This window comes from Dermochelys coriacea, chromosome 19 (assembly GCF_009764565.3).
Source record: "Dermochelys coriacea isolate rDerCor1 chromosome 19, rDerCor1.pri.v4, whole genome shotgun sequence".
NCBI classification, from domain to species: domain Eukaryota; kingdom Metazoa; phylum Chordata; order Testudines; family Dermochelyidae; genus Dermochelys; species Dermochelys coriacea.
Window position 1 is genome coordinate 10,120,533 of NC_050086.2, and position 144,179 is coordinate 10,264,711.

Sequence of the window (144,179 nt, forward strand, 5' to 3'; positions counted from 1 at the left end):
GTTCCTACATGCAAATCCTAACTGACACTCACTCGCTGCGTGGCCTTGGGTAAACCACATAGCCTTTGTCCACACTAGACATTTGCTCTTTACATTTCCCAGCCTTATCACCACTGGTTTGGCTCTCCTGGTAGGTATCGGATAACTTATCTCTAGATGAAAAGCTTAATTCTTGTATCAAGAAGGCAGCAACCACATTCAGCCATCACTAAACACCAAGATACGGATCTATCAGACTTACATTTTGAGCATACTGCTGTATTATGGTGAGACCTGGACCACCTACAGCAGGCATGAGAGAAGGCTAAATACCTTTCATACTCCCTGTCATCACTGTCTTCTAAAAAGCAAGTGGGAATCCAATGTTCTTGATGACACCAAAGTACTTGAGAAAACAAAAATACCAAGTCCAGTTGCTATTCTCAAACACTCAGATGTCTCTGTTAGACTCTCATCTGCTCACCAGGTGGACAAAGGCCACATTCCAAAGGGTGTACTGTATGGATGCTTCAAGGCCACGAGGCCAACCTAAGCTCAGATTCCAGGATGTTCACAAGAGGGACTTGAAAACTTTCAGCATCAACCCCACAAGCTGGGAAGATGCAGCTAGAAACAGGCTATGCTGGAGGCTGTGGTACATCAGGAGTCACAGAGGCTGAAGAGAGTTGGTTGAGAGAGAGGAAAGCACAACAGACCTCAAGTGTAGACTTGCTCTGGCTTCATCTTCTGGCCCCTCTAGAGCTCTATGCCTGTGTTATCTGGGTCAAAGACTGTAGCAGGAGAATTGGAGAGAGGAGGAGGGTCAGGTTCTATCTTTTGCTCAGGAACTGGATTTTTTTTAGCCACTCCTGATGCAGCAGCATGAGACTTACTGAACTGAACTGCTTTGCGCTGACACCAGCCTCTTTTAGCACCTGGGAAGGGGTGAACATTTTCACGGAGGCGGGGGGGCGGGCAGATTTTGAGGTGCCCCTTGAAAGAATGAGACTTTGGTTGCACCCGAAGCAGGGGTATAGAGGGGGGATTCGGGGAGCTCCTGGAAAGGAGCGAGAATCTGTACCCCCTAAAGATGAGGCTCTGGGCTGCAGCCCTGCCCCAGCACTAGGAGGGGATCCGTGAGGGGTGCGGACTGAGTGCACCCCCCTTGGGCAGAGCGTTAGCTTCTTTCCGTGCCCGGGTCCCTCTCGGGGCAGGCTCGCCCCGCCCGGGGACTGCGCCCCGACTCCCCGGGGGAATGCAGCGCCCCGGGCCCGCCCCGCGGAGACACTCAGCCAATGGGGCGGAGGGGGCCGGCGCTAGAGGCCGGTGCCCAATGGGGGCAGCGAGCGGCGCTCGGGAGCGGAGGGCGGCGGAGCTCGGGCTGGAGCCCCAGCGCTGTCCCGCCGGACCCACCTGCAGCCCGGGCCAGAAGCCGCCAGGATGCCGCTCGCCCAGCTGGGAGATCCCTGGCCCAACATGGAGCTGGTGCAGCTGGACACGGAGGTGAGGAGGGGGGCGCAGGGCACGGAATGCGGGCGGGGAATTTTTTTTTGGGGGGGGGCCCTTTTGTGGGGAGGGGCCTGCAACCCTCCCCCCCCGCGTACCCCTTGCCCTAGGGTGTTGGGGGCCCGGCTGGGGTGGAGGTAGCCCCCCCCCCCATCCTAGTTGTTGGTGGGGTCTGGGGAAGCCATGCGAGCCCCTGCGCGGCAGAGAGGGGAGCGGGACCCCTGCCTGCCCTGGGGGAAGGGGCTGAAGGGAGCCTGCCTGCCCCACGGCGGGTCTGGGTCTGAGCCAGGGCAGGAGGGCCAGGCTGGGCGAGATCCCAGAGAGGGTGGGAGAGGGATGTTTTTCTCTCCCATTGAAAGCCCCGAGGTCAGCGCTGAGGAGAAAGTGGTCCCCCCCCCCCCCCCCCCAATCAGAGAGACTCACAAAGTTTCCCTTTGAACAAAGAAAGTGCCCAGGTCTCCACTTCACCCAGATGAGGAGTATGGCAGCTAAGCCTCGCTGTAGGCTTGCCTACCAATTAAAGACATAAAAAATCCCATAATTGATCAGATGAATGCAATTAGGGATTCTACACCCAAGATCGCTGCTCTGGATCATCTCTCTGCCCCCCACCCTGCGCTAAAGGAATTGAGAAATTCATTTTTGGGGAGGTGGGGAAGGCAGGGACTTCTCACCTGATCCAAACAACATGTCTGCAAGCAGGTTTCAGGGGTTCTAGCAGCCAGCAGTTAGTTAGTTAGTTATGTTGTCTAAGCAAAGAAGCAGATTCATGGTAACCCTATGAGTTTTGTGTGCTGCCCTGAGGCTGCCATCCATAATTCACTGCATTGATTTGGCCTATCACACTGCAATTTTTAGGCTGCTGAGCCCCTTAGGGGTGACCTAAGGCTGTTCAAACCAGTCCGGGGCTAAAACTTAGTGCTGAATAGTGTCTGTCCTCAAGCAATCTTTTGTCCCCTTGTGGGGGCGGGAGTTCTACAAGTTTCAAATAAAAACAACAAACTGTACAACTGTTGTCTTTTAAAGCACATTTTAGAAGTGTTTTGCCTGTATTACTTTCTTAATATTGCAGAGGAATTAACTTCTTCAAAAAGTGTCTTTTGCCTGTATCTCTCCTGTGTGTAATACATATGTTACACATGCACAACTAATCAAATTTCCTGAGGATTTGTAGGAAAACCATCCACCAGTACACTTGCTAGACGGAGTGCATTGTAATGATCTGTCCGATCAGCGTATTAACCACTCCTTAAGCTATATTTGACCCTAGATACTCTCCTTCCCTTAATTTTTTTTTTTTTATCCAGCTTGCAGTCTATCCAACATTTAAGGGCCTAATTAAACCCAACAAATGCTCTGAAGTGCAGAATGAAGTCCGGAACTCTCACCTTATCTCCGAATCTCTTGTTATTTAGATTGCGATAGTGCTACAAGTATGCTAGGATCTTTCCAAACGTGGATGAAAATGCAGTTCCAGCTTCTAAGTCCCAAGTCAAAATGTCCCCATAAGAGCACTACATTGCTTCCCCTTCAAAGCATGCACACTGACACTTCTCAGAGTAGCAGCCGTGTTAGTCTGTATTCGCAAAAAGAAAAGGAGTACTTGTGGCACCTTAGAGACTAACACATTTATTAGAGCATCTCTAATCCAGTTTGCTAGGATGGGCATACATTTAAAATTCCCAGGTGTTCTATCACGTATAAACACTTCTTTCTCGCATACACACTTTTCTTTCCTTCCTGCTTAAATCTCTCCCCCCGCCCCCCGTAACTCAATCTTTGTTTAGATGGACAGGATACAGCATGTGCCATAAACATGCCTTGTTGCAGGCTTATGCTACAAATTTTTGGGTGCAAGTTTGGGGAGCATTTAAACTGAATACTAAAGAATCACCTATGGCCGAGTACTATGTAACTGAGCTCCTACTAATGGTAACTAGACCCAGCACCTTTATTCTACAGCTTGTGTTTTTCTCGGGCCCTGAGGCTCTCCCTTTGTGTGGTATTCTGCCTACCCACCACCTCACATGGGTGCACAAGCTGAGGTTCTCCTGCTAAAGCTGACCAGTCCCTAACACTTAGCCTCTTGATAGGTCTTTCATGATAAAGAAAGAAACTTGACTTGAAACCTCTGAGCAATGACAAAAACAACAAATGTTCTGTTGCGAGAATGTCATTGGTCACAGTTGCCCCTTCTCTTTGCCAGCCAAGGCCTGCAAAGCTTTGGGTTAATGCTTCACCATGCTAGTTAGCAGCAGTGCTAAGGGTCTCCATCTGCTGTGGGCTTAGAACATCTGGGGTGCAAGGATAGGCAGAGGATTCATCTTGAAGTGGATTAACAGCATCTGTTGTAAAGTTTTGTGTCATCAATGCGCATGTGTGTGTACAGGGGTGGGAGAGGAGGCAGTTACTTGTTCCACAATGATTTGATCAAGAGGCCTGGTATCATGCCGTGCTTTCAGGGCTGACTTTTGCGGTGAGGTAACTGAGATCTGGAAGATGACAGTGCTGTAGTAAGATGCTTTTTTTTTTTTTTTTAAAAAAAGCGCAAACTTAATCGGAAGACCTCATAACACCTGATTACCCAGGAGGAAACTCTAACAGGAGGAAAAATTAATGCCAGTGTCAATGACATGCAATGCTGCTGGCAGGACTGGGATTTACTGCCTAATGCTGTGGACAACTGCGCTTTTGTGCGCTGCATGCCCGTCTGCTGACGGTGTCAACGTTTCTAGAGATACAGTGCTGACCTGAAACGGATGTCTTGGGGTTTTTTGTTTGTGGTGGAGTTCAGGTATCCAGTATGTTTGGAAATCAGTCCTGTCTCTGAAGTTTGTTTCTAACCTCAGGAGAATGAGGAAATGAATGAACTAATAGGAAAGGAGAACTTGTAGCACCTTAGAGACTAACAAATTTATTTGAGCATAAGCTTTTGTGAGCTACAGCTCACTTCACCGGATGCATCCAATGAAGTGAGCTGTAGCTCACGAAAGCTTATGCTCAAATAAATTTGTTAGTCTCTAAGGTGCCACAAGTACTCCTTTTCTTTTTGCGGATACGGCTGCTACTCGGAAACCAGTCATAATGAACTAATGCGTTCTCACCTACTGCCTCATTAGCAGCCTGATTTAAGTCTCGAAGGCCTGGCTTTTTTCCTGTCTCTTCTCCCACCCCCCAGACAGACACACACACACACCTTCCCTTCCCTTACCCCCCAGACACACACACCTTCCCTTCCCTCTTTGGGGTACTAAGCATCCACGACCCCAAAGAAAATCAGTGGGACCAGCAGGTTCTTAGCACCTCATGGCTTCGAAGGTTATTAAAGGGTGGTGAGGGTCTGCTGACCCTTCCTGTGAAGGGTAACGTAGCTACAAAACGAGATGATTCTGGAACGTCAGTTATGTAAATTACTCTGGGATCCTTGCCACAAAGCTTTTAAATGGGCTTCCATAAACCTTTGCTTCCTGAGTCATGGATCAGAGGTGTTATCACAGTGTGCGTGGAGGAATCAAACCTATTGTTTTTTTTTTTTCATGCTCCAGCAGCATTAGTAATCCATTTTTTTTTTTTTTTTGAGACTGGTCATAGTTGGTTCTGTTTGTCGCAGCAATCTCAAGTGAAGAAGGTGGGGCGTGCATGGGAGAGTGTGTGAGACCAATGCACTGCCGGAGGCAAGTAGGGTTGCATTTGAGTCCGGGGCACCTAACACTCAGCCTCACAAATATTTCAGTTCCTCTTCTGCTCTCTGCATTGATCAGAATGTTGCTTACATAATGAGGAAATGTGGGTGAAGTCAAGTGCAAGCAGTAGAAAATGAATCTGAGGGACTTAATTGTCATAGTAATGACAAGCAATTTCTAGGCAATGCTTTTCTCTAAGCTCTTGTTTCATTAGGCAAACATACAGCAACCTAACTGACAGTCACTTCAAACTGGAATTATTTTGCCCATTATAAATATGTCATCCTCTCTCTACTGAACAAAAGTTCTCCATGGCTAACTTGTCTCTTGTGAACATCTTAGTTAAACGTTGCATACAGCAGGGATCAGATAAAGAAGGAAGCTATGTGATCTCAATCTCTATTAATACGTTTCTCCAGCATCACACAGGCAATTCATCAGTCTGTCATCTGGGCTATGCAGTGTTGTGTGGGGTGTTTTTTTTATTTTGTGGCGTTTTCCTTCCTGGAATCACAATCAGCTAAGACTCTCAAGTTCCATTTAAAAGAAAATTAGCAACAAAACAGTTTGCATATCAAAGTACCAAAGACTTTTGAGTGAAGGGTTTGATTCTCATTAGAGAGAGAGTGTGTTGGGATTTTGTACATCAGCACTTAATGTTTCACCATTCATAGAAGTGAGTGGGGAAGCTTCTTTCTGGATGTGCAATGTTCTAGTTATGTTTAGGCATGGAAGGATTAGATTTTTATAGGTAAATGTCGATAAACATTAATTTCACCATACAAACATAAATGGATGAAAAAATATTTCCATCAATAGCATAGTAATCTATATTTACAGCTAGGCAAAATAAATTCTTCTTGAGAACTTAGTTTAAGGATATTTACTCAGTATATTTTGACATGTGATATTGACAATTTGTGCTTTATTGCTTATAAAACTCTAACTTTTTGAATCTCAACATCTACTGTCATCAAATTATTGTCTGACTTCCCCCACCCCATAATTTTATGCAACTGTAAAAATTTAAATCAATAACTGAAAAAATGCTTTAAAAGAATCAATATTATCAATTGAAATTATTTTAAAAAAATCCAGTTCTGCCTAGTCTAGTTATATTTTATGGCCATCTGAATAGTGACCAGTTGCAATTTAAAGCTTTAGAAATAGTACCAGGATATCTAAAGAGCAGATCTATCAGTAGTCCAAGGCTCGACTTAGGCTGAACACTCTAGTTAGAAAATATGTCTTGAGTGTCTTAATGGCAATGTAAAATATGAAACTCATTCTCTTATGACCCAAGGGGGAGGAGTTCTTCCTGCTTCTCTGATTCAGAGCAGCCATGGCTACCGTGTTCAGTTCTGGCAATTGCTTTCTGGCTGTGATAAGGATTATGTAGAATTAAAGGTATTTAAAAAGCAAGATGTCCTAAGATAAACATCTCCAAGTACAGCCTTAGGTAAGAGTTATGTAACCATATACATTTGCTTTCTTAATAGACGATTGTATTGGACAGACATCCCTATGGTGTTAAAGTCTGTGTATGAAGGGTTGCAAAGCTTGTTTCTGAAAGTGATGCACTTGGATATTTCTGGAGCAAGTGACAGCTAAAATCAACACTACAGGTGGTATGTCAGATTACCCTCTTACGCTGCACTCTCCTCAGAGGCAGAGCAAAGCTTGCTGGAAAAGTTGGGTGGACAGACTGCTGACTCCCAACAGAGATGCCTGTGAGCTGCAGTTTCTGTAGCTTGAACTGCTCTTCCTGGCCAGTCAGTGTCAGCCCCTTGTTAATACACAACACTCCAACTTCCACAGCCAAGTCTCATACAATGGCATTCTTGCAGCCCGCATTGCCTGGTCAGTACCTGTGGCACTCTCATCAGCATTGCTCTCTTCTGAGTCACCCTAGGGGTGGGGCGCTCGTGTAGCCTTATGTTTGGAAACAAGAGAACAGTTTGCTGCCATAGATTCTTTGGTTGTGCCACATATAGCTGGTTAGCTGTGTCTGTATAAGAATGTAAATTGGAGCCTTGAAAGATGCTTCTTACAAGACAAAAAGATGAAGCTGAAAAACCCACAGATTTGCTCAGGTGATTTATAAAGCATTAAACACAGCATGTTACCTGGGGAGGTGACTGTTCTACGTGTCAGGACAGAGATATGTACATAACTCCAGATGGGTCACAGAGATCTAAAGGTTTCAGAGTAGCAGCCGTTTTTTTTTTTTCCACCAAATGCATCCAGTGAAGTGAGCTGTAGCTCACGAAAGCTTATGCTCTAATAAATTTGTTAGTCTCTAAGGTGCCACAAGTACTGCTTTTCTTTTTAGAGATCTAAAGGGAAACCACCCGGTGAGGTGGTAAAGGGTTTTTTCTTTTTGGGGGGGGAAGAGTTTTGGCTCAAAGTGTGCAGGCTTCTTCCAGCAACGCTAAGTTGTACAGCAGTTTGAAAAATGACTCATTGGTTGGATGGATTTGGTTCCTGGTGGAAGCACGTATATGCGGGCAAAGCACCCCCTGGAATGTGTGCTTTGTTTTGATTTCTCCAAGCATCCCTGCTGCTCCCAGGCAGGATTACAGTCCCTCACAAAGAGCTTTCAGCAGAACACGTGCTCCTTGACGGGAGGAAGTCGGCAAAATGTGGCACTTAAGGGTATGTGCCAAATGCTTAGGAAGCAGGAAGAGGCAATAGGGTGAAAGGGGGAGACGCTGCCGGGATAGAGAATGCTCCCTTTCTGTTACAGCTCACTTGGTGCTTTGAAATTTTATGCTTCAATAGTCCCTTCCATCCAAAGATCTCAAAGCCCAAGGAAAGCTGTAGCAGACCCAGGTGTCACGTGCCTTGCCCACACTCTCTTGCTTTCCTCCTTCTATGCAGTCTAGAAAGAGATGTTCTTCTCCAAGTGGTTGTGGATGTGTGTACCACTTAGGTGTGCTTGTGGAGAACTTGGTATACCAGTACCTGGGGGGCGCAGCGCGTGTGCTCAACCTTTCCAGGCTACTGTACCCCATTCAGGAGTCTGATTTGTCTGGCGTATCCCAAGTTTCACCTCCCCTAGACTACCTGCTTATGCAATCAGACATAAAAATACAAGAGTCACAGCACACTGTTACTGAAAAATTGCTGACTTTCTCATTTTTACCATATAATTATCAAATTTAATTGGAATATAAATATTGTATTTGCATTTCAGTGTACAGAGCAGTATAAACAAGTCATTCTGTATGAAATTTTAGTTTGTACGGACTTGGCTATTGCTTTTTATGTAGCCTGTTGTAAAACTAGGCAAGTATCTAGATAAGTTGATGTACCCCCTGGAAGACCTCTGCATACCTCCAGGGGTACACATACCCCTGGTTGAGAACCACTGCCCTTCACCTCCTTGTCTCCTCCGGAGGCTATTTAAGGGCATCTGAGTTTGAGATTGGCCAAAGACTGTTTTTAGTTTCTGTGGATTGCCTGGGTGCAAATGAAAGCAGAGTTTGGCCCACGTGACGCTCAGTTCACTCTCCTGGCATGTGTCTCTAGTAGCCTCTGAGTGGCTGCTAATTAAATATGAAATTCCTCAACTTAAAATGGGCATTCCACCTCTTGTCAGACTTATTTTTTTAAATACATAAACGACTCTTAGAAAGCTGCATTTTTAATGAGCAGTGATTATATGAATTGTCTATCAGAAACAGCTGAGCCAATAAACACAAGCATGCTTCCAGCCCTTCTACACTAGTGAGAGCAAGGAGGCACCCTCCTCTATGCAAGGAAAGGATCCTACTTCATTTCTTAAATATCTTTGTAGGCTAAAGCCACTGACAGCTTCTCCTAAACAATATGTCTGTGATCTCTTGGAAACATTTCTGGTAGTTGGGTTCTGTAGTGGTACCATTATTTTCCTCTGGCCGCTTATGGTTGAAAATACTTCTGATTTTTTAAATTGCTCAAGTGTATGAGAGGAAACACAACGTGGTTTGGTCCTTTCTAAGTAGCTGAGTTAGAGCAAGCAGCTCTGATACCTTTGGGAATCTGGCCCTAAGTCCTTAAACCACCTCTAACCATGCCTTTTTGGGTGCTGCATGGATAACTGGTGGATGTGACTGATGAGTATATGTCCGCATGTATCTGTATCAAACGACAAACTCCATTTGTGAATGCCATTTTGACTGTAAATGGCACTGGGCCGTCATGTTGTGTTTTACCTCCATCTTGAACTGGGATTCCAGAAGGTGCCAAGAGAAATCCTTGTGTCTAAAACAGTCGGGAATCGTTAATCTGGATGGTTGTCTATTCAGAAGGAAGCACTCTAGGACAACTGAGCTGGCTTCAGCCTAGGGCAGTGGTTCTTAACCTTGGGTGCACGCACCCCCTGGGGGTACGAGATGCCCTTTCTGGGGGTGCGAGACGTGCCAGATTTTTTTAGACGGTAAATCGTCAAAAACACAAATTAAACACAGGCACGTAAGTAAAACTACTTTGTTTCATCAAACCTATGTATTTATTAACATTATACATTTTTTAACAATTACTGTAATATACAAACAAAAAATATATATAGGTTTAAAGAACTGACCTACTTCAACGATTTTTGATAAGCGGTGCGAGAACATATTTTGAGAACCAAAGGGATGCAGGCTGCAGTAAAGGTTAAGAACCACTGGCCTAGGGGAACCAGTTTTATCAGACTGGACTGCATGGGCCAGACTGAGGTGTATTTCACACAATACAAAAACCAGGGGTCACCCAATGAAATTAACAGGCAGCAGGTTTAATGCAAACTCGTAGTACTTTTTCACACAATGCACAACTAACCCGTGGAACTCATTACCATGGGGTGTTGTGATGGCCAAAAGTATAACTGGGTTCAAAAAAGAATTAGATAAGTTCACGGTGGATAGGTCCATCAATGGCTGGGGACACAACCCCATGCTCAGGGCAACCCTAAGCCTCTGACTGCCAGAAACCAGGAGCGGAAGATGGGTGGATCACTCTGTAATTGCCCTGTTCTGTATACTCCCAGAAACCCTGGTACTGGCCACTGTCCCACGCAGGATAGTGGGCAAGATGGAGCATGGTCTGACCCAGTGTGGCAACTCTTGTGTTCTCTTATGTTGCTTACCAGAGCTGCTCAGGCCAAGAAATGTGGCAAGGGTGCCAAGGTCATTTCCACAAACCCAAATTGAGTAATCCCTATTCCCGGAAGCTCTTAAGTACATACTTGATTTTCCCCATTGAAGTCAATAGCTTTAAGCATGTACTTAAGACCACACTTTAGAGAAGCAACTGGTTGTACTACAGCTTGAGACTGATCTCTCTAGGGTAAACTGGAAGCAACTGGAACTACACTGGTGTGAGATCAGAATTGGGCCCTATAGGTGTAAATATTGCAGGGTTAATGTAAGTCTAGCGGGCAGGGGTTCGCTCTCTTCTGTAACTGATGTGGCCATGCTGTGAATTGTAGTAGCTCTAAATTCACACATGCAATGAATTGCTCGGGGCATAGCTATCAGAGAAAGGGGGAATCTCCTGTTGGTGATATTCCTGGAGTTTGCTTCAAGGTTGTCAAAGTAGCCAGTGTTTCCCTCTTAGCCTTGTACAAAGCAAGAAGGAGAGACCAAGATCATAAACTTTTGTTACTCTGTTAAGGATATGAATAAAAATTTTCATCTTTAAAAGAAAACAAACAGACAAACAACGTTGGAGACTATCAGCTGTTTTCCACTGTGCTTATCTTTGAAGAATAAACTTGTATGTGAAGAGCTGAGTCTGCCAACTCCTCCCTGTGCTAAACTCTTTATCATGAGTTAGCCACCAGCTGGTACACATGAAGTTAGAAATATATTTAATTGTGTGTGTATCCTTCAAGACAAATGTGGAGCACCAGCAAGCTATGGTAGAAACTGAATCCTTGTAGTATTAAAGTGAGACTTTGTTAGTGTCACACTCCAAAAGCTGTCATACTAGGGGTCAATAAATGCAAGTTTTCTCTGCCTTGTTTTAAAGGGGCATGAATTAAACAGGGCCAAAACATCATTTCTTGTTAAAAGTGTTATGAAAGCTTGACACCAGTCTTGGAAAAACAAAACCACTTAATCCTAACAAAAGTTGATTTAAGCTCCTCCCACTCTACAATGTTTAAAACTCAGACATTACAGTGCTTAGAACATGAGAGTGAAGTGGGTTTTCTACCCATGAAAGCTCATGCCCAAATAAATCTGTTTGTCTTTAAAGTGCCACCAGACTCCTTGTTGTTTTAATTTCATTGTCTTTTGTTGCTCAAGTTGAGATGCAAAACAATAAAGAGCATAAATAGATGAGGCAAGTAGATTTCTCAAATTCTTTCACTTCACTTCTCAGCCAAGTTTATTAATAAACACAGGTAAATTGGTTTTACAGGGGAAGGATTTTTACAGAGTGTTCTTGCCACGCTGCTAAATATTAGATATCTATATTTAAGCAAATATCTCCCACCTATCTTCACCCCCAAGTCTGCTTGCTCCTACTGGGCTGCCATCTTGCTGAATTTGACACAGCTTTCAGGACTTCACTGCAGATTCTAGCAATAGAAGTTTGGCTAGCAAGCTAGTATTTATTGAATACAAAGGGCCAAATGCAGCCCCAAGCCAAGCAGTTGGTGCAGAAGGTCCTGGGGCACTGTCAGCAGTGATGTAAATGATGTCAAGTATAAGCCCATTTTAAGATGGGCATCAGCAATAAAATTGTAACTTCCGATCTGGGATTCATTCAATGCAAAGTGTAACATACACATCCATCTCGGCGTGTAGCTTTTCCTGCTAATACAAGAGCGTGAAGCTCACTCAGCTCTGCCTCTCCTTTAACCTATGCCCCCACCAGCCAATGTTCACAAAACAGCAAGCATGCATAAATCACGCTCCCTTGGCACACCTGGCTGAATGGCACACCATTCCAAAATGGTGCTGATTGTACCAGGTCTCTTTCGGTTGAAATGTCAGGGGTTTTTGACCAGCTCTACTTGCCATGTGTATCTGATGTGCAAGGGACACAATTGTGCTGTGTCTTATAAATCTGGCCCAAACAACTTCTGGAGGTTTCATCACCTTTTAGCCTAGTATAAAAAGTCTGTTCAGGTAAACTTGACTGCCCCTCTCCAAAATGGCATTTTCATAGTGCCTGGCATTTGCTAACAGTGGATTCTTCTTTGCATTTTGCAGAATGGGCAGGTTGCACCAGAAGAAGGTGGGAGACATCCATCAAAGGTAAAAAAAACAAAAACAAATGTAGCATCTTCAAGTCTCAGAAACATTCATCGAAGCTGTACATTACACTGCTACGTGTGACCTTTCGTCCAGAGCCAACTGAGTAATCCTTCATTTTATGGGGCGTGGCGAGGGGATGGTTTAAAATCAGCTGCTCTGTTGCTAACTGGGAGTAGGAGGAAGGGAGGGTGGGAGGCAGGGGAAGGGTTGAATGCCTGTGTCATGCCCCATCCTTGCCTTCTCACTTTCCCCTGGATTTGCATAGACAATTTCACCAGACCAGCATCTTGAATCTTCTCAATCACTCTCCTCCCAATGGAGGTGCACTGGAAATGGGCTCATTGGTTAGAACAGAGGATTAGCAGTCTGGACTCCTGGGATTGGTTGGTGGCTCTGATACTGACTTGCCCTGTGACCTTAGGCAAATCTCTTTACCTTTCTGCTTCCATTTCCCCATCTCTGGAAAGGTTAATAGAAATTCACAGCATATTGTGAGACTTGACTGTCAGTGCAACTGTCTTGAGGTTCTCCAAAAAAAGGTGTTGCAGGTGCAAAGTATTTCCCCTACACCTAGTCTTTATCTCTTTGGTATATGGCCCCTGTTACCATAGTACCTGGGTGCTTCACAGTTTTTAGTTTATCCTTGCAACACACTAGTGATTTCTACATCCCCTTTCAGACCCCTGCAAGGCGGAGCTAAGGTAGGTGCTATTGTCCCCATTGTACAGATGGGGAACTGAGGCACAGACAGGCTAGGATTTGCCCAAGGTCACACAGGAAGTCAGGGACAGAGAAGGGAATTTTACCTCCTCTCAGGCTAGCACCCTAACTGTGGGCTCATCCTTCTGCTCTGTAGACCTAATGCACTTTTTAGTCTAAATGTGAGCTGCATAGTGTTGAAGAATTTGATTTCAGGGATTTGTTTTCCCTGAGATGAACTAGCATCTAGTAGGAGAAATGAGATTCAAATGGAAGGTCTGCCTCTTAGCCTACAGGAACATCTTGCAACTTGCTGTTAATCTAACCCTAAACTGCACTAGTGCTTCTGTCTTGTTTCTCTACCTGCTGCACAAGGATGCTCATGCTGAGGAGTGAGGAATAATGACCGTCTAATTGGGACCCTGAAGGCATAAGCCCTTCAGTATGGGTAGATGCGTATTTAAAATGTAGTTTTCCACTATGCTAATATTATGGCTGTGGAGAAAGACCCTGTGGCATATGCAACACCTATCACAAGTCATGATGAATAGATTGTTCATCAGAGTTCATTCAACACGTTCTCTCCTAATCAGGAGTCACTCTTGGTATCTGATGTGTATCCTGGAAGGAGTCTTCAGTCTGACACCGCATTTTAGCCTGCAGCTCCATGGATTTTTCTTTCCTCTCTGATGGCCCTGGAGGTTGACTTTGATTGTGTTCCAGGAAGTTAGTTTCCCACTTCCGTAGATTTAATTTTGTTTCAGAGTAGCAGCCGTGTTAGTCTGTATTCGCAAAAAGAAAAGGAGTACTTGTGGCACCTTAGAGACTAACTTCATGATGCTCTAATAAATTTGTTAGTCTCTAAGGTGCCACAAGTACTCCTTTTCTTTTTTATTTAATTTTGTGCCATTCAAAGAAGTTTGAATGGAGTAGCAGTTGTCTTGCCTCTCTAGGGGCTGATGCCAAAAGAACCAATTCTTGTAAGCCAATTCTCTTCTCCAGACTTGTGCCCTGGCTTTTAATAAAGCTAATTGTTAAATTATATAATACATGGGTTGAGAAAAGAGTGTCTGTACATCTGGGTATAGTGCTTAGATTATTCACATTAGTATATTGACCTATTCCTGACTATTTTGGGTCTCTGATCTTCAACTTGCCAGTCTGATTTTAGGGGTGTCATCTTAGTGGCATAAAAGTAGCATGTAGAGCCTGATGCTGACACAGGATCTGCATTGAGAATACAGCCGGCCCTTCCTTCCCTGCCAGAGGTGTTGCCTCCTCTGGCTGGATTCCCATTGGCTCGCTGAGGCTCATTGTGGCACTTGCCTCTTTCATCTTCAAGCACGTTGCTGAGCTCTTCTCCTGTAAATGCAGGTGAAGCACAGCAGCCCTTGCTACCTCCAATAGTCTTTAAAAATCTGGGATTCCTTTTAGTCCAGTAATCCTACCTGGGAAGACAGCCCAGCTGATCCTGCTTTAGACTCGGCTCTATAGAAAGTGCAGCTGTGGGACTTCTGTTCCATTCTGAGAGAGGCTAGCTAACGTTTTCTCTACAGGCTGTGCAAGCACCTAAGCATTAAATCCCCATCCCCTTCCCCTTCATGAGGTGGTTACCACTTTACAAGTGGGGAACTCTGAGGCAGAGGGAAGTTAAGTGACTTGCCCAAGAGCTCACAGCAAGTTGGTGGCGGCTGGGAAGGGAGCCCAGGAGTCCTGAAGGCTAGTGTCTTGTTCGAGCCACTGGGTGACTATTCTTTGAGCCTTTCTAAATTTGCCATGGCCTCCGTGTCAGTCACACTGACAATAAACTACTACACATGGCTAACAAAAACCTTCCCATCCCAATCCAGGGCTTCAGTAACTTAATTTGTGAAATATCTGTTTGGAATAATAACCCTTATTTATCTTGTAAAAAAGTAGAACAACTGATGTTTTCTGATGCAAAGGAAGTCCCCACTTAAACCCCTTTTCTCTGAAATACCCTGTAACCAGCTCAACCAATTCTGGCAGGCCTGGATATCAGCAGAAAAATCTCCAAGGCTATCTTGCTTCATGTTTTCAGATCACTGAACTGGTTAGTTTGAGGTCAGATTGTCAGCAGTTGCTTGCTGCATTTGTAGAACTGGTGGTTACACCTTTACAGTCAGTAAGAAAAATTAAGTTAAGAAAAATTCCTCTTTGCATCTGTTGCATGGCTTTCTGGTCCGCTATGGCTGTGTTTGGAATAGTTGTAAGAGTAAACCCCTTATTTGGGGGGTTTATTCACTACCCTCTTACAACTAAGGTCATGGCTACACCAGACACCTACAGCTGTACCGATGCAGCTCTCCCACCAACATAAACCACCCCCAAGGAGCGGCAGTAGCTATGTCAGCAGGAGAGCGTCTCCCACCAACATAGCACTGTCCACACCGGTGCTTCTATCGGTGTAACTTGCGTTGCTCGTGGGTGTAGTTTTTGGCACCCCTAGTGACATATGTTATACTGACAAAAGTGCTAGTGTAGACATAGCCTAATTCTGTGATCTCACCTAAAAATAGCCTTCGTTGGTGAGATCAGCAGATAACTAGCATTACTCAGCTCCCACATGTAGTGCAGCCTGCCACTCCCTGTCCCCACATGTAGCCAAAATGTACTTTTTGTTGTGCAATAAGTGAAGGTACGCACTCTAGGAACCCATTGAGGTCCATCTAAAAGAGCCAGATAGGGACCTCACTGGATTCTGTATAAATCTTATGCTACCAGTAGGTAGTTTTCCTCCCACTCCCATAAGGGACTGTTCTGGTGGTGTGATATTGCATGTGCTACCTCTTTGCAGTCAGACATGAAGGACAGTAAAAGCTAGTGGACAAGGCTGGGAGTCAGAACTGCTGGGTTCTAGTCTCAGTTCTGGCACTGACTTGCCATGTGGTCTTGGGCAAGTCACTGTGCCTTAGTTCCCCATCTGTAAAATGAGGATAATTCGTGGGGGGGGGTTACTGCTTGCAAAGTTTCTTGTGATCCTTGTATAAAAGCATTATGCTAAGAACTGCTGCTATGTACAACAGCGGTATTGTAGATGTTGTAGGGCACTGTGCATTTTGAGAGTGCGCTTGACAGCTTTATTGGGACCAGTCTCGACACTCTCTGGTGTGAGTCAGTCTCTTTCAGTGGGACACAGATAGATGTAGTTGGAATGATTAACTGTATGAGTGTGAGTGCAATTGTAACACCACTGTCCTTGGCATTGAGCCCTATGTTCTGAAATGAACCATATTATGACTCTTCTTGTGTTCTTGAAGGTGGGTCTCCATAAAGTCTTGCCGTCACAAGTCTGTGCAAGCATCGTTCCTCACTCCTGCTCTGTGAGCACCTTGGCAGTGCCTGCAATTACGCTGGGGATGGGAGGAGTTATGTCTATTGACTTCTAAGTCCAGACCTGCTTTGCACTCCAGTAATAGTCTTGGGGAAAGGTAGCGTGACTCTTCAGGAGAAGCGATGAAATCTGAACTAATAGTCCAACCTTTCAGACCCTCCTTATAAGGAACCCACAGGCTGAAGATGACAAACCCCATACAGTATAAATGAGCATGAGCCCAAATCAGAGTCATGCTTACTAGAGTGCTGTTGGCATGCCCGGTACTGTACAGACTTGAACTGTCCTGGCTCCAAGAAGCTTGCAGTTTTTAGACAACATTAGTTCAGATCCACAATGCCAGAAGATGGATCCAACCCTAAACCAAGCAAGTTTTATAAAAAGGAAATTATGTAGGTAAAAGCTTAACTGTTGGTGTTGCTATTCCTGCTAAGCTCTACTGCATTTGTTATTGGCCTTTAGGATGGATGTATGGGACACTGCCCAGGCAAAAGAATTATATAAATTGTCTAGAAGAAAAGGAGTACTTGTGGCACCTTAGAGACTAACAAATTTATTAGAGCATAAGCTTTCGTGAGCTACAGCTCACTTAAGCTTATGCTCTAATAAATTTGTTAGTCTCTAAGGTGCCACAAGTACTCCTTTTCTTTTTGCGAATACAGACTAACACGGCTGCTACTCTGAAACCTGTCATAAATTGTCTAGGACTCCTATGGGTTGCTGAATGAAGGAACCTTTTTCTCTCTCGTTCTGTATCAGTGGCACAGACCTTTCATTGCTTATGGAATAAGGTCAGCAACGCTTACATCTAGGCCGCCCCCTACCAGCCTGTTAACATTTATTTTCAAAGCCATTTGAGAGGCCTCCGTTTTTCCTTTTATCTTCATTTCCTTTGACACAACATGAGCTGGAACTATTGTTCTTCTTTGAATGATGGTCCCTATGTGTATTCCACACACGCCCATGAGCGGCAGGTGAATCCCTGCTTTGGGGAGGCTAGCCCACCAGCCCCACCCCTTCCGCCCAAGGCCCTGCCCCCCATACACTGGAGCCCCGAACCCACCCCGAAAAGGAAAAGCCCTGAGGGGGCCCGCCTGCCCCTCTCCCCCAAGTGCTGGGCCAGGCCACCATGCCCCCACCCCTGATGGCCCTCCTCCCCCGCCAGTCGGGCTGGGTCAAGAGCCACCAGCAGCCTCCACGAGAAGGCAATGAAGAGAATGGAGAAGGCAATAAAGAAGGTAACATCATTACCGATGCCTTCCTCTTGGGTTGGGGTGCGCACATGGCCAATCATATGGCTCAAGGCATTTGGACCCCAGGAGTCCAGGATGCATCTCAACTTACTAGAATTTAGGGCAGTCATTGGGCCTGCAGTCCCAACCAGTCCAAACGTGTTCAGATAATGCCAGACGATATGACAACAGTATTTTAGATAAGCAAAATAGGGAGAATGAGATCTCTCTTGTGCACAGAGGCAGTCATCCTCTGGAAGTGGTGCATCAAACGTTACGCAGCCCTATCAGCAGCATGCTTACTAGGGGTGAAAAGGTCCCCAGTGGACTACCTGACCAGACACTTTTCCACAAATCTAGAATGGGAGATTCGTGATTCAGTTCTCAATGATGTCTTCCGATAATGGAGAATAACAGCTTGGGATCTCTTTGCCTTACAGGTGAACAGAAAGTTTCCTCAGTACTGCTCCAGAGCAGCCCTGGGCAAAGACTCATTGGGAGATGTTCTCCTGACGTTGTGGCAGTGTTGCCTGGGGTATATTTTCCCCTCCAATTCCTTTGATACCACAGGTTTTAGGGAAGATCCACCCAGACAGAGCTTGAGTCATCCTCATTTTGCCCAACTGGCAGAGACATTTCTGGTTCATGGATCTGTGGAAGTTCTGTGTGACCACCCATGAACATCCCAGTGTTACTGGATCTTCCAATGTAACCCAGTGGCAAGGTAACACAACCCAATCTAGAACATTCATGTTCCAAGGGGGTGCAATCCATCCTTGACCAAAGTAGAAAAGATTGTACGAGAAGCTGTTACTCAGCTAAATGGAAATGTTTCTCTGCTTGGGTTCCTCAAAGGAATTTGTCTCGGAACTTTACCGGAATCCCTGGGAGTATCTACTTTATTCTCTGTGGGTACATTTTGCAGCAATCAGCTCTTGCCATCCTCCAGTGAATAACCATACAATCATCACGCATTTTGTCACAACTAGATTTTTGAAGGGGATTCTCAGATCCTTTCACCAGTGGTGAAGTTCACACCTCAGTGGGATCTTTTTTTTTTTTTCCCCCCCTGTCATCTCTCACTAAGACTCTTGTTTTGAGCCACTGGTCACACACTATGATCCCTCAGTCCGTGAAGGTTTCCTTTCTGATAGCTATAACATCGGCCAGAAAAGTCAGTGAAGTGGGAGCACATAGGGCAGGCCCACCATATGCTGCCTTCTATAAAGAAAGTCTCTCTAAGGTCCCACCCCAGATTCATACCAAAGATAGTTTGAGTTTCATATGAGTAAGGTCATCTACATACCTGTATTTTTTCCTAAACCATGTGCCTTGGAAGAGGAGAGAAGATTCCATTCTCTGGACATCCGGAGGGCTTCAGCCTTTTAACTGCAAAGAACAAAAGATGTTAGACACCTAAACTATTGTTTTAATAGCAGAGTGATCAAGAGGCCGACCTATATTAACACCGATTTTCAAAATGGATCTCCGGGTTGTATTATCTTTTGGTACCAACTAGATGGCATCCCCCACCCAGAAAGAGAGAAGGGCTCATTCCACCGGGGGCAAGCTACTTCAGCTGCATCTCTGAGACACCCATACTAGAGATATGTAGGGCAGCTACTTGGAGCTCTTTGCAGACATTCACAAGACATTACGCCTTGGTACAGTTCTCGGCTGTGGGCACAGGCACCCTCTCTACCTAGGGGGTCCTCAATCCTCCCCTCCACCCCAGGCCTGGCCCAACTCCACCCCTTCCTCCAGCCCCGACCCCTGCCCCACCTCTTCCCACCTCCACTCCATCCCTTCTCCCAAGCCCCTGCCCTGCCTCTTCCCACTCCCAGCCACTCCCCCACTCCACCCCTTCCCCCAAGGCCCCGTCCCCCAGCTTCTTCCCACCCCCTCCCACGAGCGCACCCCATCCCTGCTCCTCCCTCTCCCTCTTAGCACCTCCTGCACACACCTGAACAGAGGGAGGAGTTGATCAGCAGAGTTAAGGGCGGGAAGCGCTGGGGGAGGGAGGCAGCTTGGCTGCAGGTGGGTGCTGGAGGCCCCATGGAGTCAGCATCTATGGATGTGGGGACAACATTACTACAGTCAGTTATCTCTTCTATACCCTCGCACCGATCTGTTTGACTACTGCTTACTAATCTCCATGCGTGGAATACACATAGGGACCATCACTTGAAGAAGAAATGGAAGTTCTTCGATGTGTGTGTGGTCCTGATCTGTATTCCACTACCCTTGCTCCATCCCCTCTTCTGTGGATTCGTTTCACTGCAGTAAGAATGGGAAACTGGGGAGGCGTCAGCTTGGACCTCGATTTATGCCCTTATTTGGGAGCACAAGGAGAGCTGTGGCATATGTGTGGGCCAACGGATGCTGTTTGCAAGAAAATTCTGGACTCAGGTGCACGTACACATCCCATGTGCAGAATATAGCTAGGGACCACACATCTCAAAGAACCTCCAGTTACAGGTAAATAATCCTCCATTCTCCCTCCCCCCCACGCGCCATCCTTCCCCTTCTCCCCCTCCCCCCCATCCGTTGAGAAACCTCTTTCCAGTGATGGTCTCTGGGAAGCAGATAAAGGGTTAATCCAAACTGGCTCTATATTGGTACTAGAGTATAGTGCACAGCAGATATTCAGGCTCTGATCTAGACTAAACCAGGAGGGAGTTTGTAATATCTCTACTCACAATGATTCACTGGCTGCCTTGCATAGAAGCCGTCTGTGATGTCAGAAGGGAACTTAGGAACTTTCTCAGAAAAGTTGTGCTGGTTTGGGGGCCCTATTGGCTTATTAAATAGACCAGAGGGACGTGTACCCCTTGTGGTACGCAGAGGTCTTCCAGGGGGGACATCAACTCATCTAGAGATTTGCCTAGTTTTACAACAGGCTATGTAAAAAGCACTAACAAAGGGAGTGTAAACTGAAATTTCATACAGACAGAATGAGTGAGTCAGCAATTTTTCAGTAATTGTGTGGCTGTGACACTTCTGTATTTTTATGTCTGATTTTGTAAGCAAGTAGTTTTTAAGTGAGGTGAAACTTGGGGGTACACAAGACAAATCAGACTCCTGAAAGGGGTACAGGAGTCTGGAAAGGTTGAAAGCCACTGGATTAGACTGACTGGCAGTGTCTGCATTAGCCTTGTGGGTCATAAATCCTGTTCACTTCTCAGCTAAACTGACTGTTCCAAAATCTAAAAAGCAGAGAAATGAACTGCCTTGCTCGGCTGCTGATTCACAGCTGATTAACAGGAATAGAAAGTAACAAATTCAACAGGAAAAATGGAACTTCTTTGATGGAATATACATTAAAACGCTGATTAACTAGCTCACCTTAAGGGCAGGTTGCATACTCTTAAAGAATTAATGCATAATGCCTTGCTGTTAACAACAAGACCCAATCAGTGAAATCATTTCACAATGAACAGAGCTGATTTACAGTGCTGAAGTTGTGCCCACGCTTCTTCTGTGACAGTAAAACTAATACCCACTGCTGGAATTACAACTGAGCCGGTGATCTGCATATCTCCGGGTTATAATGCTAGCTCCTCATGAAAACGGGGCGAGAAGTGAATGAGTAAACACCTCTTGGATTCTAGTTCAACACCATAAAAGAGACCTTTGAAACCGCCTAGGTTCCTGCCTCCACACTCCTGTGGTATGCACACCTCATTCCGTGCTTGAGCTGAATCTTGTTCTTGGATTGTTTTAAGCAGTGGATGTAATGAGCAGTAGATGGCATGCAGTGGGGTGGAAGAAGTGAACCTGGCGATGCAGCGTTGTAGGAGCCATTAAAAAGGAGTGTCGAAGGCAGTGGTATCCTGCAGGGAAAATTCCTGGGGAAAACTTAGGCGGAACTTTGTCTCACCACCTTCATAAAACCAAGCCACAGGAAAGAGCTGTGTTTGGACCAGTGTGTGTGTGTGTGTGTGTTCAGAGCAGGGTGGGAATGCCATCTGCTTATGTGGCGTAATCCCAATAAGACCGTTGCTGCTCTCGGCCTACGTGTTCCCTTTCCCAGCTGCAGGTCCCATTCATTCTCTGTCTACAATTGCAGCACCCCCACAAATCTCTCTTCTCTGATACCACAAAGCTTTTTAATTTATCTGCATCACCACTGCCACCTCGTGCTGGCCAGCCCCGAGCGGTGGAGTGCCATTTGGGGGCGGATGCACCAAGTTGAGTGACTTGTGTTATAAAGGAGGCATTTAACTAAACGCATCATCCCTTACAGCAGAATCAGTTCACCCCAGGTTTCTGGAGAAGCAGCCTCTCTTGTGATAAAGCCAGCGTAGTCAGAGGCTTTATTTCAAGTGTAAACCTTTGTGCTTGGTACTATCCAGCTCTGCTCTGTAGCTCCTTGAAATGAGATTTAGATGGATGATTATGACCCTCTTTCCCCAATCAGATAAGTGAGAAGGACCTCTTTCTCCCAGGCACTAGTCTCTCCTGGGACAGGCTTGATGCTCTACAAGGTCAACCACAAGGGGGTTCCTCTTGTAGCCTCTGATTGCGAATCAAGGAGCTGCCTATGTTAACGGTCATCTCCATTACAGCCTGGGTACATCTTCATGCACTGGGCCCGATGATGGCCCATCTGAACCAGTGCCAAGGATGCTTCTTAAATCAGCCTGCTCCACCTATCTCTTTATGGTCACTTGTCTCCTGAATCCAAGCTTGATGCTGCCCATCTATCTGGAGATGGCCAGCCTCTCACGCTGAGTGGTTGCATGGCAGGAACATCAAATAGGGGTTGCCCCTGAAAACTGCTCTGTAGTTGCACTAGGCCAGGCTCCTTCAAAATACAGGTTAAGGGTATTAAGAAAACACCTGTTCCTAGTCATCAGAGTAAAGGATCAGCTGCCTAATCTAGACTGGTACTCAATTCACCAAGGCGGCCATGACTTGAGAGATCAGGCAAAAACACAGGTGTGGCCTGTATCCCTAATACAGAGGTGCCCAGGTGGCAGGGGCCTGCTGTACCTGAGCCAGTGGAGCCCAGTCTTGTCTACTGAACATGCTGTCATTATAAGTGGTTTTTAATTCAGTCCAAGCATAAATCCTGCTGACAAGGAATGCCCAGCAGGGTGACCCTTGCCAAGATCGGATAGCTGCTCTCGGCTTGGCCTCGGAAAATGAGGGCTTTAAAAATAAATAAATCTAAAGGCTCCTCTGTGAAGCAGAGGCCCAATTTGTTGATATAGCTGCAGCAGCTTTCTCCAAGAATTGCAAAGGTCTGCTGCTGATCTGGGGCATGGAGAACAGACAAATGGCAAAAGTTGCTCAAAGATGGGCCAACATGAGAACTGCAGAAGGCATCTGCTGTGGCTGGGTGTAATCTGTACTGGAGTAGTTCACTGACGCTCACCTCCTTCACGGCACTGCTACCTGGAAATCTGCCCCCGCCACTCCAGCCCAAGAGCTGGTTGGTTCCCTGAGTCTTAATTAGTCACTGCTTTTTCAGCCTGTCACAGTTAAAGCCTGCTGTTTAAACTGGCTGTTCCCTACTTGTCAGCCAAGTAATCCAGTGGTCTTAAATTTAATGTAACTGTAGTGCCTGACAGGCGCCTGGCTGTATTCCTGCCAGCACTCTTGCTGTCATCCTCTGAAAGGGTCGGCCTCTGCTTAATGGGAAGTTTCTCAAAGCTATTAAAAATGTGTGTGTGTGTGTGTGTGTGTATATATATAAAATCCCTGTTTGAGAAGCCTGGCCTCAGATGAGCTGCAGACTTTAATGAATAATTGAATAGGGGTCAGTTTACAGGACTTGCACATGAGGAATGCGGTGACGTTAGCAGCAGCCAGCAAGGGTTGTGTTTTGTAGCAGTTTTGCTTGCAGAACTAGCTTGGCATTGCTGATTCTGAACTCGCTCCCCTTTTTAATTATGAATTAAAATAAAAACCGCCTCTGGCTCTTTGTGTTCCAAAGAAATTCCCTTTATCTGATAGCTATCCATTGACGCAAACCTGCGCTATGTTTCAGCGCAGAAGCCGTCCATCTCTCTCTGTCTCCCTTCACAGCAAGACTCAGAAGAGAGCTATAAAGCAAGGCCCCTCCTTTCAGCCCTTCATCTTCTGTGTTCTCTTGACCTGGATAAGCTTTGCTGGCGCTGCTCTGGCTTTGAGGACAGACTGGGATCGCAGTTTCAAAGGGGAACTGACTGTGATCCTATAAAGTAATTTATAGTAGCATTCAGACTAGGAAGGAAACACAACAAAAACTGACAAAAACTCTGCCTGCATTTCTCCCAGCAGGGCTAAATAAGCTGCTGCTCCCATCCTCACCCTCCGTGTGAGGAGATGTGTTCTGTTACTTCATCTATAGCAGGGAGTGAAGGGCTGGAGAATGTTCCAAGCAGAAGGGATTATCTTTAGGGATAATACCGTTCTTTACTCTAAGGGCTTGTCTACACTGGCAATTAACAGCGCTGCAACTTTCTCGCTAAGGGGTGTGAAGAAACACCCCCTTGAGTGCAGCAAGTTGCAGCGCTGTAAAGCGCCAATGTAAACAGTGCCCCAGCGCTGGGAGCTACGCCCCTTGTTGAGGTGGGTTTTTTTTTTTTTTTTTTTTTTTTTTTTTAGAGTGCTGGGAGAGCGCTCTCCCAGTGCTGCGCCGTGACCACACAAGGCACGTTAAAGCGCTGCCAGTGTAGACTAGCCCTAACTGTTCTACATCTGTGATTCTTCACCACCATGATGCAAAGCACTTGTAAGGTGCGTGAGACAAATGGCAGTTCCAAGTCCTGGAACGCCGAGAACTACAGACCTCATGACGCTTGGACTTTGTAATTCATTATTTTGTGAAGCTAGAGAGAGGTTTATAATGTTTAACAGATTTAAAATCTTAGCTTTGAGCCATGCATGCTTAACTTGACAGAGGTAATTTAGCTTTAAGGCTGGTTTAAACTTAAACCCAAGGTTTTCCCCCATGTAGAGATTAATGATCTCAGTGAAGTTTGTCGGTTGTTGGTATTTTTAACAGCTTTACCAGTGTCAACTTTATGTGGGGACTAAATGTAATTTTACAGAAGCAGTAAAATTCTTCTATAGCTTCGAGTGAAACTATAGAATCACTTTTTTCCTCACTTTTCTGCTGGCTGTCAAAGGCAATGCAGATAAATACAGCACAAACAATGGTGGCTCTTCTGAGGGTTCACTGCAGTGGAGCAGCACAGAAGGAAATGCCAGGCTGGAACTGCTTGTGCTGTGTAAACAGGCTGGTGTTCAAACAATCTTGAACTTTGTATTAATAGCTCTTCTTGCTACGCTAGTATGTAATGGCTCTGAAGTTGTTTATCAAAGGCTATCTGGCTTAGAAAGGTGGCTAGCCACTTGCTTCTTTTTTTTTTTTCCCTAGTAAAAACCATTAGTCTTTCTGCAGAATGAGCATTGGAGACCACACTGTCAACTTATTAGGATTTAAAAAATAACAACCCCCTGCCTCTTGCCATAATGATACTCAAAGGCAAAAGGGTTTTCTTCAGCAGTACCAGGAAATCTTTGCTTGTATGGGTCTAGCTCAAACTGGCGTACAAACCGCCATTGACATTTGAGTGGTCCTGCCTTCAGCCACTCTTCTGGGTTTGGATGCTAATGGCAGGTGTTGCAATATCCACTCCCTTCCCCAGCAGAATGATGGGTGCATATTTTGTTTTGAAGAAGGTGTCAGTTTAGTGGTGGTGGGTTTTTTGTTTTGTTTTTTGTTTATTTTAAATTGGTCTCACCAAAACGCCTGCTCGCTGCAGCTGTGTCTCGTGGAGAAGGATTCCCGCTCTGTAGCAGGAGCCGTATCTGAAGAGAGCTCTGTCGCATAACTTATTAATCAGTCATGTTAATTACGGTGGTGCTAAGGACCAATCATGAATGAGGCTCCATTGTAAAAGGTGCTGTTTGAGTAGCAGTCCCTGCCCAATGGTACAGTCTAAACACACAAGGTGGGAGAAGGTGTATAACACATCCAAGCAGAGTGAACAATGTGAAGATATTGGCAACCATGTTAATTCCCTTACTTTGGAGGGTGGGGAGCAGAGGGTTTAGTTAGGAGGAGATCAGCTAAGTGGAAAGAACAGAGAAGAGGTGAGGGGCAGGGCCAGGGAGAAGAGAGTAAGGTGGGGTAGGTGTGGCATGAGGCAAGGATGAAGGGAGGGAGAGGGTTGGCACAAGCAGCCAGTCAACACATGGCAGAGAGTCCAGTCAAAACTGTAGGAAGTTCTCTGAATGTTCAAATTCCCTGCATAGGCCAGCCATGTGTGCAATGGCCGGCTGAAGTATCCTGCTTGTTCCCTCCTTTATCCTTTCCCCAAGGCTGGCGGGGGAGAACTTGGCTCCTGGTGCCCTCGGTTTGGGTGGCTTTTCCCCTGCACAGTTCTGGATCTGGGGGTGGTTCTGGAGGGATGGAGGGCACCAACTGGGCCTTATTTCACCCCCTCCTCCCAGTGCAGCAGTCCTTGCTCTGGCAGCTCTTCCTACTAGCTCGAGTCTCTGGCTGGTTCCTCTGAAGTTCTCCACTGGAAATGACAGTGCTATAGCTTTGGACTTGGAGTCAGGAATAGCAAATCAGCAGTTATAGGCACATAAAAGGACTCTGTTAAAGAGTCTTTGTAATCTAGTAGTATCGGTGATTCCCTGGGGTGAGGAGAGAAGTGATGCAACAGCTGAAATGCTTTAGCACAGGTTGACCCAGTTACTGCATACTTTCAATGTGTTTCTGATTACTCCCTCCTTTTACTTTCTGTAACGTTCATGTCGTCGCACCAGCAGGGCTTTCTTTGCTACTCTGTGTTGAACAGCAGGTGGGGGCTAAATGAATATACTGGGCCTCCAGCGGCTCAATCCAACCCTCTACAACATCACTGCTGAATGTACAGAGAAGTGTCATCCTCTTGAATGCAACGGGTAGAGTTTGCTGTGCAAATGAAGTGCTGGAAAGCAAGTCCCAGTTCCCTTCACGCTGGCAGGGAGAAGGGAGGGGAGTTGGTCCAAAACTCTCAAATGGAAATGACACCATTCTTGATGAACAGGGCAAAACACCAGCCCCTATCACTATTCAAAGATCACAGGTGTAGAGCATACAGAGAGCCACCTTTTCTTCTCCTATCCCCACCCAAAGTCCTGCATAGTATCCTAGACTAAGCACCCAGTCCAGGTGAACATATCTAACTTCAGTCTCTAAGCAGTTGTGGGAATCCCTCCTGGCATCAGTTTGGTTTCACAGCATGGCTTTTACAGGCATGGAAGGAAATGACATTCTGTCATGTCACAGCCAGGCAAGTGTCTGCCAACTTGTCTGCTCTTAGTACAGCTCTGCTATCAGACAGCTCAGCTTTAAGGATTCACAGAATCCAAAAAACAGTAATTTGTATTGTAAGATGCCATTATCTGAACTGTTGGAAACAATGCTTCCTTGCTTAATTTCATGCCATGATTTATTCATACAGCTGCTGCGGTAGCTCTCCAAACTGCAGGCTGGTGGGGGGAGGAAGGCTGCCATTGCATGGCTGTTGTTTTGTACATCCCCCTCCTCAAACATGTAACCCATTATTTAAAAAAAAAAAAAAAAAAAAGCTTTGTCGGGACCACAGAGGCCTCGAGCGTCCTACAAGGAAACATGTGTCTTCTGTGTTGGTGTGGGAGGAGTATGGAATTCCCACATCCTCATGATGGCAAATACATTCCACATCCCACAGCAACTCCAGAGGCACTTCACTTAATATTGCAAACAAGTATCAGCTCTATTTGTGGAACTAGTGTTAGATCCTCTTAGGCAGTGAAAAGGAGTCTGTCGTTCCTCTACCAAGAGTGTAAAAATAACAAGAGCTACGTAATGTCTAGAGTGAGCATAGCATTGATGTATAGGTTTTTAAGGATTTCTTAATGTTTCTCAACTACAAGAACTAGATTTGCTTTATCAAGCATCCAAGGTTGCTGTGTATTTTATTTTGGGGTAAAACTGGAGACATCCCTACCTTCTTGCCTTTAATAGAATTTTCAGAAATGTCAGATAAGACCAGCAGTTTCCTTTGCACTTTCTCTAGAGACTTCTTGTTCTTTAAAAGTTGCACACTAGGTACTTCTGCATCCAGACTCTTATGTGAAAGGTGTTTTGGGATACTTTCCACTGTGGTACCTCATTTCACTAGATGCAAAGCCCTGCTTAGCATGGCTGCTGCTCTTCTATTTACTGCTCTGGAGACAGTCTGGTGTAGCACAAGTGAGCTGTTAACACACAACTTACATGCTCAGACAAAGATTCTTTGCATCTTCAGACAGAACTCGCTGTCAGCTGATCTCAGACAGGTGTGGCTTTTAGTGCCTTGAAAGGATGGAGAGTCACTAGAAATTTGCAGGCTCAAATGCCAAACTCTTCTTCCTTTGAGGAACCAAGGCCTGGCAATAAAATAAGCTGCTTTATCTAGTCCATGTGTCCTTGACTCAAATAGAAAGATCCTTGCTAATTCTGTACCATGATTACATTTCCAAGTGACCCCAGATTCCCATTATCCATGAGTTCTAGATCAGTATCTAGAGGTAATGTCCTCTCTTAAAACTGCACATTCTGGTATTCTTGATGTAGTAGCACATGGTGCATCTGGCCAGGCCAGAAGGGCTGTTCTAAATGTGTAAGGAACTTGGCTTGACCTGGAAATTCTGTCCTGTGATGTCAAGCTGGGCTATATTCTGTTCCCTTTAGCCTCTGGCTAAAGCTGTTACTTAGGCAGTATTGATTTGCTGAAGAGGGGATTTAAGAAAACTATTTTCAAAGATGCTGAATCTAACTCTGAGCCCATCATAAAATGGGTCCTCTTGGCTGGTTTGTTTGTTAGATGTAGAAACATTTCTGTTACTTTAAATCTACTTTAAGAGTGCCAGCTGCTGGAGTGAACAATTAATATTGGCCTGTGTAACATTAGGGTCTTACCTGGTGGGGGTGGATGTCCCTCGGTTGGCTTCAGTAGTGTTTCACCGACTTACTCCAGGTATGTATTTGTCCCTATAACTGCTAATATTAGTATCTGACAGTTCTATCCCAATGCAGACTTTAGATTATATTCCCCTGCAAGGACTTCTCTGCCTGTTGCTAAAGAGGTTATTGGCATCTGTTTGTAGCCTCTGGACTTAGAACTGTCACAGGAAGGGAGTGAACTTTTAGAAAGTACAATCAGCCTTTCATGTAATGAGATATTGGGCATTTTCTCAGTCACAAAAATAGCCAACTTTCCACTGGCAAACCAGCTCAGTGGGGAAGATGACTGCTGCAGCACCAGGCACAAGGGCTGAAATTGGCCTGCTTTCCTAGGGTTCACTTGCAGCCCTGATCAGAGAGGTCATTCTAGCTGCTCTGGCAGAAGGTCATTTGAACTGCACTGGCAGAAAAGTCCTTCCAGGGGAATGAAGTCTGGTTTCCTCTTTAATTTTTGCTATTAATGCCAGGGTCTTTTTTGTTTTGTTTGTGGGAAGAAATACTTCCATGAGGAACACTGCCTGAAAGGCCTAACATATTGAGCCAAAAGGACCTCTGGTGCACAATTCCACTGAGTTCTGTGATGTCACCAGGGGATTAACTTGGCATACTGACTTCAAGCAGAAACTTCAGGACATGCTTTTGACATGGACTGTGTAGAACAGGGCTATTTCCATCTAATCATTGCTGCTTCCAGCCTCTAGCAAAATAACAGTTTTTTTTTTTTAATAGTACAACCATAGAGTAACTTTGTCCTTTTCTGGGATGCCAAGTTCATCACCATTACAATTCAACTGAATTCAAAAATATGGCATCCGGCATACTTTTGACCCAATGTCAGGTTTTCATACAGATTGCAGGCACATCGCATTTTAATTACTACAAAATTGTCAAATCACTTATTTGCCATGAAGGCATAGCCTAAGAAGCCTGTATTACTAAAAACTTGCAGAAAGATGACCATAAACCAGATTCTGACCTGGTATAAATCCAGAGTAAATGAACTCTCATTCATTGGCTCTGTTGGTATAAATGAGATTGAAATGTGGTCCCCCTCTCCCTTAAGGAAAGAGAGCTTCTCACTGTTGCATGTGGACTTTGCTATAAGATTCATGCCTATTTTTCTTCTGATTCTGTCAGGGTGGGGGGAAGAGAGGCCAAGTGAGATAAAGTGTCCAATCTGTAGCAGTAGCATTCCCACTGTAAACAAATCCTTCCCTACTGTACTTGCAAACATTAGTGCTTTACCTGAGCTAATCCCAAAGAATCCACCCCCTCTTTATTATCCATCTGTCCAGAAGTTCTGGTTGCCATTGTTTCCAGCACTGTTCCTTATACACCCAGTTTATTGACATTGTATGCTAGTTACATCTCCAGAACCACCCCCACATGCATGGAACGCCCTCCCCGGCCCCAGGAGCTTGTTCTGGCTCATGGAGGTGTGTGCCTGCTGGAACTGTACACTCTGCTTTAAAGAACCTCTGGAGTGCTGCTTCCCTGGTTATTCAAGGGGACGGAGATGTAGCAAGAACTTAAATTAGAACAGGCTGTGATGTTGAAATCATATTAGAGAGACATGGTAAGTGAGCTAATATCTTTTATTGCAAAAAGAAAAAGAGTACTTGTGGCACCTTAGAGACTAACAAATTTGAGCACAAGCTTTCGTGAGCTACAGCTCACTTCTGAGCTGTAGCTCACAAAAGCTTATGCTCAAATAAATTTGTTAGTCTCTAAGGTGCCACAAGTACTCCTTTTCTTTTTGCGAATACAGACTAACACGGCTGCTACTCTGAAACCTATCTTTTATTGGACCAACTTCTGTTGGTGAGAGAGACAAGCTTTTGAATTACACAGAGCTGCTCTTTAGATCTGGGAAAGGTTCTCACAAGTCACAGCAAAATGTAAGACGGAATGGATTGTTTAGCATAACTAGTTAGCACATATTGTTAGGGACCATTCAAGGTAGAGTGACTCATTAAGAACCTCTGCAGTCATAGGACAAAAAGAGCGGGTTGGTAAGTTAGAGATTGTTGTAATAAGCCATAAATCCAGTGTCTCTGATTTGTGTTCAGTCTGTGATTGTTAGTATGTAGCAGAGCAATACATCAAGCTCCCAGGCTCCTCTTTTGAAAGTGTTGAGCTGGAGGTTTCCTTTGAGGAGGAGGACTGCTAGGTCAGATATAAAGGGATCGCTTTGTGAAAAGTGTTCCCCTAGAGGCGATAGGGTGTTTTTATTTTTCATCATTTTCAGTGTGAGTTCCAGAGTTAAGTGATTTGTTTGGTTTCAGGCACATAATTGTTGTTGGGGGCATTTAGTGCACTGGATGAGGTACACCACATGTTATGATAGGCACGTGTCGGATCCATGGATCTTGAAAGGTGTGCTGTGAGGGGGTGTTGATCATGGTAGCAGTGGAGATATGTTTGCAGGTTTTGCATCTGTTCTGGCAAGGTCTGGTGCCACTTTGAGTTGGTGGGGCCTGGTCTGTGGGGAGCTTGCTTCCAATGATGAAGTTGTTTGAAGGCCAGAAATGGGGGCTCAGGAAAGATTTCTTTCAGGATGGGGTCCCCATCAAATATGGGTTGTAGTTGTTTGATACCCCATATGGATTCCAGTGTGGGGTAGTACGTAATAACTAGAGGTGTGCCGTTGGAGGGGGGGTTATTTCTATATCTCTTGGGGTATTCAGGTGGCCTATTCCACAATGCGATCTACTTCTCTGGTGAAGTGTCCTTGTTTGGTGAAGGCAGTTTTAAAGTGTGCTAAGGTGTATATCCCTGACTTTCTCCTCTGAGTGTATTCTGTGGTATCTGAGTGCCTAACTGTAGATACCAGATTTCTTGGTGTGTTTGGGGTGGTTACTGGATCTTTAAAGGTAAGTGTGGTGATCCGTGTGCTTCTTGTATATGGTTGTCTCTATGGTTCAATTGGAGATGATGGTCATGGTGTCCAGGAAGTTGATACCAGTGTGGGAGTGTTCCAGAGAGTTTTTAATGAACGGGTGGTGGTTGATGAAGTTGTAGTGGAAATCTTTGAGGGAGTTTAAGCCATCTGTCCAGAGGATGGAAATATCATTGATTTAATGGTCTGTTTGTCCAGAAATTCTTCTAAGAGGGCTGTGATAAAGGTCTATAAAATCATGACTGGTGTGGAGAAAGTAAATAAGGAAGTGTTATTCAGGCCTTCGCATAACACACAAGAGCTAGGGGTCTTGTGAATGAAATTGAAATTAATAGACAGCAGGTTTAAAACAAACACAAGGAAATATTTCTTCAAACAATGCACAGTCAACCTGTGGAACTCTTTGCCAGAGGATTTTGTGAAGGCCAAGACTATAAAAGGGTTCAAAAAAGAACTAGATAAATTCATGGATAGGTCCATCGATGGATATTAGCCAGGCTGGGCAGGGATGGTGTCCCTAGCCTCTGTTTGCAAGAAGCTGGGAGTGGGCGACAGGGGATGGATCAATTGATGATTCTCTGCTCTGTTCATTTCCTCAGAAGCACCTGGAATTGGCCACTGTCGGAAGACAGGACACAGGGCTAGATGGACCATTGGTCTGACCCAGTATGGCCATTCTTATGTTCAAGGGGGCCCATGAAGAAGTTGGCATATTGGGGAGCCATCTTAGTACCCAAAGCTGTTCCCATGATTTTGACAAAGTGCTTGTTGTTGACTATAAAATCGTTATGGGTGAGGATGAAATTAATGAGTTTGTCAATTTGTGTTTGGGGTTGATATCTGAGAGTTGCCCCTTGTCTTGTAAATATTTGAGGTAGGCAGCAATGCCGTCATTACAAGAGATGTTGAGGTAAGTGACGTCCATGGCGGTGAAGATGGTGTTCTGACGGAGGCTGTTAATCATATAGAATACGGTTTAGGATAACATTTGAGTGGCAAATCCAGATACTGCAGGCTCTTATAAATACCCTCTAGGGAATAAGTAAAACCTTTGAACTTGGTAGACGGGGTGTTCTATAGGTATAGATCTGTAGTGATCAAACACATGCATGTTGAGAGACATTTCTTTTCCCTTCACAATAAGAAGTTCTAATCTACTTTTCAGAGTAGCAGCCGTGTTCGTCTGTATCCGCTAAAAGAAAAGGAGTACTTGTGGCACCTGATAGACTAACAAATTTATTTGAGCACAAGCTTTCGTGAGCTACAGCTCACTTCTGAGCTGTAGCTCACGAAAGCTTATGCTCAAATAAATTTGTTAGTCTCTCAGGTGCCACAAGTACTCCTTTTCTTTTTGTAATCTTCTTTTGTATTCAGTTGGACTTAGTTTTTAACATTCTGTGCAACTGAATTCTTTTTCTTCCCATCCATAAAGAATATGGGAGAGTTTTTCTGCCTAGATGACTTCATTTGTTTGTTCTTAGCTTCTACTGTGTTTTAGTTCAGATATTGACTCTTTAAGAGAGTATTTCTGATTAAGCAATCTCATAACTGCCCACTATGTGAGGCAGGAAGAGTCCCCCCCACTTGGGGTGATCCACACTAGGAGAAAGAGGTGTCGTTTTTAATCATGTGACAACACATGGCAAAATTCTAGTGTGGACGAAGAAGCTGTGTGAAAACTACAGCGTTAACAGATTCAGGTAAACACTAGAGGGGAGCATAGGACTTACCTTGCCAGATAATGTGTGAAAACAATTGCCTTGCCCACAATAGGGTTTCTGTGACTGTGGGGCTCGGGCTGTATGGACAGTCCAGCCCAGCAGTGAATTAATGCCCTAATTCCTCCCTCTGTGGAGGGCAGTAATGAAAACCAGGATTAAGCAGACTTCTTGCTTCTCCTATAGAGTGCCCTTCTGCTAGGCAGCCCAGGGCTGGTGTGGCAGAGTTCTGTGCAGGTGTTAGTCTCATGGTGCCTGCCTGCGATTTCCATGGCTCTACTACTGACCTTACTTTGAACTCTCTTCCCTGTTCCCCAAATTTCAAAAACATAAAACCTGCTGTTGCTGTGGGCAGTACTTAGAATTGCTACTTCCTCTTGCCTCACTAATGGTTTCTCTATCAAGAGCTAACACCCCTCGTTGCAAAAATTCTCTTCCTTTAGTCCAGTTTTCTTCTGATAATTCTCTAGCCTGATCCTGCAGACTGGGGGTCAGTTGATCAGCATACATGGACATCTTCCACTCTTAATTTTTTTTTAATTCTCTTGATCATAAATTGAAACTGTTCCCACAAATCACATGCAGGCTATAACAGACACATGTTTTATCTATGTTAAGTGTGGAATCATGCTCTAAAATTGCTATTTGGGGCTAAGAGGAGTAAAACATGGGCTGGTCTGCCCCTGTATCTTCACAGTTGCATACTTGTTCCTTCCTGTAGAAAACATGCAAAGGTTTATTAGAAGACCAGTCAACCTCAACTTTATTTAAAACAACTCTTCGGGAAGCATTGCTTTCTGGTCACTTCCTCTTGCCACCTACTGATCTGAAGTAGATCACACGAGCATAATTCTGTCTATACACTTACTGGGAACTGCTTCAAACTCCTTCCTAGTGTCAAAGATGCTCCAGAGTGCAAGGCCTGAATGCACTTGAGTTCCTGTTGCTCCTAGTGAAGACGCTGAACATCTAGGGCTCCTCTTAAAAACTGCAGCCCTTGAATAAAGATACTGTCTACACTCAGTGCCCAGGCTGCACATGGTACAATTCCTTTTCCCAACAACTATCGCAAACCTTCAGTTGCGCATTGTCTGGCTTGTGCATAACCCACTGCTGAAATGTGTCTTCTTGGGCGAGGTGCAAGAATCCCACTTCAAGAGCATGCTGAAATGACAGCCGCTGTCTCTCTTCAAACAGCAGCTTTTTCACACTATCAGTTTCCTGTTTATGAAATACTGATCCTTCCTCACTCTGATGCTCTGTTGCCAGCACTCTACAGGATGTGTGAGCAGATCTCAACAGCAGACAAAGGCAGTTCCAGTTATTCTGATTAAAATTAGAGCAAGCATGGTGACTCTCTTTTTACAGCAATTTACAGAGCTGACGTTCGAATCATTATCAGCTGACGAAATCTAATTTGCAGTAACTTTAAACTGTGTGCTGTGGACTATAGTCTTTACGACTACTGCTTTACTACTACTCCAGGGCTGGGGTGAGGGCAATAGCAGAAGATTCCCCTAGTAGTTATGGATGGTTCTAGGCCGCGTGTTCTAACTTCAGTCTTGCAGTTTGATGTGCCTTAAATAGTACTTCTAGAATTAGACTTGAATTGCTAAACGTTGGTGGTAATTAACATCTGCCTTCACTTAAAAACAGACTCCCATTATTTAATCAAATTAAAGCAGTGGGAAATTGCATGTTGCACTTTCAGGCAACGCTTGTCCTCTCTTGCTACCAGTTCTATCTGGACAGGAACGCTTGATCGTAGTTAATATTTCTGACTCTGCTAAGACTACTCTAGTCATTAGATTTAGCACAAATAGGCTTTTTCCTGCTAGTGCAAATATTGAAATCCCTGTCAAAAATTCAGAAACTGCCATCTACAAGAAAAGGGAGAAGGGCAGCCATGCTTGTCTCCTCTGTCTGTTAGCAAGGAAAAATAATGCATGCAATTGTCCTTGAATTGAGATGCCAGCAACCTCTCTGCTGCCTTGGTAGAAGGGAGAAGCAAACTGCACACTTGCTAGCCTTGTGTGTGAAGGGGATTAATAACTAATGCACAAAGTAGAAAACTGACTTGAAGAGATTTGATGAAACAATCTTCAAACCAGGTACCCATCATCTACCTTTGGGCCATCACAGCAACCCCTCAAGAGCTGCCTTTCCCACTGGTGTGAGATTTGGGTGCTCAAACTTGGACTTTGGCCCAAGTCTGATTTGTTCTTGGTACTAGGTGAATTGTTATAAGGAATGATGGTGCTAGGTGGCTTAACCACCATGGAGTTGGGTGTAACTCACTAGAAGTCAAGCCGGTGCTGTCTGCTTTTGGAAAGATGGCTAAATGGAACCAATCCCCCCACCCCCAAGAGCTCTGTCTTACAAAGTTTTGTTTATCGGAGTGTGGCATGAGCAAGCCACAGGGCTGCTGATGGTATCATTTGTGAGATACATTGCACTGATGTTAGCAAAACTACTGTGTAACTTTCTACCCCAGATAGTCTCCTGTCAGTGTTTTTGCACATCTGAAATACAGAAGGCCTCCACACTTGGGAGCTAGAAGTGAGCATGTGACAGAAGTCATGCACAAGTGCTCACCTCTCTTTGCAGTGAATTTGAACAAGCCTGGATGTGATAAATATTAGTGAATGCATATGATCCATAATAACCTGCAATATCATAGTGTGTAATTTGGCCCATAAGCGTGTGAGGAGAGATCTGCAGGATTGTGAAAATGCCTTCTGTGACAGGAAAAACTTTGCACTCACCTCTTAACAGATCCACTTACTGGAGCCCAAAGGGCCTGATCTTGAGAGGTGTGGACTGCCTGCAACTCTTGTTCCTTTCAAAGGACAATACTATGTTTAGAAAAATAATCTCTCACCCTCTGACAGAGGCCCATTGGTGCCAATGGGCTACGGGTTTCCTGTTCTTTACAAGCAATTCCTGTCCCAGACCTGACAAACTCAGTACACCTAATGCACCACTTTCACTGTATTTATCCCTGAGGGGTAGCATGTGAGGTCTCTACTGAAATCTTGTAACTTATCAATACTCGTAATCTTTGTGAGATGTGTGTATGGGTAATATTTAAGGAATAATGTAACTATATTGAAAATTATGCTTTATGGTCTTAGAGTAAAAGTTAGTCACTTGGGAATCGCATGTCTCGGTGATAAGCCCATTAAGGTGGGAGGGAATTGTCACTCTTTCCTGGTCAGCCGGTGACATAATGCAAGGTTCAATTGTCTACCCTTGCCCTATTCCAGAAGAGTCAATGGAAAACCATCAAAGACAACGGCAAACAACCAAAACCACTTGGAGGTAAAAGAAACATTACAGCAGACAGGGGATTGTGCAATCGGTGAATAAAGACACAAGCCTGGCTCAGTATATGAGGGAGTAGAGAGATCCCCTCTGAGATTCACTGAGGAGACATCTTCTGGAGTGGGAGGTGTTTCATGAAAGAGTGGATCCTGGTTCCTGTGAAGCCAGCCAGCAACGCAACAGACTGAACTTTGGGGAGGAAAACCTACTTTATTAGATAAGAAAGGCAACTATTAATAAAGTGTAGGCCCTAGTTTGTCTATTAAGTAGGGCTGTCGATTATTCTCAGTTAACTCACACGATTAACTCAAAAAAATTAATCGCGATTTTAAAAAAAATTAATCATGATTAATTGTAGTTTTAATCTATTGTTTAACAGTGCGAATACCAATTGAAATGTATTAAATATTTTGGATGCTTTTCTACATTTTCATATATATTGTTTTCTGAGTTGTAATTGAAATCAAAGTGTATATTGGATTACAAATATTTGCACTGTAAAAATGATGAACAAAATAAATAGTATTTTTCAATTCACCTCAGACAAGCACTGTAGTGCAATCTCTTTGTTGTAAAAGTGCAATTTACAAATGTAGATTTTTGTTTTGTTACATAACTGCACATAAAACCAAAACAATGTAAAACTTTAGAGCCTACAAGTCCACTCAGTCCTACTTCTTGTTCAGCCAATTGCTAAGACAAACAAGTTTGTTTACATTTACAGGAGATAATGCTGCCCTCTTCTTATTTACATTGTCACCAGAAAGTGAGAAAAGGCATTCGCATGGCACTTTTCTGTCTGGCGTTGTAAGGTATTTACATGCCAGATATGCTAAACATTCGTATGCCCCTTCATGTTTTGGCCACCATTCCAGAGGACATGCTTCCATGCTGATGACGCTCGTTTAAAAAAATGTGTTTAATTAAATTTGTAACTGAACTCCTTGGGGGAAGAACTGTTTTACTTGCATTCGGCCGTATATTTCATGTTATAGCATGAATGACCCAGCACATGTTCATTTTAAGAATGCTTTCAATTTAGATTTGACAAAATGCAAAGAATGTACCACTGTGAGACTTCTAAAAATAGCTACAGCACTCGACCCAAGGTTTAAGAATCTGAAGTGGCTTTCAAAATCTGATCGGGATGGGCTGTGGAGCATGCTTTCAGAAGTCTTAAAAGAGCAACACTCCGATGCGGAAACTACAGAACCCAAACCACCAAAACAGAAAATCAACCTTCTGCTGGTGGCAACTGACTCAGATAATGAAAATGAACGTGCGTTGGTCTGTTCTGCTTTGGATTGTTATCGAGCAAAACCCGTCGTCAGCATGGATGCATGTCCCCTGGAATGGTGGTTGAAGCATGAAGGGACTTATGAATCTTTAGCACATCTGGCACATAAATATTTTGCAATGCCAGCTACAACTGTGCCATGCGAACGCCTGTTCTCACTGTCAGGTGACATTGTAAACAAGAAACAGGCAACATTATTTCCTGCAAATGTAAACAAATTTGTTGGTTTGAACAATTGGCTGAAGTAGGAGTGAGTGGACTTGTAGGCTCTAAAGTTTTACATTGTTTTATTTTTGAATGCAGTTATTTTTTTAATATCCAAAAATATTTAAAGAAATGGTATTTTATTATTGTTTAACAGTGTGATTAATCATGATTAATATTTTTAATTGCTTGACAGCCCTAGTATTATGATTTTGTTTTGTATTGTAACCATTTTGTTTCTATTACTCTCTGGTTTCTAGTGAAGTCTCTATTCTTTCGTAAACCTTTTTGTTTTGTTGTAAGTGCTAACAAGCGCTGTGCCTTACACAGGAGTGATAAACTGGGGTAGCCAGCTCCTTTGAGGGCAGAGGATCTGAGATTCCTGTGAGTAGCCAGCGTTGGGGGCTGGGTATCACAGGCAAACGCTTCAAGGGGACTCGGGGACTGAGGTGCTCCTTTTGTTCACCTGCCAGGCAAAGACAGGCTGACAGAGCCCGGAGGGGAGTGCTTGGGTGGCTGACAGGCTGGTAGTGATAAGGAGCTGACACCCAGCTACCACAGGCAAGCCTCCTCCTCACTGGGAGCGGGGGGGGGGGGGTAAATAGGTGATTCAGTCACGGGTATCCTGAATACTGTCACACTCTCGCCCTGTCCAATGGAGATACAATCCACTGTGTAAATTAGACCTACATGCACATGGGCAGTACATCATTTGGATTCTCTGAATTGGGCTTCACAAATCAACATCCCATTTAGGGGTCATGTGCCTTGACTAGTGCTTTCATTTGGCTGCTGGTGTTGTGCAGTGAGCACTCACTGTAATTTCCCCAGAGAAAACCACAGTTTCCTTTTATGCTGAAACTCCCAAAATACATCCAAGTGATATAGCTACTACTGGGGGTTCTTGTGGTGGTGTCCGTGCTGGGGAGAGCGCTAGTTCAGAAGCTCCCTTGCAAACTATGGGCGAGTAGCCATCTGGAGCTTTGGAGATGCTGAGGCTGCTCTTTCGCACCAAACCAAGGATCCAGGAGGCAAGTGCAGTGGTCTCTTTCTCAGTTCTGTCTTCAGTATCGTGTTTTCTATTTCACAGGATCAAAGGCAGAAGTCAGAGACTTGCAAGACTCTAGAGCTGGCCAGGTTCATTTAATTTACTGTATTATGTATTCTCTTTTGAAAAGGCCTTTCTGATGATAAAGGCCATGGCGTCCTCTCCTGAGGACTCTCTTCTCTGTACTGGCAGAGTTCGGGAGTGGCTTGGAACTTGAGCATGATTGAAGCAACAGTGGAACAAAAAGATCCCTCAGATTATGGTCCTTGATGCATGAGAGCATGATGCAGAAAACATAACACTAAATAGCATCTAGTTCTCACCGCCTGTTTCCAATGTTCAGACTCAAATATATCAACTACCAAGGTTATAAAACACACACGTGGTCTTTTGCCACTTTTATTTCTAAAACTTTTTATATAAAGGAGGGGGGAGAGAGAGAGAGTGTGTGCATTTTGAACTGTTTCTGTGGGAAGAGACAACAAACTATATCCTAAGACCCTTGCAGTACAAACTGTTTTAGGCTTGACTAAGTGCTCTGCTTAGTACTAAAGCAGCTCTAAGATGTTTCAGTTCAAAAGAAACTCGCTCTCCTCCTCTCAGACTTGCAGTAACTTCCTGGTTTCAAACCTGACTGACTGGGTGAGGAGGAGTATTGCTGGAGTAGCAGCAAATGCTAATGTCCCACTCACACAGGGGATCTCTGTAAATGACTTCTCCTGAATTTGTAGAGGGCTGCAAAATATTCTGCTTCGGGCTGTCAATTTTGGTTGGACCTATTCCTGGAGATCTCATCACTTGACATAATCTTTAATTCCTGGAGACTTCAGGACAATCCTGGAGGGTTGGCAACTTTAATTCCGCTGCCGTCCCATGATAATGCAACCTGCTGCTTATGTGAGCTAGTGTGCATAGTTTGCAGGGGCTCCACTCTACTAAGAGAGAGTTGGTTTTAAAAAAAAAAAAAAAAAGTGCACCCAAATGAACACACTGTTTGAGGAAAGTGGTCAGAGCAAAGGATAGGGTATCGGGAGAAGAGTTGTAAAAGGACTGTTCTATCACTGATGTGCGTGACTTTAACCTCTGCATAAATTGCCAGTCAGTCTCTTCGCTATGGGTACATCTGCACTTCAGGCTGGACATGTAAATCCCACTTCAAGGAGATCTACTTGTGCTAGCTCGGTGAGCGCGAGTGTGTGGGAAAACAGCGTGGCTGCAACAGCTAGGGAGCTCAGCCTTCCTGCTGCTGGGCCAAGCAGCTGTAGTAATGGGGTCATGTGGGGGGAGAGGTGTAAACAAGGCCCCCGCATCCTGTTTTCAGCTTCTTCCCAGGCTTCAAATGTCTCCCTTATTAAAAATGTTAAGGATCTCTTTTTGGTGATGCTCTCCCAAGGCCTTTTTTTTTTTTTTTTTCTCCTCATATCCCCTTCACAGCTATTACTTACTTTCAGATTTTTTGGACAGTAATCCTGTTTATGGGTGCAGAGTTGGGGAGGTTTCTCCTTTTGACCTGTGGTCAGAGAACCTTGAAACTGTAACTCCGATCATCCAAAATGCTTGGCCAAAAGCTTCTCCACCCCACCCCTCACCCTGGGACACTACCTAACCACATTAAGAGAAAGCAGAAGTAGCATTCGAGTGTCTCTTTAAAAACACATTATGTGGCCATGCTACAGGAGGCTCCACCTACTCTGCCACTTGCGAATTAAGCCTCATGGAGGGAAATGCATCACATCTGGGGGATTTTTTAGTTTTTATTTAAACTTCAGCTCATCCTCTCAAAGCTGTCTGAAAAAGCACCCAGCTGTGATAGTGAATCTATATGTACATGAGTTAACCTCTTGGAGATACAACAGGCTTTGGGATCTAATCTCTAACCTTCCAAAAATCAGGCTCTTCAAATGTAACCTTCTTGTCTGAAATCTGTCTGCCAGTGTTTCTGTGGGGGCAGAGCAGAAGGAACAGCTTCTGAATCAGGGCATGGTTAAACCTTCCTCAAACAGTTACTCTATCTCTCAACAAAAGACGGCTGCCTAGAACTGGATGAGCATCAGGTTAAAAGGCAATTGGATGAGTGCTTCTCATGTCACCCTTTGAGATGAGATGTAATAGCTGGTCTGGAAACAGACCATGAGCCCGGGGCCAGACCTATTCTCTTCCTGCAAAATGTGATGCACTTGTCTGTATTCCTACTAGATGGTTTAGGAGCACTGCTTCCCACTCAGATGAGAATCCATTTCTCAGCTGGTAAGAGCTGAGCAATAGTCCAGGACCCAATTTCTGCTGTTCTCCTGAATGTCAATCAGTGTCGATCAGGTGTGACTGAGAGCAGCATTTGGCCCTGGGCAACTGGCCCCTTTAAGGGAAAGTAGAACCAGCCCCACCTGTGCCATAATTAGCTGTCCCCCAGCCTAAGCGGGGGACTAACTATGGCACGGGTGAGGCTAGTCCTATTTTCCTTTAAAGAGGCCAGTTGCCCTGTGAAGACCTAGGAGCTTAATTTTCTTTCTCCATAGCCGCAGTGATCCTGTGACCTTGGGAGGCATGCAGGATTCGCTTCTGATGTTCTCACTCCTCTCTCCCACCTGCTATGCAAAGGAGTCTGTAAAGAACTCTTAAACCTACTGGACCCTTCTTTCCTGGCAGTACCAACACAGCTCTGAATTGCCTCTTGGGAGGGATGTTACTGGGGGCACTATCTTGTGACTTTGTAAATAGCTTGCCTGCTTCTATTAAACAAATGCATGAGGAAAATGTTAACTGAGCATCGCAGACCCTTTGTGCTGACACTCATTTGCTTTTCCACAGGCGAAATCGGACATATCTTGGATAGAGGAAGACGTTGTAGACTCAGCAGATAAGGTAAGAGAGCCCGTTGCAAACACATGGCTTGAGGAGACTTGTCTTTTCATTCACACTTTATCGTATGATGAGTCTCTGACAGTTTATTACAGTATAGGATTTGAGTTCATATTTGCGTTGTGAATCATTCTCTTCTTCGGCTGTTGGCTTTACACACCTTTAACACTGTCTGAACTGTACTTGTGAACTTCAACAAAATCGGACACACAAGCAGGTGTTAGCAATGTGCACAAGTCCCTCTCTGAAAAGTCTTTTATGGCACATGTTTTCTGGCCAAATGACAGAGTTGCTAATATGGAAGGCGACAGACATGAGTCACTCACTCATGTGACCTTGTGATCATGTCTTCACCCTCCCCCAGCCCATCCCATGTTGTAGTCATCAACTATTGTACTCTTACATTGTCTCTGGGGCAGAAGGTACCATTTTGTGTGGTTGTTAAGGCACTCTGCCCATCTCTGCCTCTGTGTGATGTATTATTCTCCAATAAGCTAGCTGCCCTGGGAAGAAAGAGGATTACATTTGTATCCATGCTAACAGTTAGCAGTAACTGTTCACATTCAGTTCTTGAGCAGAGCAATGGCTTCTTGAGCAGAGCGATGGTGGCTTATTTCCACAAGAAATAACTGACCCAATGCAACCCTTAGTCATTCTTGATACTCTTTCTTTATAATTACCTAACTCGTAGATCTAGTAGACCTCAGAGCTCTTTACGAAGGAGGTCAGTGTCATTAACTTCGTTTTACAGATGTTGAATGCAAACTCTGGCCTTGATTGCCGCTCACACTGGGGCCCTGGCTGAATAAAGTAGTGTAAATCAGAATCAGGCACCTAGACTTTACTCTTTCCAGTGACAACTGACAGCATCTGGACTGTAGCAAGGATTTGCTATGGCCCGTTGCTTGGGATCTTTCCTACTGAACCTGCTGTCCCGGACCCCTGACTCCTCTACCTGTTGTGTCTTTGGAGCAAAGCCCATCTTGGTCTAACTCACTTGTACGGTGTGTGGTACGATGGGGCCCTCATCCCTGACTGGTGTTAATGCAACATAGATAAGTCATTTCCTCCTTTCATTATCAGTTACCAAAGAGCGTGATGTGTGCGTGGTGAGGAGGAGAAAGGTCAGAAGTGGTCATAGGCTCAAACTAAAATCCCAACTCCAAACACCCCCAGAGCCTTGGGTTATTTCCAGAAGTGAACGGAGACAGGCTTGTGTCTTATTGCAAGCTAGGCTAGTTTTAAAGCAAAAAAAAAAAATGTAGCTTGGAACAGAGAAACATAACTGGAGGGAATAACTCCATGCTCACTTGGGGAGCAACATGCCCACTTAGTCCAGCATGCAGGGCTATGAAAAGGGAACGTGGAGAAGAGGGAGTGGCAAAGGAGGCTGGTGTGTCTTTTGTATTTTTTTTAAATCGGAACAATCGGTTCCATCCTGTAAGTAAATTTGGACAATGATGGGATGAAAGGGTTACTCTGTCTGCCACAACACTGTTAACCTCTGTTCTGTTCCTGTTTGCAGCTCCTTGAGCCCTAGCCTCTGCAGAACCATGGCTAGTTGCTTACTTATAATCTTCAGAGGTGCCTTCTAAATATCATGGCAAAGCCACCTCCCCTTTGATAGAAGGCATCTTTCTCTTGGCTGTGCAAGAGTTGTACGTGTGGAAATCTACAGACCAAATTTATCACTGAATTCAGTGTGGTTATATAAGGGGAGTAACCCCCAGGATGGATCTGATACTAAATCCTCTTCTCCATGCCCAGTCAGAGGGGCAAAGATGCATTTGCAGATCTTCTAGGCAGTATTGTTATCACTCTACATGCTTTTCTTAATGTGGGGCTTTTATCTTTTGTTCAAAATGTAAAGAACTCCTCAAAATATTCCCCCTTTGTGGGAATTCCCACATAAACTCAGACTACCTAGAGTAGACCCTGCAGGATCCAGCATAGAGAGTGAGTCTTCTCTGAATAGAGAGGAGTCAGATCTGAGCAAGAAGCTGAGAGGTGTAAAAACCAGCTGCAAGTGCTTCTGCTGGGGAGTGGGAGTGTTAACCTGCTTAGCTGTGAGAGTCAGAGACCGCTGCCTTCACTGCGCATTTGCCAGTGGGGCTTTAACCACCTGCAGCTCCTCCAGCCTGTGACTCTAAAACCTGAAGCCTGTTTCAAGTCCTCCATGAAGCAGTGTGTATTTCAGCAGCCTGCCATGCTCCCCTAGAGCCCCTGGTAACTGGAGATGTGCCATGCTGAACGGGATGGACCATGGAGAGGGACCCCAAGCTTCCTCGCATCTGTGCCTTTCTTACACTGTGGCTGCACAGGAAACACCGAGCAAAATCCTGCAGCCTGCAACTGCCTGCCCCAGGCCATCTCTCCGGCTCGGTTAGTAGAGCAGCTAGCTTGCTGGAGAATGCAGTGGCTTCAGCTTGTGTTTGGAACTGCTCATTTCAACTGGATGGATGTGGGTTGGGTTAACAGTCGCTGCAATTTGTGGATGCAGCCTTCTGGGTCTTCCCTCTTTCCTTTCCTGCAGGGTAACTTTGGCTTAATAGCATTGGAGAAGGAAAGTTCCTTCACCCAGGTATAAAGCCGGTTAATGCTACTGATCAGTGCGGTGATAATGCACTTATTCTCATCAGGCTGCTGCGATTGTTCCTACTGGCCAGTGTTGTGACTTGCTTATTATACCTGCTGCTTATCTGGCTTGCAACTGACCAAGCTATGGAATCTGATCTTCTGACTAATGCTCCAAACAGTCATGATGTTGTCTGCCTTGCAGTAGTTTTGTAGGTTAATGGACTAGACAGGCAAAAACATTTTAAAAACACCCCCTTTTATAGGGGAGCTGTTAGCTGATCTCGAAAGCTTCATCTCAAAATGTGATCTATTTCAGTCTCCTTGCAAATGCCAATTTTTCCCCGAGTTTGTATATTCACTTAGCTGCTTTAGTTTCCAGGCTCTCTATGCAAATCTTTCCATGCCTGACAGCCTTGAGAGCACAACTATAGCGGTGAAAACCCATCTAGAGCTAAACTAGTTGGGGCTTATTGTTGGCTAGATATACTGAAATTAAGATCATTCGCACAATTGTACTGTACCTCCTTTGGAAGGACTTGGAACAGCCGCTATTGGGTGTACATGGAACTGTTCCTACCATAGTGAGTCCCTCAGTTTTAATGAAGGAATATAGAGGAGCATAAATGCCTGTGTGTAAAGGAAATATTAATTTAAAATTGATGTACTAGACAGACAATATAACTTGGTAGTAAACTTAACCTAACCCAATCGCTGTCAATACTTTTTTTCTCCTTACTGTTTTCATGAAACTCGCATTTTTGTTTCTCTAGTCTACAGTTCTCTAGTCTAACTTTAATACTACTTCCTTGATGTTGAACTGGGTCATTAAGCTGTCCAGAATTCTGGCTATTTCTTCATTCTTTCATGTTAATGGGAACTCTGTTGGCCATATCTTTTTCCTTTGATTATGAGCAGCAAATAGTACTGCTGAGGTCCAGAAAAGTGACTCTGGCCACAAAAGTAGTGTGCTGGAAATGAAACTCTCTACAGTCTGACAAAATAGACTTGTCAGAACAGCGTGTGTTCAGTCCTAATGCTGAGGCTTGTACTCCTAGACTGAAGGCTTTCTCCAGTACCTTTTATGACATTCCCCAAATAGCTTGGTGTTTCCAGGTCCTTTTTCAGGTGGTTTGGGTGTCATGCTTTAGCAACTGGGAGATACAGTGTCATAGGGCCCCTTGCTCATTTCAGTCCAAACCAGGTTGATGATGGAAAGCTGTTCCTAGAGAATGGTTTTTCATTGGCATGGGAAAGGAGTTGGTGATTGAATCCCTAGTGGACTGCTGCCAGCAATGGAAAACCCACAAACTCTGTTGACCATTTTATGGACAGTCTCTGCATAGAAGCTTAGGACTGAGTTTGGGAGACAATACCTTTCTTGCCTCTAGTTTGATCTCTCCAAAAGAGGGATGAGACAGGCAGGAGAATATCAGGGAAGTTGGCCCTGCTGCTGCTTTTGCTGGACGTGTGTGTGTGTGTGTGTGTGTGTGTGTGTGTATATAAAGGCTTCAGTTGGTACCAGAATTCAGTGTCTACTATCTGTTTTTGAGAGAACAGAGCTGCCAGATAATATGAAAACAAAGGCACTTCCTAGTCTAGAGAAAACAAAGCACATCAGCTAGAAAGAAAAGGCTGCACTACTTCAGATAGGCAACCACATCCTTGTGTGAATCTCCCCGCTTCTGGAGAACCTTTTCAGAGAGAGTGGAGGCAGCTCTGGTAAGGAAAGCAAGCTAGTGCCCAAACTACACGGCAGCTCCATCCTCTCGGGTGGTGGTTAAACTTGATTTAAATACTGTTCTATTTAAAACCTGTACAAAACTGGGTTTGTACATAGGGTAGAATTGTTGTTTCTAAACCTGACTTAGTCGAGATGTTAACCGTCAACTAAAAAGTATTAGGAAGTCAGGGACTTTTAAACCCAGTGTCTCTGAGCCCTGCTGTAGATTGGGTCTTCAGTGTGCTCTGGAACGTAATTCCCAGATCAAAGGTCCAGCTCGTTGAGTTTCCATGTGCTGGCGAATTTCAGGGTGGAGCCATGCAAATACAGATTTTCTGGTTCACTGGCAGTGCTGAAAAATCAAAAACAAATGGGGCATCAAACAATATTTTTTTTGTTTTAGATTTTGAGAAATTTTAAGTATTCTTTACGTTAAAATTAATGGAAATTTTGAAAGTCATTTCAAAACCAAATTGAACTGTTTTGTTTAGAAAATGTCAAAACAATGTTTCTGAGGGCAGGTTTTGCCATTTTTAAAGGCTTCTTTGACTGGAACAATTCTGAAAAACCATCATAAAATATTCTGGTGTGGCCAAATCTGTACCCTTCCCCCCCCCACCCCGCAAAAAAGATGTTTTTAGTCAAATTTTGCCTGGGTCTAGTATTGGGTGCTTCGTTAAATTTTAAAAAATTGCAATTATGAAGTAATTTGACTATAAGGAAAACTCTTTCCTGTTCATGAGGTAGTTAATGACTGGCTGCTTTGAAGCATGAACGTTTATGCCCCTCTTTTAATCTTTGGAGATGTTCTGATTCATGTAAATGTCTCGGGATTTTTTAATTGAGCTAAACTCTTCGCCTCATAGTCTTGTAGCAGGGAGTTCCACAGGACATTTTGTTTGAAAGGTGGGGAGGGACATGTTAAATGTTGTCTTTTTAATGTCCTTTGTTGCCCTATGTTCTAGTCTTTTGAAGAAAATGTAGATGGAAGGTAATGACTTACCTTCCTTCCACCTTTCATTATTTTCTGATCATGTCTGCTCTCGAGCTCGGTAAAAGAATGTGTTTAAACAAACCACGTGTCAGATACAGACATTGGCTTCTCTATCTCCCAGAAGAGCTGAGGCTGTAAAAAAGCGTGTGGCGTTTGGTAAGAGTGAAATATTTGTAAGGTGCTAGGCTATTTGCTGAAGTCCTTCTAGTGATTTTGCCCTGGAAGTTGCAAGCAGGAGATGCTTGTGTTATGTGATCGGTCCTGGTTCCCAAGAGCTTGTAGTTGTATTTGAACAGATGAGGCTTTTCCTCTGCTCTGGAGGTTAGTCTTCCTCATCCATGTGTTTTTTATTTCAGGATGAAGGTATCGTGAAAGAAATTAACATCACACACCATGTGAAGGAGGGCTCTGAGAAGGCTGATCCTTCGCAGTTTGAACTTCTCAAAGTTCTGGGCCAAGGCTCTTTTGGCAAAGTGAGTTTGCTTCTTACTGTATCTTTATATGTCATTTAAATCTATTTTGGGGCCAGGAGATGGGAGAAGTGTACCTGGCTTCACGATTCCCACCAGCTCATAGCTGGAATAACAATTTGACTGAGTTTCTTCTGAGACCAGGTGCTGCTGCAGGAGCAGTCTGCTCCTAGAGGTCCACTCTTGCAGTCCTCGTGCATGCAGTGCTCCAATGGGCTCTAAAGAGAGTTCTGACAAGCTCTCATTAGAAGAGGGAGGAAGGAGAGATCTTTGTTAATAAATGTACTAGGGCTGTCAAGCAATTAAAAAAAATTAATCGCAATTAATCGCACTGTCAATAATAGAATACCTTTTATTTAAATATTTTTGATGTTTTCTACATTTTCAAATATATTGATTTCAGTTACAACACAGAACACAAAATGTACAATGCTCTCTTTTATTTTTTATTACAAGTATTGGCACTGTAAAAAAACAAAGAAATAGTATTTTTCAATTCACCTAATACAAGTACTGTAGTGCAATCGCTTTATCATGAAAGTTGAACTTACAAATGTAGAATTATGTATAAAAAAAATCTGCATTCAAAAATAAAACACTGTAAAATTTTAGAGCTTGCAAGTCCACTCAGTCCTACTTCTTGTTCAGCCAATTGCTCAGACAAACAAGTTTGTTTACATTTGCAGGAGATAATATTGCCTGCTTCTTGTTTACAATGTCACCTGAAAGTGAGAAAAGGCGTTCTCATGGCACTATTGTAGCCGGTGTCACAAGATATTTACATGCCAGATGTGCTAAAGATTCATATGTCCCTTCATTCTTCAGCCACCAGTCCAGGGGACATGCGCCCATGCTGATGACAGGTTTTGCTCAATAACAATCCACATCAGTGCGGACCAAAGCATGTTCATTATCCTTATCTGAGTCTCATGCCACCAGCAGAAGGTTGATTTTCTTTTTTGGTGGTTCGGGTTTTGTAGTTTCTGCATGAGAGTGTTTCTCTTTTAACAGGTTTCAGAATAGCAGCCGTGTTAGTCTGTATTCGCAAAAAGAAAAGGAGTACTTGTGGCACCTTAGAGACTAACAAATTTATTAGAGCATAAGCTTTCGTGAGCATCCGATGAAGTGAGCTGTAGCTCACGAAAGCTTATGCTCTAATAAATTTGTTAGTCTCTAAGGTGCCACAAGTACTCCTTTTCTTTTCTCTTTTAAGACTTCTGAAAGCATGCTCCACACCTCGTCCCTCTCAGATTTTGAATGGTGCTTTAGATCCTTAAATCTTGGGTTGGTAGCTATTTTTAGAAATCTCACATTGGTACCTTCTTTGGGTTTTGTGAAATCTGTGGTGAAAGTGTTCTTAAAATGAACAACATGTGCTGGGTCATCATCTGAGACTGCTATAACATGAAATATATGGCAGAATGCAGGTAAAACAGAGCAGGGGACACACAGTTCTTCCCCCAAGGAGTTCAGTCACAAATTTAATTAACGCATTTTTTTTAATGAGCATCATCAGCATGGAAAATGGGCCACTCTCTAATAATGAGACCCCATTTCCTCTGGGATGGTGGCTGAAGCATGAAGGGGCATATGAATGTTTAGCATATCTGGCACATAAATACCTTGCATGCCAGCCAGAAAAGTGCCATGCAAATGCCTGTTCTCACTTTCTGGTGACATTGTAAGTAAGAAGAGGGTAGCATTATCTCCTGTAAATGTAAACAAACTTGTTTGTCTTAACAATTGGCTGAACAAGAAGTAGGACTGAGTGGACTTGTAGGCTCTGAAGTTTTACATTGTTTTGTTTTTGGAGTGCAGTTATGTAGCAACACACAAATCTACATTTGTAAGTTGTACCTTCACGACAAAAAGATTGCACTACAGTACTTGTCTGAGGTGAATTGAAAAATACTATTTCTTTTGTTTATCTTTTTACAGTGCAAATATTTGTAATCAAAAATAATATACACTTTGATTTCAGTTACAATGCAGAATACAAAATATATATGAAAATGTAGAAAAATATCCAAAATATTTAATACATTTCAATTGGTATTCTATTGTTTAACAGTGCGATTAAAACTGCGATTAATCAACAGCCCTAAAATGTAGGTATTCCATGTGGCAAAGCAACATCCAGTTGCTCTCCGATTGGCTCTCTAACCATGTGGCAGGATAAAGAGAATTTAGGGATTCTCTGTTACTCTCCCCACCCTCCTCTCTCAGATTACTCTGTATACGGATGACTATCCAAGACCTCCACTCACTTGTACTCATGATCTTTTTTTTTTTTTTTTTTTACCCGTTATGGAGGGGGAAGGAAGTGGCACCTAAACTCTCTTCTCTTTCAACCCATGAATAATCCATATCTAAAACCAATCTGCTGCATACAGTCTTGAGACTGGCCAACATTGCATTGGTCAATAGCCCAGATATCTCCATGGGTCACTGAGAATCTGACTAGGATTCTGAGCTCTATTTCTCATGCTGCCAAAAGAAATGACCACTCTCTGATAATGAGGCCCCATTTCCCTGTCTGGATCCAGCCAGTGTTGTATATGAGGACTTGGAAAGGAGGAGAAGCTGCCAGGGATGGCATTAATCATGAATGCCCGGGAGTCAGTCTTGCTGCCAAATCCACATGTCAGCAGGAAGTCTCCTAGTACACTAATGCGACTGCTTGGGTACTCCTGAGTTTGATATATTCTGACATGGTACCGGGGTGGTGACCGGTTCCTTGGTATTGGGGATTGGCTTTTTTTTTTTTTTTCTTAATAGATATTGCTTTCAGTTTTGACAGTTGGAGGAAAAAAGGTGTGATGAGCAGAGGCAGGAGTGCTCTAAGGGCAAGCTTGCTTTGGAGATGGGGAGCAGGAAGGGTGAAGCATTAAAATACCCTCCCCAAGACTGTCTGGAAACCTGTAGGCTTTTGCTTGCAGAGCTCAAAGTGTTGAACTTGCTGACCCTGCAGTTCGCCGCTGTTCTGAAGTTGCATGGGGGTTTATTTGCTAGTATGCAGTAAAATTCTATCCAGATGACTTGAGTCACAAGTTGATCTCTTCTCTTGTGTATGCAGGTCTTTTTAGTAAGAAAAATCACCCCACCTGACAATGGCCAACTCTATGCCATGAAGGTACTGAAGAAAGCAACCTTGAAAGGTGAGAAGGGCTTTCTGCCTGCTGATCCACATCTGCATCCCGAAAATGGAATGAGAAGTCGTGCTGGGAAAACTCTGCACCATTCTGTAGTGATGCACCCATATCTCCCCACAGCTAGCTGATTGACTGAGGTGGGAGAGAGTAATTCAATGCTGCTCCAAGAAAGAAGGTCACTTCAGAGCTGGGAATGGGGAATTGTCTAGCTCAGGCATAATTTGGCAAGAGCTAGAGAAGCCATGGGGCTGCAGGCAGAGCCCTGTAGCTGGTGTCAGGGGCAATGTGCCGTTCCAAAGGGTCTGAACTGTGCATCTCTCTCCACAGTGCGTGATCGCGTAAGGACAAAAATGGAAAGGGACATCTTAGCTGATGTGAACCATCCCTTTGTGGTGAAACTGCACTATGGTGAGTACACAGCTAGCCTTGGGCCAGAGGAACGGCAGAGGGACAGCCCTGAATAGTTTCTAACAGTCCACTGTGCACTACTGCAGGTGCAGTGCGTTGCCAGGGGGAGGTGTTCCCGAGGTGTCCAGCAACAGATTCTTGTTGAATGTGCTCAAATCATTTTGCTCAAATTCTGTCTGGAAGGGTTATGCCAATAGCAGTAATATGGGAGGAGCCTTTATCTGTCAAGTAGCCCCTGTCCCTCTTACTGCCTAGATTGCCCTGTTGTCTTTCTAAGCACAATCCCCCTAAAAATGAACTCTTCCTCTGATAGGATCTTGGTCCATGCCCTGCCTGATTATTGAATAGAGAATAACACAGGAGAAGAGGATGAATTTTAAACCCTTGGGCTTTGTGTGTTCAGTGCAGTTCTATCTAAGCACAGAAGAGTAGGCGTAGCAGATGCACCTGAATCTGTTTCCTTTTGAAAGCTTAGTTTTGTCTTTTCCATGCAGCCCCTTGGACCCGGTCTCCCCTCCCTTCCATTCCCCACCCTCCCTCCTAAGTTCAGAATTCTAGGGGGCTGAGCTCTCCATTGTGCATGGCTCCAGCGGCAGCTGGTGCTGCAGTTACCAGAACAGCAGGGGGGATTTAAGAAGGCAGAATAACTCCTTGTGCTAGAATTTGTTCCCAGGGTTAACACTCATACTCCTAGGAAAGGTATCATGGGAGATTTGTGCACTACAGTGGTCGGGACCTCTTATTTCTCCTTTGCAAAAACAGCACTTTCAGTAAGTCACTGCCTCGCATGCATGCATGCAATGATTAGGCACCAATTTCAAGGGAAGAATGACCTACTCAATCACCAGTGCCAATTCCTGCAGCGCCTAAGTGTTCTTGGTGATCTCCCAACCCAGTGCTGACTTTGCAGGTGATCTCATTTTGACACCCAGTCACTAGCCATATCTGTATTGAGCCTAGTGGGAATGTGGGGCATCTGGAAACCTAAAGCCACCCAGCTTTGGGTGGTATCTGACATTGCCAAGCAGTCAATGAGTAGAAGGGCCCTGATTCCTGCTCTGGCCTATATTTCAGCATTCCAGACAGAGGGCAAACTCTATCTCATCTTGGATTTCTTGAGAGGAGGAGATCTTTTCACTCGGCTTTCCAAAGAGGTGAGCATGCCTTGGGATCTTGCTGGGCTGTTCACGGTGCATGCATGTTCAGCTCTACCAGTGTAGGCAACAGTGGGTGCCTATTACAGAGGACCACTGGTATTTGGAGCACTGTTCTCCAACTCATTGGAAAAGAAAACTGTGGCTACATAGATGAGGTGAGCCCTGACTAGCTACAGCTGTGTCTCTTGCTGTGTAAAGTGACAGAGATGGGAACCAGTGACTCTCTTTCTCTGGCCTGCTGCAGTGTAGCTGCTTAATTGAACTGATTTGCTCCTATGGAGGAGGGGGCAAGGAAGGAGTCTAGGGATGGGAAGTTGATCTGCAAATTGAAGTGACAAGTAAAGATAATTGGAGAACAATAGCTGATGTAAATGAAGATCCTAAATTAACATCAGCTCACTGCTTAGCAACGTCTAATTGTGCTGTTTAATCTCAGAGTAGCAGGAAATACAAGTCTGAAGGGGTGAGAGGGAACAAGTGGCTGGGTATGTTGGTGAGGGGATGTTTGGGATGGGAAACAACTTCATGGTATGTTCTTGGGAGGCTGGTTTCTTATAACCTAGGTGTCTGTCTCCTCTGTCCCTCAGGTAATGTTCACTGAGGAAGATGTGAAGTTCTACCTAGCTGAGCTGGCTTTGGGGCTTGATCATTTACACAGCCTGGGAATCCTATACCGAGACCTCAAACCAGAGAAGTATGTATAGCAGAACTTTATGATGCCTCTGATTTAATGACAAAGCACTGGGCCAGCTCTTCTGCAGCTCAATCTCACGTCTGTAGTCTTTAAATGCCAAAGCATCGTCCTGTTAAGCTGAGAAAGTAGGCTGGACTAATGAGTAGCAGTAGCCTAAATCTCTTGTGTGGAAAGAGAGAAGGAGAAGAATGCTCCAGCTTTCTCCTTCTCTTCCTAGCCAGCCAAGCTGGGAACACTGGCGCAGCACGCTTGCCCTCTTCTGGGCTAAGAGAGCACCTCGTGCTACTCCAAAGAGACTGTATAAAGGCTCGGGCATCAAACCCCCCGTAGAGCCATCAAAGGAAAAGTAGGGGTTCTTCAAATCTCCTCTGCTATAGTGCCTTCAAAAAACTTAACAGTTAGGCTGTGGGTGTGCTGAGACAGCTGCATGTCATGCTGACCAGCGTTGTCTCATTGATTCCGTGTAGTCCTCTGTCTGTCCATCTGTTGTCTCTTGTCTTTATACTTGTATTGTAAGCTCTTTGGGGCAGGAGTGTCTTTTTTTTTTTGTTCTGTGTTTGTGTAATGCCTAGCACAGTGGGTTCCTGATCCAGGATTGGGGCTCCAAGGTGCTACGGTATTTTAAATAATGAAGTCCTTGCACAAAGCATCCCTGTTAGGAGGGAAAGTGTAAGTGGCTGGAGGAAAGTGGGGCCATTCTCTTTGCATCGTACATCTTGATGAAAGGGCTTAAACCATCGGGGCTGAAAGTGGTGGAGTTAAGATCTGTTTCTGGGGTTCTTAAAGCTTTTTAACTAGCCTCTCGGGAGCAGAAAAAAGTGCTGGATCGCTTGTTAACATCTTTATGTTACGGTAATGATCATTGGTGTTTACGTGCCTGTCTCTTTTTTCCCTCTCACAGCATCCTCTTGGATGAAGAAGGACACATCAAACTCACAGGTAAAGTGACTCCAAAAATCTTGCACTACAGCAGACTTGCAACTTGAGATACAGACATTCTTCCATGCCTGTGCTCTGTTTGTAGAAAGTGGGCATATATTCATGGTTTTCCTCTTTTGTGTAGATTTTGGTTTGAGTAAAGAAGCCATTGATCATGAGAAGAAAGCATATTCCTTCTGTGGGACAGTGGAATATATGGCACCAGAAGTTGTGAATCGTCAGGGCCACACCCACAGCGCTGACTGGTGGTCATATGGTGTATTAATGGTATGGTAGATGTTTGAAGCCTAATTTATGGTGGCTGTTTAAATGGTAGCTCTGGAGAGATGGTGCAATATCTCTGTGTGTTATACTGTATCTCTAACAGAGAACTATTGAAGTGGGAAAGATCTAATAATCACTCTGATGTTTTCACGCTCCCATATAAGTTACTCTGCCCAAAGCGATCAGTAGTGAAGTGCAACGAATTTCACAGGGATCAACTACATTCATAGCTGTTCCATGAAGAATTTAGATGGTTTCTGACAATCTCTCAAGACTGTCACATTTTGTCTCATTAAGACTGCTTAAGTTTCCTGTTAAGATACTTTCATTTCAGACTGGAAGTGATGCTAGTGTTCCTTGTTTGGCTCTAGAGCTGCCACCTGGTGGCCATTCAATCCATGGCCCTTCCAGCTCTAAGGAGTTCTTTGAAAGACTGTAAATCACCATTAACCCTATTAAGGGTTAGTGTTACAGGGCTCTCTGCCTAAAGCACATTAGGATCTGCTGTTCCTAGAAACTCTCACTCAATCATCTAACCTTCTCTCTTGCTCTTCTTTCCAGTTTGAGATGCTCACTGGCTCCCTGCCATTCCAGGGAAAAGACCGTAAGGAGACAATGACCTTCATTCTCAAGTAAGAGGAGTTATTCTTCAGCGTCTCTACAGGGGCAAAGCTTGCCGCTCGGCTCCTAGGATAGGGTGACCAGATGTCCTAATTGTATAAGGACAGTCCCAATATTCAGGGCTTTGTCTTATATAGGCGCCTATTGCTTCTCACTTCCGTCCTGATTTGTCATACTTGGTATCTGGTCACCCTATGCTAGGATGTCTGGAATTTTTCATCCTGGGGGTTATAACAGTTTAATGGCATTAATTTTCAAGAATTTCTATAAACAGACTTATGGAAGGCACAGTGTTAAAATACTGAGCGAAAAACTGACTCTATCTCTCATGCTGCAATGTGGGACGCTAGGTGGCAGAGGAGCTGCAGTCAGCGCCTGTTTGCTTGTTTTACTTACTCGTAGTTAATTGCACAATTTCTCTTCTTTCCAGAGCAAAGCTGGGCATGCCTCAGTTCCTGAGCTCCGAAGCACAGAGTCTCCTGCGAGCCCTTTTCAAAAGAAATCCAGCCAACAGATTAGGTAAGACATCCGGTGTTACATTGTTTCTGGGGGCACCAGGTGCAACATCTTGGCTCCTATTGTCCAAGTAAGTCAGATACATTTGGATTTTGGCTAGGTTCTCCCGCATATCTCAGTACAGCTTGATTCCCACTAATACCCAGTCACCTTGCACAGTGGATTATAGCCTTGCTTATTTTGTTAGCAATGGAATGGGTATATAGCACTAAATCCAGAGTGATGTCTGTCTTCCAGGTTCTGGTACAGATGGGGCAGAAGAGATAAAGCGTCACCCTTTCTACTCCACCATTGACTGGAATGTGAGTATTGAACCTTTCTTTGCTTAGATATTGGATTCTACATGCTCTCAAACTTGCATACCAATGAAGGGGAGAGGCATGAGTCACTCGACTGATTTAACTCTGCAATAATACAGATGCTTGTAGAGTGACCGGGAGTCAACAGGCTGCGTCCTATTGTTCATCAGCTACCAGAGTCCTTCCCCAAAACAGTGTTCGCACAAAAGGAACGGGAGTCACCTGGACGGCTGAAGTAGGAAACTGAACAAAAATCATGTTTGTCATAGCAAATACCCTACATGTGTGAATTCAGATCAAAGTGAGATCATCATCCCTCTCTTGCAGTGGAAGGATGTGGAAGCTAATCTGGGATTTAACAGGAGAGGGATGGCCTCTCCTGTTATTGGAAAATAACAGGTATTGGAAAATACCCTTGAGGGTATTGGAAAATACCCTTGAGGGACAGGAATCTTTGAAAGGAATGGATCTACAGTTTGAAAGACAGAAACTGTCCTCATAGAATAATATCTGGCTGAAGCGATTGGGCCAGGATGGTTTGGTGACTAAGACTGGAACTCGGGAAATATGGGTTCAGTTTCCTGCTTTACCACAGGCTTCCTGTGTAACTTTGAGCAAGTCAAGGCACGTGATCTTTTGGCACCTGTGTTCCCCATCTCTACTCCTGTACCTTGGAGAGGTCGTCTGAGGACTGGCCAGTTCGTGCTTGAGGCATTCGGATAATGTGGTGATGGAGGCTATAGAAGACCTAGAAATGCTTTAGAACAGACCTCCCATGATGCTGGTATAGGGAACCTCTCAAACTATCTTCAAGTAGCAATTCAGAAAGGCTGTGGGGAGGAAAAAACTCCCTGCCAGGAATTCCTCTAGCTGTTCCTAGAGGTAGCTTTCAGGCCTAGCATCTGATGCCAGAGTGAGCAGAGAAGATGCAGCAGACCCTGGTGGCATAAACTAGTTCCTGGATAGCTGGCTTTTTAACATCCTGGAGATACAAGGTTTTTTGGCTCTTGGGTAGCAGATCCCTAGGGAGGAGAAATACTGCAAGCTTCTGCCACAGAAGTGACTCAGCAGCTCCATGGAAGGGCCTTCCAATGAGAGACTTTAACTCTGACTGAGCTATAGTTATACACTACACTACCAAGCAATTTCCGGCTTGTAAAGTTTCCTCCTCATGGCTTCTCGTTCCTGGAAAATCCATCCCCTTAGGATGTGTTTGGGAATGTCTGCCAATTAGGACATCTACCTGTCAGGGATGGTTTGTTGAATGGCATCCTTGGCGTTTTGTTTTGCAGAAGCTATATCGCAGGGAGATCAAACCACCTTTCAAACCTGCAGTGGCACGACCAGATGACACCTTTTATTTTGACACAGAGTTCACCTCTCGTACGCCGAAAGGTTTGTGTGCACCCCAGCAGATAGGAAATTGGTACAGGATGCTCTGTCTATATAAACACATAGTACTGGGGTGAGGCACATTACACTGACTCCTATTCCAGCAGGACTAGGCCTGTCCTCACTGTAAAATGAGGAACACTGATTTCAGAGGGTTACAGCTCTCGACAAGGGGTAGGTGGTGCAGAAATAAATCTGCAGGGGACTCTCAAGGGTAAATGGTCTATTCAGCTGTGGAATAATATGCGGTGTGGCTACTGCCTTGAATAGGGAGTAACCATAACTCTTAGTATGTGAGGGGTAAATTGTCAGCTACTGGCAGGCTGCTGCAGGACCACTCTTTTTCCTGACTTATTCCAGACTCCCCTGGAATTCCCCCGAGTGCGGGGGCCCATCAGCTCTTCCGAGGGTTCAGTTTTGTGGCAACTGGATTGATGGAGGATGGCATGGTCAAACCTACCCAGGCACCTCTGCATTCTGTGGTACAGGTAAGGGGACCAGACCAAGGAAAGACCTATCTTAACCTGCAATGGTAATTCCAGAAGCCTGGCACGTGTCAGCCAGACCATGAGGGCTGATAAGTGACGGTCTGGCTGAAGCCTGAGGGCAAGGCTTTTTCCTGTGGAAAAGGAGGGATTTCCTCTTGCGAACTCCCTGACCGGTTCCCCAGTGGATTCCAGATAAGTGTATGAATTTGTTCAATAGCTTAGCCAGGCCGTGGACGTGAACAAGAGGAAGGGCAGGGGAGAAAAGGCAGCTCTTGATCACCTATTACAAATGAAGAGACCTAGCCTATAGTGGGCCAAGGTAAAGTTACCACATAACCTCCTGTGGAGAGATTACTAGAGATCAGACTTCAACATGCTACAAGATTAAAAATCCTGGAAGGTTTGACCCAATCGTGTATGTTTACGCACAGGACCAGAGGATTCATATCTTGCTGGGGCAAGCTCAACCCTTCATCCTGCAGTGGCAAGTCAGTTGAGTCGATGCAGCTTGCCATTTGTGGGTCTTTCAGATGAAATGGCCTATGATTTTTCAAAGGGTTTAAGGCAGATATGTGCCCAGATTTCATTGAAATTAAATAGGATTTAGGTGCCTAGCTCCCTTAGGGACCGTTGAAAATTACAGCCTTAAAGACCAGGGTCCTTTCGGCTTTGCTTGAATGCTGAAGATCCTGTGACTCTTTCCATAACTTCCTCTGGCCGGTGAACTGTTCAGCCAAGGACACCAGGGCACTGCCCCAACTCTGTGCCATGTGGCTGCTGTCCCCCACCTTAGAGGTGGCTGCATTTCAGTGGGTGGTAGCTCTGGGCCGAAAGGCACTCTAGAAATGTGATTTGCATTTGCCCTTCTTTCTTATTCTCCCTGCCAGGGACAGGGAGAGTAAGAAGCTGTGTGATGTAGCGGGTAGCAGCCAGTCAGTCCTTCCTCCATTTTGTTGGTGTACAGATACTGTGGTGTTTCCCTAAACTAACGCTTTTTTCCTTGTTTCATGTCTCCATTCTTCCAACTGTAGCAGCTGCATGGCAAGAGTCTCCAGTTTAATGAAGGCTACGTAGTGAGGGAGACAATCGGTGTGGGCTCCTATTCAGTGTGTAAACGCTGCATTCATAAATCCACCAACATGGAATATGCCGTCAAGGTTTGCAGTCTGCCATCTCTCGCTCATGTGCACTCCCACACTCAGGTTTCCTTTTTACTCTAGTAACAGCCTCTGAAAATAAAACGGAGTGAAGTGCCCTGCAGCTCTGTGCGATCCTGCAAGAAGCCAGGCTGGATTTCTGGGCTGGGGGTTCTGAGGAAGTGACATTCTGTTCTGGGACAGGGAAGTTTGGTACCACACATGACTTTTCAGTAATTGCACTTGTGTGTTGGGCTTTAGGGATTCCATCGAATGCTTCTCAGCCTGAACAAAGGCTGATGTTGTGCCCCATGTGATCATGGGGATGTATAACTGACTGTAAAATGAGTTGTTCTAGAAAACCAAGACAGCAGGAGGTGGGGAGTGGAAATAATTTTAGAATCTAAAACCTGGCTACATTCTGCAGTGCTCCACCTGTTGTTTCTCCATGCACACAGCTCTGTCCTACCTGCCTTGCAGAAGGTCCCCAGTCCTGGTTAACACTTTCCTGTGCTCTCCTGCAGATCATTGATAAGAGTAAACGAGACCCTTCTGAGGAAATGGAGATCCTCCTGCGGTACGGGCAGCATCCAAACATCATCACACTGAAAGATGTGAGTGTGTAACCATGTTGAACTTGCACCTAAGCAGAGATGTTGTCTCTGAAAGCACAGGCCTGCCTGCTGAGGCTGAAGCTGTTGCTCCTGAGAACCCTCCAGTAGAATGGTGGCTGGTCTGGGGGGGTGTCAGAGCTCCCCAGCAATGTGCTGGGGGAGATGGAGGATTTCTGTAGAGCTTGTGGTAGAAGTACTAAAGGCCTACTTTGGAAACATCCTATTGGATGTGCTCTGTGGGTTTCTGATACCACCTACTTGCTACAAGTCCTAGCTTAGAGCGGCTGTCTCTCTAAAGTTATAACTTGGTTCACCATACACAGCTACTTTCCCTTGAAGTATCACTGAATTTCTTAGTGCACCCAGCGACTGTGGTGCCATCAGGTCTTCCAGCAGTGAGCAGCACTTTTTTTGGTCCATGCTCCATTCCTTACCTGATCCCAGGCAGAGTGCACACAGCATTAAACCAGTCTGTTCCCCCAGCACTGCCTGGTAACAAAGGCTGGGTAGAGGAGTGCCTCCACTTGTGAATCAAAACTTGGCTCTGCTTCAGCTTTTTAAAGAGCTGTGAAAGTCCCCTCCAACTAGATCTGCATGAGACTAAACAGCACATAATACATGCAGGAAATGACTTTAATATGGCCACAGAGTGCGTGGCTGTAGGCAACTCTGCCCCCAGGACGGGTGTGAGAGAGAGAGAGAGAGAGAGAGAGAGAGAGAGAGAGATCATTATTGTTTTAGGGACTAACCCCAGCATGTCTGTTTTGGCAGGTGTATGATGATGGGAAGCATGTTTTCCTGGTGACTGAGCTGATGAGAGGAGGGGAGCTGCTGGACAGGATCCTCAGACAGAAGTGTTTCTCTGAGCGGGAGGCCAGTTCTGTGCTGCACACGATCTGTAAAACTGTAGAGTATCTGCATTCTCAAGGGGTGAGTACAGGAGGCTGAGATGCTGACCGGTCCCTGCGCAATCAAGTGGGAAGCAGGCGGGCACAGGGCTACTATCCTGCCCCTTCTCCAGGAAGTAGCTGCCTGTTAGGATACGTTTCAGTCTTGAGGGAGGCCAGGCATGAAATCTAAGTCTGTGCCATTCGCTTCACCTGCAGCCTTGAGTGCAGCTGCCAGAGGCGTGTGACAGCAGCACCTGCTGCTGTTTACTTCACAGGTAGTTCATCGAGACTTGAAACCCAGCAACATTCTCTACGTGGATGAGTCTGGAAACCCAGAGAGCATTCGCATTTGTGACTTTGGCTTTGCCAAGCAGCTGAGAGCTGAGAATGGCCTTCTCATGACCCCTTGCTACACTGCAAACTTCGTGGCCCCTGAGGTAAGCGGCTCATGACCTGAAACTCTCGCTGTACTCCATCAGGCTGTGGTTCTCTGTCAACATTAGTTACCTGCTGAAATGTTGGCCAGGGCTAGTTCTGGCACACTCTGACAGCAGGGCCCGCTTTGGGGAGCAGGCAAAAGCAGAAATACTCTCCCAGTATGAAACTAATTGAGGCAAGTTCTGGGACTAGGTTTCATACCCTCCTGCTTCTTTTCTTTCCTACCTTCTATCTATTGCCTCCTCATGAAGTGGTGGCACAATTCAAACCCAAATGAGTCTGTCAACTCCCTTTCCTAGTCTGGAAGTTGCCCCCTGATTGATTTCTCTCTCCTGCATTCTGACCTCTTCTCTGGGTTCCTTAACAGGCTTGTTCTATTGGTGGGGCTTTAGAAGCAGTGTCCCTCCATTTCAGGACTGGGTGGGTCACTGGCTTGCAAACAAGCCCCTCATTTAGGGGGCTGAAAAGCTAGTGTACTGGCCACCTAATTCAATGAGTATATCTAGGTGTCAGAGAACCTGGCTTCCCTGTAGAATTAATATGCAGAGTGTGATTCTGTAAAACTGTAGAGTATCTGCATTCTCAAGGGGTGAGTACAGGAGGCTGAGATGCTGATTCTTTTCCATGGCTGATTCTTTTCCATGGCTATTTTGACGTGTCTGGGATGTTTCCTCTTCAGCCATGGAACCAAAGCCAAGCTGGGTCCCAACCTTTAGCCCCTGACCCTGACGGAGCCGTAGAAAAGTCCGGCACGCAGGCAAAGGGGTCAAACCAATGCTTGTTGCCTCACGGAGCAGGAACTCTGCGGGAAACTGACATCTTTCCCTTGGCTTTTTCTGCACAGGTACTAAAACGTCAAGGCTACGATGAGGGATGTGACATCTGGAGTTTAGGGATACTCCTCTATACGATGCTGGCAGGGTAAGTACCTGCTGTGTTTAGCACACCAACAGCGTCTGTGGGTATATTGCTTGTGGGTGTGCCCTGCTGCAGAGGCCATATTGCCCTTCTTGGCTATCACTCACTCAGATTTCAGTTCTGCTCGGTTAGAAGAGGAACCTGCAAATTTTCTGTTTTTCAGATACACTCCTTTTGCAAATGGGCCCAGTGACACCCCAGAGGACATCTTGAGCCGAATAGGCGGGGGGAAGTTCACTCTCAAAGGAGGAAATTGGGACACGGTTTCTGAGGCAGCCAAGGTCTGGTACCTGCATTAAGTCAGTAGCTCAGGTCAAGTAAGGATAGCTTCTGTGCAGCCTGTTAAAATAAACCTCCCACTGCTTTCACTTTTTCTTCCCCCACCATGTGGGTTCAGTAGCTCACATGCACGTTTCCCTCCAAAACAGGGGCAGCGGTGCCTCTGTAGGGCACTTCAGCATTTTGCAATTAGTGCTGGCATGCAATACCAATCTATATTGGCCTATCCGTGGCCATTGAGGCTCAGCCCCATCTTCTATGCCCAGGCTGTTAGCTGTTATTCCCCAGGATAATGAACATCTAAGTCTGGCCTCTGAATGAGATGAACCTCTCTCCGATGGGTTTGCACCACCTTTCTGAAGTCTAATTCTCTGAATACTTGCTCCAGGGTCTGGTTACAAAGATGCTCCATATTGATCCTCATCAGCGCCTGACAGCCAAACAAGTTCTGCAGCATCCCTGGATAACACAGAAGGATAGGTTACCCCAGAGCCAGCTGAGTCACCAGGATGTACAGCTTGTAAAGGTACGCATTGCGGGGCTGTGCCTGGCCTGTGGTGCATTCAGCAGTGCCCTCTTGCTGCATCACCACCTCTGGGTAGCAGGTAAAGCAGACTCAAGGTGTGGGAGGTAGGGTGATCAGGACAGGATATCTGCTGCCAGGGCAAAGGGATGATCTGGGGGAAGTTGCAGTGGGAGGGGAATGGTTAGTAAGTACAAGGCAGAAACTGATTCCTGCAGGCCACAGAAAGACTTCTGATAATCTCTTTCCGAAAAAGAAACCAGTTTCTTATATGATGGCAAGCCTACCAGGAAGGAAGTTTCAGTAGGGTACAAAGATATTTCTGCCTCCCAGCTATGATTGGTGGATGCAGTCCCGTGACAATGCAGTGATTTTTTTTTTTTCTTCATTCTTTTCTCCAAGGGAGCCATGGTTGCAACATACTCTGCATTAAATCGCTCCAAGCCAAGCCCCCAGCTGAAGCCCATTGAGTCATCCATTCTGGCACAGAGGCGGGTGAAGAAGCTCCCCTCCACCTCACTGTAGTGGGAAGCCTGGGCAGTCCATGCCATTGCTGTGCAGTGCTGTCACTCCTGACATTGCACAAGCTGCTGAAGATGGGAAGCAGGGAAACGGGCAGGAAAACAACGCATGAAAGGAAGCCCATTTGCAAACTGTCTTCCTCCAAATCATGTCAAGGCCAAGTGCCTTTTTCCTTCTGAAAGACTAGTTCTTCTCTTCGTGGACTCGCCTGTCCTGATAGAAGTTCACTGTAAAACCTTTTTTTAAAAAGTGTAAATTGATACAATTTTTAAAGGGATGCATTTGTGAATATGAGAACTAGAATGTATAATCCGCGTAATGATGTCACGAAAGAGCAAATCTGATTTGTCTTTTCCTGTGAAGGGCCTGACCTTGGTTCTAGACACATCACCTTTCACAGCTGATTTGGGGTTCAGGGCTGGTGCAGCTGGAAGTCTGACCCTTTTTTTTTTTCCCTCAAATTTTTTGTACCCTCCCCAATGTCAAACTAGCAGCTGTTCTTTCCAGAACCACCTGTTAAAGAAGTCACCGCATTTTTGTGTACAGTTTGTAAAACCAGTTCTTAAATTTAATCCTGTAGGTTTTGGTTTCCCCCACATGACTTCTATAAGAGTGCATAAGCCATTTTAAGCACCTACTTGGTTAAACTGTCCCAGATATCTGCAGGGTTTGGACCATTCTTCCTCTTTCCCCCAACATTCATTCAGGATTCTGTCGGATGAACAGGTGCTGATAGGGAAGAAATATTCTCTGTTACGAAGTCAAGTCTTTCTGGGTTGGCTTTGGTTTCTTTCTTTTTTTATTCCTGTTTCACTTAGCACCATCCAGGAATCCATGATGCAAAGCAAAATCTTTTTTTCATTTTTTAATTTAATTTTGTTCTACGGCTGGTAACTCAGGGTTTCTGTCAGAACTTTATAATAAACATGTCATTCAGTTGAAGTTATTTTACTGGCTGAATGTTCACCCATCCCTTTAGCTACAGAATAAGCTATGCTAGTCACTGCTCCTCTCTTTTGAAATGGGGATGATGGTATTTGCCTGCCTTTTGTAAAGTATTTTGACATCTACAGATGAAAAGCTGTGTGTATAAATGCATTTCTTCTCCCCAGGTGTCTCAGTGATAGGGGAACTCAGTGCTGCTAACAGCTATATTATGCCATCTTCACTCAAGTTTAGAACTCACTCTGCAACTGAAATTGTTAGGATTAATTGAGGAATAAGGCACTAATCAACATTAAGGGTGGCAGAATCTGGCCTGTAGAGGGGAAACTCTTATTTACAGGAACTAAATATCACAATCTTAATAGAAATCAGCCCTCAGAGACGACAGTAACTCCTCACTTAAAGCTGCATTTTTCAGGAACATAACTATGTTAAGTGAAATAATGTTAAATGAATCCAATTTTCCCATAAGATTTAATGTAAATGGGGTTAGGTTCCAAGGAAATTTTTTGGGGGAAGACAAAAGGTATTCTGTACTGTACTGTGTTTGGGAAGTGCCCCTGGCTTGCCCCACGCAGGCAAGGACACGAGGAAGCACTTTCGCAGCAGCAATGGCAGCTTACCCAGAGAAGAACAGGCGCTGACTTTGCAGGGGATGCTCCAGGCTCACCTCTTCCCATCCCGCTCCGCTCCAGCTCCTCCTCTTCCCACCCCCACTCCACCTCCTCTTTGGAGCATGCCACATCCCCGCTCCTTCTCCCCCCGCCCCGAAAGCCCTAAGCGCCTCCAAACAGCTGTTTGGTGACACTTAGGACTTTCTGGGAGGGAGGGGGGAGGAGTGGAGATGCAGCACTTCCACATTCTCCCCCCCCCCCCGAAAGTCCTAAGCGCCACCAAACAGCTGTCTGGCGGTGGGGGAAGTGTTGGGAGGGAGAGGGAGGAGGCGGAGAAAAGGAAATTGTGCGATACTCCCTTGTAAGTTGCTGCTCTTCCACAAAATCTTACAAGCAATGGACAGAGCAGGCAGCCAAACAACATTATAAGGGAGCATTGCACAACTTTAAACTAGCATGTTCCCTAATTGAGCAGTGATGTAACTTTGAAACAATGTTAAGCGGGAGGACGTTAAGTGAGGAGTTACTGTACTTCTAGCCCTGCTCATCTGAACTTTTTGAGTCCTTCTGGACCCTTAGATATTGTGGTATTGAGACCTAGATTCCTAGCTGCCTTGTATATCCTGGGTGCCTCCCTCCCTTGGGGGGGTGTGTGTGTGTGTGTGTGTGTGTGTGTGTGTGGATCCTCAATGAGAAGAGCTGGGGAAATCTTGAAATAACTATATAAGGATGGCTTCCAGGTCTGAACTGAGCAACTCTCTTCAGTGTGTGAATCTCAGCTGTGTTTACTGCTCATGAGAACAGAGAAGTGCCAACTTTCCTTGGTTTGCCCCAGTGGACTCTCTACTGGGAGTCCTCCAATTTAAAATTTTCCTTTTCCTTGCAGCAATACAACAGCACAAGTATCTTTCTCCCTTCAGTTACTCTGAATAGCCCCTCACACTTGCCATTTATTCTGAAGCCTTGCTGTTGAGATGTCCACTCGCTATTCCCAGCAACACAAGTCCATCTATTAGGGTATGTCTACATGGGGAAATTGACCAGCATAGCTACAGCAAAATAATTATTCTGCTATTGCTATGTCATTTTAACTCCCCCATACTTTGGAAGTTGGAAGCAGAGTAATTAATCTGGAGTAAGAGTGACTCTTACTCCAGATTAATTACTCTGCTTCCAATTTCCAAAGCATGGGACTGTTTTACAATGGCATGACTACAGTGAAATAGTCATTCTGCTCTAGCTATGCTGGTCAATTTCCCTGCCTAAACAGAACTGACTTTCCTCAGGGACATCAGAAGATTTAAGCAATGAGGGCAATGGAGTTATGCCTGCTTGAATCTAGCCTTGATCCATAGTTTAGTGGTGGGTGGTTTGGGTCCTTTGCATGTAACGGCTTCTTTAAAAATTCTTTTCCCTTCTGGTTTGTCTCAAGTCTGGCACACCCCGGTGTGGTGTCTCTTGTATCCATGCCAACAAGGCTGCCTTACGTTACTACTCCTCCTCTGTGCATCAGCGTCTGTGTCAATACAAATGTGTTAGTTAGGAATCAGATAAACTGTTTGGTGTGTGGGGCCACTCACCTTGAACTTTTGGTATGTTGCCCAAACTGTTAGCTGTAGACAGTATCAATTTATTGACAACAAGAGATTGAAGCATAAATGTTCTTGGAATGTAGAGGATACTTCCCAGCCAACTTTGGGGTTGAAACTTTCCACTCTAAGCAGCTTGAACGTGTTTGAAATGTTGCTTATATTCACCACTTGCAGTGAGCCTCAGAACAACATGGAGGGTCTGGAGCAGGTCTAGAAACCAATATTTGTCCTGCTTGAAAGGTGGTCTAACAATCACAATTTCATAAGGTCATCACATATGCACTCTGATACAATAGTTATTTAAGCAGGATGGACACCTAAGCCCCCACAGAATCCTCCCCACAGGGGTACTGTTGTATTAATTTAGATGGAATACGGGGGCTAAAGGTGTTAACATAACCCAGTCGCTGTCCAACATTTAAATAGTGTTAAACAAGGTTCAGGGTTTGGTATACAGAGACATCAGCCACCTTTAGACATGGAAAGATACAGAAAAGGAAAAACAGCATTTGAAATGTGAAGTATTAAGTAAGGCTTTCAATTTTTACAACATTTCTTGTTCCCATTCCTTTTCCCTTTAGCTGGAGAGAATTTTAGAAGGACAACCCCCTTTGTCTGACAGTCTCTTAGACTTATTAACGATAGTAATAACTGTCCTTTTGGGGAAAAAAGAGAAGAAGTTAGCTCAGATGAGCTGGAACAGTTCTTGAAGTCTAATCTCATTTCCTCCCAGCTGGTGGTTGGGATCTAGCTGGACCTGGTAAGGCTGGCAATGCTATATCAGGGTCCCTCTCTCTGGCTTGGTCTAGTCAGGACTGCTCAGGATTAGGATGATGAAGGTCCGGGGTCCCAGGAGATGGTGGGAGTGACAGCATGATGGAGAAGCTCATTTCACTTTCCTCCATCTGTTCTTCTGTATTCTGCCCCAAAATCTTTCTTTAAGGACTTACAAAGGAAATGGTGGGTAGAATAGTCCATCGCCTCATTATTTTGTCATCAAATAAGCCTAATATCCAACACCCCACTTTTGGTTCATTAATTTCCAGCCCCACATCTTGTTTTTACCCAGCATGATTTCAGCATAGTCCTGGGGTTATATCAACATGGCCTCTTGTTTGCAATGATTTAGTCCCTGTCTGTTTCTTTTGCACCCGTTTATAACATTCATTACTGAAAACAACTTGACCTACTTTCCATCAACACTTGTTAAAGTTATCCTACCATCTTATAAACGTCTTACAACTGAGCTTACAATTACGGAAAATTTGTAGGCCCAATTGTCACAACGGTACTCGAGTCAATCCTACTGGCCTGATGGCTGAAAAGCAGTGATATCCCACCAATTTTGGGATAATGGTATATCCAGCAATGGGTATTCAGTATGTGCAAGGAGTACCACTTAAGGTAGCTGAGGATACCCTACTATGCACTGCCTAACTTGCATATGCAAATCCTCCACAATAATACTGAATTTACTTAACTGCCTTGCTAACTTGATTCCAAAGTACTTTTTATATATCTCAGCTCCATAGCCCTTGAAACTTATATTCTTCTTCAAGTTTCCTCTGCATATTTCCACTCTTGGGACATGTGCTGATCATTGTTGTTGAATGATGCAGCCTTCTACTAGTAGTGCCTGAGCCTTTGCTTGCATGCTCCTCTCTTCCCCCAACTCTGTGTCTGAATGTGTTCTGAGGGCGTGGTTATAAAAGGCGGCACAGCAGGTGTGGACACCTCAGTTCTTTCCAGCAGCTACCATGGACAGATGAGAGCCTTCAGGATTCAAGATCCTTATTGATTGACATAAGTGCCTTGCTTCTGTCTGTAAATAGTTAATTACTATAGCATTAGGTTTAGCTGTTATGGGAATGGCAGATCCAAAGAGCAAGAAGCACAGATTCAAGTGATGTGCATCGTGTCTTGCAGTTTTTCCAGCCTCATGCTTAGAGTGTCCCTCTCTAAAGATCTTTTCTCGATGCACTCTCTCTGGGACATTTACACTTCGAGCTAAGAAGGAGAGGCAGAACTGACTTCAGGCCCTCCTTTTACAAGAATCATTGTTGGCCAAAAAAAAAACAAACAGAACCAAGAGCTATAAGACGCCAGACAAGGAAAACAAAAGAGCTGGTTTGGCTCAGAAACCTTTGGGTTCCAAGAAGCCGTCCTCGTCAAAGTCTTCAGCATTGACACCAAAGTTGAGATCAGAGATATCTGATTACAAACACATCTGACTCTATTCCAAGAAGGGCTCTGTTGAAGGAAAGGCGCATGAACAATTCTTGAACTATGTCTGAATCCTCTATGGAACTGAGGCCTTTAGTTCCAAGAAGAAGAAAGACAAGACCAAGCATCTTTCTGGGCCTGGCATTCTCTCTTATTCAGGGGACTCATTGGAACTTTCAAATCGTAACTAAACTGAGGTGCACATCTGGTAATCAGGTTTGTGGAATCTGCATGAGTGTCATCTGTGTAGCAACATCCTGGAGTTAAGAGCAATATGGTTAGCACTAAAATCTTTCCTTCCTCAAGTCAAGGAATGTGTGGTGCAGGTGGCAACAGACAATATGACCGCAATATCCTATATAAACAAACAAGGAGCTTGCTTTTTCCAGCTTTACAAGGAGGCAATGAGACTCTGGGAGTGGTGTATTACTCACCAAGTCTATGCAATTGGTCTTCATATAGCAGTATCCCTCAATCAGATAACAGATCAAATGCACAAATGATCCTTGAAAGTCACTGTAATCAGGGAAATTTTTGCTCTCTGGGACATTCCAAATATAGATCTCTTTGCCACAATATTCAACACAAAATATCCTCTTTTTTTTTTTTAATTTTATTTTTTATTCAAGGGCAGGTGGGGACCTATACACTTTGATGGACGCTTTCCTCCTCAACTGGAGTACAGATCTGATGTATGCCTTCCCACCTTCGTCCCTTAATTCTGACAGATATAAGGAAGGTCAGACAGGCTGATTCTGATTGTTTCTGCATGGTTGAGACAGCAGAGGTACACCGACTTACTCCTTCTGTCAAAGAGAAACATCAAAGTATTACCACTGCCACTTGAGCAGCAGAGGAGGATGGATGACCATGATCCATCTTCACTTCACCTAGAGCCTGGGCAATAGGTCTTTGCCAGAAATAGAGAAATCTTTCTCGGAGGATGTACAACATGTATGAAAACTGCAAAAAGACTGTTTACTAGAAAATGTTGAAATGGAAAAGATTTTCTCTAGGTAGTATTTATAAGGATTGTAGCTCTGTTAGCTTTTGTACAATCCATCTTAGAGTACTTGTTATTGAAGGACAAAAGTTTGTGGTGTCACGGAAGGTATATTTAGCCACAATACCAACGGTTCATACACCTATAGATGGTAAATCAGTAGCCTCCCATCAGCCTGTTAAGAGATCTATGAAAGGTGCACTCAATCTGTATCCTGCAGCTGAAAAATGCTGTTCCTGCCTGGAAGTTAAACTTAGTGCTTTTACAATGTGTATCACCCCCATTTGAACCATGATCTAATTGTTTTCTGTTTTACCTTTCAATTAAGGCTGCTTTTATCATAGTAATAATATCCGCAAGGAGGGTTAGTGAATTTCATGCCTTGATGGCTGACTGCCCCCTCCCCCATTTATAGTTTTCCATAAAGACAAAGTAGTTCTTCATCCTCGCTCACCGTTTATACCAAATGTAATTTTGAAATTTCATGTTAACCAACCTGTTAGTCTGCCAGTGAATTTTTTTTCCAAACAGATTTCAAATAGGGGTGAAGCAAAATCACATTGTTTGGATGCTGAAAGAGTGTTATCATTCTGTTTAGACAGAACTAAGGATTTGAGATTATCACACAGATTGTTTCTCATATGTGGGTAACTGCAAAGGGAATCCCATTTTGCTACAGAGTGTGCATGTCAGACTTTTACTGACTGTTATGTGTTAGATACTGCAGCGAAGGCAGCTTCTCTGCTTGACAGATTGGTTCAGCAGTCTTTGCTCAGTTAGGACTCCTTACCTGCCATCCAGTCTCCTTACATACTCCTGACTAACCTATCCCAAGTGTGGGAATATAGAGAGGACACTTGAAGAACTTGTCTGTAACTGAGGTTCTTCAAAATGGACTTTGCATATTCACAGGCCTCACCGTCCTTCCCCTCTTCCGTGGAGTTCAGTCTACTCGTGGTTCTGCGTTAGTGGGGAGGGAACTGAGGCAGCAACCACTGCTGTGCCCCCTTTGTAGCCTTGCCTTCAGGATGTGCTCCAACCCTGAGGGTTGGGGAAGAGCGGGATGAGGTGAGCAACTGATTAGGCATTGCTAATAGAAGGCTGAACTGGTCGGTGCATATCCCAAGAGTGTGAATATATAGTCTGTCTCAAAGAACCCTGGTTACAGGTAAGTAACTTTCATTTAGTTTACATTGGACAGGCTGATCAAGCCTTATCTTTACCAAAAGCAGGGCGAATGATTCCTCCATAAATCCAAATTTAGTTTCATTTTTAGTTCTAATTCAGATTTACTCATGTATCAAATCTCTGCAGCAGCATCTTTTATTCCAGTGCTCAATAAAAGTCCACTTATTGTTCTCCGTTCATGCACCAACATTTCAGGGTTTTTCTTTTCTTTTCTACTGGCTCGTCTCCAGTAGCCTTCTAACCCCAGAGAGAGTTTTGCTGCCAGGTGCTAGTTCAGCCTGGATTTTTGGTAAAGGTTGAAGTGATTTTTCCCTTTATTACATGGTTCCTGGTGAAAGGTTAAGTCTATACTGGCTCCCTTAAGTTCAGGATGGTGAGCTCTGAGTTTACTTGCAGAAGATCCAGCTGTAGGTTTCTACAAGGGTCTGTGACCGCAGTTGTACTTATCCTTCCGTGGGTGTTAATGCCACAAGAGATTGGGGCTGATTTCCTAGATGATCAAATGGTGCATTTAATTTCTTCACACATGAGAAAGTGTCTCCCTGGAGACTTCTTGCTCTATGATTTTATATGCTTAGTTGCAACCCAGTGGTGTTTAAAATTTGCTTCTGTTGTCAGTGTGTGAGGGAGGAGGGCTTTAGAAGTCACAACCTCTTGTCTCTTATATCTGGGTCCAGCTAGAGTGACCCTATGCAGCAGTATTGTGCAAATCCATAAACAACTAAACTGGAAAAAATGTTAGTGAGCTGCTTTTTTTTTTTTTTTTTTTTTTTTTTTTTTTTTTTTTTTAACGTAAGATGTATCATACTGGATCAGTTAGTCGATCTAGTCCAGCATCCTGTCTCTGGCCGGGGTTAGGCACCTGCTCTTTCACAGAAAAGCCAGAGAGCTGGGGGTAGGAGTTTTCTTCCTGACTGCCATTGGCTTCAGGTGGCTTTGAAAAAGTCACTTAACCACTGCAGACAAATTTCTCTCTCCTTAAATACGAGCGGACAATACTTTCCTTCCTTTAGTAAAGCGCTCTGATAGTGATGGATGACAAATGCTTACTTGTGAGGGAAGTGGGCGGTTGCTTTCTTAGTCATTTAACATGATTAACCTTAACCTAAAAAAAAGATTAGACACTTCAACTGGTAACATTACTGTTACCACGAGGACACACCGTTTGTTGCTGCTGTTGGCTGAGCACATTGCACATACCAGGGGCTCCTTGTTTTTCTCCACACAAGCTCTCTGTCTTCTGTCCCCCTCTATTTCAAGGACTCCCTACAACACCCCTTCCCCTATACCAGGGGCTCTGTTGCTCTGCCTCTCCCCCCCCCCCATTTATTTTTTTTCTCTCTTGGAGATAAGTTATTCAGGGTATCAACATTTTAAAACTATTGGAAGGCTCATCAGAGCTAAGAAAGGTGGCAGGGGTAATCTTTGATCTGGAGACAATTAGAGGTGGCTGAAGTCGCTGGGTCTGCACAACAGGTGCTAGGAGCTCCATATGTCCTTCATTTGCCACCTGCCAGTTTTCCAGATTTCACCAAAATCAACAGGGTTCTGCCCATTCATTCACATGTAGATCATTCCCTGACATTTTGGAATTGCTGGAGGCAGTGTTCAAAAGTTATCACGTTACAGGCAAGCAGATGCCATCAAGTATAAGACCTCACTTTGCTCTGGCAGCAAAAGCCAGGATAAGCCCTTGAAAAGAGATTAAACCCTCCTATTTCAGGGCATAAATCAGCCACTAACTGTCTGTGATTGGGAAGAAACTTCCCCACTGGGTAGATTATTTCATAACGGCACTATATATAGGATTCCTTATGCCTTCCTCTTAAGGATATGGTACTGCACCTTGTCAAACAGGAAACCAGACTAGAAATGTATTTAATTGTCTATGCCTGCAAAGGTTAATGTTCATAATTATCCAGCCAAAATTATTAGTTTTAAAAAGTCATTTTTCAGCAGTCTCCTGAGTTCAGTGAATTTCAGAGGCTAACTGTAAATTTTTTCCATTTTTTTCCTTCTAAATGTACCGCAATTTGATTTACTGGAGTGTCCCCTCCAAGTCTCAATCACAGAGTGTGAATTGCACAAAACCATTCTCACCTATTTTACATTTATCAACAACTTTCTAGTTTTCTCACCATGTACTTGTATTTCAAAATAAAACAAATAACAAATCAGAAGAGTATGTCTGACTTGTGTGTACCAGCACCCTCTCGTGGCCAAAATATCCAGTCTGTTACCCTCTTTTTCAGGGAATAGAGTGGCTTTTAGTTCAGGGACATGTTTGATTTTGTGTGTGGATTACTGTATTGCCTAGATGTAACATTCAGCAATTTGATTCTTTCCTTTTAAAACAAATGTTTTAATAGAATTTTAACAGATTTCTCCATCAGGGGTGTGTGGGAACTAGATGACGCCTACATTTCTACGGGACAATGATTTCTAGCTTCAGTGAACTCTGAATAAAACCTTCCTTCACCCTTCCAATGCTGGAGCTGCTATTTCTTGCTTCTGCTTATTAAAATATCAAGTTGTCTTGATTAATGACTATAGCTAACTTGTTGCCTTCCTCCTCCTGTTACATTGGAACAGCAGCTATTAATGCTAACTCCATTCTGGGAAGATTCCCTCCACCTCTAAAAATGTTTTGAAAATAAATGGTCATGTAAAAAGTAGGGCTATCAATTAATCGCCATTAACTCACACAATTAACTTGAGAAAATTAACTGCAATTAAAAAAATAATTGCAATTAATCACACTGTTAAACAACAGAATACCAATTGAAATTTATTAAATATTTTTGATGTTTTTCTACATTTTCAAATATATTGATTTCTATTACAACACAGAATACAAAGTATACAGGGCTCACTTATATTATTTATTAAATATTTGCACTGTAAAAATGATAAAAGAAATAGTATTTTTTTCACCTTATACAAATACTCTAGTGCAGTGGTTCTCAAACTTTTGTTCTGGAGACCCCTTTCACACAGCAAGCCTCTGTGTGAGACCCCCCCTTATAAATTAAAAACACTTTTTTTTATATTTAACACTATTATAAATGCTGGAGGTGAAGCAGGATTTGGGTGGAGGCTAACCGCTCGTGACCCCCCCCACACATAACCGCGCCAGTTTGAGACCCCCTACTGTAGTGCAATTTCTATCGTGAAAGTGCAACTCACAAATGTAGATTTTTTTGTTGTTACGTAACTGCACTCAAAAACAAAACAATGTAAAACTTTAGAGCCTACAAATCCACTCAGTCCTACTTCTTGTTCAGCCAATCGCAAAGACAAACAAGTTGTTTTACATTTCCGGGAGATACTGCTGCCTGCTTCTTATTTACAATGCCACCTGAAAGTGAGAACAGGCACTTTTGTAGCTGGTGTTGCAAGGTATTTACATGTGAGATATGCTAAACATTTGTATGCCCCTTCATGCTTCAGCCACCATTCCGGAGGACATGCTTCCATGCTGATGATGATCGTTTAAAAAAAAATAGTTCATTAATTAAATTTGTGTCTGAAGTCTTTGGAGGAGAATTGTTTGTCCCCTGCTCTGTTTAACCTGCATTCTGCTGTATATTTCATGTTATAGCAGTCTCGGATGATGACCCAGCACATGTTGTTTGATTTACAAACACTGTCACTGCAGATTTGACAAAATGCAAAGAAGGTGCCAATGTGATATTTCTAAAAATGGCTATATAGCACTTGACCCAAGGATCTGAAGTGCCGTCCAAAATCTAAGAGGGATGAGATGTGGAGCATGCTTTCAGAAGTCTTGAAAGAGCAACACTCAGATGCGGAAACTACAGAACCCGAACCACCAAAACAGAAAATCAACCTTCTGCTGGTGGCATCTGACTCAGATAATGAAAATAAACATGCATCAGTCCACTCGGCTTTGGATTGTTATCAAGCAGAACCCATTGTCAGCATGGATGCATATTCTCTGGAATGGTGGTTGAAACACGAAGGGACATCTGAATCTTTAGTGCATCTGGTATGTAAATATCTTGCCACACTGGTTACAACAGTGCTCTGCGAACGCCTTTTCTCACTTGCAGGTGACATTGTAAACAAGAAGCAGACAGTATTATCTCCTGCAAATGTAAACAAACTTGTTTGTCTGAGCAATTGGCTGAAGTAGGACTGAGTGGACTTGTAGGCATTAAAGTTTTACATTGTTTTATTTTTGAATGCAGTTATTTTTTGTACATAATTCCACATTCGTAAGTTCAACTTTCATGATAGAGATTGCGCTACAGTACTTGTATTAAGTGAATTGAAAATACTATTTCTTTTGTTTTTTACAGTGCAAATATTTGTAATGAAAAATAAATTTAAAGTGAGCACTGTACACTTTGTATTCTGTGTTTGTAATTGAGATCAATATATTTGAAAATGTAGAAAACATCCAAAAATCTTTAAATAAATGGTATTCTATTATTGTTTAACAGTGCAATTAATTGTGCAATTAATCAAGATTAATTTTTTAATTGCAATTAATTTTTGTAATCACTTGGACAGGCCTAATTGTAATCATCCCAACTCTAAGCAAATATTTTTACAGAAGACAGGACTAGCTTCTCCAAGAAGTAAGGAGATGAATAGATGTACTAAAGGAGAAATCCCTTTAGCTCAGGTCTGATGCACGAATCAAAGGGAGGTGTTCAGCTCCTTGGCATTGCCTCCACTCATAAGCCTTCTGGCTTTCTCAGCCTTTCTCCTCTGTCAAAAGGTCCTTCACAAATTGAACCAGTCTGCTAGCACCTGGAATGACACTGCAAAAATATACTTGTTTGTCGGACTTTCTTCCAGTGGGGGAAAAGTCAGTGAGAAGTTCTTGGGTGAAGAGTCAAAGAATCTCAGGATTGCGTGACAAGCCTTCCCAGTCTTTACTGACTGGGGCCTTTGGTTTATATTACAAGGTCAATATCTGACCTTCACAGCAGGGGACCTGGTTAGTGTATTCACTCTGCATTACCCTGGCAGTGTCATAAGGCAGGGAAACATCTTGATTTGAAGAGCAAGAGGGTTCATTTATGAATCAATCGTTCTCCAAGAACGAGTTCTTAACAAGGTCCTTTTGGACGAGGTTTGTTTGGGAACAGAACAGTCCTACTTAGAAATCTGCTATGCTGGAAAGATGGGGCAGACAGGGCTGCAAAAGAAAAGTCAAACCATCCACATCCTCTCATGGTGGCCAAAGATTATCCCAGAATACAAACCCAAACCCTGGATCTGAGCATCTTTTGGGATGGTTTGGATGTGGATAAAGATCCCTGTTTTGCAGCCTGTGGCCATGAGATTTTATTAATCATCTCTAGTTGGCCATCATGCCTTCTAGGTTTTCCAGTAGAGAAAGGACAACACTACTCACTATAAACAAGACCAAGATGAAATATACTCAAGAGCTTGAAAGAGTAGAAGTGAGGGAGAGTGCTAATTACACAAAGCCCTTCCACATTCGTATCTTATTAAACAAACCGAAATGCTTGTGTGATGTGTAGCTCAAATGCTGTCTTGCTTTTAAACAGCAGATGGTATTGCAAACCTACAACAGGTGGAAATTCTTCAGCTTAATATAAGAGATCAGAAGTAACAGAAATTTCTCTTTTCCCCAGGTAGGTTCATTCATTAGGCAAACATCAGGTTGGTCATCTACTTGAAAAAGGCAGAAAACAGCTTTTGAGCTACACATATTAGGATGAATGAAAGCAATTTTGGCTTGAATCATTCTGATTATAATGGAAATACATCGGCTAAGGTAATTCTCTGTTAGCATTACTGGAATAGAGATGGGATGGGTAAAACAGATTTAGGTGTTTGCTACATAATATAAATATTTACTAATAATAGTTCAGGACTGTGTATATATTTCTAATATTTGGTAGACTTAAGTCGTCAGTAGATCAATTTTTGAGGTTGGTTGGTTTATTTTGCACCAACAAAACCAGGTAAAGTTAAGTTGATTAGTTTTAGACTCCAAAATGGCTATATTCTTCTGGCTATGCTTGGATGGATACAAATAATTCCTCCTGCATCCAGGTAAGAATCTCACACACAAGCAGTTTTCCTATAAGGGAGTTACATGACCATTCAGCCTGAATCTGATCTCACAGTGGTTCACACCAATGCAACTCTATTGGCGTTAGTAGAGCTAGTTCAGATTTGCAGGGGTCCAACTGAGAGCAGAATTGTGGCTTGTTTCTTGTAGTCATCCTTTGCTTAGACGTTCCTAATCTTTATTGCAACTTTGAAGAAATACTTTGAATGCTACTTTGTTTAAACAGTAGTAGCTGTCATTGCTGGATAGTTGATATCCTGAACTGGATTTATTACTGTTTTCAAACCTAAGATTCTACTCTATCTGTCCAATGAAGTTTAAGGAGATTTAAAAAAATCCACTCTGAAGTAAAATAAAATGTCCCCTTCCCCCCTACCTCTTTCCCCTACACCCAAATGCTATTTAAAGGAGGGGGCAAGGATGTTTAAACAATAACTGGGTTTCTCTCCTTGTGGCAGGGCAGATTTAACCAGACCTGCGTACTAGTTCCAGCTCCCAGGTTTGAACGCTCTCTGATCTGTGCTGGGTACACTTCTAATTACGAAAGCAATTTCCATGGATACCCCCAAAGAATTGTCTTTACTGGAGGAGATGATCCCAGCAGGGAAAATGTTGAAGGAAAATTGTTCAACACATTCTGGAAGAGATTCCAAAAGTTTTGGCGGGTGGAAAAGAAAAATGTTCTTGGTGTAATTGCACTGCAACCCACAAATCTATGAGATGCATGCAAATGGAGATGCATGTAGTGGTTCAGGTTCTCATCCCAGTTACAAGAGTATAAAACAGAGTGACTATTGACTTCACAGCTGCTACTTCAAAATTTACACTAGTGTACCAAAGTGGAATTTGGCTGGCTCACTATCTGTGCCCAAATGAAACTTTTATCTTAAGAGCATTCTTTGCTTTTCTAGCCCCTTTTAGAAGCTCCAGAAACACAACAAAAAAAAGTGTTTTACTTTTCAAGAATGCTAGGGGGAGGGTTTATTTCCTTAAAAGCAGTATTAAGGATGAGGCAGCAATTTCTACTCACAACAAGGCACCGCCGGGGAGTCTAGCAACCTAGCTTCTATTACTGGCTCTCTTGCTAACTTTCTCTGTAACCTTTGGCAAGTCACTTCCTCTCTGAAGTGCTTTGAAGTTTGAGATCTATGAAATTGACAGAACTATTACATTTTATTTGTAAATTTGAAGTTTAAAAGGCATTTAAGCTAAAAATATCTTCTGCTAACAAAAGAAAGGGAGAAAAAATATTGTTTCTAAATCAACTAGTGTTAAATGCAGAAAAAGTAACATAAAGATGTACACATCTAAAATCCTCTCAACTGTAACTGTTCAACAGCAATTCTGTGACTTCCAAGTGCAAAGGGGAAGGACATTTTAATGTCTTTATTTATATAGATGCATAAAAATAAGAGGGGAAACTAAGAAAATGCTGGGGTGGAAGATTTTTAGAAATCTTCCAGTCAGCCACAGAACACTCAAATGTATTAACTTCACTGATTACTTTTATCACCAGTTGAAAGCCCTTGACACTTTTAAATATGTTTTAATGTTTCTAACTAGCATACATCTGTAGCATAAAGAGACTGCAGCACTATGAGAGTAGATTTCTATCTCTCTGTCACCCACAACACCTGCTCCCTTTCCCTCCCCCACCCTTCCAGCTGGCTGGCTGTCTCTAATTTGTGTCAATTAGAGATTCAATGCTGCCTGATTTAATTGGCCTGACTCTCCCCTCAGATAGAAACCTAACTGGAGACAGGGCACTAGGCAGCTCTCCACAGGCTGCCTGACCAGGTAAAGTGTCTCCAAATAGCTGATGCTGATGGTTGAGCGAATGACAGTTTAGCTGGTTCTGCAGATGGGATGACTGGAACTTGATGTAGAGTATGCCACAATTACCTGTTAGTACCATCCTCTATGAATCAGAGTGGAAAGGTCAGTGGCCCGCTAATAGTGACCACAACCTCTTGGTGATGTCATCTGAAAGCTTGGGAGGTGGGTAGATGTGATTGATTAAAACGTTTGTGGAACTGTGCACCCACTTTGGACTGACTCTGATCTTTAAATGAGGTGCAATCCTCCCCTGCTTTGTAGCAGGATGCTCATTATCACAGCTATGGTCTTAGCCTAATGGTAGGGTCCAATCCTGTGTCCACTGAAGTCAGTAGCAAACATTCCATCAATATTGCTGGTGCAGGATAAGGCCCTTATTGTTGAGATGCAGTTGCCATCAGCCCAGCTCACTGTAAGCGCAAAGTAAATGGTGACTGGGGTCATTTGTACCATACAAGCCTGCAATTCATGCAGTGACCCTGTCTCCCTCTTGGGCAGCAGGACTGGAAGTGAAGACAGCTTCCCACCTCTCTCTCTGACAAGAGGACCATCTGAAGTAAATTCATCCTACTTTCCCCTCTGCCTTTTGATGGTTTGGGGCCGCTTGCTTGCATGTACCTGATAAATTGTAGGCTGATCTAGTTATCTCACACATACTTGGGTACAAAGGGTGGGACACTCTTCTCCCCCCACACACACACTGTGTAGGCCTAGGTACAAGGGTGATAATGTTAAGAATGGCACTACTAGCTTGTAAGATTGGCTTTATGATTTATGGAAAACCTAAACAGTAACTGGACAGTCAGGTATCACCAGCTGCAAAGACTGGATCACTCCATGAGTTGCTGAGTTCATGTGGAATCCCCAAGCAGTTACCTGCAAATCTACCCCTCTATTTTACTGCAATATAAAAGGCTGGGATTGATAGCACTTCTTAATTGCAACTGTCCATTGCTTTTAGTGTGTGGTGATGTCCTAACCCAATCCTGGTTTATAGAATATCAGGGTTGGAAGGGACCTCAGGAGGTCATCTAGTCCAACCCCCTTCTCAAAGCAGGACCAATCCCCAACTAAATCATCCCAGCCAGGACTTTGTCAAGCCTGACCTTAAAAACTTCTAAGGAAGGAGATTCCACCACCTCCCTAGGTAACCTATTCCAGTGCTTCACCACCCTCCTAGTGAAAAAGTTTTTCCTAACATCCAACCTAAACCTCCCCCACTGCAACTTGAGACCATTACTCCTCATTCTGTCATCTGCTACCACTGAGAACAGTCTAGATCCATCCTCTTTGAAACCCCCTTTCAGGCAGTTGAAAACAGCTATCAAATCCCCCCTCATTCTTCTCTTCTGCAGACTAAACAGTCCCAGTTCCCTCAGCCTCTCCTCATAAATCATGTGCTCTAGCCCCCTAATCATTTTTGTTGCCTTCTGCTGGACTCTTTCTAATTTTTCCACATCCTTCTTGTAGTGCGGGGCCCAAAACTGAACACAGTACTCCAGATGAGGCCTCACCAATGTTGAATAGAGGGGAATGATCACATCCTTTGATCTGCTGGCAATGCCCCTACTTATACAGCCCAAAATTCTGCTAGCCTTCTTGGCAACAAGTGCACACTGTTGACTCATATCCAGCTTCTCATCCACTGTAACCCATAGGTCCTTTTCTGCAGAACTGCTGCCAAGCCATTCGGTCCCTAGTCTGTAGTTGTGCATGGGATTCTTCCCTCCTAGGTGCAGGACTCTGCACTTGTCCTTGTTGAACGTCATCAGATTTCTTTTGGCCCAATCCTCTTATTTGTCTAGGTCCCTCTGTATCCTATCCCTACCCTCCAGCGTATCTACCACTCCTCCCAGTTTAGTCTCATTTGCAAACTTGCCACAAAGGCTTCCCTTTGTGGCAAAGAACTCATTTGTTAAATGTATGTTTACAACTTTTTTTTCCTCTAAGCAAAATCAGATCCTCATCAAGGCACTCCACAAAAGCTACAGTCTGAGATTAAATTAATTTACATTACGGCTGAGATGACTTCTCAGTTTGAATACAAATGACACTTTCTTTCTGTAAGCAGGTGCACTCAGACAAAGCATAAATAACATATTCACAAATAAAAATATTGTTACAATTCAGTTTATTACCTCAAACGTATATACAGAATTTATCATAGAACACTTACAAATTCAAGAAGCCCTCCCCCCTAAATTGATTCAAAATTACATACTCCCATTCACAGCTGAATAGGAGAAAATTGAATTTCCTCTTCCATCAATGGATATTAGCCCTGACAAACCACAAGACTCCCAGGGCCATTATGTTTCGCAAACCTCCTAACTAGTATGTACCAGTTAGCCTTGTGAGTATTCTGATTGTCCAAGACAAGTTATTTATAAATAAATAAAACTTGGTTTTTATTATCATGCTAATGATGGACTAGTAAATTTTGAGCCTAGACCAGTAAGTTTCCACAACAATTTTATAAGGCTGGTATACATGTGTGTATATTACATATTTCCCAGTCTAAATGTGAGACTGTTACTGTATGTGTGTGTTTAATAAACGTGACATTAAAAAACAGCGCTACAGAACTCAAATGCTAACAACTTCTCCCAGGACTATTAAATGGCATTGGATACCTCCACAGAACAGTTCCCTGTCTTTCAAACATGTCCCCTCTTGGTTAGCAAGAGCTGCAGCCACTGCAATGAAACCATACAGCTAAGTTCATAGGATGATGAGTGACTGACAATTTTCTGGTTTCAAATTAAACAGAAAACTAAATTAGCAAATTAATTGTTTGCTATGTTTTTCCTATGACCCTGTCAGCTGCTTCTGGTCCTGCAGCCAATCAGAAGAGCTCTTTCAGTAGTCCTGAGAAGGAGGTGGAGTTCTGAACTGGGCCCTTCTATCTACCAACTGTCAATCATGTTAATTTTAAATTACTTTTGTACAGCCTGGTGTCAAAATGATTAAAGCATGAAGAGAAAAAGGGAACTAAAAACAGAGAGAGAGAGAGAGAGAATAATTTACCTTTCATTTACAGCAAGGACACTTAGTGAGAAACCTAACACCCACAACTCTGAGAGCTGTGAAACTCTAAAACTTTTATCTTCTATCGTCCAGTCTACCAAGAGATATGAGATATGGCTAGGTGCTGTGGATCTCACTTCATAGTAAGCAAGTAGACCGTAATTGGTAGTAGCACAAAAGCCAGGATTTTTCTCCTTCTCTTCCCAGGTAAGGCTTGACCCTGCATTGCATTCACCATTTGTATCTCTGAAGCAATCAACAACATAAACAGACAAACCTATCCATCCACATGCAGACATTTTCTCCCCTTCTTACTGTCCGACTCACAGTCATGCTCATTTTATACCATGTACATACTGTGCTGGATAATTACATGCTCAACAAATCATAAATGCATAACCATATATTGCCTTAAACGTGTGTGGAAAAGCTTCAGTCCTTTCACAATCTTTCTCTTTTAAACACACACAAAGGGACTTGTGCATGGTTGCACACTCACATGTGTACTAGATCTCACATTGTACCCTCACTTGTTCCACTTGCTAACACTTCTATGCAATGCAGTCTTTTTTTTATCTTAAGCTTATGCTCAAATAAATTTGTTAGTCTCTAAGGTGCCACAAGTACTCCTTTTCTTTTTGCAAATACAGACTAACACGGCTGCTACTCTGAAACCTTTTTTTTATCTGTTGCATTATGCTTCTCTCTATTGTTCTATTATTCACTTTCATCACCTTCTAGTTATTGAACATTTGGATTAACATTTATTCAAATTATATCCTAAAGTTGCAGACTCTAGGTTGACTTTGAACAAACCTGTAGAAAGGGTAACTTGATGTCACCTGAAGAGTTATTACAGGATCTGATTAGCCACTCCTGTCCATATTTACTTCTTTATCATCTCTATAGATGATATAGAGGAGCTTATTTTTCCCCACAAAAGACCTATAAATATTTAGAGTTCTCTTTAACAAAGAAGCAAAATATAGATGGAAAAGACTGATGTGCTTCCCCTGCAATTGTAGGGGAAAGCTGTCAGTACTCTTGTGAAAGGTGCAAAAATGAAAGAACCTCAGTGTACAAGGCAATTACGGTTGGACCCAAGTTAATGGAATTCCCTTTTTGCCCCAAATTTGGCTAGTCAGTTCAACTCTGTATACAACTAGCAAGAAATAATATGGTTAAGCCATGTACTCTCCTTTAAGATACCACTGGTAAACTAGTAATGGCCTACATTTTCATGGAAAGCACATTAGCTGGAGGTACTGGCAAATTACAAAATCAAACAGATATTTCAATCACTTCATTCTCTTTACCAAACTAGACTTTATTCTATTCCTGTTAGTTGCATTAGCTCTACAGTGCCTATGGGAAAGGGAGCTGGTCTCTATTCTGGGCCACTCATTATCAACAGAATTGTTAATTAAGTTCAATTACAGAATCTTTATTTATTGGTGATGTCATGCAAGCCAGAAAACACTGCTGGATTTGCAGATCATAGGTTGCACCTGCAGGCCTGGCAGTGACGGGAAGAAAAAGTTGTAAATTGAGAAAATGTTATCGAGAATAATTTGATAACCAATAAGCATGGAACCCCAGAGTGCCATTTTTAATCACTTTTCCGAATAGTGTACTTTAAATATCCATTATGAAGAGAATTCGTTTATCAAAATTCTTGGAAGTACAGTAGGACCCTGAAATGTATGAAGTTTTCAGGAGGCACCAGAAATATTAATTGAAAGTGGAGATTTGTAAAATCAAGGTGACAAACCATGACATACACACAGGCTGCAGGACACAAAAACAGAATTTAAGATTAAAAGGAGTTATGTAAATTCAGGGTTCATAAATTCAACAAGCTATGGGCCTTCTCTCTCTTCTCCTACATCTATATTTCCAGTGTAGTTTGGATTTAAAAAATTATTTATTTAGCTATGCTTGATTTTTTTATTTTTATTTTTAACCTTGTGAAAAACTTCTCTCTGCAATGGGACATCCCACTGCTAAATGTGAATTGTTCAGTTGGCAAAGAAAAGGATTCCAACCCTGGACAAGGATATTCTATAAATTCCTCATTGACAGACACTTTGTCCCTTTTAAAAGTATTTAGGTGTCACTGCAATCAGTGTTGCTATGTCTAACTCATGTAGAAGCCTGAATCTCTTTTTCAAAAGGAATTTAGACACTTAGGAGCCTAAATCCCAAGTGCCTAAACCCCTTTTGAAAATGAGATTTAGGCTCTTAAATGAGATAGACATTGCAATGCTGAGTGCAGCAACACCTAAAAACCTTTCAAAATCTGGGCCTTTATCCCCTCATAGACCCTAGAATTGAAATCATTCAGGAAAAATTACTGTAACATGGCATGCAGATAGAGTAATATTATTTTCCTGTCTCCTGCTATTTAAACAGCAAATTACAATTATTCCAAGAGAATCAGCACCAGGACCTGGTGCATCAGTGGCTTCTTGATAGTAGTTATTTGGTAGTTTTCCCCTCTACCTGTTTGTTTATAAGATTGGGGAAGAAAGGCCCTGAGCAAAATCAAATTAGGTTCCTTAGCCAAAGTTCTTTGGGTAGGATGTTTTTAGTTGCTAGCTTTCTCCAAAGAAGCTATGTGTACAGATGATCAACTATTGGTGTATAAGCTTTTATCTTTTAATATTTTCATGATAAAAGGAAAGCAGCAGAAGGCTGATAGTTTGAAAAAAAATGAGAGTCAGATGCTCAGCCCAGATCACGGAATGGAGACCATGTAATGTAAGGGCAACGGAGGTGCGAAGAGATAAACCAGAAGCATTAGCAAGAACTTGCATGTCATGGAGGCTGGGGGACACCAGCTTGGGTTCTCACTCTGCAGTGGACTAAATAAGGTTGTGATGGGGATAATAATATATCATTATAGTGTTGCTTTTAGTGTCACTCTTTAAGGGTCTGTCAGAAATTCAGTTATAAAACCCTTATTTTCAGGAATTCGTAACTTGGCTGTAAAAAATTATCAGTGAACGTGGTGCACAATATCTGTCCTAAAGTACATTTATTTTGATACAAAATTTTGAAAATATTGTTATTTAAAACTGAGTCCTTTTCTTAATGTGTTACAGACAACTACTGCATAAGATGGTTTAGAAACCTTATGTATTTTGGAATTACTCATTTGCCCCTTGGTGCTACTGTAATACAAATAATAATATTGTTTTAAGAAATGTGCACTAAACTTTTCTCATTACAAAGTTCACAAAGGTTTTTAAACATGTGGATTTGGGAGTGTGGTTGAAATGATGGAGCCACTGGTCTAATAAATCATTCTGTTTTACTGAATCTGTGTGCATTTATTAAAACTATTTGATACATTTGCTCCCTGTCATGCTAATGGATAGGGGTCTCTGGGCATGTCTACACTTACTGTACCGGTACAGCTGTGCTGTTGCAGCACGTGTGGCAAAGACGCTCTATGCCGATGGGAGACAGCTCTCCCGTTGGCATAACCCCACCCACCACCCCCCGCGAGCAGCATAAGCTATGTCGGGAGAAGCTATGGGAGAAGCTTTCCCTCCGACAAAGCGCTGTGCACACTAAAGCTTATGTCAATGTAACTTATGTCGCTCAGGGGGGTGGAATATTCACAGTGTGGTACAGATTGTTGCAAAATTGTCTCTGTTCAGCCTATGTTCTTTTTGTGTAGCAGAGTAATGAATTTAAACTCCCAGGCTAGTCTTTTGAAAGTATTGAGCAGGTTTCCTTTGAGGAGGATGACTGCTAGATCAGATATAAAATGATCGCTTTCTGAAAAGTGATCACCCACAGGTGATAGGATGGTTTTGTCTTTTATCATTTTCCTATGTAAACTAATTCGAGAGCTTAGTGATTGTTCTGTTTCACGCAGATAATTGTTGTTGGGGGCATTTAGTGCACTTGATGAGGTATACTACGTGTTGTGATAGGCATGTGTAGGATCCATGGATCTTGAAAGGTGTGTTGTGGGGGGTGTTGATCAGTGTAGCAATGGAAATATATCTGCATGTTTTGCATCTGTTGTTCTGGCAGAGTCTAGTGCTGCTTTGAGTTGGTGGGTCCTGGTCTGTGGGAGTTTGCTTCTGATGATGGGCTTGGAGAGGTTGGGGGGTTGTTTGAAGGCCGGAAGTGGGGGATCAGGAAAAAAAATTTTTGGGATGCGGTCCCTATTGAGTATGGGTTGTGGTGGTTTGATGATATCCCATATGGGTTCTAATATGGGGTGCTAGGTGACATCTAGGGACGTGCAGTCAGAGGGGGTTTTTCTTCTGTACTGAAGCTTTTCTCGGGGTATTTGGGTGGCCTCCTCCATGATGCAATCTACTACTTTGGTGGAAAGAGAAAAGGAGTACTTGTGGCACCTTAGAGACTAACAAATTTATTTGAGCATAAGCTTTCGTGAGCTAGTGTATTTTCCACCGAATGCATCCGATGAAGTGAGCTGTAGCTCACAAAAGCTTATGCTCAAATAAATTTGTTAGTCTCTAAGGTGCCACAAGTACTCCTTTTCTTTTTGTGAATACAGACTAACATGGCTGCTACTCTGAAACCTGTCAGTATACTTTGGTGGAGTGTCCTTATTTGGTGAAGGTGGTTTTAAGTGTGTTATGGCATATATCCCGAACTTCAAAAGCTTGTGTCTCTCACCGACAGAAGTTGTTCCAATAAAAGATATTACCTCCCCACTGTGAGGTATCCTGGGACTGACACAGCTACAACTACACTGTATATAACCTGTTTCAGGACATTTCTGGCTTGGCCTTGATAGCAGCTCCTGAGATTACCTGCATCACCATTTTGTAAAGACGTAGGGTCCTCTATGAGACCAGCTTCCAACCTTCCTTTCCTCCCTCATGGGAGGTCAAATTAGAACCACAAAAAGATTTGTGGGCCAGTAACTTCAAATAGATCAGCAGTTCTAGTACAATTGAGTCTCATTACATTTTCACCACCAACTCGTATAACAAAAACTTACATTTAGATTATATTGGACCTCATAAAAATGCACAGCATTAGCGTTAAGGAAATGGGTGCTTGTTGAGGATGTTGAGCATCATACAAGTCTTTTGGAAATCGTTGGTCACATAGGTTTTGGGAGGATCGACTTGCAAGAATTAATCTTAGGCTATGTCTACACTGGCAATTGAACGACAAAACTTTTGTCTTTCAGAGGTGCTAAACCCCCAGCCCCCAAAAGTGCTCTCCTACCAACAACACAAATGCCAGTTGTTGTGGGTGGAAGCTTTTGTCAGCAGGAGAGCCTACAAACAGCGGCTACGCTGCACGACTTTTAGCGGTACAGCTGTAGCAACACAGCCATGTCGCTAAAAGCTGTGTAGTGTTGATATAGCCTTACTCTTCCAAGTAATCCATTACCTTTTATCTGTTTTTTTTTATTGGTGCAATCCCAAAATTGCTGAATCTCGGAGTTTCAATGAAGAAAATGTTTCTTTAATGGTTGGGAAAATGGCATTGCAACACTGGAAATGATCAACAGCTCCATTTTTAAAGGAGTGGTGCAGTGAGCTGTGGGAGTTAGCTTCTCTGGAGAAAGTGACTTATAAAAGGCAATGAGCTGGAGAACTTTGAGCAAGTCAGATCTTTATTTTTGGACTGTTGGCAGAATAACCATACTTCATAACCAATGTAGACGCTAGTCTTAATATTTTAGCATCTCAAGGAGAGTGTTACTGTTTGGGGTTAGAGGGAAAGGGTGCAATTCATCTGTGTGGAAGAGGGGAATCCATTGTATTCAAAGTGAGGAAGGCTACCTATAAATGTGATGGGTGTCACTGTTTGACTTTCATCATAGAAGGGAAGACACATGGGTGAGAGTTTCTGGTTTTGACACGTAAAGTGGGGAGATCCTTAAGTGCAAGTGGGACCCTGTTGAGGTTCAAGTGAGAAAGGGACATATATAAACGGGTCTAGTACCAAAATTCATGTGACCTTGGGCCAACCCCTGACTGGTACTCTAAGAATGCGTGCACACAGTATCTTGTGCACACAGTTGCAAGTAGGCAGAAACTTAACTGTGTTCTGGGCTCTGGGTGTATATATAGATTTTCTTTCTTTTTGCTGAGAGGAATGGCAGGTGCTGACTGCCAGGGGGCAGCAAAGGGAGATTTTTTGTTTTCAGCCCTTTGCAGTGGGAGCTTTTCAGCTTGATTGTGCTAAATGCTTATATGCCAGTGTTTCCATTTACAAACTCTGCCTCCCCTCCCCCCTCCCCCCCCCCTTCTCAGTTTCTCTACCATTAACTCTGTGCTGCTGCAGCCTGTTCCACCTCCCATACAGCATGATGGGGGTGGAGGCACTGAGGGGCTCTGCGCCCCCTGACTATACTGTAAGGGGGGTGCGGGGTAGAGAGGCTCAGGGGACCCCCTGGTCACCCAGGTTTTCCCTCATCCCCTGCTCCCCTCGTCTAGGCTGGGACTGAAGGACTCTCTGTCCCACTGTCCCCCCCCCCCCAGCAGGCTTTCCCTCCCTACCCCCCAAGTATGGGGCATTAGAGCTGCTGTCTCTCCCAATCCTGGCTGGCTCCCGCCATGGTGATGAGCATGGGGGGGGGGTCTCTGTCCCCCCCCCGCCACTGGCTTTGCTCTCCCTGTGTACTGCATGGGGGGCACTAAACGTCTCCCCCCCCCACCCTAATCTGGCTGGGGTTCTCCTTTCGCCCTCATATACAGTAAGGGGGGGCTGCGCCCCTCCTGCTTTGGGGGCGCCCCTCCAGCGGGCTGGGCCGCGTGTGCCCCATTCCCCTCGGGCTCAGGGGACTCCCCCCCCCCCAGCTGGGGGCTCGCTCGGCTCCTCTGCCGGGGCTGGGACGCCCTCCTCCGCCCCCCCAAACCGGGAGTTTCCAGGAAGCAGCGCTGAGAGGAGACGTTTCACCGCGTAGGCTCAACTCCCCCGCCTCCGCGGAGACCGTGGCAGTAACGTCAAATAGTCCCCGTCCCGCCCCAAACCAGACTTCCCCCAGCCTGGGACGCACCCGGCCGGGGGGGACCGAACTAAAAAGGAGCTGGCCCAGCCTGGGGCTAAAGTGAGAGTTGGGGGAGGGAGGACTGTGAGGTGGGGGGGGGCGGGAAGGAGGCCCGGCCGGGGCGGAGGGATCCGAAGGCGAAGAGAGTGGAAGGCACCCGGGTGCTCTCTCGGCGAGGGAGGGAAGTGAGCGGGAAAACCCGGCGCGGACGGGGCCGGGAACAGCCTCCGCCTCCGGGGGCCTCCGCCCCTCATCTCTCCCCACCGTCGGGGGCTTCCCACCTCTGATTCCCGCCCGAGGGGCCCTGCCCGCGCAGAGCGACGCTCCACCCCGCCCCTCGGGCTCAGGGGCTCCTGCCCCAGCTTCACCCGAGCCGGGCAGGGGCCTCGGGATCCCCAGGGGCGGGGGCTGCTCCTTCCCCACAGCAGCGAGCGCCCCCCTCAGAGACAGGGGGAGGCAAAGGGGAACAAGGGCTGTGGGGCCGGCGCCTTAGGGTTGCTGGGCTCTGGGACACGGGGGGGGGGTCAGCTGGGGGTGCAGGAAGGGCAGGCCCGGGGGAGACACCAGTGGGGCAGACAAAGCCGGACAGGGGTGGGATTGGTGCTGGTGATGCTTTGTAAAGCCCCGGCCGCTCTGGAGATTTGGGGCAACAAAATACGGTGACTAAAAAAGTGGGGCTGCCGGCTGCGGTAACCACCCCCACCTGAATGACGTCCCCTTGCCCCCATGAATCCTGCAGGGTGAGAAGACATGGCAGTTCTGCGCTTTCCCCCCCCCAATTCAAGTCACACCATCAAGGGTGGCCTTGGACGCGGCCCAAGAGTGCAGCCACGCAGGGCAAGTTGTTTTTGTTCTTTGGTGGACCCCCCCCGCTCCCGCCTTTCTGCAGGAACTGCCTTCTGCCCTCAAAAATGAACTTGGGAACCAAAGTCTCCTGTCTTCCAGAGATAAGGACCCCGATTCACCACTACCCCACCCCGCTGACTGTTCCTCCCCGACACGGAGTAACTTACTGGTTTAGTTTCCTTAACCGGATAAGCAAAGCTACAACCAACCCAAACGTACCGCGATGTTTGTGGAAGTTTGCTTGAGGCCCCTGCGTAGTTTACTTCACGCGGGACCCCACAAATCCTAAAGCTGCCCGTTCACAAGGGGCTTCACACCCTTCCATTAACCCTGCAGGGAGAGGAGGGAAAGAAATTGTGATCCTTCTAAGGTCTTGCTTTCCCCTCAACACCCTGCCCCTTCCCAGGTACACAGGCTTCATGGCCTCCCGTTAACCCTGAGGAGAGAGGACAAAAACTAAACTATGCTCTTGCCCTGCTTCCCTCGTCCCATTCCCAGCTAAGCAAGCTTCACATCCTCCTGTTAATGTTGAAAGGAGAGTAGGGCAAGAGCTGCTGCTGATTCTCAGGCCTTGCTCTGCTTCTCCCCACCCCCTCCATCATCACTATCCCCATCCCCCACCGCAGCTTCCATAGACTTGCATCTCTTCCATTAACACTGAAAGGGGAGGACAGGAGCTCTGATGGGCTTTTCTCAGGCTTATTCTGTTCTCTCCCTTCTACCAACCAGTACCCGGCTCTACAGCCCTTTTTAAGTGGAAACCCTGCAGCCAGCTCTGTTTTCATATACACCAACCCAACTGCCCTTCCCCCAACTCTCTATCCAAGCTCCACAGCCCTGCAGGAAAAACTGGTGATTCCCCACATTTTGCTTATTCACAAATGGTAGTTTTTTAAAATGTGTGATCTGTTCTGTTTTGGAGGCTGCAGCATGCTTTTAGAACAACATTTTGTTTTATATAATCTTGTAGATAGCCCTTCGTAATAACCCCTTGAAATTCTCCATGTTGGTCTTTTAAAAAGTTCTATCTCATCACCTCTTCTGGATCAGTGAAGGTCAGTTTAACCCCTTCCATTTTTAAATCAGAAATCGGTTCAGAAGGATGACTTTTCATTTATGGTTCTGATATCTCATTTTAGTGAATGAATTTTTTTCAAACCAGTCATGAAGCACACTGAGGAAGAGTGCTTCAGCACTAACGAAAGTAATGTATGAGTTAATGAGAGGTTCACATGGTATGCGAAGCAAAAGAGAATCTTTAACCAGCTCTGCCATTCCCTCTACATACCACAAACTTGTAAGCTGTAACCACAAGGTGGATTGTATGTGTGTGTGAGGAACGCTGCAGCAAAAGAGTCATGTACAGGTGGATGCTCACTCATTTCACATTCTATCGTTTTTAGAGTACCTTTAAGTTTATATACACTTTTTTTCTGGAGATATTGTGTGAGGCTTAATTAATACTTGTGAAGCACTTTAAGAACATTAGAGGAAAGGTGTTATAAAACTACAAAGTATTATTTACTGAGTCAGGCTTCATTTTAAAATAACTAGATTTTTTTCTATATAAATAGTTTTCCAGATTTATATTAATAGATCAATTCTATTTATCAGATTCTCAGCTGCTGGGGCCAGTCTTCTTGGTGGCAACATCCTAGCTATGGAACATTTTGCCTAAGAAACTCCGTGCCAGAAGAAATCAGATCAAGGCCAAGCGTGGCTGTGTTTAGGTCCAAATGTAAGATGTGCCTTTCAATGAGAGGCCCTGGAACAGTGCTAGTAAACAAAACAAAAACGGACCCCCTCAATTCATACACCCCACTTCACCAGGGAACAAAGAGAAGTAACACCACTTTCATTATGTACTCCAATACTATTTAAGTTTGTACAATGCTTAGATACCAAAGCAATCAGAGATTTAGAAATACCTATAATTGTAGAAATTACTTTTAAAAATAAACTATATCTAGCCCTCAACAGGAAATACCGTAATGGTAAATCTAAACCAGAGGACCAAAGGTTTTATTTTCCTCTGCCTTTTTCTAACATTTTTCTGTAAGTTTCTATTAAAATGTTAAATTCTTCTTTCAATATGGTGGATAAATATTGTATCAATGGCGTTTTGTCATCTTTATAAAACAGAGAGAATGGAGCCTTGTAATTGAAAAAAATCACTTTATATTGGGAGAAATCTTTATATAACAAAGGGAACTACTCTATCTTGGAGTGGAGGGGGGGAATGAGAGTAGCAGCCGTGTTAGTCTGTATTCGCAAAAAGAAAAGGAGTACTTGTGGCACCTTAGAGACTAACAAATTTATTAGAGCATAAGCTTTCGTGAGCTACAGCTCACTTCATCGGATGCTCACGAAAGCTTATGCTCTAATAAATTTGTTAGTCTCTAAGGTGCCACAAGTACTCCTTTTCTTTTTGAGGGGGGGAATCTAACACTAAGAACATGGATGCTATATATTGTTGGAAAGCTATGCTATAGGCATGGAAGTCAGAAACATGTTTTATGCTGGAGAAAACTTTGTAATGAGAGAGTTTGCCTTGGAGTAAGTGAGGATTTTTTTTTAACTTTAAGCAATAAATTAGGAACTCTTCAATCATATGAAAAAAGTCTCTGAAATATCAATTCTGGAAATTGTAATTTGGCTCAGGTAGTCTGTTTATGAACATCTACTGAGTGGAATAATAATTAAAAGAAGTAAGACACTGACTATAATCTAATCTTATTTAATTTTGCACTGAATGTATGTTCAGTAGGCCATAATACTGGATTACCTGCTTCTGAGTGGGTGTCCTCTAGATTTTGCTCATGACAGAACACGGTCCTCCATCCTTCTGGGTCCCTGTCTTACTCTGATCAAGTATTTTCCTTGTAAATGTTCATTCTGTAGTAGGAAAGATTGGGATGTTGGTTTGATGGCTTGTCCCTCTGTCTAACTTATTTTTGTACAAATAATGAATGCAATGAGGGCAAAATTGAGATTTTTTTTCTGGTATTCTCAACACCGTTGGCAACACCTGCCCTCCGTTATCTCTCTGCAAATGCAATCGCTTTAATGTTGCTGGGAAGTATTACTTCAGCGTCTTCTCCTTTCTGCAAAATTTATGGCCTCCTGGCCCAGTGAGCCCTTCATATTAATTTTTCCCTCCTTTTAGTTTGCCTTTTTGCAGCTTAGCATTCTTTTTCCAAGCAAGGAGTTTACCAGATACTTCAGCTAGAAATTTAGGTTATCCATGGTGGAAGGGGGGGAAATAAAGAGCTAAAAGTAAAAAATAAATTTTTGGTGGGTGGGTGAGTTTTTTCTTTTCTTTTCTTTTCTTTTTCTTTTCTTTTCTTTTCTTTTCTTTCCCAAGAGTTTAAATTTTTTTCTGTTTGTATGTAAACTAAGACTATATGTATTGAAAACTGATTAGGGTAAATCATTTTTGTGATTTCAGAATCAAAGTTGACTATTTTCTTGTGTGTATGGTTTCTTTCCCATCTTTCTTACTAGTCTTAGTCACTTTCACACCTGCTTGAGCTTTAATCACTCAAATTATTCATAACCTTGCTCTGGAAAAAGAAGACTTCTCATCTGGACTAGACAGATTTACCATCAGTAATTGTAAATGGGCTTGGATGACTTAATGATTCTTATGCTTTAGCAAAATCTTTATTCTCTGATTTCATTGCCTTTTAAGAACTCCTGTGCATTGTTTTGCCCCAATTTGTAAATCTCTCCAGTGGAATTTATTAGAGTTATTTCTTGCAAATTTACTGAAAGCTTACAAGGTACTGACTGCATCCTTTGACATGCTGATATATACTGGTACTCCTCTTTTGGAAAATTGTTTCTCTTATTGTTTTATTAGCTTAAGGTAGGTTATTTGGCCTATTTGCAAAACTTTTTGTCCCATAATTCCTAATAACCCCAGTTCTGTATGTTTGTGATAGGAGATCAGCTTGGTCTGACCTGGTTGTATCAAAAATATCATCGCAAATTTGGCTGTCAATTCCAAAGCCTTTTTTCTTTGTTAGAGAAGGAGATTGTGTCTTATCTTACCCTTCCTTTAAGAAGAGAGGGGGCTTTTGTATTGAAGACTCTAGTACAGCCAGAGTTAGTACTTTGTGAAACACTTAGGATTCCCATCAACTAGACAAGTACAACTGGAGGCAGGAAGAGGATCATAGTAAAAATAATTTCTGTTTGGACTCAGATGAGCTGAAGGACTCATCTCATGTCAAATACATCTCCATAATGGAGGAAAACCAAGACAGTAGCTCCACCAGGGTCGACAGACTTCTACCTTATTTGGAGAATTGTTCCTTGAATTTTTTTTAAATGTTGTTTTCTATACACAATGCAGTATATCTCGTTCTTTCCTCTGCAGCCTGACTGCTCAGAAGAGAAGGAATCTCCTTCTCTGTCCTTTGCTAGACACAGAGTGGGCCATTACACAACTGGGCACTTCCACATTGTGATGATCTCTTCCCTGGTCCATAGGATAGGACTGCTTCTTCAGGTTCTTCTATGTTACCAGATGAGATGCTGCTGCTCTTCTGAGCAGTTGAGTGGCCGGGGAGCAGCAGCTCCTGTTTGCCCCAGGTCCTGCTAGTTGTACTAACTCTTCAACATGTAGCTGGCAGCACAATGTATGTACAGGCAGCCTGCAGCACGGCAATTAATTCTTTGGGCTTCCTGGGAGTCATCAACCTTAGCCCAGCAGCTCTACCTATCTGCATCACATCCCAACATCTCTTCTATTTCATCACAACCGTTGGCTTCCCATTCTGCTTGCTTCCACTAGTGCCTTGCCTCCTTCCCAATTATTTCACTTTCCCTGTCTTCCAAGATATGCAGGGGTGGAAGGCTAGTCACAAAGGGGTATCTGTAGAACGACAGGTCCGATGACCATGTGTGCGTGGGAAGTGAGAGTGGATGCTGAGTGTCAGGGATTGAATCGATCCAGTTCACTGCAGTTTGGCAAACCAATACCTTTTTTTCCCTGAAGGCTATCATCTTGTGCTCCAGAATGATTGCACGAATCAACTTAAAAATGTGGCCTGAGGAGGATGTTTGCCTGAGTCTGCTTGCAGCCTGAAACAATGGCTCTGAGAGAGGTATGAATTACTTCTGTTAATTTAAAGTGGTTATTATCTCTGAAGTACAATGACAAATTAAATATCAGCATTGTTAATTATTTCACTGCTAATCAAGGCTTGCTAGAAAGAAGAGGGACAATCATATTCTGAAGATATACTGTAAGTAAAGTCTCATTTGGATAAATCTCAGTTTGTGAGGGAACTTTGGAGAATACGATTACGTTTGTTTCCAGTTTTATGCTTGTTGGGGTTATACAGAAAAGAAATAGAGAGGTTGGAACAAAATATTGAGGATGAGGAAATAGAGAAAAGGAAGGAGAATTTGAGAGACTTTTATGAGATCATGTGGAATAGAAAGCAAAAGAGGAAGAGAGGAGTGTGAAAGGGAAAAAAGAGAAGGAGGGAGTGCACAAACTGGTTGGAGGGGGAATTTAAAGGGGGACGGAGCCATTATTTAACACTGCAGAAAATTTAGACTGAACAAATGCAGACACTGGAAAAGATAAAGAAAAAAGACACCAATGGTGGAGTGAACGTTAAAAATGGAAGTAACTGAGAAGAGAGAACAAAAGCAAGGGAAATGTGTTATTTTTATAAAACATTACAAAAAATAATGAATATATTTTAAATAAGTTGTTACAAAACCTTAATAAAAACATATATATATAGTATAGTGATTATATTTTAAGCATGTGAGTGACTCCAGTTGAATGGCTTTGCAGAGGGGCCCAATCTTACAACACACAAATCTGGGCCACTGTAAAGATGTTGCTAGGGCTTCTTGTGTTCTGCCATTCCAGCTCTGTTCTTCACCACCAGCAAACAAAATGAGGAAGGGAGATATCCCTGGAAGTTCCTTTTCTTCATCTCTCTTTTAATTAGGGTATCAGCTTTTACTGATGCTAGAGGTTGGAAGATGGAACAAGGATTTTTGTTCTCTGAGAATCATTATTTCTGCCTCATACAGTACAGGGCATAGATAATTAACATGTCTCTTAGCAAAAATTGTCTGTGATGGCCAGGGAAATTTGTTCATGTTTTAAAATTCTTGTTGCCATAATGTAAATGAAATCTTGCAAATTTGTCCATTTTCCTACTTACAACCAAGACAGATGAACATACCTAAATCAAGATACTTCAAGATAAAAAGTCTTTAGGACACACTTGATAGGCCCCTCATCGAGGCTTAGTCTTTTTTGTTTGATTTTAAACTGTTTGCCATTGTGAAAGTGCTTCATCCAATCAAGATACAATCCGGTCTGTATTTTCCCACAGCTCCATAGTATCTATTGGACTTGTTCAGTTGTAACAGTTACTTTCTTTTAATTTTCCAACTTTGAGAGCACAGAGTTTAACTAAGTTTTTGCATTTATTTTGTGCATTCATTGTTTGACCACCTTGAATGACATACATTTTACTAGTTGTGTGGTGTTTTCTCTTTCCACAATATTTTTAACCGTGTCAGTAGCACTAAGGTTAATTTTCTCTGTGAGCTGTTCTATAAAAGGCGGGAGGCAGAGAAAGTGGTGTGTACAGATGGTAGTATTGTTGGTGAAAATAAGCAAAGAAAAGACTGTCCAGCCACTGGTGCATTGATCTGAGTTCTTTCCTTCTTAACACAGGGTCACTGCTTTTCTTCCCCCCTGCTAACCCCCCACACCACAAACGCTTTGGTAGAGTATTAATTGGGATAATTTCAAGCTATTTTATAGGGTAGCAGACTTACTTCATAGACCTCCATTGATCAGAGCTACACTTGCAGGAAGAAAAAAGGGAAAACAGCTGATTCTTGTTTTGTTTAATTTCTCAAAGCTATATGAAATGTGAATTTTTAGAAACAGTAATTGTTACCATGTTCCAAGGGATGCTTGTGTAGAAATGTGAAAGTGAGCTGCTATTATCATTCAAACTGCAGTTCTGAATGAAGCCAACCTTTCCAGCCAACCTTCCCAAACCCCTAAATAACCTCTCAATTAACATAATGCTCTGTGTCTTCCATTTAACATTGTTATCCTGTTATTGATAACCCTCTTTGCTCTCCACTGAATGTCCTGATATGAGTAGAAATTAAAGTAAAGGGGTGGATTCTACATCAAGTAAACTATTAGCATGCATGCACCAGCCTTCTGTAACCCTATGGAGAGACCACAAGAAGGTTTTTTAATTTTTTTAAGAAAGCATATATATAATCTTAGCACTTATATAACATTTTACCTATTTAAAGTTCTTTACAGACATTTAATTTACCCAAACACATCTGTGAGGATAACTGTAATTGTTCCCATTTTACAGATGATGAATCAGAAATAGAGAAATTAAATAACTTTTCCACAGCCACAGAGAACATCTGTGAAATTCACATTAGAAATCAGCCTCCCTGGCTTCTAGTCGTGAGCGGAGACCATGTGAGTAAATCATGCCTCTTTTTTGCTTTTTAGAAAAGGACTAGTGCAGATAAAGTTTTGGGAATAGTACCATTGAGCCAAGGAAATCAATATACAGAGCAAGTTAACTTGGAGTTCTGGTGAACCTCTCAGCTCCCCACAACACAATGATTTCAATGAGCTTTTTCAACTTCCCTTCCCTAACATTGTGAGCATCTTCTAATTGTTCCTCCCTCTTCTGGCCTCATCCACTAATTCAATATCCACATTATGTTGCTTTCTCTCTGTTTTCAGGTCTTCCAAGACTAACTTGACTCACCACTGGGACACTCCAAGTCTCTCTCTCTCTGCTAATCTAGACCATTCCAGCCACACTTATTTCTCCATGAGAAAGTCTGATTTCTTTCAGCTCAGTTGCTGCTTGATTCCACTGTGTTCTTTCAGGGATTTTGCAGACTCTTTCTACTCTGCCTTACTGTCTTGATCATGTTAGCTTCCCCAGTATTTGTTTTCACACCTATCCTCTTCAGACCATCTCCTATTTCCTGCTTTGTTAATATCTGAAATGTAGCAACAATACTCTCAGTGATATAAGACTTTTCCCTGCAATATTTTCTTTCATTTTAATGTTTTTTTTTCTGTCAGAACAAAGCGGATTAAAATCCTTGTGTATCTAGAAAAAGGTGGATTCTTAATCATCCAGGGAACAATTTCATAAAGAGCTTCAAATGGTCCTTTTGTATTAGGGAAAGCTCATTCCAAGACAAACCAGGGAAGTGCTTTAGGACAATCTGCAGGTCCCAAACAACTTTAGGTTTTGACTTAGTTTATTGTTCATTCATATCATGTTGTCGGAATATCTGAAAGAGAACAGTCTTATTGCCTACAAAAAAGTATATTGTTTCCATTTTACAGATGATGAGACTGAGGTAGATAAGTAACTTTTGCGTAGTCATAGAGAGAATAAGTACAATATTAGTCTTATCTGCCAGAAGTATGATACGGAGGCAGATCTCTTGTAGCTCCAGTCCAAGGCTGGGTAAACAAGTGTTCAGGAAAGCTGCTGAAAAGGCAAAAATATTATAGTAAAAACTGAAACTTCAAAAAGAGACTACAAGGGACATAAAAGAAGCCCTAAAGAAAAGCAAGAAAAGTACAGGAACAGATTTGCAAGTAGGTGGAAGCAGGTATGGCAAAGGCTTGTATCTGTTTGGTTGCAGGTATTGACAAATTCTGCAAAGTACAAAGCTAATAAAGTTAAAACAGGAAAAGCAGGAGAGAACATGAATTAGCTGCAGCAGAGTAGAGCTGGTACCTACACGCTTTATGGAAGAAAATGTAAGAAAAGTTACTTGAGAATACTGAGTGAACTGGAGCAAATATTAAACAAAAGTGGAAGAGAGCCTTAGTCACATGATTCTCATTGTCTTGGAGAGTCATACTGTAAGGTGTTCCATGATGTTCTAAAAGAACCTGAGTGAAGCGCTGCAGGTCCCAAAAAACATGTAATACTTGAAGTGTGTGTTACAAAGGCAAGGAAACACGTTTAGAGATGAAAGCGTAGCCTGACTGTATCTCATCTTGGTAGCTTAGTATTATGGCGGTAATAAGAAAGCAGGAAAATTGGCAAGTAAATGGAAAGCAAAGCTTTATGCAGAGATTAAGCAGCCAAACTCTAAAACATGTATATATGGTAAGACCAGGGATAGGGGAGGGTATTGAGGTAGTGCTACATAGGAACCTATTCAAAATGTGTTTAACAGAAAACTCAATGAAACAGCAATTCAAAATTGTTGTCTGGGTTAACTGTAGCAGAAGACAAATTGAAAGAGGTGTTTTGTGTAGAACTGGTGTATGGACGGTTGGCTTCAAGAAACCCTACTGAAAATGTCATGGTTGGAAAAGAGAAGAAAGAGATGGCTCTGGGTAGATCACAACATACTACATTTGGAGAACTTCCAAATGGGTCTCAGAGCCAAGTCCTTTGAAGAGAATACAAGAGAGAAACTGGCAACTACTGGTCATTTTGAATAAGGCATGGAGGTTGTAATATGCATTGATTTATTTCTTGTTTGAAAACATTTTAATTTGGTAAAAATACTAATATAAAATAGGGTGCAAGTTTTTACCTGCAGCTGTGAGAGACCAGAATTACAATATAAGTGGTCTTACAGAATTCAGCAATAGAGCAATAATCTTTTTCACTCTGTTGTTTTTCAAACAGTAGCAGAATGACTCTGGTGATGTTCTTTTTTTAAAAAATGAGAAAGAACAGAGTTGGCAGTTGGAGTTTGGAAATGGCAGCTAGGAGGAGGATAAAGAAAGGTCTGAAGACACAGCAGTGACAGCAGCTGGACCACCTTGAGTAGGACAGAAGTGAGCAGGCAGGGACAATATATAGATGAGGTGACAGGCACAATGGTGCAGTACTGTCCCCATATGAAGCAACCCGCTCTGCAATCATCAAGGGCTCTGTCAGTGGTCAAATTGCTGTTAGTGGGAGTTGAATTCTATGAGAAGTACAGCTGCTACCAGGAAAAGACAGATGAGTAATAATGAAACAAGTATTTTGGGAGGGGTTTCAAGGCAGAGATGGTGCCCTCCTATGTATTTGTTTAGCAGTTAGCACAATGGGACCCTGATTTTGACTATGGGTTTTGGGACTTCTGCAATACAAATAATAAAATATTTATAAAACTGAGAGTTAACTGTGATGTATAACCTTATGGTGGAAAGGACTTTATGCATATGCCTGGTGGGAAGATCACTCTTCTGGTGAACATTATTTGTGGGAGAAGAGAAGTGGGGACTGGGGATTAGCAAAAACTGGTATTCATCTACTTCCAGTCTTCACCTACTTCCATTCTGGCATATCCTCTGAAAAATTGTAAGACCAGCAGTGTATATATATAAACCCTATATATTTTGGTATTGAGTACATTTTTGTTTCTCTAAATCTGCAGTTAGTACTATAGATAATCACTCTTTCTCAAAACCATTTATGCCTCCACAGAAATTAGATAGGTAAGAAATGTGATGTGCGGGTTTGAGACAGTGGTTTTCTCAACCTGTGGTCCAATGAGCACACAGCTGCAGCCCATGTGACAGCCTCAGGGCCATGCAGGTAGTGTTTGTGTGTGTGTGTGTGTGTGTATACATATATATAAATATATATAAAATTGTGGGCTGCGGCCCACATAAAACATAGAGAGTTGCATATGTGCTCCACAATGGTAAATAGGTTTAGAACCACTGAGGTCACAGCTACAATTAGCAGAATAAAGGACAGTGGATTTTCCATTTTTTGTTACAAACAATAATTAAGGTGTGACCTCCATGCATGAACACAGCCAGTTCACAACACATCAAGCCCTTTCCCGACAGCTGATAACCAGTGGGCTTGCTAGCTTCTGGATCCTGCTCATACACTGTTGTGTCTTTATTTTGATAGTGATTGATCTTTTGTCCTTCTCGCAATCTCATACCTTCACAGAGATCTTATTGCATAGACTAGATCTGCACGAAAGTCTTCTCCTAAAACTGTGTTTCTCAAACTGGGCAAAGTGGATTCCTTAGGACATCCCACTGTCTTTTCTGAGTGATATAAGAAAACACAGTGGAGGGAAATGCAACAAAAGAATTCCCCCTTCTTTTCTTGCTGTGTTGATTCTCACTTTAATCTCTAAAATAAAAATAGTCTCCTCTCAGTATTCAAGACACAATTCTACTTTTGCTGAACATGAAGTGAAAAATACCAAGCAAGCAAGTTTTGCTGTTGAAATAGTCTTTAAAACTGGACTATCCTCTTACACTCACCAATTTCCTTCACACCCCACTTGCCCCAAGAAAATATGATGATGGGAAACTCCACACATCTTTTATATGTTCATTAGGGAGTCCTAATATTTTGTTTTCTATGAGACAGTTTGGAAAACCTTACACAAGAACAAGATTTTTCTTCCAGCACTTCTATATAGAAGTGTGGGATTCTTTATGTGACATTGCACGTGCAGAGATTTGACTAGAGCAAGGATCACTGCTTAGTTCTCCAAGTACAGTCTGACACAGAGAATTTGCTGAGCTTGCATTCCGGGCCAGGTCAACCTACATACTACTCACCCTGTGTATTTCATGCTTCTTTACACTCTTGTGACCCGGATGAATTTTGCAGGAAATGGAGTAGTGCACTGTTTTCTTGTATGGGATTCTTTGAGTTTTGGTCATGCAATCTTAATTCAGCCCCTTGTGATATATTACATTGTCACATATTATTTTTTCCATAGGACCCTGCCTTGTTCATTGCACCAAATCAGTCGTTATTAAATATTTTATTTTATCTTCTTGATTTAATGTGGGGCCCCATACTTAATTTATTGCACACAATTCAAACCCTGCAGTGAATCTAGAATTACGAATTTCCTCATGGACTTTTTGTGGCTCTCATCACTATAGCATCTGACTCCTTTACAAATGTTAATTAAATTTATCTTCACAACAGGCCTGTGAGGTATTATCCTCATTTTACAGAGGAGGAATTCAGAAAGAGATTAAGGACAAAAGTGTCCACTAATTTTTGGCTGCCAAATTTGAAAAACCTAGGGACCGATTTTTCATAATAGCATTTTTACACCACTTTATATGTTCAAAGGACAGTTCTTTTTTATTTCAGTTGCAGTTGTCAGCGCTCAGCACTTCTGCAAATCAGGCTCCTGATGTCCGAGATGTGCGTGTCCAACATCCCAGAGTAATTCTGTGGCAGAGGCATGGATAGGATCCACTTGCTCAGTGGGATATTCAGTTGCCTTAACCATAAGACTATCCCTTCTCTTCATTCAGTCCCCTGTTTTCTTCACTACACATCTGACTTCTGGGCAAGTGAAGCAGAGTTCCTACAGACAACAGCCTTATTCTCTGTGCACCATCCATCTTGTGCTTGATTTTGCAACCTTAATGTCTTATCACAGAGTTTTATTCTATATAATTTATATGTTTTAATAAAGAAAACTGAAAAAACATAAGCTTAATCATGTGGAACAGTATTGTCCCCCACAAGTATGGAGATGGGCCATGCTCAGGGTATATGAAACATTCAGATAATTTTGCTGCCAGTCTCTAAGAAGCCTTTGCTAAGCATGTGCAAATGGCAATTTTCAGAGGCTTTTAATTCAGCCAAATTTAGGTGGATTTTCACAAGAATAGCAAAAAGTACATCTCCACCCCAAGGCAACCCTTCTGCTCAAAATGTGGAGGTGCTGAACTTTTCAGCAAACATCCGTAAGAATTTAACATGGGCAAAACAGTGTATTTTACCTGATCCTCGATCTTGCAAATGGCTGAACCATTTCTACTGAAACTTAGTATTGATAATAATAATCAGCCTGAGGCAACCACTTTGCATGGAAAATTTCAGCCTCAGCAGTTGAAGTTTGGCAAAATTATAAGCAACTGAAAACAGGGTCTTATAATGGAAATGTTAGGTAACCTTAATTATAGGTGTAGCTTCCAGCTTCACCTATAATTACAGAATTGCCTAGCCCTAGAGGGTCTCACCTGAAATTTGGGGCCACATTGTGGTAGGCACTAGAACACTACAAACGCATTGTAAAAGATGGAGAGTTTACAATCTTCTAAATAGACAAGACAAGATAAAGATGGGAGAGCAAAAAAAGCATAGTCTGAGCCTGTTATGCTAACTGCCAATCCAGTACCATGTCACTAGACCATGCTGCTTCTCAAGGAAATTATCACAGCAGAGGTTCCATATCTAAAACAATGTGAAAGACAAAGAAGAAGGTTCTACAGTTGTTGACTTTATTGACTATATTTTTTAATAGAGAGGGTAGCTCCAGGTTTTATAGTGGAAGGAAATGGCCATGTTATCAGAAATTAGAGATGGAAAAGACTGATTTAATGTATCCAGACTATCTCCCTGACAATGCAGGAATCTGTTGTCTTCAACAGAATCCATTATCAAACATTCCAGTGACAGTGATAACAAACTAGTAGCTAAAAGCCTGTGCTATTGCATGGGTATAATTTGTAAAGTAATATGTGACCAAAACAAACAAACAAAATAATCTAAAAATGACTGAAACCTTAAAAAAATTGGATGGTATAAGACTGTGAATCCCAGTTATGATTGAACCTGGTGATACTCTAAACAAAAACCTCTTGTAGTTGTTCCCATTGCTTCACACTAACTCACACATTCTAGGAGTCAGAGTGATGCTTGGGATTATTGTGTATGCTGGTGGCAAACGAGGGGATCTGTTCAGGGGTGAAAATAATTTAAAGGATTTATCAGTACGCAGTGCGGCTGGACTCCTGGGCAAGGTGGGGGTGGTTCTGGGCCCCTGGAAGGGCGGGGCCTTGGGAAGAAGGGGCGGGACTGGGGCCAGACTCTCCCAAGCAGCCCTTCAGCGCTGCCCAGCTCGCACCACCCAGGGCTCCAGCTGCGATTTAAAGGGCATGAGGCTGTGGCCACTGCCAGGAGCCCCAGGCCCTTTTAAATTGCTGGGCCCCGGGGCAGCTGCCCCTTTTGCCCCCCACCCCCATCAGCGGCCGTGCTGGTATGGAGCTTAAAGCGCTTTTAATGTCGGCTGTGTACCGACCTGTACTGGTGATCACTTTCTTACCGGTATGCTATACTGCCTTACTTTCACTTCTGGGTCTGTTGTGTTATTTGTGTAAGGTTCCACAGAACTAGAACCCAGGTTTGCAGAGCCTGGGACAGCTGCTGTTCCAACATTGCCATTGGGAAGTTATGCAGAGCTACCTCCAAGGAGCACTGTGAAGATTAGGAGTTGCAGGATGTAGACCCAAAGGGACTATGGCAACAGCTCCTGTGGCTTTCTGATTGGCCCGTGCTCTCTATTTAACCCTGGAGGGTGGCCCAGGAAGTTGTCTGGTAACCAGGCAGACTTCTGGCTTGCTGTGACTCTACCCCTCACCTCACTTTCTGATCTCCGGTCTGACCCCAGCCTGACTCTGAGCCTGACTTGTGCCTCTTTATCCTGGCTCTAGCAATTACTCTGATCCCTGCTTGCTGACTACCGCCTTGTGGCTGCCCTGGACTTGTGGCTGCCAGACCAGCTGTGACTGCTAAGTTAGATATCTTACACCCTGGTCCTGTTGTAGTTTCCCCAGACCACTTTCAACTCCTTCTGCAGAAGCCCCTTAGTAGGGATATGGAAGGGGCATGTCTATCATGACTCACTGGGCTACCAGATCAGTAGGAGTTGCTTGTTCAACTCCACACCAAGAACTATGTGCTGTGGTCCCAAGTGGCACAGCTCCTAGCAGAAAATCAGACATGCAGCTAGCATGATCCCAGGAAGAGATGGCCATGCTGCAGGTTCATGTTGGGCCACTGCCCTCCAAACAGGGTCCGACCGTACTGCTACATGAATGTTTTGATGAGAACCGCCAGAAGTTCAGGGGGTTCCTGAACCAATGCAGTCTCATTTTCCAGGGCAGAGCAGGAATGTATCCCACTGACCAGGTGAGGGTGGGAATAGTGATCAGTTTGCTAGCTGGAAAAGTGCTAAATTGGGCCTTCCCCCTGCTGAAGCAGGACATCCTGATGTTAACTGACTAAAACGTCTTTCTGTGATTTCCCCCCCCCCCCCACAAGTATTCCACCCACTCAATGGAAGCTCCACTACAAAGGCTCCAGCAAGAGAGAGAGCCAGCTGCCTCATACCCTGCCCAGTCCCAGTGACTTGCAACTGACAAGTGGAACGAGGCAGCCTGAACTGCACCAATTTTTAGTATGGACTTAGTGAGGAGGTAAGGGATATGCTAACCCATGTTGAGATCCTAACCAGGATGGATGTTTTTCTTGAACTCTCTCTCCATATTGACAACTGCTGTGTGAGCAAAAGGAGAAGGGGAACCATGCCATCGCCACCTTGCCTGTATGCCATGCTGAAAACCTCAGGGTCCAACCATGTACTGATGCCAGTTTACTTGGCGCACTGACACTTGATCCTGTAAGAGAAGGAAGGTGATGGGCAAATAATTTATGCTTTTATTACAGAGTGCCAGGACATGCCCTCACCTCCTGCCTATCATGGACCTCGACCAGCAAGGAGTTGGAAACAAGTGAACCCATATAGAGTGGGCCAGCCTGAACACCACCTGGTCGCTCTGCTCCAGAATTACCCCTCAGCCCTTGATGGAAACCCTATCTGGGACATATAAGTCCTCCCCTTCCAAGTACAGATACAGTTGCGTATTGCAAATGGGGCCAAGCCAATTCCCCCTCAGTGGGCCCTGATTGATTCCGGGGCCAGCCATAATTTCAGAGGTGCTAAAGCTGCTCAAGCCCTACAAATCCCCCTACCATTAAAGTCTACATCAGTTTTCATAGAAATGATAGATGGGTCACTCCTGTCTTCAGAACTGTAATACAGGAAACAGTACCCCTAGAGCTCGTACTCCAGGGACATCACAAGGTGCTACAATTCTGTGTAATTCATTCTCCATGCTTCCCCCTGATTCTAGGTGTCACCTGGTTCGTGCAGCACAATCCTTGCATCTCCTGGTGAGAGGAGAGGATCAGCTTCCCCTCTGAACATTGATGAAGAGTCTGCATACTGATGGTCCCCACCCTCTGTCCCAGGCTCATGCAGCTGATCAGGAGAAACCCAGGTGGTGGGTGGCTAACCAAAAGGAACCACTCCCAAACTTCAGTCCCCATCTACCTGATAAGTATCAGGATTATGCAGACATTTTAAAAAAAAAAAAGCAGACATGCTACCTCTGCACTGAGACTACAACTGCTCTATAGACCTACAACTCGAGGCAAAGGTCCTATATGGATGGATCTGTGTAATGTCCAAGCCAGAATCGACAGCCCTTTGCGAGTACATCCAAGAAAACCTGGCCAAGAACTTCATCCAGTGCTCCACCTCCCCAGCAGAAGCTCTGGTTCTTACTGTTAAGAAAAAGGATGGAATGCTACTCTCTGGATAGCCTATTGTGCCCTAAACCAAGTGAGAGTCCAAAACTGGTGTCTCCTACCCCTAATCTTGGAGTTGCTAGCTCAAGTGTGGTCTGCCAGAATTTTCACCAAAACAGACTGCTGGTAGGGGCTTACAACCTAGTGCACATTAGGGTAGGAGATAAATGGAAGACTGTCTGTTTTTCAAACCCCTCTATGTGCACTTAGAATTTTTAGTAATGCCATTTGGTTTGACCACTGCTTCCGCAACCCATTAACACTTCAAGAATGATGTATTTAGAGGCATCCTGGACCAACATAGTCATCTATCTTGACAACGCACCTTGTTTTCAGAGAACCCCAAGCAGCATTGTTATGGGGTTTGTTCCATCCTGGAAAGACTATGGAAGCACAGCTGTATGTGAAACTGAATATGAAAAATGTACCTTTGACCAATCCTCTGCAGAATTATTGGGTTATAGCCTTTCCCCAGAGGACATTAAGATGGATTCTCCAGAAGGTGGATGCCATTTCCAGCTGCGCAGTGCCCAGGTCCCCCCAGGACTTGCAGCTCTTCCTGGGCTTTACAGATTTTTACCAATGGTTCATTCCAGGCTTCTCAGTGCAAATAGTCCCCATGACAAACTTCCTCAGTAAGGGTGTTGAATTTGTTTGGGTGCCTGAAGCTCTCACCTTGCCTTCAAACAGCTCAAGGCCACTTTCACCACTGCTCCTGATTTAGCACATTGTGACTCAGTCCAGGCATTTATAGTGGAAGCCTATGCCTGCATTGAATTCAGACTCTCTGAGTCATGGGCCACAGAAAGTGCTGCATCCCTCCACTTACTACTCCCCAATACTCACCCCTGCTGAATGGAATTGTGAAATATTAGATACAGAACTGCTTGCAATTAAATCAGCCTTTGAAAAGTGATGCCTTCACCTCAAGGGAGCCTGAAATCAGATGCAAGTATTCTCTGACCATAAGAACCTCTAATATCTGTGTAAGGCTTGAGCCTTGAACCAAAGACGGCTCAGGTGGGCAATATTCTTCTCTTAGTTCTATTTCATCATCATGTATTGCTTGGTAATGAGGAAGCCAATGCCTTATGCTGAAAGGGAGAATGCTACCAAGAGGGTGAGGAACCTAACCAAGAATCATCCTGTCTCCTAAAATCTGGCAACTTCCTTAGTGCCACAATACACCAAGATCAGATTGAGCTAATCCAATCTGCTTCATGGTGTAATCTGTTAGCCTAGGAGATGACAGAACAGACCAAGAAATTGAGAGCCAGATCCAAAATGCAAAGCTCCACACAAGACAAGGTCACATAATTTGATGGGCACATATATGTTCCGTCGGGGTACCCCTGTTTAGAAGTGCTTCACCTCTGCCATGACACCCCATTGGCAGACCATTATGGCCACCTTCAGACATTCTGCACGGTTTCCTGTTTCTTCTGGTGACCCCATATTTGAACCAAAGTCCAGCACTACGTTGACACTTATGACCTGTGTTCATGCACCAGGATTCCCTGTGCTAAGTCCCTCAGAACTCTAGTACCCCATCCTAGGCCCTGGACCTCAATCACCCTTGATTTCATAGTGAACTTCTCAAATCTGACAGCCACACAGTGGTCTTGACAGTTGTAGACCAAATGACCAAAATATCACACTTCATCCCTGTGATTGCCTGCCCTCAGCTGAAACAACAGCTCATCTCCTGCTGGTGCATGTTATCAGTCTTCATGGACTTCCAACCATATCACCTTGGACCAAGGCCCACAGTTTGTCTCACGCTTTGGGCATGAAACTCTCTGGTTACTGGATGTTTGTGCTTTTACCTCCTCCACATACCACCCCCAGACAGATGGGCAGACAGAGAAGGTGAACCAAGTACTAGAGCAAAACTGAAGATGTTTTATCAGCTATCATCAAGATAACTGGTTGTCCCTCCTGCCTTATGCCGAGCTCTCATACAACAACACCAGCCATGCCTCCATGGGGCAGAGTCACTTTTTTATTTTTTTTTTTGCAAATTACAGGTACCACCCTCACTTTAGACCTGGCCTTGCTGGCAGTCTCCCTAAACACAGCAACCTACTGACTTGATCCAGTGAATTCATCATATCCGTAAGGAGCTTAAGGACCTCCTTGAAGATATGAAAAAGGACTACAAGCACTACACAGACTGTCAACGCGAGGAAGACCCAGCTCTAACAGTAGGCAAAAAAGTCTGGCTTGCCGCAAAACACCTCTGTATGAACAGACCATCCTGAAAGCTAGACCACCAGTTCCTCAGATTTCCATTCAGAAAATCAACCCTGTCACCTTCAAATTGTAGTTCCCTCAGATCCCTTAAGATACATCCTGTCTTTCATGTATCCCTTCTGAAGCCTTACAAGGAAGACCCCTTTCCTGAGTGGTCCCAACAGCTGCTCCTGCTGGTCCAGGTCCAAGAGCATGAGGAATACATAGTCGATGCTATCCTTGACTCTAAACTGCAGAGGGGGAGTCTGTAGTACCTCAAAGATCGTGAGGGCTATGGTCCGGAAGAGCACTCCTGGGAACCTGCTATGCCTCTGACCTGGTTAAAAAAAACTTTCATCAAGACCATCCAGACAAACCAGGCCGAGTGCCAACCCAGAGGAAGGATGCCGCCTGAAGGGAGTGAGTAATGTAAGAATCCATAGGACTAGAACTCTGGTTTGTGGAGAATGGGATAACAGCTGTTCCCACATCACCACCAGGAGGCCATGCAGCGCCATATCAAAGGAGCACTGTGGAGACTAGGTGCCCCAAGAGGTAGTTCTCAAAGGACCATAGCAACACCACCCTGTGGCCTTCCGATTGGCACATGCTCACTGTTTAACTCCAGAGAGTGCCCCATGAAGTTGTCTGAGCAACATGCAGACTTCTGTCTTGTGGCAACTCCAGACTTCACCTTGCTCTCTGCACCTCCAGTCTCTGTCCTGAGCCTGACTCTGACCCTGATTCTTGCCTCCTGATTCCAGCCTGGTAACTAACTCTGATCTCCAGCTCTGACACCAGCCTTTCTCTGGCCCTGATACTTGCCTATTGAGCCTGGCTCCAGTGACTTACACTGATTCCTGGTCACTGACTACTGCCTTGTGGCTGTCCTTGACTTGTGGACACCAGCCCAGCAGTGACTGCTAGGACAGGCAGCCTATGCCCCAGTCCCTTACAAATTGTGTGGGTGACAGTTGGGCTACATAATCCACTGTTTGTGCACTTTTTCCTATAACCAATTAAATTGGTGCATATAAATTAACTGTAGAGTTAGAGTGGTGCTTAAATTATCTCTGATATCACAATGGTCTAGGACTTTTGGCATGGCATCAATATATGCCTTGCTATTGCTATATACTGCATGGGTGTAAATTCAAAATTGTTGAGAACTTAAAAATTGGATGGTAACAAACCATGAAACTGAGTGATGATTCATCCTTGTGATATTCTGAACAAAAAGAGCTCTCAGTCACGCTTGTAGCTGCTTTCATTGCTACACACTGATTCAACCGACATTTTAGGCTTCAGAGTGATACAAAGAGGAATCTTATTATATAGATATGACTTGTCCCAGAAAACTTATCTTGAAATATCACTGTAATGAATTGTCCACCATGATTGTGGATGCATACTGAAGGAGAGCTGATGTTAGGGGACTCTGTTCCTTATGATTGGGCTTTTATAGTAAGTATTGGGGGGGATGGGACTTTCATTCGTCTCAACACAATTCTGTCTCTTCACTTTGCATATTTTACAAACATGTTCTGCCCCTATTTGTTAATGATCAAAGCTGTTTGTGAAAAAAGCATACTGTATCATTCAATTTTGATCCAGCATAAAATCCTCTTTTTAAAGGTTTTATTGAGAAGCCTTTTACCTGCCAATAGCTGAGATTGGGTTTTGTTTTTCTTCTGTAACTGCTGATAGCTAGTAGTGAATCATCACAACACACTGCAACAGTTGATCACTGACCTCTAAGGAGCTCTTATTCCTCATGCTGATTCAGGAATTATTTACTATTATTTGTTATACATTGTAAAAGTATCTAGATTCTTTACAGAATATATAAAAATATAGTATTTTTCCTGAAGAATTTACAGTCTAAGAACAGACAAAAACATAATAAGCAAATAGACAATAGGAGGGTAGGGGAATGGGAGGATGAGGTTTACATCAATAAGATTAAGTGGTTATGTCAGTGATGTCATTAACTGTATCCGTGGAAATCCAGAATCTTGAACTCTGGTCTCTGTAGGAAAGAAAAAAGTGGAAATGCTTTTAAAATATCTTAGCTTTTTTTAACTGTATGTACTGGTAAACTTTGTCTAAATACACCATGAATCTTAAAACTGTGTATATATAGATATGTATAACATAGCACTGAAGTTTACTTCTAAGTAAATCTACTAACTTATGCTTTCTGAGTTGCAGAGAGAGAGATTTTGTGTATGAGAGGACAAGGTGGCTGCACATCTGGGAAAGGAAGCGCAAAATAAAGGAAGTATGACTCTGTACCAAGGAAGAACAATATGATGGCATGCTTAGTGAAGAGAAAGCAGGAGGAAGGGAAATACTGTTGGTCATTCTGGATCTTCTTAGGCCTTTAATTCTGAAACCCCCAAAACACTGTTTAAAAAGGTCATACCCTTGTTCTTCAACAAAGAAGACAGCCAGAAGAATATACTGTATTGTGATCTAGCATAATCATTCCATTTGAAGTTCAGTGAAATTAATTTAAATGTGACTTTTTTTCTAGTCAGTGGCTGTATTTTCTTTATCATCTGTCCAGTTCTGAATATTACTGGGTTAGGGAACATTGATACTGACTATAATATAGGTAATTCTGACAGCCTTGAATTTGAAGAAGACTGCGTAGAAGCATTTCAGGAGCAAAATCATCAATGGTAAATACACTAATCCAGCATTGCCCTGCCAGACACTTGCAGCAATGAGAGGCTATGAATGGTAGAACCAAATGTTACTATGGCAGTGACCCACAGTGTGTGTTACTGAGAGGAACTATATTACTGTCAGTTGCTTTTTCAAAGGATTTCCTGGCATTGAGAGACAATGGTTAGGAGGGTTAGTGTTATCTTTTAAAAGCAGTGCTTAAAGTGAGGGGTGGAGTATAGGTGGTTATGCCTTCCTCCCACTTTTCACTGTTGCCAGTTGAAAGAATATATAGATATAGATATTTAGTGAAAGTGGGAATGTAGCAACTTCACTTCTTCCCCATATTCAAACATTGTTTAGAAGTAAATTGGTTGAAAAGGGATTAAAGTTGCAAACCAGCAAGGGTATCTATATAGACTGCAAATATAAATACATTTAGCTTCAAGAGATTTTTTAAGCAAAAGGTTTGATAATTTTTTACTGGATGCAGTATATAAAATATTTTCTCTCTTAAAAAAACAAAACATTTGAAAATCAATTCTTCCTATTTATTCAGCAAATCTTGAGTTCAGGTTCTACTTTTCCTGAAAAGCTGATATCTCTAACCAGTAGCTTTGCTTTGCTGCAGGTGCTTGCAATGTTATCAGTTCCTGCAGAGAAACACTTCTGTCAAAATTGTACAGTGAGACTCCTAACATTCATATTTAGGCAGCTGCAAACAAATGGCTTGGTTTTCAAAAGTGCTGAGTTTGAACAGTCCCAATAAAGTCAATGGGAGCTGTGGGTTTTTAGAACTTTTGAGAATCAAGCAATTTTTATGTAGGTTAGGATAAAGTTAGGATCTAACTTTAGGCACCAAAGTTTTAAAATGTTGTCCTTATGCTTTTAGGGTTCCTATCCTGGAATCAAATCTTTGCAAGTTGACCCCAAGTTGACTCTGCAGAGTCCCAAAAACTTCATTGGGACTCCACACAGGTGTAAAGGTCCTGTAAAGGACCAGGGCATAGGCTGTCTGTCCTAGCAGTCACAGGTGGATTGGTGTTCACAACAGTCAGCAAGCTGGGATTAGAGTAATCACTGGAGCCGGGATCAATAGGCAAGAATCCAGGTTAGGCCAGAGTCAGAGATCAGAGGTAGTTACCTGGCAGGAACCAGGAGGCACGATTAAGGGTTAAAGTCAGGCTTGGGTCAGAGGCTGGAGAGCAGGAGGCACAGCGAGGCATTGTAGTAGGCCAGAAGTCTATGTGGTTGCCCAGACAACGTCCTGGGGCACTCTCCAGGGTTAAATAGTGAGCATGGGGCAATCAGAAGGCCACAGAGTGCTGTCACTTCCCACCATTTGGGCAGTACTTCCTGTGGTACTTAAGCTCCACAGTGCTCCTTCAAGATGGTTTTGGATAACCTCCTGGTGGCAATGTGGGAACATCTGCTGTCCCAAGCTCTGCATAGCTGGGTTTTATTCCCATGGTTCCTTATGGGGCTACCCACATGCATTAGATTATAGGATCAAGGCTTTAAAATGCTTCTTTAAAAAAAATATTTTGTGTAGATGAGTTAAGGATCATATATATATATATTTAATTGCAATCATCATTATATTAAAAGGTGAGAAAGTAAATTTTTGTACCTGAGCGGATTCCTTTTATTGAGGGTTTTACAAGGCTGGTCTACACACCTGTTCTTTTACTGATCTGAAATATTTCATATCTCAATTTTGTATTAATAAACCATGCAGTAATCACTTTTACCTTCCTTTTACTCTTTGAAACTCAGAAACATTATTTACAATAGCATAGCTCTTGAGTTTGCTGGAAGTAAGAATAGATATTCAACAATTTATTTGTGTTCTTTCTATGTTTTAGGAAGTACATCTGGATTATTATCTTAACAATTTTTTTTAAATCAACCTTTTTATAAAAGTCTTTCATAGTACAAAGACCATGATACAAGTGGTGTAACAGTATATTCTACTCTCAATGACCATGGGTATAGTAGAATCCTATATAGAATATGAGCATAAAAGTTACTAATTATTTGTTGCAATATACAGATTGTACCTGAGGATAGTTATGCACCATATAGAGTGACTTTACTTTAAAATGGTTCCACTTTACCCATATATGTGAACTGGATGTCTGTTAAAGATAAGACTTTTCAAAAATCTTCTGTCCCCTTCCCCACAGAAGGTATTTGATTTTAATTTCTCTCTGTGTATGTTTGTGCATGCACAGATTTTTATTCTCTTCCCAGCTGGGAACTTGTATACTTTTGCTATGGATTTGATCTTGGAAAGTGCTGAGCAAGCTGGCCTCAGTCCAACAAAGTGCATGCTTAATATTAAGTATGAGTCTTTTAACAGCAATGGGACTTTCTTGCATAAAATTAAATATGTACTTATGTGCGATACTGAATTGGGCCAGTGTGTTCTGTGCCTTGCAGTATTGAGACCTGTGAATCCACAGTGAATTTTGACAGCTGAATTTTATCCCTTTTGAAAAACAGGGTTTAAAACAGAAACTCTGACAGATGTTTAATTAAAATAATTATAATTAAAATTTAGAGAATTTTATATGTAAAGTTGATGTGACTGATTTTTTTCTTTCTCTCACTGAATCCAAGCACTCTCCCCTAGGGTTAATGCAGGGTATGCAGGTCACAATCATACTCCATTCCTCTGAGTTCCTTGTACGTATTTTCTGTCTGTTTCATTCTGATTAAAAAATGGCAGTGTACAATGTTTGGTGTAACCTTAATCCTGACCAGCATCTGGGCCCCTTTAAAAAAAAAAAAAAAAAAAAAAAAAAGCCTCTACCGCAAGACAGGGCTTCTGTATATACTTTCATAGAACTGGAAGGGACCTCGAGAGGTCATCTAGTCCAGTCCCCTGCATTCAAGGCAGGACTAAGTATTAACTCCAGGCAGCATTAAATATTAAAGTATTAAAACTTTACTTTAAATTATTAAAGTAAAAAAGATATTTTTAATTCAACATCATTAAATAAAATAAGGATTATAGTAACTGAAATATTAATGAACATGTCTAGTTTCTAAGAATATTTTTCTTCTGTTCATGTAAACCAGTCATAATTTTTGTTTTTTGACATTACATTTATCCCCATACTAACACACATCATCATAGAATTGGAAGGGACCTCGAGAGGTCATCTAGACCAGTTCCCTGCACTCAAGGCAGGACTAAGTATTATCTAGACCATCCCTGACAGGTGTTTGTCCAACCTGCTCTTAAAAATCCCCAATGATGGAGATTCCACAATCTCCCTAGGCAATTTATTCCAGTGCTTAACCACTCTGACAGTTAGGAAGTTTTTGCTAATGTCTAACCTAAACCACCCTTGCTGCAATTTAAGCCCATTGCTTCTTGTCCTAGCCTCAGAGGTTAAGAAGAACAATTTTTCTCCCTCCTCTTTGTAACAACCTTTTATTTACCGAAAACTGTTATGTCAGAGATGAACAGTGTTTTAGAATAGAGAAACTGAATATGAAGAAGAGATTTTATTTTTAATCTTCATTTAGCACCCTCTTAAGCTATTAATTACCTAAAAGCATGTAAGAAGTAATACTAATATAAAACTGTGACAGAGAATAAAAATTCCTATTTGATGCCTCATGCCATTTTCCTATCAAATGTAACAGGCATTTTTAGAGGCCCCCAATGGCAATGCAGTTGTATTAAATATTCCAGAAGACAAAGCAGTGAAGATGAAATGGTGAGAACCTAAATATTGATTGTTGAATGTTCCCTCAACACAAGTAATTTTATTATTTAATTGTTATGTATTAAGACAAATCTAAATAGCTGATAAGGATTATAAACTTGTTAGCAGAAGCACTATACATGCCTCAGGTGAGAAGTATGAGGTTGAAAACTAGGGGACAGATGTTCAAAAGAACTCAGCTCCCACTTAGACACCAGAATAAACAGATTTTCAGAAAAATTCAGTATGTTGTGCGCTGAGGTCTTTTGAAAATCCAGACTTAGATTTCTCCAGCACCTGAAAATTGTGCGTATGATACTATAATTGCACATCCTACAGAGTATTATGTTTATCCAAACTTTAAAATAGCCATTTTATAATAGGATCCAAACACTGTGGATATGACTCCTAACTATTCAGTTCAGAATAATTCTCACTAGCCATTCCCATTTCCCTGATGATTTTTCTTCTTCCATTTTGCTTTTTATTTCCCAACCCACAAGCCATTGTAGGGCAGCAACTGACTTGTTCCTTCAGCTGAGGACCATTGGACTTCACTACTGAAACAACCATAGAGGTTGTTTCAGAAGTCTGAGCAGTATGAAGCATTCTCTCCCAACTAGGGCTTTTAGTTTCTGATGGCCTGAGTGGAAGAGCAAGTTTAAATATTTAACTTGGATCCCCCACATTGTATCCTGTTGAACTGTCAGTATGGCAATCCAGTCCGTTTTATAAATATGTATGTTGTATGTTCATTCCCCACCCCCCAAGTTTTTGTTGAGAGACAGTAAAGGATGAATGTCTTCTATCCTTTTTATTTTATTCAAGTAACACAGTATTGATATTTTTAGGGCATATTATATACTTTGAAACCTGTGCAAGAGGCCACATACATCAGACAATCTTCTGTCTTAAGAATGTGCTCCAAAGTATCCAATAATAAGCTCAATACAGTTCTGCTTGAACTTTATTAGACCACCTCCCTTAACTGATCAATTTTTGTCAGTCTTTTGAGGGTTAATTAAGGCAAGTTTCACTATAGTGGTTTTTGGCATTCTGAATATACATGTAAACAGCATGTGTGTTGTGTGAGGGAAGAATGTATATTGGAATGCAAAGGATTTGCTTATGTTAGTACAGTATGTGTTGTGGGAGTCTAAGCATTAAGTGTGTGTGATGTTTATTCTCTCATTGTTTCCTGATCTCCCCATTCAACCTGGGGTCATAGCTATTTAATACAGGATGCTTCAACAGTTGTTTGGGGGATGGGAACCAGAGGAGCCCAACTCCATACATTTTAATCTGGTCTTCAGTTCATATTAAACTTTAGAAGAGAAAGTGATAATCTGGGGACCTGCTATAACTCTTCATAGAAGATTTTCTGTCTTGTCATTAGTTTGCTGAGTGGAGTGTGACAGATCTTCTGTAGCAGCTATTCTTACTTTACTTTTTAGGCCACTTTTCCTGGTGACTGTAGGAGGCACTCTTTTCTGAGCAAGTGACTACAGTCTTGACAATCAGAACACTAAAGGGCATGAACCCCTTGAAAAATCCACTTCTGGTACTAATACTTTTCCTTGGGTCTCACACTTATTCCCATTGGTGGATTTTGTGCCTGAGGATAGGGACTTTTAACTTTTTCTGTAAATGCTATTCTGTGGAGTACAGGGGAGTGATCAAACTTACTGGGTTTTTTTTTAAGTAACCCCATTTCTACATGATTTGTGTCTCCTATCTACTTGCTTCCCTCCATTTTATTTCTCATCTCTCTCTCTTTCCTTCTCTCTCTGTTTTTCATCTCACTGCAACTCTCTCTCATACTCAACTTGCGTTTGAACAAAAGACTCCATTCCAGATCCATTCCAGAATTGCTGTGAGAAACTTCATAGCAAGCGCTGTCTGTCCTCTCTCCCTCCCTATCTCAGTAAAATGGCAGTGCAAGAGCTTCATGAAGGGGTGTAAAACCCTTTTTCTGAATGTCTTTCTTTCTGCAAAATCCTTTACTGCAGTCAAGACACCACCATTCAAACTTCCCCCAAAATACACTTTGCTGCTCAAAAGTGTAAACATATTTTTTACACCCCACTGAAAAAGGAGAACATCAGTAAAAGAAACACAGATGAACAGACTTGTTCACCGCCCGTAGCTTTTCTTATGAAGGCAAACTAATTTGTGATCTCATTTGTGTTTGTGTGTAATATTGTGGTTCCAAGCGCTTGAAATCCAATAATAGTTTTGCTTAAATAGGAGAATACAGGCCCAAAGTTCTTCTCTCTGTTGGAGTTTTAAAAGGATTTCTAAACTATTTGTAAGTGGGTTTCTATTGTAATTTTTTTTGCTTCTGTCAACTAGAGTTGGCTACAAATTTCTAGTGGGGCTCAGCAGAAATGATACAGTTATGTTCCTGATCCAGTGCAGTGGTTTTATAAAACTCCAGTCCATGTTTTTTTATTAAAAGCTTTACACTTCCTTCTTTAAAAGAATATTCAGCACCAGAAACTGGTACTTTGAGGAGGATGTAGTCTCTGTGTGTTTGTAAATACACAAGTGTATATAAAATAGATGCATTTGTTCTTTTAGAGCACTTAACTGTTAGATGCTGACCAGAATTCTGTCCAGCATCTGATCATCTACCAATTCTGGTCTGGAGTTACGTATTCATAATTCCAATCCACTAGTCTTTTTAATGTTACTCATATGTTGAATAAGAAGACAGAGGTGCTTTCCCCACTTTGTCCTCATTTTAGGCCTAAATATCTCTGTGTCACATGCACACACAAACTTGCTTTTATCTTACTACACTAAAATCACAAATGTGTGAAATAGAGGGCAAAGACGACGTTGTTTGTTTAGCTTAAACAAATTCTACATTGTTTAAAGTTCTTATTTTTCTACTCCACTTAATATTTTCCTCCTGTTTTGAGCCCCATCAGGGTGAGAGGTTTGCCAGGGAAAAGATCTCTGGATTATAGTGTAGGCTCCATTCCACCTTTCTGTATGAAACTCCAGTTCATATTTTACACCTCCTGGCTAGGGCTGGTAAAATAATGGATTTCCTTGACTCAGACTTGAGTCCACTTTCCTCTCTTAAAAGGCATCCCAAAGTTTTTTCAGGTCTGTCAAACGTTAACGCCAGATTTCAGCAGTGTGTCTGAAACCTTAACTCACTACCTTTCCTCTTTCTTTCTTCCTTTCTTCTTGCTAACTTTTAAAGAAATAGCAAATCCAATTTAAAAATCCACTCCAGCCTTTGAACTTTGCTGGTGTGCTCAGTAAATTGACAGAGTTACCTTATGTTCAAACTCCACTTCAGTTTTTTCTGTAGTGATCTCTCACTGTGTGCCTCTTTGCCATTGTGGCTGTGTTTGAGTGGGAATAATACAATATATTGATATTACATTTAAAGAACCTAAACAAGGATTGCAAAAGTCTTTGTCTTGTACAGTACCCAGTAGATTGTTCACATACACAAAATAAATAATAATCCATAAATAATATTCATACTTAGCTGCTATGAAACTACAGTAAGCATGCTGAAGCTAGATAGACTATACAACATTATAGTGGAGCTAATAAATGGAAACATGTTTCCAGAAAACTTAACATTTCTTTAGAAAAATTAGTCAGTAACCACATAGGCACTCTAATGTACAGTGGATAACTTTTGCTATTTCCATTCCATATTTTGAAATGTACTGTATGAATTAGAAGAGATTGGTTTCTTATTTTTGGTCCAGTCCAGGTATCTCAGTATACTGTGCATCCCAGTAAAATGGAAGAGCATCTTCATTCTCCAATCTGTATGTTTCTGCTCAGCTCTTTTATTCCAGTTTAGATGCAGTAGTTAACACTTTATTGCAGAAACTCTATCCAGTCCCTGAAGTAATAATCCAGTCCATGTTTATAGCTTGTTTAAGGGGCCAGGGATAATAAGAAAAGAGTGAGAGAGAGAGTGAGAGAGTGTGTGTGTGTGTGAGAGAGAGAGAGAGTCTTTAGTTCGGTTTCTATGTCAACAATTCAGTCCATATTTGCCATCACACAGTTGGCAGAGCCTCTTTTATTAGGGAGACTACTCCTGTTTCTAGCATTCTAATCTATACCAGGTTTCCTAAACTGCCTTGGTACTAGGTTAAATGGCAAGGCCACCTTCATGAAGGAGACTTTACTTAATAAGAGCCAGCCTAGTGGTGGTGGCCTGCACTACCATGTGGGAGACCTGAGTTGGATTCCCATCCTGTGATATCTCACTATCTGAGCTGCTAGGAGCTGGTATGGCAGTGGAGGAAATATGCTCAGCACGGAAGGTGGGGGGCAGGGAGAAAAGTGCCTCACATAACATAGCAATGATCCCTCAGGTCAATAAAGGAGGAGAATTGACATGTTTCAAAGAAAGTCTTATCCAGTTCTCTTTGGCTGAGAATCACAACACAGAACCACAAGGATTCTTAGGTCTTGGGTAGAAATGTTGGAAGAATTCAGCTCTCTATTTTCCAAATCTAATAGTTTGGGTTTCATAGAGAGCTTCAGTATTTAATAAAACCACAGGGCCTCTTTTCTGAGAGACAGATTCTGGAATTGCTTCAGGTTTCACAAACTTCTTGGTAAAATGAGTATCTCCTTATTGTAAATGGAATCCATTCTGGTTTCCATATTCCAATCAGCTCCAGGTTTCAGTGTCCCACAGTGTTCTTTGAAGAAGATTCCAACAGGGTGAAAAATTGTAGGACAAATTCATAATTTGGATGGGGGAGCCTCTAGACTGAAATTTAGGCTCCTGGACTGTATTTGATAGCCTCTAAAGGGGTCCAGAGATGTCAAGGTTTAATTTCATGAGGCAAACTCTAATCTGGTTTCTGGGAGATTATAACACTCAGGATTTTGTAGCCCAAGAGGGTTTGGATAAAATGGTAGCGCCTTTTCCATTCTATTTTTCTAGGTGCCCAAACAATTCAGAATTTGTTAGATTCTCGCTTCCTCCACTTTAACATCTTTGAAAGGGATATCCTGTCTGTTTTGCTGCTCTTTAATCTTTTTTGGATTTTACAGCCCACCATAGAGCTTGGTAAAACCACTGGGTCGCCTTTGTGTGAGAATCTAGCTTGGTTTGCTGAAGGAGAATCTGCTCCAAAACCAAATCTCCTTCTGGACAACAGTGCTTGATCAAATAACAGGGGGTTCTTTGTGAAGAGCACTCAGATCAATTTTCTAATCTAGAATTTTCCACAGTTTTTAAAGCCCACTGCATTTTATTGAGCACTACAAAGGTCTCTTGTGTTGAGTACACTACCATGTAGTGTACTCAACAACCCAGGTATTTGTGTTGGTTTCCTTTACTCTTTTTGTAGAATTTAAAAGTGATGTTCCTAGGGCAAGCATTTAAAGACACGCCCAACCCCTCTCTGCTGGAGGAAACATTTTGTGATAGGCCTATGAGTGGGCAGGGGGAAAATATTGGGGATTTTTTGGAATCCAGCCCAAATTAGAGCCTCAGAAATTGCTTCAGAACTGTGTGGCAGTTGGTAAAGTGCATCTTGTGACTGAGACTCCAATGCAGTTTCTGGCTCTAGAATATGACGATTTTTGTTTCAGGCTGGATTATAAACTTTTAGCAAGGATTGTGTCTTCCTATATGTTTCTGTAGCACCAAGCATGTTGAGGCCCCAATCCTGAGAAGGGCTTTTGGGTGGCTACGACAAAACAAATACTAAATGTAGCTATCATTATGTATGATCCTATTACAACTCTCAGTACAATTCTAGAGAGAGAGGGGAAAAAAACCCTCTCTTTTTCTAGGCCAATTTGCTGAGGTAGAATCTACTCTGTGTTATACATTCTACTGAAAAATGGCTATTTTGCCTTGGTTAGAGAACCTGTAATGCCATTTATTGCTCTGGAATACATTCTGAATTTAGCTACACATTGACTTGTGCTAATTTCTATTCCAGCTTATTACTTTGGAGTCTCTTCTGTTTTTTAGCACCTGTTGTAGCTTATTATGTTGTTTAGAATTTAAACATATAGATTCTAATTTTTGTATTGAATTTTATTGCTGGATTGATGGTATTGTACACTGAAATTTTCTGTTTCTTGTAAAACGTACACAGTACTAGCAGTGACCAGTTTTTCAGGTGCTGCCCTGCTCACCGTCCTAGACTTGGCCTCCCTATCTCACTGCTATCAAGGATGCTAACTGTGATAGCGTTTTTTGTGAAGTGGACCCTTAAGAAATGGTTGAGACCACAATCCATTTCATAGACACCCTCAAAGCATAACAGCTGGTAATCTCTATGGGTCATTACTGCCCTGTACTTGTCTTGAACTGATGTTCTAGCATTGAAAGACTGTATCTCATCACCTTCCCTCTGCTCCTTCAAGCATCCTATAGACATGGTTTTCTTATGGTAGTATTTTATGTATAAAGTTCTATATCTTTTGTAAATCTTTCCCTTCACAAAAAAAAAAAAATTGTGTCAGTGGGGGAAGAAGGAGGAAACTTCTGCCTAATATACTGACAGGATGGTGATTGGGTTATAGAACTTGATGATATCAGAAAACAGTAGATGCAACATTCACACAATGAAAGATAAGTTACAGCAGAAGTAAAAAGTCCAGTGCCTTCTCCACCTCTGGGCTTCTTAGCTAACTACACTATTAGGACAATGGGTAGCCCTCTATACTTCTTGCCCTCTCCAGGCCCAATGTATGGAATCAAGATCCAAACTTAAAAATAGTTTAGCAAGCACTAATATAAAGTAAGACTAATTAGTTAGCAATAATATTTTGCACTGTTGAGATCCTCACATTAAAGAGGCTTCAGTGTCCTTTGAAAACATTATTTTTCTCACACAGATGTGGGCAGATTTAGTAGTATTCCTATTTCACAGATGGGGGAAACAGGTTATGATTTGCCCAGTGTCATGTGATGGTCTGTTACCTATTTCTGCATTTGTTGTAGGTGTACATGGTGCTTCAAAGAGATGGGCCCTGTCCTAAAGGGTTTCCAATACAAGGGCCTGTTTTACTCCAGTTAATCATCAATGGTAGCAGGTTATAAAGTAGATCACATAAAGACAAAGGGTGCTGATGGGAAGGATTGCGATACAAAATAGCGTAACTTGCACCACTTAAAGCCAAGAAGAAAACTGCATAATTGTATATGTATTACACACTCAAAACCTATATTAAAAGAAAGTTATTTAGGTTGCAAAGTCAAGCACTTGAAATATAGGAAGTGTTAGATTTACAGTAATCCCTGCAATCTTCATTCAACTCCTTGTCCATCCAGCCTGTTGTCTGAATGAGGTAGGGATCCTGTGGAAAAAAATATTGTGATCATATAATTGGAGTGCATCAATGCATACATACCAGGAGGCAGAACAGCAACTCCATGAATGAGCAACTCCAAATCTGACATTTCCTAACTTCCAATTGCTTGACGTTGCAATGTAAATAGCTTTCTTTTAATATATTTTTGCATGACTCCTAAGGGTTTTTTAAGGGGGGAGGAGAGAACTTTTGGATCATAGTACAGATTTATATCACTTGAGTTACAGGACTAACTATGCTGATGGCCTGCTGGTACAATATGCTGCATCTACAGGGAGCCTGGCCTGACTCAGCTCTCTCTCTTCCCCCGTCATCACCAGAAGGACCCTTGTCCCCGGCTCCAGAGGACCACAGGGGGCATATGCTGCTCAGCCCCGTACTGGGTCTAGTGTAGTTATGAGGGGAGCCTGACCAGGTTTTCAACCCATCTCTTGGGAGTTGGGGGAGTCCTGCTCTGGGTGATGCCCCCAGAGAAGGTGATAGGAATGAGGCAGGACACTAGAACCATGTGCTTGGACTGAAGGGTATGTAGTCAGGTGGCGAGCTTGGCTTGGCTCTCTCTCTCGCTCCCTGCCCCATCCCCTAGCAGCTCCCAGCTGTTCCCAGTGCACTGCCTGCTGCTTTGGCAATAGTGTGAGCCCCTGACTTTAGCATGTTTATGTTCAGTTATTATTTTGGCATATGGCCAACATTTTCCAGAGGAATACAAACAACAGCCAGGAAATGGCAATTTTTAACAGTTTACAACAGGTAAATCGGAATGGAAAATCCTGGGACCAAGAAAAGGCATTTATATAGCCCCACGGACTTTCTCCTAGCTAAACTTCCGCAGGCCTGCTGCGAACAATGCAGTGTAAAAATTTCCCCAAAAAGTTGAAAGACACTTAAAATGGATAGTATTAGGCATCCTAAGTAAGAAGGGTCTCCTTCCATGTCCCCCTATAAAAATTGCAGTGCATTATACTGCTTGGTAGGTAGAGTCATTTTCCAAATGTTTCTTTAGCCCACACTCCCAGAGGGCAAGATAGACACTACCCTCAGGGCAGCTTATTCCATAATTATCCAATTTAGAGTTCTTGTACCTTCCACTAAAGCATCTGGAACTAGCCCGTGTTGCAGACAGGATCTTGGACGCAATGGGCCACTGGACAGAACCAGGCTGCATGTTCCTGTATTCCAGGCTCTCAGATCCATGCCTGGTCCTGTGGCCAGCATAATATCCCAGTTCTGGGAGCAAACCCAGCACTCCTGCCTTCCACAGTCAGACTAGAACCCAGGAGTCCTAGCTCCCAGACCTATGCTTAGTGAACTTCTCCTTGTTCTCCTTTAGCACGGATGGATACCAGCTTGTGGTGGTCGCAGGTATCTTTTTGTGCGCCGGGCAGCAGTGCAGAGGGGGAGAGGAGCGCTCTGGTGCGGGTCTTCTGACGAGCGAGCCGGCAGTCCGCTTCGCCCAGGCCGAAATCCGCTCCGTGTTTCCCAGCAGGGGAGCTTCCTTTTGTGGCGGAAGGTTGGGCTCGGCTCCGCGGGATCCGCTGCGGGTTTTGCGTGCGGCAGCGGCCTCAGCCTCGCTGAGTTGCAAGCGTCCGGGGCCTGCCTGCGCCTCCTTTGTGAAGGGGGGAGGCTCCAGTCCGGGCCGGGCCGGGCTCCGCTCCGGGTTTGGCAGGCCGCCGCGGCGCTGGGTAAAATGGCAGTGCTGAGCCTCGTGTCGGAGTGAGCAGGACTCGGCGGACGAGAGTCGGGAGCTGCTGCTCGGCTCGCCTAGTCCGGCCCCGCCGCCGCCGCACCGCCCGGCTCCAGGGACGGGGTCCGCTCGCCCGCCGCACCCCCCCCCTCCCTCTTGCCTCTCCCACGCCGGGAGCCCCGTCCCGGGTCCCCCCCCCCTTCTCCTCTCCCCCGATCCCTCCTCCCCTTTCTCCGCCGGCTGCAACCGAGGAGGCACAGCGGGGCAGGCCCCGGGGAGCCCAGCCCAGCGGAGCCCTCCCCGCCTCGCCAGCCAGGCCGGGGGGGAATGAGCCCCCGCTGCCCTGAAGAGCCCGCCGCCGCCTGAGCGGGGAGCAGCAGAGCAGCGAGGCCTCCCGCCGGCCGGCCAGGCAGGGGAGCAGCTCGGGGGCAGGGGTCCGGGGAGGGTGGCTAGGTGGGGAGGGGGGATCATGGCTGCTCAGGTCGCCCCCGCCGCCGCCAGCAGCCTGGGCGCCCCGGCTCCAGCCGAGCTGAAGAAAGCGGAGGCGCAGCAGCGGGATTGTCCCCCGGAGGAGGCGGGGGGCGAGGCGGTGGCGGAGCGCGGCGGCGAGAAGCAGGCGGAGAGCGAGGGCCCCCCGGGGAAGGAGCTGCAGGACGGGGCCGAGAGCAACGGAGGGGACGCCGGGGCCGAGCCCGACCTGAAGAGCTCGAACGGGAACGCGGGCCCCAGGCCCGCCGCTGCCGCCGCCACCCTGAACAATAACCTCCCGGAGCCGCCCGGCGGCGGCGGCGGCGGCAGCGACGGGGTGGGGGCGCCGCAGCAGCAGCAGCAGCCGCCGCCGCCGCCGCAGCAGCCTCCCCCTTCCCACCCGGCCGCCTTGGCCCCGCCAGCCTACGGCTTCGGGCCGCCCTACGGCCGGGGAGCCCAGGCTGCTGCCGTCGCCGCCGCCGCCGCGGCTGCCTTCCACCAACATGGCGGACAACAAAGCACTGGCATGGCAGCGCTGCAGAGCGGGGGCCTGGAGCAGCCCTACCCGGGGCCGGCGGGGGCCCCCCCGGGGCCGCCCCCTCCCCAGAACTCGCATGGCGGCGCCGAGCACGGCTTCCCCAACCACCAGTACAACTCGTACTACGCGGCGGCGGCGGCCGGGCGCAGCGCCGGCGCCTACCCGCCTCCCCCCCAGGCCTACGCCCTGAGCTCCCCCCGGGGCAGCGCGCAGAGCCCCGCGCAAGCGGCCGCCGGGGCCAAATCCCCCGCCGCCGCCGCCGCCGCCTTCCAGCAGCAGCAGCAGCAGCAGCAGCGCTTCGGGGCCATGGGGCCCTCGGCCGCCGGCGGGGCAGCAGGAGGAGGGGGCGCCACCCCGCAGCCCACCGCTACCCCCACCCTCAACCAGCTGCTTACCTCCCCCAGCTCAGCCCGCGGCTACCAGGGCTACCCCGGGGGCGACTACAGCGGCGGGCCCCAGGACGGGGGAGCCGCTGCCAAGGGCCCGGCCGCGGACATGGCCTCCCAGTACGGTGGGGGCAATAGCCAGGCCTGGGCCACGGCCGCAGGAGGGGGCCAACAAAGGAGCCACCATGCGCCCATGAGCCCCGGGAGCAGCAGCGCTGGAGGGGGACAGCCGCTCGCTAGGACCCAGCAGGTGAGGGCTTGGCACGGGGGGGGGGGTGAATGTGTGGAGGGGGGCAGGGGGGGATGTGTGGAGGGGGGCAGGGGCTGGGCGCACGTGGGGGGGATGTGTGGAGGGGGGCCGGGGCAAGGGCAGAAGAGGGGCACCCACGAGGGGCAGGGATGGGGGGGCGACGGGGGGGGGCGAATTTCCTACGGGTTCCCTCCCCCACTTGGACCCACAGTGCTGGGGAGCTGCCATTGTCTGTGTCTTTCTCTCTCTAAAATGGCTGCCTCTCTGCCTTCTCTTCCTCCCCTTCCAGCCTTTGTGCGAGGCTTCCAGAGAGGTGCCTTCTCCTTCCCACTTCCCCTGCCTGCCTTGGGGGCTCTAGGGGGGAGCTGGGGGGAGCCCCTGGGTGGAGGAAGGGCCTGGCACTATGGTGCGTGTGTGCCTGGGGTGGAGGTGGGTAGTTGAGCTCCTCGTTGTTGGGCATGGGAAGGGGTGAGATCAGTAGAGGTGGTGCGAGCTCTGCAGAGCAGCACTTGCTCATTTGCCCCCATTACACCCTGCCTCCCTCTTCTTGCTCCAAGTGAGGGGGCCTTTGCACTTCCTGGGGGTAGGAAGGTGGGAAGTGACCTGTTCTGGGCAGCTGCAGCTTGCCCAGGTTAGCTGTGGCCATTTTCCTGAGCAGTCTCTTGGTTAGCCCAGTGGTCTGGGCCTCTCCCTGGAAGTGCTGGTAAACAGTTCAGTGATTGGAGTAGTAAGTGCAGATTGCTTTGGTTTGGGATTTGAATTATGGAGGTAAAATCCTTCTGTCAAAGCCAGGAGACAGTTGGTCTTAGGTTGACATCCTATCTGTGATCTGATTGGCTCCCCATCTCCTGCTCTTGGCCATTTATAATTGCCTCTGATGTAATGGTACAACAATCCTGATGAGCTCATAAACTTTTACACTCTGCTTTTCTGCCAGCCATAACCCAAACCATCACTGCCACTATCTGCCTTTTTATTCCACAGCTGAAATTGGCTCTGACCTTGAGGAAGTTCAGTAGCAATACTGTATCAGCAGGAGCAGAGTTCCAGACAGGCTGCCCTTGTTGCATTGTGCCTGAAACAAAAGAGGAGGCAATGGCATTTTGTTTGTACCTTGGATTTATTTTGCTTGTTATGTTTTATACAGCCTGGAATAGATTCAGTGTTGTCGGAACAGTAGCAGGGGTTCTCTGTACAATGGGCGTGCTGTTTGTTTTGGTTATGTGACTTTCCCATTGGTATAAAGGATTTCTTTGATGGAATCTAAGGATGCATTTATTCCTGACTAATTTTGACCCATTTCAGAATTGAAATTGGCTGGGTTTGTTATCAGATAGTGAATGTGGGGCTTTTATGGGGTATATTAGAAACCTTTTAAAAAGCATTTGTAGCTGCAGCTCTAGAAATGGTGAATTATCGATTAACACTTTTTTTCATATTGAGCTTTCTCTTAAAGTACAGGTCTGGCCTAACTCCTTACCTATGTTTCAAGACCTTTTTTTTTTTTTTTTTTTTTAAAGTTCGGAAGGAACAATTGTTAGTTTTGTTATAGTGACACTAAACATCAAATGCCTGGAACTGTTGGGCCTGACTATATTGTAAATTCCTACTTTCTGGAGAGAAGTGGGAGCAGGGTAAAAGAGTCTCTAAATCAATATTTTTGTTGTTAATTTTGAGCTGTAGTTCACAAAAGCTTATGCTCAAATAAATTTGTTAGTCTCTAAGGTGCCACAAGTACTCCTTTTTTCTTTTTGCTGGAAATGTAACTAATATCAGCAATACAAATGTGCTATTGCACTTTCAGCTACATGTAAGTCAGACATTTTGGATATTGGGACAGTGATGCTAACATTCTGTTCATATCTGTTCTTAATCAGAGTTTGCAGATAATCTATTACGCTGTGTTTACATGTCTTAGATCTGAATGTGTAATGGCCTTGTGCAGGACTGACAGACTTCTCTCTGCTCATACCCTGCCTGTTTTCATTGCAAGCTCTGGGTCAGAGACATTTGGTACTCTGGAGTGTGACATACAGCTACAGAGTTCTCCCTTCTTGCTCAATCCTTCTCTTCTGTGGCTCTGAAAACTTAGAGTAAGTTTTGTTCCTTGATAACTGATAGTGATGTCTGCTTCAGCTTAGCTGTGTTCTCTCTGTTATATTAAAATAGTGTGTTTTCTAGTAGAGTGGCTCTTATCACTGCTGTGGTCACTGTTGTCCACATGCAACTTGTAACTATTCTGGGTAAACATTTGAGTTCCCGGGCAATACAACCCTATGTATTTGCAAGAAAGTTGCACTAATGTATCATGTAAACTGGTGCCCTACTGAGGAATTTTATATCTTGTATAAAAAAAAAAAATCAACCTGGATAAGATGGGCACTAAAAAAACAGCCCAAGATTAAACTGTTTGTTTGAGACGGATTTTTACTCCAGTGCATAGACCTATTTGGATTATGGATAGCATGGTTGTGATTCTGTGATAGAAACTTTCAAAAAAATTTTAGTTTAAAAAAAACAACCTCACCCCCGGTGTATCCTGGAGGTCTGGTTATAATTTATACTCCAGGCATTCAGTTTAATATGTGTGAGCCATCTAGTCCTATCAACTCAAATTATTAGTGAATGTATGTTTGGTGTTTTGGGAGTGAAAGTGACTTTTTGACAGCACAAATGGCCTCTATAAAAAGTTCTATGCGCCAAGGATGATCAGACATAAATGCACACAATCCTTCTTCACGTTGTGAAACCCTGTTGCCTGGCACTGTGGAACCAGTTCCCCCTGCATCTTCTCTGCCCACAAGAAGTAAGTTTAATAATAATACCCCAAAATTATGTTATAACCTCCTCTCAATGTATCCTGTTTTGTTTCTTAGATCAGACTAAACTAAGTGCTTTCAATCTCATTTTGTCTTGTACAGTGGTGAGCCAATTGGGGCTTATCAAATAACCTTACCTGAGAAATTTCAGAAGGATGAGTTTGGAGCAGGGGGGGGAACAATTCCTTCCTTCCCTCCTCTTTTCTCCCCCCCCCCCGTACCTCTACTTCCAGATCAAGGGAAGGGAGTTGGGGGGGGGGGGGAAGTGTATAGTTAGTTCCCTTCATATAGTCATCCAGAAGGGAAAAATGTTTAGGTTTCTTGAGGGGGGAAGAGGCAGGCACTAAGGAAGAAAAAGTATAAATGTTATTGATTCTCTAAGCTCAGGATGAATGATGTGGAGGTACAGACCTTTTTACCCATCTCTTGCTTTAGGACTTACTTCACTTTTTTTTAATGTTAAACCTTGATTTGAAAGACTCTTTCCTATAAGAGGTTAAAAGTAGCTGCTCACTTGTGCACAGCAATATGTAACCGTCTCAACACTAAAGACTTTTGCAGATAGGTCACCTATAAGAATGCACAGCTGATCCAGGGAGTTGTGAATACCGGGATGTTCTCTATCTGTATGGAGCGGGGCAGATGCAGGGACTCTGTTGTTAGTTCTTATGACCATTTTAGTCTGGAAATACAGAGTTGGACTGACATTAGAAGACTTGTTTTACAGAATAAGTGAATCTAGAAGATCCTGGAGGTCTATGGGAATGACCAGCAGGAAGTCTGGGCCATCTCACATACAGGGCTTCTAGAGCTCTTAGTAAAATGAAAAGATAAACACTCACCTTTTTTTCCTGTAGTGTATAGCTAGTTTTGGTAGTGGACTAGGACTTTATCCAGTTCCATTAGTAGTCAAATTATAAAGAAAAAAGGGTGGGGTCAGGGAGCAGAACAATCCTCAAGAAAACTGCCTGCAAGAAGAGACTCCTCGTAGGTGGGTATTTGTCTTGATACAATACTAACTACAGTAAAAGGCATCTTCTGTAATGGGAGATGTCTTTGGGTTGCATTAAACATTCACATATTGAATAACCTCCCTATAGGTGTACTGTCATCCAGAGACATTTATTACATGTTCAGGGAACTTGGTTTAAAAACAATAATGTGCTAATAACAACCAAAAAAAAAAAAATCTCTTGACCCAGTTGTTGACTTTAAAATCTCAACTTTAGTAACAACTGAAGCATGAACATGTTGTTAAAAACATGGTTTTCAAAATAAATTGGCAGCACAGAGCCATTTAGTGCCAGTGAGCTGTGATATCTTGGAATCTGAAATTGAGCCCTGGCTCCTGTTCACTTTTATCTTAGGGTTTTTTCTTGCTTAGGATTGCATTGTTGGCAGGTCTTGCATTGCCCGTAAGGTCTAGTAAACATTAGTTCTCTACAACAAAAGAGAGGTGGCATTCTTTTGTGATGTGGGCCTTGCCTGTGAATGACTTTCAGACCTTGTCTCTACTAGAAAAGTACACTGGTTTCATTAAATTGATTTTTAAAATTGATGTAAGCCCCTAACGTAAAATTTCTTAAAATGGTGCAAGCCCGTAATGTAGACACACTTAAGGTTCAACCAGTTTAGCTAGATTAACTTTTAAATTGATTTTAGTTAAACTGGTCTAGTGTAGACAAGGCCTTGGCCTCCCCATTCTGTTTAAATATTTTGTGCAAGTGGGTTTAGGAGGCTGGTGTTTCAGGATACAACCTGTGCTTTGGGAAGCCCCAATGAACTAATGGCATCTACCGGGGCGGCATAATCTAGTGGATAGGACACCCAAATGGGAGTCAGAATTGGGGTCAGGTTCCCTGCTCTTTCACTGACTCATGGTGTATAACCGTGGACAAGTCACGTAATCACTCTGCCTTAGTTACTTAGCTGATGTGGGTTTAATAATGCTTGCCCACCTTAATAAAATATGCTGAGGTCTACAAATGAAGGGCATTGCATAAGTGCTTATTTATTACTCTGCATGGGGGTAATGAGATCACCTTTTTGTGTATGGTAACTCCTATTGTGCTACTATTATTGCCAAGATACTAATAGAATGTGCACTCTGGAGTTTGGGATGGGGGATGGAGTGGGGACAGGTGCAGGGGTCACTTTATTAACTTCCTTTTTTTTTTAAACAGAATCTTCGGCAGACGGTTTCCTATCACTGTCAGTCTAGTTCCGTTGTCATTCCACTTAACTTGTTAAAACACTAGGCTATAATGCTAGTACGGTGATGGTTTTTTTCAATAATACACTAGAAAAATACATACCACATCTCTCTCCCATCATGGCAGGAGGTCATAGGGATGTGGGAAGACTGTTTCTTTTTCTTTTTTTTTTTTTTAAAATGAGTTTTCAAATATCACTTTTTTAAATCCATGAAGATACTAAGCTTCCAAATTTGTTAATCTCTAAGGTGCCTGCCTTGTAGTACTCCTACAAGTACTCCTTTTCTTTTTGCGGATACAGACTAACACAGCTGCTACTCTGAAACTTAAGCTTCCAAGGATACTTTGGGCTGATATAGCACCTTTCATCTGAGGATAATATTAGTAAATATCTACCGACCTTCCAGGGGTATTAACATGCATGCCCTGCAATAAACAACCCAGCAGCTTTTCTTCAAAACAAATGAAAACTTAAAAGGGAGCATAAAATAACACAGGCTCCCATGCTGTCTTGGTGTTACAACACCACCTGCTTCCCCACCAGTGTCCTTGCTATTGTGCTCAAAGGGACACCAACTTGGAAATTCCCTTTCCACCTGAAAAATCTGTACTTGCTGATCTTTCAGGTAACACCTACAATCACTATAATTGGAACACTACAGGAGAAAAGGTACTCTTCCCTCCCCTGTTTGTTTACTTGGTACATTTGATGCCACTTTGTATATGGGCAGTTTATTGACGTGCTCGGTTGCATTTGCTGTCACATGCACTGCTTTGGGGAGAAGTTCACCTGCATGTCATTACTTGGGTCCTGCAGGAGTGTTTCTAAGTTGTCACAGTAGTAAAGCTAAAACTGAAGGGATGTACAAAGTGAAGGAGGACAGGAGGGGTGGGCCTGACAGTATTGCTGCTAGACCCACCCATGTCCCCTCCTGTAAAGACCCTTGTAAACATCAGCAGGGGAGTACAATAGCTTTTCCTTACCCCCCCCCCTTGTATTTTTTTTTAAACCAGGAACTTAAAAATCAGCGTATGCTCTTTAAAAGGTGCTATGTCAAACTTAAATTTGTTGAAATTAGTCAACAAAAAAAAAGTTCATTGTAAATTTTTTGGGGCAGCCCCTTGTGTATAAAGGGGAAATGCACATGGATTGAGAAAAATGTACCAGTCACTTGCTCTCCAAAGTCCTAAATCTACCAGCTAGAGGTGAATGTGAAAGATGGGAGGGTGGAAGTTATTGTTCCCTGTTGATATTTGGGGGAGTTGAGTGGAACTGGCACAGGTCTTGTCAGTTTTTCTAATGTCCACCTGCCTGGATGACAATAGAGAAATTGATAGTGTCCTTTTTTTAGTTGCTTGCCCTTATTGACTTGGGCAAGCTGAGCAGCTGCAAAGAGATTGGAGCTGTTTTCTGCAGGCTCAGGAAGACTTCAGTTGACCTTCCAAACACAAACTGAATGTAATCTTTACAATATTATGTGCATAAACTTAAACTTCTTTTAAAAGCTGAAATTCTGTCAAAGTTGGTAGTTGGGGGCAGTCCACTACTTCCTAGGGAAAGCTTGCCACTGGAGCACAGATCTTTCCGTTCCAGTCTTGCACTCTGGTGGTGGTAATTCTTTTACAGAAGGGGGAAGCTGTGGCACAGAGGTTAAGTGACTTGCCAAGGTGATGCAACAAGTCTGTAATAGAGCTGAGAATAGAAGCTAGGTCTTCTGACTCCCAGACCTATTCCTTAATTACCAGGCCACTAGTCCATTTAATATAGGATTATTTTTTTTAGTATAATGCATTAAAAAAAACCACCCACAGCTTTTTATGGTGCTCTGTGTCTAAAGAAACACAGTGCCCAAACCAGCTGTAGGAGGTTTGCAGAATGACAGAGTAGCTTTGGTAAGGGCTGGAACAGGAACAGCCGCTTCTTTCAGGGTTGATCTCGTGTGCATACTTTCCTTGTTCCTGTAGTGATCTAACTATGTGGTGTAAATGTACAATAGGGATCGGGGAGGAGTTCATATTTCTTCCTCTTCTCTATACACCTGCACTCCCAGTTCTTGTCATAGCTCAGCAGTGAGGAAGAGGCATTTGTAAGTTTGGCGCTGGTTGTCTGTCTTTCTGGAGTGTCTCTGAGCATTGTGTAAACACTTGCTGAGCTGTCAATATGTACATGTGAGATTTCTATAGTGAAATGTATAAGATGCTGTGTAATGGTAGCTTTTATTACTGTTACCTATGTAATAGTTCTTGTACAAATAATTCCTTGCTTTAGATAATCCAGAGTAAAATGATATTGAAGCTGGGGTTCCAGTGGTCCTCTCCTTTTTGTGGGGAGGGGAGGTGAATAACAGGGTGATTTTTCACCCTTTCCTTCCCCTGCCTCCCCATTCCCAGTGGGAGGGTGACTTTTTTTGTTAAACTATTGTAAGAAACCAGGGTGTAGAAGTAAAACATGAGGGGTTATGATGGAGGAACAGGGTTTTTCCAGTTTCATATGCAGTAACCAGTATGCTGATCTTCCCATAACATAACTATTGTGATTGGAATAGTCTCAAAGACCAGAAAGAAAGTTGCCAGTCAGGGTCTCCAAAAGTTGCTAGCTATAACTATTGACAACTCTGATTTGTTTTGGGCTGGTATTAACTGAGTGTGTCTATATATGCAGTGCTGCAATGGCACAGCTGCACTGGTGCAGCGCTTAGTGAAGACGCTACCTACGCCAACAGCAGAGCTTCTCCCATTAGCGTAGATACTCCACCTCCCCAAGAGGCATTAGCTTTGTCAATGGGAGAAGCCCTCCCATCAACATAGCGCTGTCTACGCTGGAGGTTAGGTCGGTATAACTGCCTTGTTCAGGGGCATGGAAAATCCACACCCTTAAGAGACATAGTTATACGTCAAAGGCCAAATCCCCTGAGATGGGATATTAGATGGATGGGATCTGAGTTACTACAGAAAATTTTTTCCTGGGTATCTGGCTGGTGAATCTTGCCCATATGCTCAGGGTTTAGCTGATTGCCATATTTGGGGTCGGGAAGGAATTTTCCTCCAGGGCAGATTGGAAGAGGCCCTGGAGGTTTTTCGCCTTCCTCTGTAGCATGGGGCATGGTTGACTTGAGGGAGGCTTCTCTGCTCCTTGAAGTCTTTAAACCATGATTTAAGGACTTCAATAGCTCAGACATGGGTGAGGTTTTTCATAGGAGTGGGTGGGTGACATTCTGTGGCCTGCGCTGTGCAGGAGGTCGGACTAGATGATCAGAATGGTCCCTTCTGACCTTAGTATCTATGAATCTATAAGTTGGTTGTGTTAGACCAAGCCTCTGAATTGCAAGTTAGAACTAAGGCAGTATATCATACAGAACTTTAAAATGTTCCCTGTTGGCTTTCCTAACACTTTAATTATAAAAGAATCTTGTGACTTCGTAGCTGGCCTTTGGAATTTGACAAGAAGAGACCTGTGGCCAGACAAGTGCCTTTTCTTTGTTCTGTGAAATTCCATATGGGTTTGACTGAGGAAAACCTGAAAATCTCCACTTCTCATGTGGTATCAGCACAACTTTGGTATCCTGCCAAAAGAATTGCATATGAATGTCTAAAAAGCTGGACCCAGGGCACTGCTGTACCCCACCTTCACGTATGCACTGGGAGAGCTGGGGGAAGAGGGGAGCTCCCTGAGTTCATAGCTGGCCATTTTTTTTCCTCTCCCCCTCCTTGCCACGGAGGAAGGGAATTGGGATCACCTGACTCCCAACTGTCAACTCATTCCTCTAGGCCACGCTGCCTCAATGCAGAGGTGCTGTGTCCACAGCTCCTGTTGACTTTAGTTGCAGTTAAGTGCTTAGAACTTCTGCATGTAAGGCCCTGGGTGTCTCATATTGGGGACCCCCCAGAAATGAGGCCTATACAACTAGTGCCCTCTGCCAAAATTTTGGTTTAGTGACTTATTTGGCATCTTGTAGGAAGAATGTTGCAAAGGCAAATACAGAAGAGAATTCCTCTGGGGTGTGGCGTTACACCTGTCTTTTCTTCCTGTAGTCTTCTGCCTCATTTGTTTTACACCTTCTATCTCTTGCAACAAATAAGGCAGGGCGCCTACACACAGCCTAATATAGATCACAACCTTGATCATCCCAGGCACTGAATGAGGCAACGGTCCTGTGGAAAGAAATAATACGTACACATGTGGGAGCAAAACTTAGGTTGCACATGCAACCTAACTTGAGCGTGTAACTTTCACATAGGTTTTTAATGTGTTAAATACATTGCTGAGAATTTAGGATCCCCTCACCAGTACTAGAGTGGATAGATAACAATGGAGCTGAAATTCAGTCCCTGGGACAGTTCTCCGTCCTGCCCTGACACAATGGTCATAGATGCAGGTTTGATTTCCAGCTTCTAGAGCCAGTGGGAGCATTCAGTAGCATCCCCTTTGGTTTTTAAAGGGAGTCCTATCTAATCCTTCCTGCTTAGGTCTGGTTTAAACTGTTGTATTTACTGATGTAATGTTTAGGTTAGGGGTATTATTTTTATACAGATATAATTAATGGTTCAACCCTGGTGTATATATGTATACAGCCAATTCATCTGTCCATGTTAAGGGGTTGTATTGCTTTAACTTTGACCGGGTTCTAGATGGATAGTTATAGCAGTACAAAAACCTGTGTGTAGACAAGTCCTTTATGTGCCCGAATCCACAGACTAGCTCCAGCACCTTCTTCCAAGGCAAATAGCCTGCCTCCCAAAGAAGGGCAGCAGCACAGAAGAGAAGCTGTGTATCCCACTTGGTTCTCAAAGGCAAGCATGATGGAGGGATGGCTGGGCCAAATTCGAGTGGTGGTGTGACCCTGTGCACCAAGTCACAATGCCTCTCACATTTGCAACAACTAACTTGCTCTGTGTGTGTGTGAAGCTGCTGTTTCCACAACAAAATCAGAGCCCACAAGTTTTTGTTGTTGTTTTTTTGTTTTTTTTAACAGCCTTAATCATTGGGTTTCTTACCAGGACATGGAAGATTCCTTGGCAACATTCTTTTTTAGTTATGGGATTGGAGGAATGATCCTGACCTCTGTGGATTTGAATGTTTAGAACCATCTCTTCAGTTACCATAAAACATAGAAATTGCCTCAGTTTGTACATAGACTAAAGTAGCCTATGTTTCCTTGTTTGTGGGCTCTAAATTCTGCTGCAGAGCTTGGGAGAGCCAGGTTCATGGGATTATAAGGGAGGATGGAGCTCCCCATCTGGGAGAAAAGAACTGTCTGTGGTCATTATGTCCTGCTGAATATTATTGAAATGCTCTAAAATCTGACATTGGACTTGGGTTTCTCTCTTCAGGCTAATACTGAGGGCTTGTCCCCACTTACCAGGGGATTGACATGCGGCGATCAATCCACTGCGGGTCAATTTAGCAGGTCTACTGAAGACCCACTAAATCGACCACCGATCGCTCTCGTGTTGACTCCAGTACTCCGGAATGAGAAGCATAAAGTAAGTCGACGGGAGAATTTCTCCTGTCATCCCAGCGCGATGTGGACGCTGCAATAAGTCTACCGAAGGTATGTTGACTCCAGCTACGTTATTCATGTAGCTGGAGTTCCGTAAATTAGGTCGACTTAGCCCTGTAGTATAGACCTGCCCTGAGAATAGCAGTATCTGAACACTAAAATAGAACTAGGGCTGCTTGCTTCCATCACATCTTCTAGTGAGAGGAGGAGATGAATCCTGTAGTCTTTCTCAAAGGAGGAAGTGACTTTCTGGTACGATGCCCCCGTAGGTGGGTGCACAGCTCTGTAGGTGACTGCATAGATCTCTTTTGGTCCTTTGAGGAGAACCTGCCCATTAACAACTTGTGAACAGTGTCTTTTTTCTCTCTTTTTAATTAATGCTCAGTCGGGGTTCTGCTGAAGGAACTTGACTGTTCTTGTTGTAACATCTGAACTTGTTCCAGGATCCCAGGACTGAACAGGCTTATGCTGCATATGCAGTGTTCTCTTGCTGCGTGGGATCCTTCCTGTGCTCAGGTTTCATGTCTTGCTCTCCATGACTATCAAGCACTGGATTTAAAGTCCAAACGACTACAGGACTATGCACCCTGTACAGATTTAGAAGGAGTATCTGGTATTTATTAACTTGGTGTAAATAATTAAACTCTAGTAGCAGGCTAGCTAGGTCTTCCTCAAATGTGCTAACCATGGAATAGTTTGAAGAAGAGCACTTTCCTTCTTCAGAAGAAATATTTAAATGGCTGAATTGTTGAAAGGAGTTGTGATTTTTGTATTTTATTTTTATTTTTTTTAACTTGTAACATTTCTGACTACTTGGGTACTGTTATCAAACATGCGTAAGGCCCTGCATTCGAGGCTGATATGCTAGCTAGGCCGGCACATCCATAGATGTCCATAGACTTGCAGAAATGGCCTTTCTATAGTGCTTTAACTGTGGTTGGCTGCATGTGGTGTGACAAAGTGGTTTTTGAAGTACTCAAATTATACAATGTGGATTGGTGGCTTTATGTATGTATGTCCATTCAACTATTCCATATAGGATTGGTGATTCTTGTACCCATTCATAACCCTTGGAAAAGGGCCCAGGCCTATTAATTATGCAAGTGTAATAGATACAACCAGCTATTGTAACTTATGACTTTATGGGATGGGAACCTATCTTGGGTACTTGTATGTCCCGCCCATTACGTTAGTATCTGAGCACCACACGATCTGTCATGTATTTGTTGTCCTCCACCCCTGTGAGATACGGAAATCCCATGCCCTCCACTTTACACATAGGGAACTGAGGTACAGAGAGTGTAAGGGACTTGATCAGGATCACACAGAAAGTCTGTGGCAGAGCAGGGATTTGAGGCCAGATCTCCCAAATCCATTCTAGTCCTAACCGGTAGCCATCTGTCCTCTCTAGGAATGGGATTACACCTTGATAGTATGCCAGTCTGGGTTCTAGGAAGTTACTGTTTCACAGAACATGCCAGTCTTTTTCCTTCATGCTCCTATTCTAATTGTATATGGCACTTACGAGGGAAGGCCTTAGTTTTCCTGGAATGGGATGTGTTTGCAATACATAAAAACACTAAACATCTCCAGTTGATGGCTGCAGCACACTAAACCTGGGTGTATTGATGGTACATGTTGGTGAACATTAGCAATGTAATAAGAGCATTCATTTGTTTAGAAGGCACTCCTGCGATTAATGTGCTGGAGGAAGGAAAAACTAGTAAAACACTTGATCTAAGATGGTCTTCCAATAGTCAGGGATAAGCGAATGGAAATGGTTGCAGTAGACCCATCCTGGATTACCCACTTGTCTATACTCTAAAAATATTCCCAAAATATCTCTGAAAACCCTGCCTCTTAGTTCTTGTGATGGGTTGGAGATAAAGAAACTTGTTCTTTCCGCTCAAAGGTGGCTTGACTGCTCCTCACTGAAGGAAGAACTTCTGCTGAAAAACCATATGCACACTTGGTGTGGTAGTTCTTAAAATCAAGGGAAGTAATATTACTGCCTTATAAAATAAACTTGAGCAGATGGGGGATCCTATTCAGCCCTCCAACTACCCACATCAGCCCTTAACACTCATCTTCTCCCAATTCCCTGACTCTGAAGTAGAGCACAAAACATTGTCCTAATGCAACTTTCAGGGAAGGAAAGGGAAGAAAACTTGATTCTAAGAAGACACATCAGACAGGGTACCAGGAAATCTGATATGTAAAAGGTTACCTTAGTGGCTTATTGATGGGAGTAGCAACTTTTAGCAATGCATTGTTTTTCAGGAGAGCTGTAGTATTCTGGCTGGTGCACAAATGTCAGTGTTAGCTTTGGATTTGCTGATTATGCTGCACATAGCATTTAACTGTTAAGAGTTGCTACTGTTGAAAAGGTGTAATAGTCACGTCTCTTTTCTTTTTCATTTGTTGCCTTATGATTTCTTGTTATACCTGTTCCTGAAACCAGTGAAGAGTTTGCAGCGTTGGCTGTTCCTCCTCTCCCCCTGGCATTGGCACACTAATTAATTTCGGCATCTGCTCGCCAGCAGCCAGCTCATGCTCGCTCTCCTTTTTAACTTGTTAAACAATTTGCAGTGTTGCTAACTTTGCTTTAAAAGCAGTTCATTTAATGCCTGGGCTGATGTGAGGCTAGAAGCTCACAGCCAGAAGAAAAGAACAAGCCGACTAAAGGAAACTCATCACAATTTAGGCTTCAGGATTGCTGTAACCTGGCATTTAAAGCTTATGAAAAGTACATATCTAGTTTGTATTTAGGACCTACCCTAGGATGTGTGTGTCTGTAGGATTGGGATTCACCCAAGGCTTGTCAAGAGTAACATATTGGAATCAGTATCGTGTTGGTTTTAAGGCTGTACTGGAGTGTCCTTACTACTCTCTGACAGCAAAGGCTTGGCTGCAGCTCTTGTCCACACAGTCTTTCCTCCCCCAGCCGCCTCTTTTCTCACTAGTGTAGACACGAGTGCAGCTCTCGGCTTTTGGATGCAAACAGGTCACCTGGTTATAAATGCTGGAAAGTAGTTGTTTGTTACAAAGATCTCAAGCTTCGTCACTGGTAAATACAGGTACCTTCCTCGCTTGCCCACAGCAGTTGGTTATATTTTTTTGATTCTAAGGTGGCTAAATTAGTGGTGTTCCCAACTAGAGTGGCAGAAGGCTTTTGGTGTGGGCTTTCTTGAGTCCCAAGCTATTGCTCACTCTTGATCGTGAGGCTAGTTGCTTTCTCTTCCTCTTCATGTTAAGAAGGCAGAATTCACATTGTCCTGAACCTTGTCAGAACCACTTTGTACACTAGCTGGCAGCCAGACTTGAGGAGTAGTATGTGGCAGGTAATCTCCTTTGGATCTGTCTGCACCACACTGATACCCCATTGCAAACTTGCAGGAGCAGTGTCCACTGCCTTGACCTTAGTCTACCATTGAACTTTGAGTGTGACCAGCAGAACTTGAATTCAAGGACTTTAGGGATAAATCTGATACCAGCAGTGTGAACGCTTGGGGTTGGTGGGTGTTTTTTGTACTATTCATTGGATTTATTTAAGTTGGTGAGGGAGGGAAAACACACAGGCTCAGTTTACTTCCAAGACCCAGCTTTCATATACCGTGTTAGCCTTCCTCCATGTTTAATTTTCAACTGTGCGTAACCAAACTTGTCTGATTTACTTGGATCTTTTGCTGTGGAGAAAGTTCTGCTTCCAAGCAGATTCCAAAATGTGGTTCTGCAGAAACTACAGGTCCCACCCAGCATCTAGTACTCCATTGTTATTAAATGAGGCAGCTACTCTGGACATGATAGAGCATTGGATGCTGGAATGAGGTAGCCTCCAACAGCTGTACTTCTAGAGCAAATTAATGTGTTGCATTCTCCTCTATTTGCAGAACTTTGTACTTCTGTAAGAATCCCTGGGATCTTGTAACTTTAAAATTATAAATTAAACCTCACAACACCCTAGCAGGTCAATATTATGCCAGCCTTGTAAATGTTAATGAGAGTTCACCAGTCCAGAAACTGTCTGTTCACCCACCCTTGATCTTAATGATTTACAATGAAGACTAAACACAACAAAAATGCCCCCCACCAACCTAAAGACCTCACTTGTAAATTAAGAAAACATTTACCGGGTGGGTAGGAATTTGCAAGGGTGTAGTGTTTCTGTTTCTCAGGTGAAGAAACTGAGATGCAGGAGTTAAGGTGAAGCACCAGGGGTCACACATGAAGTCTGGAACAGCCAGGAATTCGGTCTCCTGACTGTGTTCTGTGCTTTAACCATAGACCATTCTTTCCTTCCTTGCAAACTGGTGGTGGCCCTCAGTCTCCTAGCAAACTGACAATGAAGCACTCTTCTTAATAAAATTTGAGGGTTTTGTTTCATTACTGTGGAGTGGAAGAGGATGAAATTCAGGGGTGGTATTTTCTTTCATTATCTCCTCTGACCTCCACCACTAGATACTCTTTCTGGTTTGTACATGTATGTGAAGCCAACCTGATTTGCCTTAATAAGTGTATGTTTACCATTAATTTAATTCTCTCCTTGATTTTGTGTCTGTTTTATGTGTACCTTACTTTGCAACCATACCTACCTTTTCTGTCTGTAGAGATCTTTTTCTGTGGTAACTTATCTGAGAATGACAGAAATTGGACCCTGCCATGTTTCCATGTGTAAAGGGCTCCTTCTGAATTAATAAAACAAACTTTGCTTTGGAAAGTGAATCCTGAAGAGTCCTCTGTTGCAGGGACTTCCCTCAGGCCTAATGTTTTAGATCACATATTGAATGCCAGCACTGTTTGGTAGCTGAGGACATCCTGCTGTGTCTGGAGTCTGTATTGCTCATTTGGGAGGAAGAGCGGGGCTTTAGGGAACCAGATGGTTAATGGTGACTGAAAGTTCATTGCTGGCTACGGTTGTCTGAATAGACTTATTAGTCAGCTTTGAAACTGTTTTGAAGTTTTAATGATGCTTACTGAGAATACTGTCTTGTGAATTATCTGCATGGCTCGGACTGCTCAGCTGTTCTAAATTGCATCACTCAGTAGCACTGGTATCTGGAAGATAGTCTTTTCAATTTCAGGATAGCTATTTTCCCCTTATCTGTGGTTTTGGTTTTATTTTATTTATTTTCCCCCGTGACTTGTTTCCGGGAGTTATTTTCATGGCTTGTTACTGGACCTGGTCAACATTCTAGCACTTCTACCTCTTCTAGTATGTAAGTGGGTCTGCTACCAAAATGACACAATAAGAAATAATGCCAAGGACATGACCAGCCTGTGGTGGGAATAGGGTGTTGGTGAAATGTGGAGCCTGCTTTACCATCTACAAAGGAAGGGGTTTTTTTTTTGTTTTTTGTTTTTTTTCCTTTCCTTTTTCCCATCTTGGGAAGAGAAGTACCTTGGCAGACTTTCTATGATGTGTTTCTTGGGATCCTCTCCCACTCAACTTGAGAGGTTCATGGATGCAGACTTCTTGGTGGACCTGAATGGTGTTGCTTGGCTGAGGTTTCTGAAAAAAGTCCACAGGAGGCTTTTGGAGACTTGGGAGGGCAGCCTATGTGTAGGGTGACTGGAGTTTTGGAGGGGAGGGTGGGGGGGAGCTAGTCATCTATATGGGTATGTGATGGGTTTGACAGGAAATAACTTGCACAAGCCACTCCAGTGCAGACAGATGTTGGCTGAGGTGATTGTATAGTGAAGTGGCAGTTACTATCTAAATACCAATAGTTTGACTTACTTTACATCCATACCTATAAAGAGAATCTCATAATGGGTTGACTGGTGATCATTGCTGTTCCATAAAGCATTTTGCTGAGCTCCTGCATTGACTGACCATCTAAATTTATGTACAGAAGTTGGCATCTACCCTTGCCATGTCAACATCATATAACTACTTTTAAATTTCTCATGTTTTGTACTGTAAACCACCCTATATCTCTTTCTAGATAAGAGAGAGGGAGGTGGCAAAAGGAACCTACCTGTTGGTCAGCCAATTCGTGTGTTTGGGCGTGGTATGGGTCAGACTTGCACAACACATGTCACTCTATCCTCTATAGCAGGCATTGTTGAGAGCACTACAACTAGACTTAGTTTCTGATTTTTCTCCCTAGTCGTCAAACTGGAATTCTGTTGGGCAGGATTATCTGATCACCTTCTGACTGTTTTGAAACTTCTTAGATTTAAACCTTGTTATACTGGCTCACTAGCAAAACTTAATGAATGCGCAAAAATAAATAAAATGTAGTTGCTTTTGTTGCCTGGATGGGGGGTGCCATGGTTCTGCTTGTTCAACACCTTCAGACAAGGGTATTTGTCTCTGTAATAATGGGCTAAATTAGTCAGAGAAAGGCGCTTTTACCTCCACTAGTTGTGCCTCATGCTGTTTGTGTGTGTTTTTGCAAGAAGCGTGGTAGACGCCCAGATTCACACAACTAGTATTAGCAAGGCTGGGCCTGTCTGGCATCTTTACAAGCACTAACTTAGCTTTCAAACAAGGAAGTGCCCTTCTCACTCTCCATTCCTGAACCAATAGAATAGACGCACTGTAAATCTTTTTTGCTAGATCTCTTGTATATTTTAATAATGTACGATTATTTCCTGGTAGACCAATCTCTGCGTCCATCTACATGTAAATGCTGTAGGTTACAGAAAACTAAAACATACAGCATATCTAAATATGACAGTCATTCAGATAGTATGGTGATTTGGAGGCTGGGGGGGAAACTATATAAATATCTACTAACCTGGAGTGATGAATACAATGGTCATTTGTCATGGAGAATGACTTGCAGAACAGGGAAACCTATAGTCTTGATAAGTAGGATTTTGTGGCTTTGGTAGAGGGAGTTTAAAAGGCACAGGCCAGAGAGAGGAAAGATGATTTGGAAAAATTCTGGCTTCTGACAAAGTGCATCTTCTGTTGCTGGAAATTTCCTGGTATCTCTGGTGTCTGAGATTAGCTGCTCCAGTTTTTGATGAGACCATGGTCCTCTTGGTAAGCCTGCATGAGGTATGGCATCCCTCTTTGCGGAAGTAACATATCTTGCCTTAACTACTGTTGTGAATTAACTTTTCAGTGTCCATCTTTGGTACGTGCAGAGCATCAAAAAGACTCTTGTGCTACCTTCTAATATTTATATATCTGGCACATTTTGTGAAAGCTGGTTCTTTTGTGTGCTCTGAACAGACTAGCTTCAGAAGAGGACTTGAAGGTCCATTCAGTGGACATTTATTTGGTTTTGGCACCATTTTAAACAGGATTTTTTTTGTTTTGTTTGCGTTTGCTCTTGTATGAGAAACATCTCTACAAAAACTGTACTTGGCCATTCATTGTTTGCATGTGCCTGTGATGGTGGTTCTTGATTGATGTTTGAATTAGGGCTTTTCCTTTGTAAGTGCAGGTCTGCTCTTCCCATGAGATTGTAGAACAGACCATTATAGAAGAACAAACAGAAACCCTGCCCAAACTAGCTGAAACTGTGGCATAGTAGGAGCAGCAATGTTTAGTATGGCTCTTCTGGGGTGTGTAGACAGTCCTCTTGCTGAGAATAGTGTTGCACTGTAATATCCTATGTTAACAGGACTATGTTTGCATCTAAACCATGGGAGGTAATTGTAAAAGTCCTAATTCTAAATTTGAGGGAGCTCTGAATGACTTTTGGTAGAAGCAGGAGAGGAGAACACCTTTTGGAAGTGCCTTTTTTCTTCATGTGATTCCTTCTAAAGGGATTCTGTAATTCTGATATTCTTTTGAAACATACATATTGGCAGAGAAGTGGGTTTTTACCAGATTTCAGTTACCTGAAACTTCATCTTTGAAAGGACAAGCTTGTAAAGAGAAAAGTAAAAACTGATGAATTATGACACAGTAAACTGGCCCGTCGGAAGGTTATAAAAGGTAGTGATATCAGACTGGGATATTGACCTTAATACAGACAGCTCTACCTTAATACAGACCTTAATACAGACAGCTCTACCTTAATACAGACCTTAATACAGACAGCTCTACCTTAAATAGATTAGAGGAAAGTGCTTCTGACTAGAAGTTGAGCTCTGTTTACTATTGAATGAGAATATTAATAAGTTCTGTGCTCTGGCTTTTTAGCCTGCACTTGTCACAGATTAATTGTGAAAGAGCTAAAGTTAGTTTATACATTGTGGAGAAAGTTTCAGAAATACCGTTTGGTGGATCCATGAACATGGTTGTACAGGGGATGCCAAATAAGTACTTTAAAACAATCCAAAAAAGCATGGAAATGGAATGAAATTGAAAGTGTGGTTCTCTAAATCATAATGTCTTTGGTCCTGCTGAATGCTAAGTCTCATTGTTTTTTGTATCATAATCCTGGCTTGAGCCGCCTCCCACAAGATGTGCTTTATTTCCCACTACTTCTGTGGCATTACCATAGAATATAAGGCAAGGTAAGAAATACTCTCTGCTTCCTTGGGGCAGGTCCTCAGATGGCACAAACTGTCATGGCTCCATTGGCTTCAATGGATCTATGACAGTTTATGCCAGCTGAGGAACTGTCCCTTGTGTTTCAAGCCCTGTTGATGAGCATGTACG

General features: G+C 43.5%; 2 protein-coding genes and 1 long non-coding RNA gene across 8 annotated transcripts in view; all 3 read left to right on the plus strand.

Moving 5' to 3' along the window:
• Positions 1-1,273: 1,273 nt before the first annotated feature.
• RPS6KA1 (ribosomal protein S6 kinase A1) lies at positions 1,274-68,257 on the plus strand. Of its 6 annotated transcripts, XM_038377756.2 has the most exons (23): positions 1,274-1,482; positions 12,356-12,400; positions 41,960-42,013; positions 47,658-47,774; positions 50,848-50,929; positions 51,251-51,331; positions 52,406-52,485; positions 53,076-53,182; positions 54,084-54,121; positions 54,246-54,388; positions 54,947-55,017; positions 55,437-55,525; positions 55,760-55,824; positions 57,114-57,216; positions 57,574-57,701; positions 58,733-58,858; positions 59,362-59,451; positions 60,223-60,381; positions 60,617-60,778; positions 61,624-61,700; positions 61,861-61,978; positions 62,365-62,502; positions 62,902-68,257. In XM_038377756.2, exons 1-23 carry the CDS (start codon positions 1,420-1,422, stop codon positions 63,022-63,024), a joined length of 2,259 nt encoding a protein of 752 aa, XP_038233684.1. In that variant the 5' UTR covers positions 1,274-1,419; the 3' UTR covers positions 63,025-68,257. The 6 variants fall into 6 exon arrangements, with proteins under 6 accessions (XP_038233684.1, XP_038233687.1, XP_043362028.1 ...); XM_038377759.2 differs by lacking the exons at positions 1,274-1,482; positions 12,356-12,400 and adding an exon at positions 38,895-39,134 and having other exon boundaries at positions 62,902-63,963; XM_043506093.1 differs by lacking the exons at positions 1,274-1,482; positions 12,356-12,400 and adding an exon at positions 41,381-41,398 and having other exon boundaries at positions 62,902-63,963.
• A 10,720-nt stretch (positions 68,258-78,977) lies between these two features.
• On the plus strand, positions 78,978-113,184 carry LOC119845426. Its single transcript, XR_006278244.1, has 3 exons — positions 78,978-79,054; positions 94,371-94,479; positions 110,251-113,184. It is a non-coding gene; the product is annotated as an uncharacterized LOC119845426 (long non-coding RNA).
• A 10,698-nt stretch (positions 113,185-123,882) lies between these two features.
• ARID1A (AT-rich interaction domain 1A) overlaps positions 123,883-144,179 on the plus strand; it is a 74,793-nt gene continuing 54,496 nt past the window's right edge. Inside the window, exon 1 of the mRNA XM_038377699.2 lies at positions 123,883-125,080. Within this exon, the coding sequence (XP_038233627.1) occupies positions 123,908-125,080 (1,173 nt within the window). The 5' untranslated portion in view covers positions 123,883-123,907. The remainder of the gene's footprint in view (positions 125,081-144,179) is intronic.

Excerpts from the sequence above, each read along its gene's own strand:
- RPS6KA1 (XM_038377756.2), top strand. The coding sequence starts at position 1,420 with ATGCCGCTCGCCCAGCTGGGAGATCCCTGGCCCAACATGGAGCTGGTG. Across the intron at positions 42,014-47,657 it reads TTGTAGACTCAGCAGATAAG|GATGAAGGTATCGTGAAAGA; the intron begins GTAAGAGAGCCC and ends TTTTTATTTCAG. Across the intron at positions 62,503-62,901 it reads AGGATGTACAGCTTGTAAAG|GGAGCCATGGTTGCAACATA; the intron begins GTACGCATTGCG and ends CTTTTCTCCAAG.